This window comes from Cynocephalus volans, chromosome 7, assembly GCF_027409185.1.
Source record: "Cynocephalus volans isolate mCynVol1 chromosome 7, mCynVol1.pri, whole genome shotgun sequence".
In the NCBI taxonomy this organism is placed as follows: domain Eukaryota; kingdom Metazoa; phylum Chordata; class Mammalia; order Dermoptera; family Cynocephalidae; genus Cynocephalus; species Cynocephalus volans.
In genome coordinates, this window is record NC_084466.1 from 53,965,808 (window position 1) to 54,109,986 (window position 144,179).

Here is a 144,179-nt window from a genome sequence, read left to right on the forward strand (position 1 = left end):
ACTCTTATCACTCACATTTTACAGAAGAAGAAACTAAAGTACATAGAAGTTACATCATGCAGCGACCAGCAAATTTCCTCCGTAAAGAGCCAGATAGCATTTTCGGTTATGTGAGACATACAGTTTTGTCCTAACAACTCTTTGGCTGGAAAAGAGCCAAAGACAATATGTAAATAAATGGATGTTGCCAGCTTTCAATAAACTTTTATTTACAAAAATATGCTGGGCTGGATTTGACCCAAAGGCCATAATTGCCTACCTCTGATGTAAGATAACATAACTAGAGAGTGGTAGGTGAGAAGTATGATTCTAATTGAGGTAGTTCAGCCACAGAGCCCATTACATTAACTATCATCCTCTACATTCTCTGTAACTTGGTAACTGGACATATTTTCAATCTCATTCATTAAGGAACCTTCATTGTGCAATAACAGTTTTCATAGAGAAAAGTTATATTACTTAGTTATGTGCTTTAAATTTTTTTTCTGCTTAATTCTTTATATTTTCATGGTTGTGTGCCTAATGCTTTTTTTATGAAGCACCTCAGAACTGTTCCTAATAACATAAATATAAAATTTGTTTTTGAAAATTTAAAGAGTTTTTACCCACGGATTAAAAAATGAATTTTCAAATATGTATTGACTGACATTTTCTTTTTTTTAATGTGAAAATTTTATGAAATACATTTTTAAAATGTCCAGTATTTGTCACTCTCAGATTGCTTGTATTATTAACTTTACCAGATAGGGTAATTGACAGATGTGTATAAGTTTGTTGAAATGATTAAAAGCTGTCGAGAATTGTAACCTGTCAGTGTTTCCTGGGAAACAAAGTCCTATCCATCTGTTAGGGGACTCTCTAAATGACTGTAATGAGTCACCTTTAAAATGACAGCTGTCACCCTAGGATTTGAACCTTGAAGCACTGAAAAAATGCACATATATATGAAATGATGCAAGTGCTTCAACAAAAAGATCTTATATATCCAAATTTCCTGCTCTTGAAAACAGAAGGAGGTCAGAAAGCAATGCTTTGTTATATCAGGCTGCGACCTGAAGTTTGGACCCCTGTCTGTATGAGGCCAGTAAAAGTCAGGTAGGCAGGAGTGATGCAAAAGGTTGGTAAGTCATTCTATGTCTGCATGTAACTTTTCACTTGTCTTGAACATTTCTCAAAATGAATACACCCTCGCAATGAACTTAGTATGGCTTAGCATCACCTGTGGAATTTACCTTTATTGAACTGTAACAGTAGAGAGAAAGAGAGAGAGAGAGGATTGAAAAAGAAAGCTGATACTCTGGTACATGAGGGTAGAAAGCCAAATTCAGTGTTGCCAAGCGGCGATGAGTTGGTGAGATGTTTCTATTATTCATTCTCTTTTTCAGCTGTTTCTATTTTCTCCCTTTGTTTTGGTCTTTTATGTAAAATAGGGCAGGTAGAATCATAACATTTCTTGAGAATACAATGCAAATTTCACTATGCAAATAGACCATTAGGACATAAATTAGCTTGAACAGTGGTGGTATATCACAATTATATTTCTTTTTAATATAGGGAGATTTTATATAGAAAGATATACACAAGTTTGTGTTTGTGGTTGCAAGGTTACTGACTACATTGGAAGAATCACCTCGAAGGCTGAGGCTGCGGTTTTCTGTTCTGATGCTCTTTGTAAAAGCCTCTGCTTTTCAAAGTGCTCCTGGTCTGTTGGTAACACTGGTGTTCACTACAGTATATAATAACCTTATTTTTTTAACACACTTATTGCATATTTAGCCAAATAAAATCCAATCTTAAATGTGGATTGGCTACAGTAATTACTATTTATATTAATTGGCCTGTCAATGTGCAGACTTTGAACTTTGCCACTGGAGTTCTTGTCACCCTTTTAACACATTACCATTATTATTTTAAAACTAGAGTCATTTCAAGTTCAAATTCATAAAATGTGCATTGGAACCGCCTACCCTGCATTACAGATGGGTAAAACAGAATATGTGTCAAGAGAAATAAAACTTTTACAAAACCGTTTGCACTCACCTTCCCTTCACCTCATTTAGAAAGTCAATCTGACATTTTTTGGCATTCCATGTATTACTTTGGAAGAATTAAAATCAGTATTTATGGTTGGAAGACGTCTAAGAGATCAATAGAGACATTCATTCTACAGCATTCAGGCGTGTATATGGTCACCTGGCTTCTGCTTGACCATTGCCATCTCTTGATCTGCCACTTCCCTACTGTCATCACCATATAGTATTTGATCTCTAGAAACTTCTATGCATACAGGAGCACGGTATAGGCAGATTCTACAACTCACTAAGGAGAGGTGGCTCCAGGCTGGGAAATAAGGTGGCCATGCCAATTAGCTTATGTGGCAACAGAAAACTAGACCTTTGTGATAGTCTCTTTTCCATATTTTGAGGCAGTGTGGAAAAAAACAGTCATCTCAAGCAGCACTCTTCCTTTTCATTCCATGGAGATTCTTGCAATCTGTACGTTACCAGTACTGACTAGAACCTGAGACAATACTCTCAGGTGCAGGAAGACACTGGCCCCATCAATCTCCAGAGAAGAACATATCCACAAAATGTTGAAAAAAGGTGCTTCATGCTAAGGAATTTAGAAGAATTTCCAGGACTCCCCTCTAAACTCTGAAAGAAACCATGTTGATCCATTTAATATTCAATATCTAACATCCAAAGCTCAGTGTTGTTCACTCCTCTTTTCTTAACTGCATTATCTTTCTCTCTAAAGCAGGATTTCTCAACCTGGGCATTATTGGCATTTTTGACAGGATAAATCTTTGTTGTGGATGTCTGTCCTCTGCCGTTGTAGGATGTTTAGTAGCACCCCTAGGCTATACCCACTAGATGCCAGTAGCAACAATCTTTTTACCCCCATGTCTTCACAACCAAAATTGTTTCTAGACATTGCCAAATATCCCTGAAGAGCAAAATTGACCCCTAATTGGTAACTACCAATCTAAAGTCATTATACCTTTTTTCAGTGTCTAAATAATTAATAATTATATGCTCCTGTATGGGTAGAATATCGTGGAAGCGCTAAGATGGGACACTTCTATCAGCCTGGTGGGTCCCGGGACAGTAGACGCAGACAAACAATTCTCAGGAATAGAATTATTCTATCTAACATAGTTTAGACAACAGATTCCAGAAGATGCTTGAAGAATCTGAGAACATTTAAAAGCCACTTTTCCAGGGATGAAAATTATTCACGCCCTTGATGTTTACCTTTCTCTTCGGTCTTTCTGCCTCCCAGGGTTTCAAACATGATTACAGATTTCACAGGAAGAATTATTTCTGGGAAGTTGGAAACATATATATAAATACTCTGCTGATGGCTTGAAGAACTGCAAGATTCAGCAGCATTGGCATTGCTTCTAGATAGCTGGACCTGGCCCAAGAACAAGGTGCTATTAGGCAGCATCTTATAAAGAATGGATCACCAGGCAGTTGCAAGCTGTCCCAGTGTTATTTTCCTGAATTCACATTCAGCTTGGCAAGCCTTTTGCAGAGCTCTCCAAGCTACTGAGCTTAATTCAGGTGTCCTCAAATCTCTTCTTCCTTAGGATAGATATTCATGTGACATCTCCTAAGCTGCACATTCGGTACAATTCCCAACTTGATCTAACCCACATTTCCAACCTGTTCTAACTTTCTAATCAGCAAATATCCTGACTTTATTTAAATGCCTTTGTAGATGCTGCCTCTTTCTTCTACCAGAATGCATTTCCTGTATATCTCTGCTGCCAAAATCCTTTCCCACCTCAAATGCTCAATTCAAATGCTGTTGTCTCCAAGAAGCTGTTACTGATTCCCTCCCCCACCTCTCATTTCCTCAGCTGAAAGCCTTGCACTGTCTTTCTTTTTTTCTTTTTTTGCCCACTGCAACTCCCACTTCTCTCAAAATACTATCTACAATCTTTATTTTGTAAATATCTTCATTTTCCAGCATATTATAAATTTTCTAGACAGAGTTAGTTAATATCTGTATGCCCTATTGTGACAGAATATGCAATACACACTCCGTAAATTAGTTTTGAATTGAATTAATATGCCACAGTCTCAGGAAGGAGAGGCACCAGAGAAACCACATTTGACCTGTTCTTTTATTCCCTTTTCTCCTTTGAATTATAAACACAAAGTAAATTTTTCTAGTTGTGTAAAATGAAATAAATGATCAAGTACACATAATATTTGAATTTTAGAAATGTGTTGGGAAGAAAAGCAGGTTGAGAGATCATGATCACATAATCTCAGAGGGGTTTTATCTTCAATCAAAGTCAAACATTTCGTATGCTGAGACCTTAAAATAAGGATTTCTTAATACATAGGAATTGTTGGTAATATAGCAAGATGATATGATTCACTATCTATCACATTTTCAAACTTTCAGTGAAGTAGCTAAACACTCATGCATACAGATTTTATCTGATATCCCTTATCCTAACCTATTTATCACTTTGTATACCTCCTGTTATAATTCATTATGCATTTTGTCAATCTTAACACTCCACGTAGGTTACATTAAAAAACCATCATTAGCTTTTCTGTAGGTTTATAAAACTAGTTTGAACATTTTCTACCTAATGGAATTATTGTCACCACTTCCATAACCGATCTATAACCTGTGGACATATCAAGGTTATTTTAAGGCTGAAAAAAATAGATGAGAGTGACTGCATAATATTTAGTTGATATTGAGTAAAAGTTATGAAATGAAGATAAAAATAAGAATAATTTTATGGGAGATAGTAGATAAACATTATAGAGTGTTTAATTAATACCATAAACAAAAAGATATAAAAAGAAATCTGACTTTTAAAGGGAAAGGATAAAATAAAAGTTATAAAATCTTATCTCAGAGTAAGTTATTAGATCTAAGATATAGTCTTTAAACTGCAGTAGTAGGGGAGAATAATATCAAGATATGGTTTAATACTGTTAAAGTAGTACTGAGATATTTAGCAGATTGATAAAAAAAGAATGAAAAATCATATTCCATCTACTTTAATTTAGATTTCCAAAATATCAAGGAAACAACTAGTGTTAAAAAGGACATTAGTATTTAATACTTGATGTCTTGACAATAAGGTGGGTTTTCTGTAAGTTGTGGGAAGAAATATTAAACAATTTTTTATTAAATTAAATTCAATGAGTCAGACCAACTTTACTTTTGATTCACCACCCTGAAAATGACTTTGATATCAATTGCAATATTTCCTTTTCATCTGACCATTGGAGAAGCCAATAATATTTATCCAATGTGTATAAGGCAAGTCAGAAATTTAAAAATCCATTATTTATCCCTTGTTGTTGTTTAAATTCCCGCTTCACTTCATTTGTGATTCTGGCTTTCGAAATTTTTAAACTGTCATGCCTTTATATGTGTATAATAATCCATTTATGTTAATATTTAAATATCTTTTAAATATTACTACAATTTATGTAACAATTTCCAAGAAGTCAATTAGTAATCTTATTAGTGAAGCATATGCAAAACTTCATGATATTAAAACATACAATAAAGCCTACATGATTTCTTCCAAGTGAGAATATACCAAGTTCATTGAAAAAGTCTAAAGTTCCACAATATATTTTTAGAGACCGTGCCACAATGATGTAAAATATTTGTATAGATAGCAATGAGAAATTGAGAGCAATCTTAAGAAAGACACAATTCTTATTGTCTTTTCATTTTTTTTAGAGACTGCAAGCTCTCCTCTCTACTTTTCAAATTATTTAGTACTAACTTATAAATCATTTGCATAGAGATGATCTATATTATGTGACTGTTAGTTTAAAAAGAAAATCATATTAGTAGTATAATTTTAAAAATTATTTCCAGTGATGTCGAAGATATAGAGAGGTAACATATTAAATATGGCAAGATTGCAGAATTTTAAAAAATCTAGAACAAGCAGAGAAATTGGACTTTTAGTTCAAGTGTGGGTGTTAAACTTCCTAGCTAGTTGCCCTTGAATAAGTCTAATTACCTCTTTGAACTTCAGAATCCTTAATTTTGCAATGCCTTGTGTATTTGTGAAAGTGCTCTGTGAATTGGAAAGTTCTCCACAACTTGAATTTATCAGTTTTAATTTAGTTTGGTGAAATTATTTTGCTAGTTGGCCATAGTGATACTACCAACTCTTAGGAAAATAAGCACAATTTTCATATAAGCAGCCCTGAATGCCAACTTTTTAAACAAAATATATTGATAACTTATATAAGGTGAACAAAACAAGATCAAAATTTAGTTCTTTTTTTAACAACCTTTGAAACATGTTATAAAATAATTTGACTGAGTTATATGTCATAATCAATATTTAGTTTAGGAGAATGTTACAGATAATTTAATGAACATAGGAAAAGGAGAGTGGAACAAATAACAAATGTTTCCTCTCAAAATGAAATGTTTTCATTTGTAAGACAAAAAATACAGTATTCTGAGCAAACAGGCAATAAGTTAAGCAGCGTGACACTATTTGTAGAAGCTCACTCATATTTTCCCTCCCTTAATTAATCCTTGCATGTAAGACATTTATCGCTTTTTAAAGTAGTTTGACAAAAACTAAGCTATTTTTGATAACTCTCTCTGAAATGTTAAAATGGGGTGCATTAAAAGAAGCCGCTCCCCCCTCAGAAAAGAAGCTGCACCCTCTTTTAAGAATACTGAAAATTTAAATCCCCACTATGGTATAAATTGTCTGGTATTATTAGTATTTAAAATGAACAGAATGATATATTTCCTTGGTGAACAAGGTGCAATCATCTCCAAAAGCAAGTAATAAAGAGTTTGAAGATGGTCCATTAGCTGGTTGGTCTATTTTTGTGTGCCGTATTGATGGCATAGTGACCTCAAAGAATGAATTTTCATATTTTACGTAGTACTGTATTATTGTCAAATGATTGCATTGTGTCGACATACCTACTTTAAAAAAAAAATACAGGGACTGTAACATTTCTTGACATGGAGTAAACCTATGTTACTCGTATACTTTCCACTCACAATTTCCTCCTAATTGCAGCATGGCCAGAGAGATTTCTTCATTTGAATGACTCAGCGCTCCCTCGACCCTGGTCAGATGATTAGATTAACAGCTTGGTCTACCCTCACGCTTGAAAGCAGTGAATAGCATGGTAGGCATGTGGTTTTTGCTATTCTTTTCATTATGAAAAGGTAAAGGTGTCAATTCCTATGTTAGTATGTAACATCAAGGCACAAACTACAAGTATTCTGGGGGCAAAATGTAATTGGCTTAGTTCTCTGTACTTTAGGATCCTTGATAGTACCTGGCACCTAAGTATTGCTCAGTGAAAAAAAAAAAAAAAGACAGCAACCAAAAAATAGTAAGTTATTTAGTCTGTACCAATAAGCCTAATCCATGAGGATCTTCTTAAATATGGAAAACCAATACACTCTTCTTGATAATTTTATGCTGTTAAAAAAATTAAAATAAAAAATCTAAAACAGTCAGAATATTATGTTGGTTTGGAATTTAGAATATGTCACCCACTGTGAGTGAGATAGCAAAAATATGGTATGTGTGAAATAAATGAGAAAAAATGCAAACAACCAAATCCAATTTATAAAGAATAATGTGTATTAGAATTTACCTAATCATTTCTCCCACCAGACTGTAACACGGGCTCCATTCCTTGTTTAGTGTTTACTCCTGGGGCATAATAGTCCAAAGCCAATACCTAGTAGGAATTCAAATGATGCTTGTTGAATGAGTAGAGAAAGAGGCTTATTATTTTAAAATACCATAATAAACATATTTACTTTAAAATACCATTTATAAGTTCTGTATATATAAGGTTTGTTACTATTTGTGGTTTCAGGCATCCACTGGGGGTCTTGGAACATACTTCCTGCAGATAAGGGGAGATACTGCAGGTAGGCACATACTTTATGTGCTTTCATCAGTTATGTAAGATTATGAGAGGGCTTATAAACTGAATTTTCAGAAATCCTTTTGGATCTTGCAACAAATTATCTTTACACCCATTGTAAGTATTAAAAACGACAAGTATCGTTCGGCTATGACTCCATGATAATTATTTGACTAGCCAACTTATCTAAGCTATGTGAAAGATCATTAACTCACTCCTGTTGAGAAACTAGTGACATTACTGTCAACAAAATTGTTTTAAAAATCTTATTTTACTGGCAAACAGATAAATAGTAAAAAGAGTTGGGATGCCACAGTTGCTTTTCCAAAATAATTATGATCAGGGTCCCTGTGGTATATAGAGTGTAACACATCTCTTCTGTGTTAATAAATTCAAGGGAAGGCAACGCCACTATTAGTAATAGCTTTTTATTCAGAGTCCTCATTTTCCAGATAGGTCACATTAAACACAGCCATTAAACAATAGCGTTGAGATAAATCCATACAATGTATGCTGCTTTTGTTGTCGTTGTCCTTGCTCACCAATCACTTGGTGCAGCTAAGAACTTTGTGGAGTGATGGGGCTGACAAATGGGTATAGCCAACCTGCAAAACACTGGGGCCAGGAAAGTCAGACTTTAATCAGGTCTCATTCAATTATGATTCGAATCAACACATCTTGATAGCCAAAACTCTCATTTGAATTAATGCTGTGATAAATGTTGTCTGTTGTCAAAAGAATATAATTAGACAGTAATGAGTGGGCATATACTATGCCAGACCTCAGTCTGTTTGTTGACCTCAGCAACTTCTACTCCATCAGACAATAAACAGCTTTTAACCTGGTTCTAATAAAGCATACTGCTCTATTACTGCATGACTTTTTTTATGGTGCCAGTTTTTAAGTTGAGCAGTGTCTAGATCCTTTAAAGAGGAGTCATGTTTTCCATGACCTCAGCTAATCTTGGGAAAGAAAGCAAGTCTATTAAGTCTATTTCCCAACCAGTAATTCAATTAATTTATGGAGTAGTGAGTGAATCTTTGTGTATTGCCTGCAATAAGGTTCAGTATGTCAGGTGAAGAAATAACATGAAAGCATTCTTTGAAATTCCATGATATGTTTCTTTAATGTTTACTTTGGTATAAGTATAACTAACACTGATTCTCACTACTTCTAACTTTGATGAAAAGATGTTTCACCTTTAACATTTGATGCAAGGTTATTTGGTTACTGATTTTTAATTTTTAGTTCATCAATAAGCAGTTTTTAGAACTTTGGGTTTCTTACTAAAATTTCCATAAACTGATTCTTTTTCTGTGCTTGTTTTTAGTTATATAAGGACGTAAAAAGACAAAGTGGTATCAAATCACTCATTTTTAATGTGTGGGGTGTTTCTGAGGGGTGATTAATGGAAAAGAAGTAAATTAAGACATCTTTTTTCTCTAAATTACACTGAAACCCCTTCAAATCTCACTGTTTGATCATGCATCACCCATTAGAACAAGTTGCTCCCAAAAGGTGTGATTTTGGCATCTCATGGGCTTCCTTGGAAGCCAAGCACCAGAGGTCTGTGAGAAAGGCAGTTGCCAGCCAAGTGAATAAAAGCGAGATTCCCTTAACTAAACTATAAAAGATTAGAGTCCTGACTGCTGAATTACCACCAACTTGTAAATAAATAATCACTACTAAACACAGATAACATGTTAAACAGCAAACACTAGTAAATCACTGGTGACAGAGAGCCTAAAGGTAAATCTCTCACACACTGGCACAACCAATTCTCAAAATCTTACGGTGTTTTAATGTCTTCAGACACATATAATAAATTGAACAACTGGTTACGTGTTAAGAATGTTTTAAAAACAAACCCTACTCTCTTGTTGATTTCATTTACATACTGCTTTAGATTTTACTGAGTGGTTATCTGTCTAGTCAGAGAGAGGCAACACTTGGTAAGACTAAATGGAAGTCAGTTTTCCATCAAATTTCAGCTATCAAGTGAAATCAACCTGTAGTCTCCTGGCAAAAATAACATCATATAACAGAGACAACACATTTCAGATACATAAATTGTCCAAAATATAGAGAGTCATTTTGGTTTAACATGTACAAGATCCCTTCTTTTCTAATTTAAACATTGATGAATAATAATAACCAAGAGTAGAGCTTTGGAAAGGCTGTTACTAGGTACCAAATACAGTTCTTAAGAGAATAAGGCTGACGGGAGTTGTCCACTCTTCCCTCTCAAAGCAGTTTTGCAAATGAGGCACAGTCTAAAACCTTGACAGCATTTGACAGAAATACTTTCAGTAGAATTTTTTGAGGTTCAAAATTTAACTTAATTTGTTTAATGTTTGTTTTTGCTTTTGTTTTCATTTTTCATATAAGGATTTTATAACATTGATGCTGTTTCTACACTGGCTGGGTGGCCAGAAAAGAAGGCACAGAATACTCCACCAGTTTGCAAATAATGCATTTTTCTGCTCCAGTGCACAAACAGCATTTATTTAACTCAGCACCACATTTTCTAAGGTATGGGCTCGAAACTGTTTGTCATGAAGCTGTAAAATGCCAAAAAATTTTAAATGCTGAAGGAAAATGTCAATCAAGGCATTTTCCCATCTGCTGCTACTTCTGCAAGTGCTAATTTTATTTTTCCCAATTCCTGAAATTTGAGGTTTCTTAGCCTCATATGGAAGTAAGTTTGAAATTCGCTAAATGTCACAAGAAAAGGTGCAACCAAATGAAGGAATAGAAGGTGTATTGTTCTCAAAGGACGCCGATAAAAAGAGGCAGAGGAGCACTGAGATAAAAGAAAATATTTTGTTAAGACCCAGACCTCTTGAAAAACACTACACAATGCAAGTTACCAGTGCTGGTACCATACATGCGTTAAAGCATTTTTCTTGTTTTTGAAGTGGAATGGGAACACACATCTGAATCACTTAAGATACTTTTGAGAACCAACCAATGGTATGATATCTACATAGGCAGAAGCTGTATGTTTTTGAAAAAAAAACATAAAGAAGTTTCAGGTATTGGTACAAATGTAATTCTTGTGATTTAGCATGACTTTAATAAAAGCTTCTACAAGGACTTGCACATAACCATGACTGACGGATGTATTTTTTGACCTTTCAGTTAGCTCCATCAGCTCACTCAAACACATTTTGAACAGATTATGTACTGTAGTACTTGGTAGACTATACATTAAACAAGAGACTTTGCTCTGAGGCACTGCTTCCCACACTCCATGGGGAAAAGGAAGCAGGAAAAACAAAACTCATAGAGTTCGACAGCTACCGAGGCAACACTTGCCATTTACAATATAAGCCCAAATATTTTTGCAACACAACTATATATTAATTTAATAAAATACACAATATAGCTCTTATACACTCAACAATTTGGCTCATATGCACTGAATCTGCAATAAATCAATAAAAATATGTCATTTGATGTAAACACATTGAATCTTCTTACATTTGCACATTTAAATGGTCATGTGATTTGTGTATGTCTAAGACATCTTCACTTTCCTGAGCTATTTTAGTGTCCACAAACGAATAAAACATATTAATCATGTTAATTTTCTCTGAATATTACCACTCAATGGTAACTATTTTTCTAAACTTTTCTATGTCAAATTTAAAACATACTCATCATCATTTATATCTTTGTTGGACACTAAAATGCTTAAATAGGCATTTTAAATCTTCAAATTTTCTTCTCCTTTAATGAAGTGAATTAGGCTACGTGTGTGCAGGACAAAATGGACTATATCTTTTTACATTTAACTTTTATACGACATGAGGTGTCTTACAAATGACAAAGTTTTTTTGTTTGTTTTTTGTTTTTGTCTTTGACTAATGACATGGAATGTTCTTTGTGTTTGTATGTGTGGCAGGTAACTTTTTACAGAAATGTTTACCACAAAGATGTGTTAATGTTTGGTGTAGCTTGGACTACTGCAAGGTCTTTTCGGGACGTTCAGTAGAAGCGTGTGGTGACTGCTAGAAATCCACCACAGATCACAAATAATGACCCTGCTTTGTATGGGTTTTATAGGTAAACAGTGGAGTCAGCATAAATCACGGAGGACAGTCTTGGAGTGATCAGAAATACTTCAGTCCTCACGCTGCATACCTTCCTAACAGATTGTCAAAAGGTAACTTGCCTCATCCTCCTTTTTCTTCTCTCCTTTTTCTTCTCTTTTAAATTTTCTCTTTAAGCATCATTAATTCTGTCCTAATATAAGTTCAGTCAAAACAAAACCATTGTTATCTCTGAAAAAGAAACAGCAGTGAAAAGAACATACTTGTGGGCACTTCAGATGTTCACTAAAAGCCTTAAAGCAGCATTGGTCTTTCTTCATCCCTGTAAAACGGGTTGTCACCAGGAGGGATCATGTTTAAATCGACAGAGGAGACTTAAATGCCAATGCCTTTTTTTTTTTTTTTTACTTTCTCACAGCCACAGGGTCTTTTCCACGGCAGTCCTGCAAAAGCTTATCAATTTCTCTCACAACTTCCTCAGCATCCACGGACTCTCTGCCCAGCTCCCTGTTGGGGTGGTCAAGCTGCTCGAGAACTGCACCCATCTCACTGGAATCCCGGCTGGCTCTGGAATGCACATCCGCGAAGACCCTTGCCATCTGATCCGAAGCCATGAAGGGAGGGTCTCTCGGTTGCTTACTGGGCGACAGATACTGACTGTCGGTGGGCAAGTACTGCCCGCTTGCTTCGGCCAGGGCTCCTGGTTTTGCTTCACAACCATCCAGGGAGCCTTTTGTTGAGGTGCAAGGCTCAATGCATGCCTTAGTTGGGCTGCTTGATGCTGAGGGGACCTCTTGGAGGAGAGGGCTCAGGGCACGTTTGGCTTTTAAATAAGGTTTAACATTGGCAATGAGAATAGTGTGCTCTCGCTTGTCTTTTCCAAATGTACAAAAAGTCTTTTTCCCAGTGGGATTCACAGTTTCATAAGTCTCAGTCTCAACATTAGCTTCAACTGTGGGTACAAAGAGATTTGTGCGGTAATCTGCATTTTCAGCCTGATTGGCTGCAGGGAACTGTGGCATCCAACACCTGTCAGAATGACCAAGCACTCGGCATTCATCTGTGCAATTAATGCACTCTTCTGGTTCTGCAAAACAAAAGAGAAAACAGCAAATCTAATCATTAGGGCTTCCTTTAAATTTCTACAAAGCCTGTGATCAGCTCTCGGTGGGTTTGCTTGACCTCTGGTCTCTTAATTAAAAAGGAAAAGAAAACAATAATTAAAACATTTCGGGATGGTTGCATAAACCTGCTGGTTGAGACAATGCTTTTATTTAAGTGTATTCTCTAGATATTAACAATTCCCATAGCCTAGGAAGAAGTAAAAAGTGGCCTTTGGAGAATCATTCTCGGTAGAATAGAGCATCAATGTAAACTAATCTCCTGGGAATATCAGTTAGTCTTTGTTCTGTATAACATGTCCCAGAAACAGTAAACTTCAAAAAGGATTATCAGGATTAATTTTTCAAATCAAATAACAGGACAAACATGGATTGCAAACTTCTATAACAAGTTCTAAGCTGCTTTTAAAAAATGTTTTATCCCTCTTTTGCTTGTAATTGTTATTTTGGTGACAGTCATGAAATAAAAGGTTTTCTTTAAAAGCCTTCTTTTCCTACAGAGAGTGGCAAATGGAATTTTCTATCAGAATGTATTATAAATAAGCTTGTCAAAAAGTGCACATTCTTATTTCATTAGATATGTGTATGGATCATGTAATCAGTTTTCTTCACTTCAGCTTTTTGTTTTCGGTGTAAGTAGGTGAAAATGGATTTACTCAACAGAGATAGTTCAGAATGAATGACAAATCATGATTTCCTATGTTAAATAATAATGCTTTCTGTGAGGATTTCTACTTCTCTACTTTGCCAATAGACACATAGAGAATCTAACTAAGGCAGCTTTTATGATTCCTATTTCAAAGATGCTGAACAAAGAAATATGAAAGAAAATTCCTTCATTATCACAACAGCTGCCTACTCTCATTAACCCCAATATTTTAAACCATAACTTTGAACTACTTCTTCCAAATTGTTCCTTTCCTCTACAAATGGTTGTTCCTCCTATGTTTAAAGATTCTTTTTGAACTTTTACTTTCAGGAGAGGATATTTACAATTTTTACCTCTACGTGATGGGAATAGAATTCCCTACACATCTAGGAGCCCTTGAGATTACCTTTTAATTGATGCTAGATGATCTCTACAAATTTATAGTGTCATGTGCAAGGAAAAAAAGTCCTTGTGAAAGATATTTAAAACAGAAAATAGAAAATTTAATAGCATTGATAAATGTGTACATTTACTTTTCAGTCATATACAAAATCTGGCTTATATTTAAAACACATAAATAATTCCTCATCAAAAAACCTGTTTTATCTCAAAAGGCTTTAGGATAAAATAATTTTCAATAAGATTAAAAATTTTTTTTAAGTAATCAAAAATGGTGTCTTGACGGAACAAAAATTCTGTGGTGTTGCATATTATGTATCATTCATGCTTGTGAAATGTTAAGGAAAGTATTTAAGTAGCTTGCTTCTATTTTAATTTTGTTATTTTTTAAAGAAATATTTTCCTATGAGTGAATGAAATATTCAATGTTAAGTTTATTACATAGTGTAGACAAGAATACTGAAAAATAGTCTCAAACTGAAATACTGTCTGTTACTTGAAAGATTATTAGATGGGCATAAACAGCAGCAGCAGAAGCAAGGCATGTAACTAACATCTTCGAGAAATTTAAATTAGAAGTGAGATTTTTAAAAAAATGATGTCAGAAAAGTTCAATATCAGATATCTGTTTTCTTTACCTACTCAGAATGGGAATCACAAATATTATCACTATCTGTATCAATCTAAAGTAAGTGTTAGAAAAAATATCTTTCCATTCAGTAAATTTCATCTTTCAGAAAGACAGTAGAAAACTTTACAGTCTATTTCACTTCATAATACTTTTGTATTACTTTTTTTATAACACTTTTTTAGAGCCATGATTTTTAAAAAAAAAATTCATTTATAACTTATACACCCTCTATGAAATATGCTAACGATTTTATATTCCAGTATCGACTGTCCTTCCATTTCAGCTCTTTGGATAGCCAGCACTGAATGCATTCAATATAAATTTAAGAAGAGAGAGAAAGAGAATAATGCAGCTGTATGAAAGTGTGAATCGACCATGAATTTAAAACCACAAACATAAAATGATTGTTTGCACTTCACTGCTGAAAATCTGCAGCTTTTTACTTGACTCCTTTATGTCACATCCTGGGGAGCAAATTTTGAGAATTGATTATGATACATTATGAGCTGTTCACCTTGAGATCAGTGTGTAATTTTGACAGCAGCAGTTCACAGATAGTGAAGAAAGTTGAATGGACACTTTTGTACAAACAGCAGAAACTATGAGCACAAAGTGAACTATAACTGCCAAAGGTCAAGTTAGAATTTATGAGAGAGTAGAATCATTCCAGAAGAAATATAAATAAATAGGCAAATAAATAGGTACAAAAAAGAAAAATAGGTAACATACAATGAATGATTAGACACACAAAAAATACACAAAAAAGGAAGAAAGAAAAAAGGGAGGAAAGAAAACAAAGTAAAGAGAGGGAGAGAAGGAAAGAGGGAGAGAAGGAAGGGAAGGCAGAGGTGAAAGAGAAATAGTGAGGGAGTCAGGGGAGGGAAAGCTGCCACAAAAACAGGGGTTTATTGATTGAGAGGATTTCTGCCATGTGTACCTTCTACTACGAATCTAAAATTTTCCTCAATAAACTGTGTGTGTAATAAAAAATTAGTAGTGTGGAGTATTTTCCCAAGCCGTACAACTATAAAGGTAGATAATCAAACTGCTGTCTGTACTTTAAGGAGAATGCATCCAAGAATAGATATAGAATGAAAACAAGCACAGTATCTAGATTTCTACTATTTGTATAGATCTGATATTTGTATCAAAAAACAAGCTCAGAAAAAAAATCAAAACAAAAATAATTAACCCAGTATTTACCTTTTTTCTTTAGTTCCAATCTGGGATTACCAAGGGATGTTTTACTTTTATTTTCATCCTTTCCTCAATACAACATGATCACTCTTTCACAGAACTTACCCCTTGCCAAGAAAGATGGCCCAATCCAAATACCATGCAGATGAGAGAAAACAAGAGATAAGCATGTTTATATTACAAAGAGAAAACAATTCTGAAGTCAACAGATGGAACTCTGGGCAGTTCTGCCAATAGGGAAAGTTGACAGTGTCTGATCTTTTAAATGTATGATTCTCTGAAGTACCATGTCACAATCAAATGACACTAAATGCTTGTTTAGTATTAAGAATCATTTCCTACGCTGCTATAGCTGCATCTGGCTATTACTCAAGCTCCCAAAGGGGAGTATCTAAATGCAGTAATCTTAATTAGTTCAATTGCATCTTAATTTATGTGATATTTTTGCAAAATATATAAAGTAAGAAATAACCATAGTACACACAGTACAACTGCACCATATGCCACACACACACACACACACACACACACATACACACACGTGTGTAATAAAATTGAACTTTATTTGTTTGTGTGTAATAAAATTGAACTTTTTCCAGTACATAGCCCAAAAATTTAAAGTAAAAAAATCTTAAATTCATAATCAATACATTTCTAAGCATTGTTTATATGTATTGCCATAAGAGAAATACAGATGAATCATAAGAAAATTCTATATCATAATATAAAAGATAACATAAGACAATATTTCATTATTAATAAAATAATTTTTATAGACTTGTTTATTATTAAAAAATTAATATACATTAATGTACATATATATGTATAAATCTTTTGAATTAAAAGCACCAACAAATGACATTTTAATCTTATCCTTTGCCCTGCAGCCATGGGTATGAAATCTATGATTATATCAACAACTTAACTACCTCTGATTTTAGAATTTTATATAATTAAAATTAATTTAAACATAATGTTACCTTTTATATTTAAAAGTGTTCTCCGTCTTTTAACCTACAGTAAGCAGTTTAATTACTTAATCTTAGAGATATCAGGCAAGCAATTATTTTGTGCCAAAATATACCTTCATAGGTACTGCGTCATGGAATTATTATAAGTAATATCTACATGAAGAAAAATATACTTAAATAAAATACCAAATTGTCTGCCCTTAAATTATCAGATTTTAGCAATCTTCCACAAAGGTTAACATCGTTTAATTTTTACAATGTGATTTTAATTTTATAATGTCACTATATCATTAGGAGCATGTAGCCATTTCAATGATGGGTGAAAGGTGCCAACAATTACCATGTATAGAATTAAAATCTGAAGCCACAACACTATTTAAATCAACAAGGATTAGCAAAGATAAAGTGAACCTCTGTTGAACACAGTTATTTTGAAAAACTCAGAGGAAAACCCTTCTGTGTTATGATTCTGTGGTCCACTGCAAAGGAAATATGTTGAAGAGCCAGCCAAAAAACTTCTTACTTCAGAGCACATGTACCTCTTTATTCTGTTCTGTCTTGCTCTCCCGCAGGACAAATCAGAAGTTTAAACTTACTTTCCCTGTCTTCAAAGCATTAGAAAACAGCACCCAAAGAGAGATACTTGGCAACTAATTTGTTACCACTTATGGAAATTTTACAGAACATAAAAAGATTTCCTCCCCTTTCAAACTTACCTGCTGCTTCGGGAGTTCACATATTTGTCCATAAAAACACGGATATCGTTTCTAGCATAAGAATTTCATATATGCATCCGCTATCTGCCACTGATTTAATTATTTTATAATGAAGAAATAAATGTCTGTGTCACAGAAGTTTGAAAACAAAAATCTGCAACAAATCAGGGCATCAACAAGGAAGTTCTAAAGTGCTGTGGCTATGGGAGAAGGGTGTTCCAGAGAGAGTTTTCTGTGCTTTATGACTGTCAACAATATTTTATTTCTGTTTTGTAAACAGCTTTAAATAGGTACAGTGCTCTTCTATTACTGTGGTGGTTGGTACTGTTTCTAACAGCACCTTAAGATGAGCGTTGTTTCCAAGTAGACAACTCTATAAATGGAAATCTATTTTTTATTTGTTCTCATTTTTCTTTTTTATTTCTAATTTACCTTCTCTCCCAACGTTAAGCTTTCCTAACACCTAATTAGCTGTCTGGAAAAGTAGAGAGCAGACACCCATCTCTATTTATGGCCTAGACAAGTGTTCTGTAGGTTAATTCTACAGAATTTAAGCTAAGTGCCTATTTCAGATTCTGAATCTACCTGCAAACCATGACAAGCCAAGACCTCTGACTGGCAGCTCACGTGTAGTTGTTTTCCACTGAAAATTTTTAATGGGATAACAATGCCTTGCTTCTACTGTCTTTTTCTTTCTTCAGCATACACACAATTATACACACATATGTGCACACACTTCTCTATAAGCACAACAGGTTACAATCTATCCCACTATATAACATATCAGAGAAAAATATCCATGCTAAAGTAAAGATCTCCTCATAACACAGTCCAACAAACCTCTAATAAAATGGATTTTTCTTTCAGTGAATTGACATACTTTGCAACATCCTATGCACTGACACTTCTTTAACATAAACAGTTCTTTCTTTTTTTGGCTATGTTGATTATTATTCACTTACTTCCCTTGACCATCCTTTAAAACACTTACACTTGTTATGAGATAGGGTGAGTCACTCCACATAAATTATACCTTAACGATCTATATTCATACAAATTATTTCCACTTATTACATCTATGTCCCATTTACTACTGTACCAGTTAAAAAATAAACCTTCTAATTTCACTCTACCTGACTATAAAAGGAGTAAAAATTTCACTTTCAATATTGTTTCTAGAAATCGAGCTGGAGAGTTAAATTGTCTCAAAACTATTTTTTCCTGTGTCAGAATAAAAAAGAGGGGAAAAAAATAAACAAGAAAGGGGTACTCTAATATTACAATTTTATCACATGCAGGTTTTTTTTTTTTCCCTTCTAGTGTTCACATGACTGCCAGGCTTTATTTTAGCAGTACTTTTAATAAGTTTGTTCTATTTTTTACACAGGAGAGAACAGGGATATGTAAGAAAAAATGGGACAAAGGAGAATCAATTGCTTTATTTAGCTAAGTGATCTTTCTTCTATTGCATTGTATTCCTCATGTTTCTTACTTGGGCACAGTAATCTATTTTGTTTACTATTCAGATATACAGATACACAGGTGCCGATGTCTTTTTGTTTCTTTTATCTTTAATATAAATAAGCATTTTAAATATATGCTTATTTTGTAAGGATACCTGTTTATATATATGTTGGCAGTAATATAACGACGAAAGCCTAGATATAGGACTCCAGGAACTTAAATTATTTCCTAATAATAGGCCATAAAGAATCAGAATTTAGAAATATAGTTCACATAATAAAATACAATGAAGAAACATACCTTTTTAGTTAGTTGTACTGCCAATCTGGCTTCCAGATTTTACTTTTGTTGTGAAATGTCATTCTATCTGCTTTTGATAGGCGGAGAGCACATTGTAAAGAGGAAGTTATAATACCAGCAAATAGTCAAACTATGGCAGCTTTGAAGTACCAATCCTCTAGCATGCACCTGCATCCCACAATGCTTCTGAATGTATTGCCATGGCTGAATTCAGACACCAGAAACCACTGGCCTGTATCACATTCAAGTGAATCCAGTTGCAGCTGGGTATTTGGAACTGTTTGGAGCATTCATACTTACTAGTCAATGCACCTGCACACCTTCAGGGATGGTTTTAAGTGTTTTTGACCCTTTGGACATGGCAAAATGTCTGCCACAGGGGAATGTTGTGGCATATATATTGACAACACATAGACACTGCTCTGAGATGAAAAAGTCTTAAGATGAATTCAAATGAATTTATGTTTAAAAAAAATATGCAAAACAATATAAGGGAGTTTGATATGTGAGCACCGGGAATATAAAACAATGAGAATCTAAACCATACATTGGAAATTTATGGTGCAAATATAATTGTATCCTGTGGCACACTGCTCTGAGATTAACATTCAAAATTTAGCTATCCCTCCCCCAATCTCTTTCTATAGGCACAGCCATCACCTGCTGCAGCAGATGCTCAGAAGTAAAGGTACAGCTGAATGGGGCCATCTCTTTCCTAACAGGTACCCCGAGGAGAACTGGTTCTGAAGTTCAATACTATGCTAATAGAACAAGGTTTGTATTTTCTTTGAGAAAACAACTCTGAGAGAGTCTCTCAAAGAAAAATAGTACAACCCAAATGTCCCACCAGAGTAAAGACAGCTCAAATTCTGTGGGAGCATTAGATGTATATAGTCAAGAAGTTACTTTTAAACAGTTGTATTCAATCATTAATAAGATCAAAAAGCATTAAAGACCTACTTTGTACCTGGGCATTGGAAGTTTTCAAACTGAAACAACTTGTATAGAATGTGGTAGAAGAGGCGCTGCATCAGGTAGAGGTGAATGAATCTGGGTCTATCCACCTTCACCGAGTTTAAACTTCAAGTGGAAACTAGAAACTAGGTTTGAAACCAGCACAGTGGAAATAATTCATGATCCGTCCCATTTTGAACTATGTAATATGAATGTCAAACAACAGAAATACAGAGAAAAAGATGGTGTGTAACATTATGAAAAACTGTGCAGTATGCGGTGCTTGATCTGTGATTCAAAGGATGATCAGGGTTTCAACAGAAAGTTCAGAGCAGGGAGAGGGCGCTCCAGGTAAAGGGATTAGAAAGAGAATCAATCACCACATGTGAATGTGCATTTCACAGGGCAGTAACAGACCAGCTTTATGGGTCAAAGAACTTATGCTGCAATGCCAAAAAATGAAATAATAATGTGGGGAAAATTGGCTAGGACCTGAAAGAAGAATTAAAAACTTCTGAGTAAAACACCAAATTTAGTGCAACAGGCAGTGGAGCACAAATACAGGAATTTGAGCAATTTATTATATCTCAGAAGATGTTTGAATTATTGGGGTGCTTGATTGGAAGGGCATTGACAACATTTGTGAACATACAAAACGGGAATGAGCTATAGGGTAAACAGTATCCAAGCCAGCATCATTTATGGAAACAGATATCTAGAGATTTGGTTCCAACCAGAATATCTCCAACAGACACACCAGACCTGGCATGATAATGTTGCATATGAGCACATAGCTGAAAGATTAAGGGATTAGTTTAGAAGGTCAGAAGAGGGAGAGTCTGGAAGAGAGGAGATCCTTTAGATATTTAGAAAAGAGGTAGAAAATACTTCAATAAAGCAAAGATAATGACAAAAAATAAAGTAGATGTTAATTCTTAGAAACCTTTTAAATTTGATACTTCATATCAAGAAAAATAAATAATTAAATTCCTGAAATTTTTTTCAAAATCAGCATTTTGATTTTGGATGAAAATAATGCCATATTTTTTTTTTGAATTATTTATTCTAGCATTGCTCCCCATCCCTTACTATTTTTTAATCTGTTTGCCTCACTATGCCCTGTGAGGAAAATACGCTTCTAAAGTTGAACAAAATGCTGTATTTGATGAAAAAAGATTAAATTAAAATGTATTAATTCCTATTAGTAGTCTATCACAACAACAATTATTCCTCATGAATTACTATTGATTTGTGAGCCTGTATTCAGAATGATCCCAGGACCTAAATAAAGTGCCAACTAGCTCTCTATTGCTATGAAGTATACATCGTTTAAAGTAACATTAGATCTGTCCACTAAACACCACGCTTATATAAAAACCCAAACTTCTCGATTATTGAGGATACCATTTTAAACAATGAGACAAATAAATTCTGCCTGACATGCATTCCACTCAAACACGGACATCAAAATATTTCTGCCTTAGAGAATTTTTTAAACCAGTGACACTACTATTGCAATCAAAGCCTTATATCACCTCTTAACAATTTTAAATTATGGAAAACAGTGAGTATCCTGAAAACCTACACCTCAGCATATGTAGGTTTCTTTCCTCTCTTAGGTTTCTCCTTTTGTCCTTTTTTTCTTCTACTGCGCTGTTAACTCAAAAAAGCCAGTTTCTTCTCTCTTTTTCTTGAATTTAGCTGCCTCTGTATCTTTCTCTTTATCTGACAGCTATCATCAATATATGAACTCATTAAGAAGTCCTTGTAATTTTAGAGTTTTGAAAGGGTTAATGTGGCTTCTAGAAGAACCTGATTTATATGCAGTGAGAAACCTATGTTCTGGCATGCAATAGTTAGCAAAAGCTGTTTGGTTTACAAGGACAAATTTAAAATTCTAGCAACTTAAATAATACTGTGAATTTCAGACCCAAGACTATTTAAATAATGCTATTATTCTTCATCTTTAGAGAGGATGTTTTCCTTATGCTTTTATTGCCTCTGTAAGCCAACCCCATCTCTAATAATGACATCATTTTTGATGACAGGGATGAATACAGCTGAGATTCAAGACATCATCCTACAGAGTGGTAATCCTGCAAGGAAGGTCAATGAAAACATGCCTATTAAGCCAAATTCTTTGTAAGAAACAAGCAAGGTAGTCTTATTAGTGTTTTTTTTTTTATGTCTGCTATCTGATATCTATTGGGATTTATATCTGTTTACCAATTTAAATTCTGTTGTTTATCTTATTTCTAGCACTAGCACTTCTTATTTTCTATTGCTAGAAACAAGTAAACAGAATCAGGTGTCATTTTCAATATTCTCTGAAAACAGTTAATTCAGAGGTGGCTAATCCTCTTCTGCTATTACTAAGTAATCAATGCCTGCCAATAGGATATGTGAGTCTCAAAAGATGGAATTTTTAAGAAAAATTTTCATATTTTAATGACATTCTAGGCTCTAAAAGCTATTTATTAAACTCAGAAAAAAACCCCAAAACTTTACTACAGAGATAGATCTAACGTTTTGTTACATTAAATGAGACATGGTTCCAAACGAACAGATGGGTGTCTTGCTCATATCAGTATTTTCAAGAATATAATATTCTCAAAGAAGGAAGAAAGACAAAAGATTTTTTAAAGATTAAAAGGATTGGAAAATATATATGAATATATATTAAATTATTCCTGCAAACAACAATAATATTACAAAAAATTTAAAAATAAATTAAATCTACATGTCCTCAGTGTGCATATGCATATACACATGTATACACACACATACAAATGATAATACATGTGCATTTTAACCAAAAGTGCCTCCTGTGACATAAATCCTTTCTGAGAGAACTATTAAAATTGATAATATCCAAAGGTAATCTTAGAATAAAATACAGGCAGTTTGAACCTAAACAATTTGGTCTTGATCTTACTAAAACAAGAACTCCTACCACCAAGCTGTTGATTACACCACTATTATTGCTACTATTATTATACATAGTCAAAAAATATATACAAAAAGTAGAAAAGGAAAGATAATTGACATTTTAAATAAAAGCCATTCTTGGAATTACTTTCCTGAAACCATTTCATTCCTGTTACCTGTAAGTGTGCTGTAAGTTTATTGGAAGCTGTTTTTCGTCCTGTATGATTGGGTCATCCCAAGAATGAAAATTTAAGCAAAATCAATACATTCAATATCCATGAATCCATGAATACATTCAATATCAGTATCTAGAGTAAATACATAGAAATGTTTCTTGTAATGAGTTTTACTGGCAATGACAAGCCATTTTTCTAGTTACAGCTTTAATATTTTATAATCATTAAAACACACTGAAGCAATGAAGTAACTGAGGAAAGAAGTCAGGAAACTCACATACAGAAAGATAGGAGATTTGACCCTCTGGATTACCCAACTATCTAATCAAACTGAGGGCCAAAATAACCACCGGAGAAAGTGCTCTCTGAATCACAGCAAAGATAAAAATGTTTTTAAAGAATATGAAAACAGTTCTATACATAATGAAGGATATAGATCAAAAGGTTTCTACAGTGGTGTTTTAAATACTTTCCTATATTGGAGTTTGCTTTCTGTGATTTAACTGATAATCAACCATATCTGGAACAACAAACATGAAAAAAGTGAAGTGTATTCCCATGAGTAATAGTAACAGAGAAGTAAATACATGTATGTAAGCACTTATTTTATTTTCAGACTTGTAATCTAAATCTAATCAAAAAGAAAATCATATTGGCATCACAGGGAGAATTCATTAAGATAATCTTTCTTTTTTGGGGGGGGTGGGTAAGGGGATTGTAACCCTTGGCTTGGTGTCGTCCGCACCATCCTCAGCCAGTGAGTGCACCGGCCATTCCTACGTAGGATCCGAGTCCGTGGGCGGGAGCGCCAGTGCGCTCCCAACGCCGCACTCTCCTGAGTGAGCCACTGGGTCGGCCCTAAGATAATCTTTCTTAATTCAAGCATGCTATATTTGAGTTTTTCTCTTTAAAAATACGTATGCTCAATTTTAGAAAGAAGTGATCCTTTGTTGCTACTAGAGCTATTTTCGAGTAGCTGTTTAACAATTTCCATGATAATTACTGAAAAAGGATATAATATAAACTACACAGTTTGGTGTTCAAAGACCTCCATAATCTGACTCAAATAAATTATTTATGAAATTCTATCATTAATGATAAAATAAACATAAATTCTAACAAGTCAATATTTGTACATTTGGTTTCACAGCAATTTTCTTTATAATGTTTAGGAAAATGACAACAATCTTCTAACTCATCCCTAAAATTTATTTGGAAATACAATTACATAAGTCAATTGAAGTATGTGGAAACTTCTACTGGACACATAGTTGGGATCACAGTCTCTGCTCAAAGGACAGAACAATGTAAATTTAACTGTCACTTTAACCTTAAATCTGTATGTGACTTAATTTTTCTGTTCCAGATGAAGTTATTCCTTGAACTAAAATTACCCAGTATTAAAATCCAGGGTCCACCCAGAAGTAGAATAAAGTTTAACTATTTGATTTGGAAAAATTCTAGTAAAATATTTATTTTAATGTTCATTCATTGAATTGATAAAAATATTTGTAATCATAAAGGAAACTTATCTAGCTATTTCTGGTATTATAGCAAAATGAAAAAAAAATTACTAGGTTAGCAGTACATGACAAATAGAAACTTCCTATCTTGGCTTCTTTTCTTATTGAGTATGGTTGTTTTATTATTACAAACAAATATATCTGCATATAATTTGGCATAAAATTTGAAATATAAATGATGAATTTAGATTAAGCTTTTATAAAAAAAGTACACATTCTAACATATATGACTCGATGATCTGCTTATTATCCATAAAACACAAGGGTTGTATCTATATGAACCATCTATTTGAGAGATAATAAAGATTTAAACAAACATAATAAGATATAATTATTCTGATTATTTTATACTCTACACATAACAGCTTATGTAATAATTCTATTATAATGATAATCAAGGAAATATACATATGTAAAAAATAGAAAAATATAGTATTTAATATTACTTTTATTTTATAATATTATATTTAATAGTAAGACTTAATAATTGTATTCTGAATTGTAGAGTTTTCTTATAGCATATATGTTAATAAAAATATTTGCAAACTTCACTATCTTGATTATCTTGATACTTTAATGAAAAAAACATAAATTTTGAAATGACAAGGTAACTTCAAATATGTCACATAATTATCACCAAAGAAAGGCAACTAAAAAGCAAGCATGCATATACTTATGAATTCATCCTTTTTACCCACAGTGAAGAAAATGCTCCTATATCAGATGGAAATGAATGGAAGTGTCTTTGCCTAAAGGCAAAAAATCTCCTAGAACTATTTATTGAGTACAAAAATAAGGTTTAATCCTCTTAACAACAACTCTGCTTTTACTGGTGCTTGATCACAACTCCCAGCTAAGTCAGGATTTCAAGTTGGTAAATGGCCATGATTCAGCACAGGTGTATATGTTTACATGTGTACATGCACCAGTGAGCACTACACATACACTTAAGCAGAAAATGGATGTCAGATCAAGACAGAAATGTATTTAAGAACACATGGAATAATGTATAGAAATTACATTCTAAAATCTACAATTATTTATTGGTATAAGTGTAACACTTAAATTTAATTTTTAAAGAACTAAAAAAGAAAACTCTTCTTCCCAACTGATTAAAATTTAACCAATGTGAAATCATAGCTATTTAAGGATAACAAGGAAGATTTTATACAAATTGTGTGTGTGTGAGAGAGAGAGAGAGCACTTGTGTTTTCAGTCTTCTCATCTCACCACCTAAAAATCAGGGACAAGCATAACTTTCTTAACTACAATGTTACCTGTTTAAGGCCTTTGCTTATATTTTCTTTCCAATTTCCATTCATTTCCATACAGGAAATAAAGCAACCTGTTCTCTTTTTCTGGCATGAGTAAGGCAACACAAATAAATATAACAGCAATTGTTAGATTGCTATAATATATATGTATATTTATTAAGAACAGCAGGAACCTGATATAATCATTTTCTCCAATGGCTTATTTTTCCCTTATGTAGAGATTAAATTACTCAGACACCAGTCAAATCTCACAAAAGCATTCAAATGATTCAGAGACTTGGACTAAATACAATCCAGAAACAGAACATTATAACATGGTGAACTAAAATTTCACCTGAGATAGAGATACTTTTTACTGCTCTTCATCCAGTTATTTCAAATGTTAATGTGTACTCCCAGATTATCTGAGTCACATCCAGAGTAAACTTAGAGATTAGAATACATTCGCAAAAATTGAGTTCAAGAGATTTTAATATTCAGTTTCACCAGCTATTGTAATTTATATAAATTTGGTTCTATCCTACCTTCAGAAATCTATATTAAGGTGATGTATTAAAAATGTAAAGAGCAATGTGTAAAGAAGCCTTTAATATATTTCTATAATGTAATACTTGCTAATATGACATGTAATTTGGTGAAACACAGTTCATCTTCAGGCTAGAACAGTGAAGCAGTTTGCTCTACACGCACGACCTGCACCAAAGGAAAATAACCAGGTGCCTCTTTCCTGTAACAACCTACTTTCCATTCCATCAATTTCTTCCTTAGCATTGCCATATGCTCAAAGAATTTTACTAATTTTAAGTATAAGTGGTAGAGGTTTTTTTTTTCATATGAAATACTTAAGGTTTGACCCACTTAAACACACTTTAGAATAATACATACAAAAAAACCCCAATATGAATAAATATTTAGATTCTCATTTTAACTCAACGCTACACAGATTTTCCTGAAATACTAATAGCACCAATGCAGAAATAATGGAGTAAATTACTTACTTACTATGCTATTTTCCTTTAAAGAAATAAAGTCTACCAGTTCTGCATGGCAAATGTATAGTCTTATGAGTGCCATCATCTAACAAGTAAAATTCGGATCACAGAGAAGAAAGCTAGCAGACGAAGAAATTGCTCACCTGGAGGAAGCAGATCAACAGACTGAAGTCTACTTGTGATGGTGTGTAGGGTGAGGATAGCAAAGGAAAGCAAAGTCGGGAATGCTTGAAAAATAAAATATTTTTAGTTAACAAATAGAAAAACCAAGTGGGAAAAAGGGCCAATTGATTCATGAATCTTCTATTGATTTTAATTTTTATATTAAAATTATTCAGATTGATCAGTCCCTAAAAGATATAGTCATTGGTATTTCCCCAGATACATGACTTAGTCTTACTGGAAGAAAATTACTTTGGGGGCTATTTCAGTTTAGATGAGATGGAAACAGTACAAAGTAACTACATGAATGCCTAGGTCAATGGAAAAAAATACTCTTATAATCTTATTATGATGATGCATTCATTTACCTTAAATAAAATAAATAAGTTTCTGTAGTCATAGATAGAAGATGTAAACAACAGGACATCAAAATAAAAGTCACACACTGTCTATTTTATAATATCCCTAGATAGGTAATGGACCGAACAGAACTGACTCCATTTTGTGAAACCTCTGAATCTAAAAGCTTTTTTTCCTTTTTTCTGGAACCCAAACCATATAGATTGCAGCTGGTTATCAGAACACAGTGACTCTTGTTCACAAGATTGCCAGAAAACAATGGTTCCTGCTCACATTGTACACAAAATAATTATTGAAAAAATTTTAACCCAGATGGTTATTCTTTACTAGTTTACTATCTTGATCTCTTTTGAGAATAACAGAAACCAAAACCATAACTTGACCCCATGGAGAACGATGAAGGTCAGCTCCCATGCTGGAAGTTCCCTTGATGTTTATCTGCAGTTTTTTGGTGATTATTGAGCATGCCTGCACATCCCCACTTGGTTACCATGAATCAGCTTCCCACCACTCATCCCTGTAAAATCCATTGGCAAACCTGGGAAAAGTGGGAAATGGCCTTTGACACACAAGTCTGCCATTTCTTCAAGCTGCTGGCTTCCAGATTTAAGGCTACCTTTCCTTACACCAACTCTTGTCTCTTGATCATTGGCTATTGAGAGGAAGCAAATGGACTGTCGGGGTCTTGGTAACAGATACCAAGGCTTTAATAAAAATGATTACTGCATCTTAATGTAAATTACACAATGTATGTTCTTAGGAATTTGAAACAACAGATTTTGCAATTTAGCTCTTTACTCAGTCACCTAATTTTAAAGAGTGTACAGAATTTAGTAATGAATATAAATATATATATATGTGTGTGTGTATATTTTTTTAGCAACTTGTATTTTTTTTCTGACATGAAACATTTAAGTAATACAAAATTATGAAAATGCTACAGTATTTTTTGCTTGTGTTTTGCTTTTCACAAGCCTCTAACTTAGGTATATTATGAACATATATAATTGATTTACTTCTTAGACTTAAAAAAACATAAAAAGAAAAGAACATTTTGTTTTGTATTAATGTTATTGAAATGTGCAGTAAATATGAGAAATCAATTGCTGCCTAAAAGCCTGCCAAAAAAAATGCCTGTTGGTGGGCAAGAGTAACTTTATATTTAAAATAGTCTCATTTTCTTAGTTTCAGTCTTTATTCAACATCTGTTGTTTGCCCCTCCCCTGGAATGTAATTATGCAAAATTCCTATGTAAAACAGGTTGAGTAGTAAATAACAGTCAGCTCAAACATTTTTTCTCACTGTTGCCCTGTAGATGTTTCTTTTATTTATTTTTCTTTTTTCTTCTGGTTTCATGTTTAATTTGTGTATGTTTTCCTCCTATTCTTAAAGTATACTCCCATAACAGATGGAAACACCTGAAAATAAGTCTGCCTCATGCACATGTTTAGATTATGCCTATTGTGATATTTAACACAATAAAGAGAATACAAAATATACAGAATATTTGTTGAGGGGAAGGAAAAAATTATCTGTAAGTCACCTTGTTACTATGTTCAGATCGAAAATCTGAAAAGACATTAGTTCTTGCCAAAAACATATGAGGAAAAGTTTATAGTCTATGACTTTCATTTATCCTTATTTTGTTACCAGACTCATTTATATTTTCTGCATATGACATAATTCTCTCAGATTTTCAATTCTGCAAGTGGACTTTTTTCTATCCACTGACAATTTTACTATGTAAAAGGAACTTTACATTCACTTGATAATAATTCAAACTCAACAGTCAATATCTGATGCATTTTAGATATATTTAAAATATTTCATATATTTTTTTAAATAATATAACCAGAGTCACATAAAGTACAAAACACCTTTAATCAGAAAAATATGCCTCATCCAAGTTGGAGAAAAAACAGCTATAGGTTGTGCACTGGGTTGGAAACTATCACCCCAAAATTTATGTCCACCTGGAACATCAGAATATGACCTTATTTGGAAATAGGGTCTTTGCAAATGTAATTGCTTAAGATGAGGTCATACTGGATTAGAGTTGGCCCTAATTCAAAGACTGGTGTCCTTGTAAGAGAAAACAGATGACACAGAGACTGTCATGCAAGGAGAACACCAGGGGACGATGCAAGCCAAAACTGGAGTGTTCATCTAGGATTGATGGCAACCAGCAGAAGCTAGTAAGAGTCAAGGAACGATCCTCCCCTAGAGCCATCAGAGAGAGCATGGCCCTGCTGAAACTTTGATTTTGAACTTCTTTTAGAACTGTAACAGAATATTTCTGTTATTTTAAGCACTGTTTATTTTAAGTTTGTGGTACTTCATAGTTTTAGGAAACCAGTACTAATTTTGATACTGTGAAGTGAGGTGCTGCTGTAAAAATACCTAAAAATGTGGAAGTGGCTTTGGAATTGTGTAATGGTTAGAAACTGGAAGAGCTTTGAGGTGTACAACAGAAAAAAACCCTAGATTGCCTTTCAAGAGACTATTCGAAGAAACATAGACATTAGTGGTGATTCTGCTGAAAGGTCAGAAAGAAACGAAGAGAGCAATAGAGAAAGCTTTTATCATCTTAAAGGATGCATCTATGGTCACCTCATTACAGACAGAATGTAGGTAAACATATGAACATATTCTGGTGAGGTCTGAGATGGAAATTTTATTGGACACAGAAAGAAACTAGACTCTTGTTATAAAGTGGCAGAAAACTAAGCCAAATTGTGTTCTACTACTTGACAGAGGTAAAACTTGTAAGCAATGGACTTGGATATTTAGCTGAGGAGATTTTCAGGCAAAGTGTGATTATATGTGGTCTGGCTTCTCCTTGCTGCTTATAGTAAAGTGAAAAATAAAATTAATTAAGAAAATTAATTATTGGAAGATACATTAATTGAGGAATGAACTGTTAAGCAAAAAGGAGCCAGTACTTAATTTGGAAAATTCTCAGCAGCCTATCCAGATAGCATGCTCTGGAAACAGGGCCAAGGGTGTGGCTGAACAACAATTTGCTAAAGAGACTGGGCATGTTACTTATGGATGCACCAACCATCTCAACAGAAGTCAGGATTAGAGATGTGGTTATCCAGGAAGGATCTGTTGAGAAATAGCTTGTCTAATGATATGAATCCTCTTGACATCCACAGAAGATCAACAGGGCTTTTGAGAATTTTACACTAGCAGAAACACTACTAACTTGAACTGAAAGGAACAGAGATGAGAAGGAATAAAGAAAAAAAAAAAAAATCAGAGAGCATTGCCCTGCTGAAACCTTGATTTTGAACATATAGTCTCCAGAACTGTGAGAGTATAAAATTCTCTTATTTTAAGCCACCCAGTTAGCAGTGCTTTGTTACAGCAGCCCTAGGAAACTAATACAGGCTGTTGAAAAAGAAACTTCAAAATATATATTTAAAAAAAAGAAAAGAAAAAGAAAAAATGCTGTTAAGAATGACAATGGGGCAAATTTAAATTTAAAAGTTCTTTCTGGAAAGGTAAAACAAAATTGAAATGACAAAATTAAAATTCTTTCTTACATATTATGGTTTATAAATAACAATTTGGGAAAAGATAAGTACATATGCCAGCAAAATTGATGCTGCTGATTATAAGACTCAACTGAAATCACCCAGAAAACAGGCATTATACACAATTGTTGCAAACCACACCAAATACTTTGAAATACAACACTTTCTTAAATGGTCTGCAAATTAATAGCTCTTTTTGTTTACGTTCTAAGACTGGTCAGGCTTCTCTTTTCAGCTTGTATTCTGTTTTATTTTTATGTGCAGAATATCATATTTTTGGTACCATCCACAGGGGCAACATTGCTTAAAATTTCTATGCATACGAGTGGATTATTAAACAAAATATGTGACTGTAAGTATGTATACATATGTGCATGTAGGGTATTTAGATTAACAATCAAAAAAGATAGTGTCTTGTAAGAATAAAACATATCTCTATGTTTGTAATTATGGCTTCATACATATGCATGTTTGTAGTCTAGAAACTTAATATGGATAGTTTGATATGATATTCAGTATTATCTCAAAGCATATAGTAATAACTTTTTCAGATTTTTGGAAAATAAATACTTAAACATTAAAATATTTCATATTTACACACTTAATGGGAAGTATTTGACTACATCTTTTATTTAGATAAAAAAAATGCGGAAATATATTTCTCTTAAGAAATATAAGGTTAAATTTCACCAAAAAATACTATACATTAGCAATAGTTATATGTATTATTAGTAAAAGCATTTCTAAGCTAATTTAGTACACATATACATTGTGTTTCTTATGGGTTCTACATGTAAATATATTAATATTAAGTCATATTCTTCTCTAAGACTTGACTTCATGAAAGAAAATAAATGCTTTGGGAAGGGAGAAGACTAAATACCAAATAGCTTTACAAAGAAATTGAATCAAATCTCACAATTCTCTTGTTATGGGCTGAAAAAAAAAAACTACATTATAGTATATTTAAGTATATATATATATAAGGGTACTTCAAAAAGTTCATGGAAAATAAAATTAAAAGACAATATGAATCTTTCTATAAACTTTTTGAAGCACCCTTGTATATGTGTATGTAAATATATATTGTATATGCATATATATATATGCATTTGCACATATACATAAATGTATATACACACACATACTTACACATGGTATTCACATGTCCTTTGCAATTACAGAGCTTAAGAATTGACCCAGTCAAGTCATGTAATTATACCTCAGAGTAATTGAAACTAATGGTGTGTAAAAAACTGACAACAGTATGTTACACACAAATACAAGAAAATATCTCTTATTGCTTTGTGATATTGTTCACAGTAGAATGTTTAAACATGTTATTTCAGTTTCTTTAAATGAAAAATCAATGCATGTTTTATTGTAGCATAGCAAATTACTCCCTGTCATTTTGTTTCAAATAATGGCTTCCAATTTCTGTGCCCAAATCTTAGGTTTCAGTGGCTTTTTGGGTAGAGATTTGAGTCACCAAGCCAGGCTTTATAAGGAACAGCTATTAATTATTGAAATTATTCCTAATATTTATTTATCAATCGTTATGATGATTTAGAACTCTAATGCAAAACTAGATTAAAAATGGTTTATATTATCAGAAACATAATCAAAGGAAAAAATGCTCGATACATTTTTGGTTTTCTACAAAATTTCTACTACCTACTAGATTGCTGCTTCAAGCAAGCTGATTTTATCTGTAATGCCTACCAAAAAGTCATGAAGACATAATAAGCCATGTAATCATCATTATCCTTGACAATGGCTACAAAGAAGAGAAAAATCATTTAAACCATTTCACTTTGATGTCAAAACAAAATGGCACGCTGACAGGTACAGGCTGGGCTGTGATTAAATTTCAGAGACTACAAACCTATATAGCTGAATTCTCACTCATTTTAGACTTGAAAGCAGAGAACGGATACCTAAGAGTATAAAAATATCCAACCAAGTCAGAAATAAATCTTAACTGCAAATTTCTCTGTGACTTTCTCTAATGTTCTCTAATGCAGCAACAATTGCAATGACAGTGAAAAGGAAAAGAGATGTCAACTTTCTTATTATGACAGAAAGCAGACATTTCTGGTGGGCTCTGTGATAAAAAATACTGAGCTTATATGTGTTCTACAATTACAAATGAGTTATTCTCCGAAAGTTTATTTATTATTTCAACTTTTTGGAATTCAAAATGTATTTTACTACATAAAAAAGGTCATAGCTAAATAGATTCCTAGTTTAGTTTCCCAAAACATGCTAAACTGAGAGGGTGGTTGAACTACAGCATTAAGTCCAGCGCTAAGAATATGAGCTCAGATCATTAGAAATTAGTCATCTTAGCATTGTTGAAATATACAGTACTCAATTATTTGCCGTATTCAACATGTTGTGCAATTGGTCTCAAAAAAAGAAAGAAAAAGAAAAAGGGAATCTTTGTTCAGGCTAATTAATTTGAAGTCCTAGCAACAGACAACAATAAAATATAATAGGAAGTGTGGGAGAAAAAGAGCTAGTTCCCTCCTTCTGAGACATAGATGTGATTCTATGAAGACGTATGAAATAAGAGATTGTTTTATTTCAATCTCCTTTGCTTTTCCCTCTTTATCTTTCCTCCACTTGAAAATCTTTCACACATCCTTAAGTTTATTAGACTTTCTTTATTATCCCAATTGGGAAACATGACCTTGCCTTATTTATGATTCCAAGAAATTCTCTATGCCCCCCAAATTACATATTGGCTTTTCCTTCCTCAAGAAAACCTTCTTTAATGTCAAGCAGTTGATATCTGGTCTATGTTGGGCTTAAAAGCAAGCCGATTAAATTATATCTAAAATCACGTGACTTAAAAATTCTGTAACTCAAATTTTAGAGGAAAAAAAGGCATCTTCTATGAACTTTTTAATTCACTTCTTGGCCAAAGAGGACATATTTGAAAAGGGGGAACATTTACAAAAGTCAATTAACTCTCTCATTTGTGAATTTTTAATGATACGAATGAAAACAAGTTAGAACACACATGTGCGCATGTGCACATGAACACCCCACACCTGCACGCTTTTGTGGAAAGAGAGGCAGGAAAGGCCAGTGTCATATGGCAGTCAGTCTGCCAACGTCTCTAGCTGTATTTGCTTTGAATAGCTATTTTCTTCTTCCTACTTTTTGAACTCATCTTCTACTGCAGGGCTTTAGAATATGGCAAAGACAATAAGAGCAGAGAGTTCTCTTCTCCCGTGTGTTCATGGAGGGCATTTATGAGTCAGAGATTGCCTGTCTTGCCACCTGCAGCTAGGAATTACACTGCTGAGCTCTTTCAGAAGCTGCAGGGCACAACGGAGGCAATGAGAGTGTAGTCATCCCACCCCTTGACTCTAGCTATCTGCTCTGTTTGAGGAGTTGAAAATTTCAGCCTTGAGAGCTGGTTGCTTACAAATGTAAATAATGTTTGGCAGTTAGAATATTGAGAAAGGGCAGAAGTTGAATTTAGCAAATCCTCATTACTAGACCTAAAGTTCTACTACATGTGTTCTAGGTCAAATCTCTTGCCTTCTATATTCTTTCACTTTTTAATCTATAAAATGGGGAAACCCTCACAGGGTTGTTGTGGGGACTAAATGAATACATGCAAAGCCCTCAGAACAGTTCATGAAAAGCAACAAGTGAATGCTACTATTAGGTTGTAATGCTACGGCAGGATTGGCAAGTCAAGGAAGTACATCAGAATTCAGGCACAAACTCCATTTTAAAATGGAGTCTTTTGCAAGTGAAAGCCATTTATTTGGGGACGATATTTTAGCATCACAAAGTAAAACATACATTTATTGTTGTTGCCATTGTATTTAACATAATACTTCTCAATCAAAATGTAAGTATGTAATAAGCGATGCACATGATCTTTTGGGAGTGGTATTAATTGACAATTGAAGTGAAAAGGTCATAAAAATATTCTTTACCTGGAGGTCATTTTTGTAATGAATGGAATCAGAATTTCAGAGCCTTTGATAATCTATGTCTTTCCTTCTCTAACAGAGAACTGTGTTCAGGGTAGACAAAACCGAAAATAGACATGGCATATTTTCCTGAAGAATAAAATTATTAGATGGGAAATAATTTAAAACATTACTTGTCTATTAAAACAAATATTAAAATTATAAAACAGAGAGCAAAATCATGGATGTTTTAGATTTAAAACATGAGAATCAAATACCTCTTGCAGTTGTTGGAAACCTATAAGTATGTATTTACTGCTCTCCGCCTTTAGAAATCTTTCAAATGTCCATCATCGGATGAGTGGATACGGAAAATGCGGCATATCTACACAATGGAATACTACTCAGCTATAAAAAAGAATGAAATACTGCCATTTGCAACAACATGGATGGACCTTGAGAGAATTATATTATGGGAAACAAGTCAGGCACAGAAAGAGAAATACCACATGTTCTCACTTATTGGTGGGAGATCAAAATAAATAAATAAATTCACACACACACACACACACACACACACACACACACACAAGCTGGGGGGGAGAAGACACAACAATTACAATTCCTTGAAGTTGACATGACAAGCATACAGAATGGACATTTTTGGGTGGGGGGGGAGAGGGAGGAGGGAGGGAGGTTTCCGTAATGGGCCACAATAATCAACCACATTGTATATCGACAAAATAAAATTTTTTTTTAAAAAAAGAAATTTTTGGTAAAAAATTTTGAGAAATACCGAAAAGGTAAAGGGATTTGAGTGTAGCTACATGCACTTAGAAGCAGATTGGAGTTAGAACACATTTGATATCTATAAAATGGGTTCTATCTCTAGCACCCCTATTTTTACAACTTACATTACAAAAAGCAAGGAAATAACACTGTGACAAGGCAATAAAATATGCAAGGTGATACTAGCTTTTTTTTGTCTTTTTTTCTATTTTTTCAGGAAACTAAATTTATCTTTTAAAAAATATTTTCTACCAGATCTTAATACTGGAAGAGAATGAGTAGGGTTTATTTCAAAGTTGACATTCTCCTCATTGTTTACATACTGTTTATTGACACTCAAAGAAGTGGTGGCACAAAATAAGTATATCTTAATTATCTCTTAATTGAACATTGTGGAAGGAATTCTATTTTCAGAATTGCTCTCTCTGAACTTTTCTAGTCTAGTCTAGTTTAGGTTTTCATGTACATGACTGACTGCTCACATACAGAATGACAATTAGATTAATAGATTTATTTTATATTTTTCCAAAGGCATTTGAACAAATAAAAAATAGAAAACATTCACTTCCCACAATCCAGTTTCCTTAATCCTTTAAAACAAACATATCCATCTAAACTTCTTCCCTCGCAGCTATTGTTCATATTCATACACAACCATTGTGTAGTTTGAATCTCAAAGGAGATGTGATTATGCGTGATAGCTTATATTTTAGATATTATGCGGCATAATGTCTTTATTTTTCAGATAAGAACATTGAAATCTGGAACAGTTAGTGGTAAAATAAAAATTATTCTCCTGATGCCAACTCGTTTCTTTTCCCACACTATGTGTGTGTGTGTATATATTTATGTTGCTTTGCTGTAGTTACCCATAACAGGTTGACCATATATGAGTATACTTCAAAAAGTTTGTGGAAAATTGAATTAGAAGATAATATGAATCTTTTCATAAACTTTTTGAAGATCCTTAGTAATATATTGTCTAAACAAGTGAAATTTTGAAAGTAATAGGGAATGCTATTAATAATTATGCCTGTGAACAAGTATAAACAGATTTTTCTGAGTAAATCATAACCTTAGCTATAAGGCAAAGAAAGAACAAGGTTAGTCTCCTTTGTCTACTTCCAAAAGAGTGATATTAAAAATAAATAAAAATTTAATTTGGGTTTAATGATCTTAACATTTTTTTGTCTGGAAAATAAAATGAATTTTTAATCTTTTAAAATTGAAAAACAATAATATATTTATTAATGGACTGGAAAGAAGTTTCCATCTATGCACATAAAAAATGTGGTAGGAAACCATTGTTTTTTTGTGAGAAATGATAGGCACCACCAGGAACAAGATAGGAGAATGATAAGGAAATCAATATAAAATTTTAAGATAATCAAAAAATTTCAAAGCAAATTAAGATTTATAAAAGGCAGCAGTAAAAACATGTCTAATAGAAAGAAAAATCTAATAGAAAAAGCAGCTAGTCAAGAACAATGAATAACAATTTTAAAAGGATAAAAAGATATTAGATACAGAATGAAAATGCAAGTATGCAAAGAAACTATACAAATTAATCATACAAAACAGAAGGGAGAAATACAATGTGCAAATTTGATGAAGGGATTCTGGTGGCATTTACACAAGTAATCAAAGCATGAAAAATCAATAATTAAAATTATAATGATAGCTGAGAGAATAGCTTCTTAAGAATTCAGGAAACCAATATTAACTTTCACTTTTTTTAATTTGGGGAAGTGAAAAACAAAGATATGAATTATTTCACATGCACACAAACTTTAAAAACACAAATCAATGAAACAGAACTAAGTATAAACTTCCTAATATCTCGTTTGACACAACATCAGTGCCTACAAGGGAATGCATACACATTACGATAATACAAGCCGAAACCATTCAGATCTACCAAGGCTAGTAATTATCTAGGACACTAAAAGATCCTGGCAACAGTTAATCTAATAAATCTGCCATTATCTCTAATACTTCAAGTCTGTGCCTCGAGCTAAACAGTTGTCAAAATGGAGCTCTGTTTACATGTAACTGAATCAGAGTAGGGAAAAAAGATGTCAAGGCTGTTCTAATTATTCTTTTTTTCCTTTCAATTTGACATGAAATAGTTAGCTGGTATTTTACTCTAATTTTCTACAAGGTGCCAAAGATCACTTTCTTATTGTTTTTCTTATAAATATATGTTAAATAACATGACTGTAACTGCTCATTTGAGTTTTTTAGCTCTGAAAGCCAGGTTTGGCAGTGTCGACGGCCATTCCACAAGGCATCATCTCTGACTATTGCAACTCTGGGACCTGAATGAATCAGCTTCAGAGTGAGAGAAAATATGTTGGAATATTTTTTGAGTGTGTCATATTATTCAAGAATATCTGTGTAACAGCTAAATTCATTTCACTATATAGTGCTCAAAATTAGTAACTGACATTGTGAAAAATAAAATATGGTATTTGGTGTTTTTCAGTAACATGAGCAGAAATAATTGCTCAAGCTGTATAATCAACCCCTGTTTCCCAGGAAGATCAAGAAAAAGCAGCATGATTTTACTGAAAACCAATATATAGACCATGATTTTACTTCAAACTATGAATTTATGCATGATAGTCTCTAGCCTTAATTTTCCTATCAGGTCAACAAAGAAAGTTTGTTCCCATGAATACTTTCCAGAAATGGTACTTAAAATAAGCATATGAATAAAGAATCTTGAGTTACTAAACAAAATGAAATAAAACATAAACAAAAACTCTCTGTATATATCTCTCTATATATTTTCTCCATATTTGTATATAAAAATGCAATCAATTCTATCAATTCAGAACGTTTTGTAAGTCTATGACCACACAAAGTACATCAGGGCAAGGGAAAAATCTTACTTGATGAAATGTCTGTGTACAATGGTACACCAAACTGTACATTCCACTGCTTTACCAAAACTACGGATGTTCACTTTCATTGAAATCAGATGGTCCACTGCTGTGACATTGTTATCCATGAAAGCAACTGAAGAATATCTGGGATACTAAAATACATTTTAATATATTTTAAAGAATGATAGAAACCCAAAGTAGAATTATGATCTGTGTGATTTCATATAATAAAGCTAATTTAAATGTATTTAATGTAAAGTACCTCAAAGTAGGAGTTTTAGTTCCATTTTTTTTTCTGACCCCCTTTCCAATTTCTTTGTAGCCTTAAAAAAAAGTTTTATTGTCAGCTGTAGGATGAGGATGTTAAACATATAGACTCTGTGCTTTATTTCATTATTTGTATTCTATCATCTATTTATTAAAAAAATTGATCTAGAATATTTGACTTTTGACTCGATATACAGAATATATAAAAACAGCAATTCCTATCCAATTAGTATGATTTGGTAACAGGTGGTTCACAGTTAACTTTTGGAAGAAACATGTAATTACTAACCTAAAGAGCAGAAAACATGGTAACAAGCTAGTCATGCTGGATATAAGAAAAAGTTGGCTTCTTAACATCCTTTGGTCTATTTTGCTTTTGCATTTTTCTCTGTGTGAGTTGTAGAAAACATATTTACATATATCTAAAAGAGTAACTTTAAACAAACCTATTATCTCTTCAGGAAAAAAAAAGTAATCTCAGATTCCTAATATGGAACACTGACATAAACATTTGCTAAATCAGTACTCTGCAATATGTCTAATCCGCATAAAAATCATTTATTTTTTGAATAAATAAAAACTACTCTGTACAGCCATGAGAGACCAGAAAGAGTGGAAACCAGTCTGAATTCATGGGGTTTCACTAAATACAAACAAGCCCGTGCAGCTGAGAGAGGGGCATATAAAATCTTAAGCAGGTGCTTCAATGGGTAGAAGATTGCCTCCATAAAAGACAGTCTCCCTTCCTTAATAAAAGGGACTGATCCCACTTGATGCACATGTTTCCTAATGATTTCTTCAAGTCTACTTTAAAATCCTAAAAATTTAAGAATTATTTAAAACAAACCAAGTGGGCAATTATCAGTTTGTTGAGAATGTCAATCAACTGTGGATGTGGGAGGATTTTAAGTAGATGAAAGCACTGCCAACCTTCATATTTGACTCCTTCCCTCTAACATAGACAAAAAGTTTAGCAGTTTCACTTCCATTTAGAAGAAAAAAAAAAGGTTTTTCCTTTATTGTGAATTTCAATTTATAATTCCTTTTTAGTCTCTATTGTTAATACTCAAAATGTGTAAAATCTTGTATCTTCCTTGAAAAAGAATCACTTATCCAGTGTAAAGGATAAAAATAAATTTTAATCTCACTATGCATGCTTTGAAATATGTAATATATTTTACTTAATACTGTTTGATACAATGCAAAGAATTAATTCTAAGGTAATTAAAACAGTCCAGTTATTTTCCTCAATTTTTTATGCTTGCAAAAAAGTATGCATATGTATTTTCCTATGTTAAAATAGTCCATTTGAAGTGACATTGACATTTTCTGTCAATATTCTTTTTTTTTCAATATTCTATTTTGTTATGTTTCTTTACTCATTTAATGTGGTTTCTTTCTTAAAATATTAGGACTAAAATACAATTAATTTATATAAAATTATAAAACCAGGTATTGAACATTTATAAAATAAGAAGAATTTAGTTGTCTAAAAATAGCTATTTAAATAATTTTACACATTTTCAGTTTTTGCTCTGTGCTCTAGAATCAAGATAGGCAGTATTTTCACCAAATGTTGTCTGTTGAAAGTTAAAAGTAATTGGTTTGTAAAAACTAAGATAGTAGTTACAAATTAAATACAAAGATCAACTATTTATTCCCGTTTCTTGTAAAATCAACTTTTATCATAATATCATAAGTATAGAGCTATGTAGTTTAGGCATTGTATTCATGCATCAATACCCTTGAACTTCATCTGTAAAGAAGAGGGGGAAGTGCTATTAGTTGTGATTTCAAAGGAGGATCTGGAATCCAAAGAGTTAAAGAGACTTATCCTGCATCAGCAATGGACAAAACTAAACCAGAACCCAGGTTGTCTGCTTCATTGTCTACTATATAAAACAACAAGGTATCGTGCGTAGAGCAGAGACTTTAAGTTACAAGAATACTCGATGAGACACAACCTCATTTTTAGTAACTTGGGACCAACATCTAAATTACCTAGGTTTTTATCTTTGAGGACAGAAATAATACATATAAAGGGTTGGATACCAAATAGAAACCCGCTAAATGGCAAAGATGCATTCCATCATCACATTGGTCCATAACACTTACATTTCTCCCAGTTTTCTATTCCAAAATTAATATATCTTCAAAAAAAAGCCTAGTTTGGGGGGAAAAAATAATTGTCAGACTCTTAGTTAAAAATTGGTTGATTTCCATCGAAATAGTTGGAGTAAATACATTTATATCCCCTGAAGACATAATTTACCTTTAGAAACCATTTTTTCCCTTCCTTTCTCCCTCCCTTCCTTTCTTACTTTCATTTATTTTATCTGTAATCTGAATTTTATCTTGAATGTTTTTACATAAAAATCCTGACTTGGGCAACATCTCAAAACCCAGAATTCAAGTTATAATCACAAAATAAGAGGCAATAATTTACAAACAAACTAAACATGATTCTGTCCCTAGTTTTTGAGAATTAATGTTTTTAAATGTAAGTTATCAATATACTTGAAGCCATTGTTTTATACCAGATACACTACAATAAAGAGAAGGTAACTTAATCTTCCCTTCTTCTACATACACTTGATTTTAATGCTTTTAGAATGAAAAAACATAATTGATTTCATTTCTGTCAGGTAGTAGGAAACTTTTCTAAAAATTCTATTCAGTTGAATAATTGAGACTCACTAACTGGAAGAAAAGTATGTCCTTTTTAGCAGGCATGTTGAACATTTGTTAATCAAGTGGTTAATAAAATACAGAACACTAAAGTCTTTACAGCACAAAAGGCCAATATCTTTCTACTCCTCTTTAGGGAATTAAAGAAACATCCTGACCCAGCTCTTTGGACACACAGGAGTTGCAATCCCGATTCAGATCCTTGATTAATATACTCTAGAATGATACATCTAGCCATGGCCTACATAGGATTTCTCTGAGGATTGGGGGAAAAAATAGACTATTAAAATGGAACAATTACTCTACCATATACTGTAACTGCTTTTTTTTTTTTTTTTTTGGTTTTCAGCAAACTTAAAAAAAGGTTATTTAATTTTTAAAATAAACAAATATTGACCTCAAAAGAAGGGAGTTCACTTCAGAAGAATGTTAAAAAAAAAAAAAGATAGAAATTTTTAAAATTTACAAAATTTACTATTATATATTTTATTTTAGAGACTGAAATATTTTATTTTAGAGAAAGTTTAGTGTGTTTATTCAACAGTGAATGAATATGCACAGCCTACATTTTGGAGTTTAAAATTTCCTTTTAACTTCTGATTTAGCTAATGCTTCCTAACAGTTTCTGTCCATGCACTTTTCAAAGGAGAAAGCCCTGCATATCAGAATGCACAGGAATAGAAATGAAAGAAAAACAGTTTTGCATTCTCATCAAATCCTTTTCATATCCATTACTCATTGGATTCTAACAGTTGCTCTTTATGGTAAGTATGCAACATATTGCTGACATAATTTTACAAATAAAGAGGTAGCTGTTATAATGTATCAAGTATATTGTGCTACAAAAACTACTGCAGAGATAACTTTTATCCATTGGGCATTTTTAACAACAAACACCTTTGGCTGAGAAAATGTAGCATGAGACTCAGACACTTGGACTAATTTACCTACATTTAGCTTTCACATCTTGACAGCTGAGTCAATGCTCAACTTTTGCTACATCAAGGTAGAATTAATTTCATTTTGCATCTGACTTGATCTCGATAGAAATATAAAACTTGGCTATCAAATACCAAGAAGTGCTGCCTAGATTTCTCATATGCCATTCTTTATATAGTTGCCTAAAAAAAAAAAAAAAGAAAAAGTGCTTCACTGAATACTATAAAATGGTCTCCAAGATTTATGTGTCTACAATTTACAAGTTGGAAGTATTCTTACAAACTACTTTGACTTTAATTGGTCTCTGAAGACATAATTTGAATTACATAGAAAGAATGAAACTCTAAAAACTTAATAGTTTGGAAAATTGAAGGGGAGAATCAGAGATTTATAAAATTGTGTTTTTTTTCTAACAATATATACACTTCAGAATGACACAAAGAGATTATAAAATGTAAGAAAAAGAACATAAAAAGCTCCATATAATTAAGAAAATGATTATTTGCCTAGAGAAAAATACTATGTAATAATTTAATCTCCCATTAAAAAACACATTTCTGCATAACTGAAAATGTAAAAAATAAAGCAATTTTCATTGTTGAATTATTGTATATTTGAAATAATAAGATCTAAACAATTTTAAGCAATTTGAATTCATTTACCATTGCCAAATAAAATATATAAGATCCAAACCACTCTGACCTATCCGCAATTCCCCAAATAATATGCTGAAACCTTAAAAAATAAAATATGAAAGAACAATATAAAATTTTTAATAGGGCCGAGCCCGCGGCGCACTCGGGAGAGTGCGGCGCTGGGAGCGTGGCGACACTCCTGCCGCGGGTTCGGATCCTATATAGGAATGGCCGGTGCACTCACTGGCTGAGTGCCGGTCACGAAAAAGACAAAAAAAAAAAAAATTTTAATAGATCAAAATGTTGATTTGCATTCAAGTGTTTACCTTTAATTCTTCAATGAGCACTAGCTTTCTTGGTATTTGAAAACCTGGACATATATGAAAGTGGAAGTACTGACAAGAGGCACATCACTTGATATAAGCAGTAGGGAACTGTAACCTCCATTTCAGGCATTGTTATGGATTTCTTTCTTGGCTATAGGAAAGCTGAGAAATTCCATTGTCTCTTATTTCTTCAACTGAAGAAATCCTTAAACTTCTTACTAGTATACCTGTGTACTTATGAAAGAAGTGAATATAGCATAATTTTGTTACAAAACAAGCTCAAATAAATATAAATTTAAATATTTTACCATATAAATCACATTACTGCTAAATATATACTTGTATATACACATATTATATATGTATAATTTGTTTCTTAATTGAAATGGTAATACTGAAAATGAGATTTACTTTTATAAGCTGAACTGGAGAAATTAAGTAAGCAGTTTTTTCCTGTTCTTTGAAAGGAAAGGCTTGAATAGAACTAAAAAAGAAAAGAGTAAAAAAGAAAGAAAAGTAATACTTATTATAAAATAAGTGAACATTAAAATACAAGTTATTTGGGGTTCTTTCCTTTCATCCTAGATTCTAACAATTCGCCTGCTATTGCCACTTTTCATAATGCCACTTTTAGAGATATTTTCCCATAAAAGGCTATGAAATGCATATAGCACTTTAAAATTCCCAGATGTAGCTCTTATATATTAAATAAAATATTAAAATTGCTATAGAAGTAGGTGATCTAGTTTGTGGTGCATTTTAACTCATTTTAATACAAATGCCCTTAAAAATCTTGTTTCAATGTGAATAAGATTGCCAAAAGTCACTGCAGTAAACCTCAGAACATACTATAACATTAAAATACAGAAAATTAATACATGTATAACTAATCAATGATAAACCAAGAAAGCAACTACCTAAAGTAACATTCAATTGATGTATAGAGATGAAAACTGCCAGTATACTTCCTGGGCATGGCTGAGAAGTTGAGAATCTTCCGTTTATTTCTCCATAAAATTGCAGACAATTTAGTAATAAGCATAGAACTGTTATTCAAAGCATGAAGATGCTAAATATCAATGTCTGGATACCAGAAAATAGAGGATGAAAAGAAATAGCAAGAGAAAATGTTATCAGCTTGCACCATGAAGCTTTATCAAGTTGAAATTATCTTCCTGAATTTTATAAGCCTTTTTAACTTCCTGTTCTCACTGGCATTTTTTAAACCATAAGTCACCTTAAATTGGTTTACTTGTATTAAAATTTAATAAGCTCTAGTATACTTTCAAAATAGACCCAGTCTGATATGTATTCAAATATGTTTGCCTTTAAGTCAAAAACAAAGTACATTTATCAGTTGGCATAATATTAATATGTTTATTAATTAGGGAAAGGCAAAATACGTAAGGGCGATATACTTTCACATGTAGCAACTAAAATGATTCTAGATAGGCTGTTTTATCTATGAATTAAAATTTAAATAATTTTATTTCTCATGGATTTCCTTCTACCCATTTCCACTTCTCAATACACAAGGGAGATGTATAAAGCTATTTGTAAAGCTATAAAACTTTTAATTGATGTGTGCACATACTACATCTATGAGTAACCAAAATAACTTGCATTCTTTTTAAAAATTAAAATGTGAGTGTTAAAAGCTTTAACATTAAAAAATAATCACAAGAAAGCCAAATACAAGAACAGTTAGTTTTATTTCTAACTTTTTAATTCTCCATTGTACTTATATTTTGGTTTTCTTGCACAATCACTGTTTATTCCATTACCTAAAAAAAAAAAAAAAAAAAAAAATCTCTTTATATTTGGCTGACCATAAGTTCAGATTTGCCCTGAAAAATTTATTCCAATGAAAGTGTTAAAAGTATTCTTTTCATCATCAAAATTAGCCATTTTGGATAATGACTTAAATGATCATTCTACTAAAACCTCTCATGAACTGCTGTAAAAATGGTTATAAACTGAGTGAATGAAGATCATTTCAAATGAACAGAAAGTTCGCTTCATTTACTCTTTTTTTTTTTTCACTCAATAATAGAATTTTGGCTGAAATAATTAAATATTTGTCTATAATTACTTCATATTTGATTTTGGGAAACTCTTTTGACTAATGAATTGGTTAAGTAGTCACCATGACTAATGAATTGGTAAGTAGTCACCAAAGAATTATTATTATAGTTCCAATGAACGACAGTAGATGGAAAAAAAACTGCATTGCAGACATTTTTCTGAGGATGTAATTTTTAACTCAAATATACGTAACTTAAATGTCTACAAAATGATTCTGCCAAAATGTTGATATTGCATTTAAAAGCCACAAGGGATACCTTTTTCAAAGTTTATATAGTTATACTGTCAAATGAAGAGCATATAACATAGATAGAGTAATGCAATTAGTGAACATGCTGTGGTTAGATTATTATGAAAATTATACCCAGCACAAGGTAAAGACTATGTGATTTACATCACACATAAATTATACTATAAAGAAATTGTATTTATGAATCATGTATTGTACCATTTTTTCTACCCAAGAGAACTTTTAGTTTTCCTCAGAAGTCATATTTTCTGATTTTAGCTACACACTAAATATATTAATTCACCTACTAAAAATTCATGATTTTGCTCATTTTCACCTTTCCCATTTAGTTTTAGTTCCATAATTTAATAAAACAATGTATATATATTTGTGAATATTATGGTAATAATTTTAGGTTTTTTAAACTGCTGTATCTAAAAACTGAATATGCTTACAAATCATTAAATGATCTCTTTACAGTCTAATGGATAAAGAACCTTTGAATACAGTCCCTTAAACTCTTTTTTACATTAAAATGACATTATAGTAATTCTTAAAAGTAACTTGTGAAAACACTTTTGCCCAAATAATGCCAATGATAATATAAAAACCAAGCATGAATATGGTTATAATGTTGGTCTAAAAATTAAAATAGTTATTTTTTCATACATGAGTTGTGAAATCTAATTAAACCTGAAATATGAAAATCTAAATATATTTCCTTCTTAAAAATATTTCCTATTTGGACACTCAGCTAGTCTTGCACATGAATATATTGAGGAATCTATAGCCTGATAATTTTATTTTAATTTCCTATGGAGTTTCAGTTTTTATCAAGAAACTTTAAAAATATTCATATTCTTTGAAATAATAATTTTGCTTCTAGTATCACTTTTTAAGGAAATAATTAGAAATATTATTATAAGAGATATCTTTAACAGTATATTATCTGTAAGTCTAATTAGAATAGCCCATTATTTATAAAAGTAATTACAAAATGTGTCTGTATATACATATATATGTATATATATTTTTCCTAAAATAGACGCATGCTTTAATAAAGAATTGTGCAACTACAGTTTTGAATACTGAGTTGAATAAAACTAATGATTTTAAATAAATTCAGGGATCAGGGATTTGCTCAACATATAATGCTAAGTTTTAGAAGAAAGGCATAAATTATATATTTGGAATGAATCCAGTTGTGTTATGCATAATATATAAATACATTCAAAGACACCTATTGGGGATATATGCAAATGTATTTATGAAGGTCTAGGTAAGTTCGATTAAAATCTATAATTCTCATGAAAGTTTAGTATTTTGCTATAAGAGAACCTCATCAAGAAAATACTTTTAAAAAAACGATTATAACCATCATCAGTAAAATAATTAACCAAGAATTGTGTCCTTCCCATTTTTTTATAAGGAAAAATGTCCTTCCCATTTTCTATCCATTGTCTGTCTTCTCCCTTTCTTATCTGATACTTCCTCCTACTTCAAAGTCAGCCCCAACCATGCTGGACTTTGTGCTTTTTATTCAACATGCTCAGCAAGTGGGAACTGCACTGGTCATTCTCTGTGCTTGGAACTCTCTTCCCTAGAGAGCCACTGGCTGTATTTCCTCATTACCTTCATGGCTGTCCTCCCTCACTATCTTCATGTGTTGACTACAATGACATTTCCTCCATGAGGAAGCCTGGCAACTCTTTCTCCAATGGATCTGGCTTACTATTTTATCAGTAAAAACTTGCTAAATGAATAAACCTTATTGTTCAGAAATATTTTTAATTACTAACATATCATCATCTTTATCACCAGCAAAAGCAGGATTGCTAAAAATTTGGGAAAACACAAATTAATTCTTCTCCAATGAATTCTTAGTTATTAATGCTATCCACACAGAATTAATCATGGCCTTTTCTATACTGAGAAAATAACTGGTGGAATTTGAGTAAAAACTGTCAAATCAGTCTTACAATGGAAAAATGTTTCAGTTTTCATGTATCTGTATATATGCAGCATTATGAGGTTGCAAAATAAATTAGAGATAATCTAGATTGTTCCTCTCATTTATGAATAAGGTATTTGGACATAGCTAAGTAAAGGAAGATCTTAGACAAAGACATAGATACACAACTGGTATTACTACTCAGCCAATACCAGAACTGAGTCTTCAAATTCCTGATCTAGCATTCATTACAATGATGTGGAAAGTTTCAAGTCTTCTGTTGAGCATTTTATAATATATCAAAGTACCTTAATGTAATATCTAGCATTTCTGCAATGCCCATGCAACCTTGACACATTAATTTCAGAAGGTATTTGAAAAAAGCAAACAAGACACAAAACACAAAACAAAACTTGAATTAAGAAGAAAGATCAGACTTAATGAAAACAGTTACTAATGTTGGTTTTCTTCTGACAAAAAAATAAAACCATAATAATTGCATTGGAATGTGTTGATTAGTACCAAAAGGAAAACATGATTGTATTTAATATATACAAACAGTATTTCACTAAGAATTTTTAACTACCATAACTATCTATCTAAATAGAGAAGCTTATAACCTCTAAATTTTAGGGAAAATAGGGTGGGAGTGGAGGAATGATTGTATTATGCTTTTTCACTGAAGGAAAAACTTCCAAAGATGTTGTACCTCATTGCACTATGAGTGATCTAAATTAACAATCTCTCTGTACACAGTTAATCTTGACTAAATACTCTCATAGGATTCTAACCATCCTGAAAATGTATGCACCTGATGGGGGGATGAGTTGGGGGTAATCTGTCAAGACTGAAGGATTTACGTCCACGGAAGGCACTCCTTTCACAGCTTCAGTCTTGGACAATAGTGACAGCAGGGAAGAAGTGTTGATGATGTTCAACTCTATGATGAAGTAAGGAACATCATCACAGGAGAGTCTGTAGTATTCATTCTCTTGTGTGGGCAAAAAATTCATTATTCTTTTCAGATATTCATGGTCAAATTGGTGGTGCAATAATGAACCTTTTTATCCATTTTAATCACAATATAAGTTATATTTTATTGAACCCAAATAAAAGTCATTATACAGGTCAGTGATGAGTGTAAGTCCTTCTTATTTTTATTTTTTTCCAGAAAACTATGTTATAGCTACTCTTTTGATATGCAAATTAAGAATTTTAAAAAAGAATTTGGCTTCTTTAGTGAGAATGATCCTAAAAAGTTAGTCATCTATAAAATGAAAGTTCAAGTCTAATTGAGATTATGTTTAATCTAATAGTTACTTCTAATTAGAACACAGCAAGTCACCTACAAAATCATTCTAGGATCCTCCCAGACATCAAGGGGATTGTTTGACACACCTGGGAATGAGTTTAAGCTGTCTCTCAAGGCATTATTGATGGTTGTGGGTCACTTTCAAATTCAATAATTCCAACCATTTGCCTTTCTTTTAAAGTTTCAGAAGTTGTTTTCCACTTGTGAAATACAAAATGTAAAGCTGTTTTTAATAATGAAAGTAGAAATATAAATAAGAATAAAGTAAAAATTAACTACTTAAAATTTCATTTTATCAAGTGAATTTAGAATTGCAAAAATGTGCCATTTTTAGACTTCTTTTATAATCATTAATTAATTTTCTGAATACATATTAGAGATTACTGATTTAGTGACAGTCTGGCAGATAGAAATTTTCCTATTTTTTCCTACCCCTTTATTTATGCATTAAGAGAATGTGTCCCCTATGTGCTCATGAGAAAATCCTAATATTTCAAAGAAGAACACTATCATCATAATAGAAAGATTTGTGAAACAGACCATGGTGACATTCTAGACTCAAAACTTCCCAGAATTCATTGCTCACTGATCAAGAAATTTCAAATCATTTAATCATAGAACATTTCTGCAGGAAATGATTAAACTTCGATTTAGCCTTGGGAACTCAAATATATCTTCTTTTACCCTATCTCATTTAACACCATCAGCAACTGTAGTTTCCAAGCTTAAAACTGTATATTATTTTCCTATCCCCAATACAGCTTATTATGCTATAAATCTGTAAATCACTCATACTTTGTTTCTGCTACAGAATTCATATCGAACTAATTGCCAAGTACTGTTAATTATTTATTTGCAAACTATCTCATATCTTTATCTTTCCATTCACATGGATCATCACACGAATTCTGGTCTTTAATCATTTTCTGAGGGGATTGTCGACTCAAATTGGCCTCCCTGATGTCATCTGTTCCCTCCTAACAATTTGCGAGTCACAAAAAAATGTTTTCCTAAATGGATGCATTAATTATGTAATGCTTCTCCCTGAACATTTTCAATGGTTTCCTACTAATTAATAAAAATGTTCAAATTCTTAGGTTAATATCCAAGGTTACGCGCAATTTGGTCTCAATGTTTTTTTCTGCTAAAGTTGGTAATTTTTAAGATCAACTTTTAATTAAAGAATTTTTAATTTTAATTTTAATTTTAGGTTTACAGAAAAATTGAGAAGAGACTACAGAAAGTTCCAAGTACCTCAAACCTAGTTGGCCCTCTTATTGACCTCTTATATTTGTATGGTGCATTTATCACAATTAATGAACCAATGTTGATTTATTATAATTAACTAAGGTCCAAACTTTATTCAGATTTCCTTAGTTATTACTGTATGTACTTTTTCTGCTCAACAGTCCCATCCAGGATCTCATGACTCAATTTTTTAATCTATATGAAAGAGATAAAAAAAACTCCATCCTATAACCTCCCACTGCAGGTACGATAAATTTTCACTCCACCTAATTTTTATGGTAAACTCTCATGTATTCACTGATGTTCACATGGTGGATCTAATGTGTTTTTCAGACTGCTATGCATTGCTAGCACACCATCAAACAAGATATTGTATCAAGAGCTTAGAATAACACAAACATCTACTGGGGTCAAGTAAGCTACAAGAGATCAGGAATTACATTTGTTTTGTGCATAATTTTATCCCTTAGTGCCTCATACAGTGTCTGGCACAAATAACTGTTAAATTCCTTAATGCAAACTATATTAGAAGAGATAGAAAATAAAGTAGAATCAGCATTGCTTTATATATCAGCATAATTAATACTAGAGAGATTTTTAGTATGTGCAATATTTTTCATAGATATTGCATATTAAAGGCATAAACATAATTGTAAGGGGATACTTATAGTTCTAAAAAAACAAACAATTTTCAGTCTCTCCCAAATAAATTAGAAGCAAAATATAGATAACATACTAATTAGCATCTATGGTATTTATTCATCTTTGAAGATTTTAGGAAGGATTTATATGGTGACACACTATTGACTCAATTTGAATTTCAATATGATGTTGAATCAAAGCAAATAAAAATCTGACCTCCTTTTGAAGTAATTCATAATACATATAGATTCCCCCCAAGTAGAATTAATGACTTTGCGCTTTATTAAAGTGAATTTGAGTAGTTTGACATAACTGAACTAATACCAGAGAATAATCGGTTACATCTGAAGAAAATGATAGCGTATCACTCAAACATCAACGATACTAACAATTGTATCAAGTGTTCAAATGAACCGGTGATATGCAAGTTAACAAATATACTAAAATGAATGTACACGTTTATATTTATGATACCATAGTTCTAATACTAATTAAGCAAAATGCTTATCTTCTATTCATAAAAGCATAATACTCATAATGTAAAACAAATAACTTGCCCTATGGCTTTTAAAAAGCTGTTTCTTTCACTCTTTTCAAAATTTCAAATTTTTAAATGATTGTTAAGAAAACTTTATTATGTACAAACTGAAATAGTAAGGTTGAAAATAACGGGTTTGGAATGTTCTTTTGCTAATAAATTTACGTGAAAAATGTGTTATTATATACTGTATATACATTTTGTAATTTGTAGCAAGTCCTAGTAACCTGGTATGATTTCCAGTCAAAATTACAATATATTTGAGAAGTAAATGATATGCTGGTGGATGTAGCCTAAGTGTTCTTAAAACATTTTTTAAAAGGTTTGCCATTCAAACGCTGAATAAAACCATACGTGTATACATAAAATCATGTATATTTTCATATATATGTATGTGGCTATAACAGGGAAAATATGTTTAGCAATCAAGCATATAGGAAGTTAAAGTTACGACTAAAAAAAAAAAATCTGGGAGAAAATTTATTTCCTAACCCCCGGGGTTTTAAGGAGCCTAGTTTTCAAAAATCTCAATGTATTACAGAAGGAAAGAGTGAGTAGAAATACAGGGCTGGTGTCCTCAGTAAAATGCAAGGAAAAAACTTGGAAAACTCTGGCCTCTGGAGAGCTGTTCGTTTAACCTTTATTATTTTAAATACCTGTTCTCCTTAAAGTTTAAATTCAAGGGGATCTTACATCATGCCCTGAAGAGGTACCCTAACTCCTCTCTTTAGAAACTACTGAATAAGTGAGTACTTTCTTGCTATTCCTTTTCTTAGGGATGTCTTATTACCCCTTTTAGCAAATCTTTCATTTCTACCATTATTTTCACCACATCTCTGTTGCTGTAGATGACATTATCTAAATTGATGGGTTTTAAAATCAGTAGTCATATATGACTAACTGTATTAGTATTTCATAAATAAATGAACACTACTATACGGGTGTGCAAATCTAATTACTTCTTTGCCAATGTGTCTTTTGAGTCTGGTAATCTAAAATGCCATTTCTGAGTTCTGTGGAATCTTTACCAGCTTCATTTGATTCTATATTGTACTCAGTCACAGGATAAGCTTTCATTTTGCTGATTTGTCTCCCATGTTTCATAGTGTTAATCTGATTCACTGTTTTTCTCAGTGTGTCAGTTTACCACTCGCTCTATGTTTTCTATTTACTTTACAGTCCAGTATTAGTTACAGATGCTCCAAAGCTAACCCAAGTTTATTCATCTTTCCCTGGGTATTACATTGCATTCTGAGCATCTCGAGTCACATACTTCATGTAGAGCAGTCACATGTTTCAAACCAGATCATGCTCACTTTTTGCATTGTCCCATTTCTCTTTGCACTCATTCCTATTGCATATTGAGTAATAATTCAATAGCCGTACAATATTATTAGAATCTGATGGAAGTTTTTAATACTGTAAAATAGGACAACCTTTTCTTACTAGTATCAAGGTGGTAAGGTCTTTACTCTCCAAATATGTTCATCTTCCTGACTCCCTTTTATCTTAACTGTCACCAGCCTGGTTAGAACTTCACTATTGATACTGCCACTGTGAAATAGTGAAAAGATCTACAAAGTTAGAATTAGAAACCCTAAGTAAAAAATTTTGCTGAGCTACATAAAAGCTTGGAGACATTAGACTAGTTATTTCCTCTATTCAAAATGGAAATGGTAATGTCCATTTTATAAAATGGTTGAAAATTAGGTATATTAAGTGAGATAATTTAGGTCAATGCGCATAATTCAATTCTTTGAAAAGTCAATACATGTTAGATCTGCTTCTGACTGCAACATTACTGGTTTCCCTAAACTTACAGATCCGATATCATGTCATTTACCTAATTAAGATTCTTTGACATTTACTCAATAACTTAAAATTCTCTAAAATCCTCTCCTTAACCTGTGGTTTTAATCCTTGATAAATCTTTTCTTTTCTTTTCTTTTTTTAACCTAAAAATTGGGAGTATACTGGAGAATAAGGAAAGTATTTCCTTTTTACATGGATCGTGCAGACTACTGGGGGGGACAAGTTAGTGTAAAAAAAGGTCTCAGCACTAGAAACCTCTTCCTCAAGAAAGAAAAGAAGAAACTGAAAAAAGGTCTCCATGGCTTGAGTAGAGTGAGCTAACAGGAGTGACACAGAGTGTTTGTAGGCCAAGGTTAAAAAGTTCAGGGCGTTTTTTCTAAAAAATTTTTCCCAAGTACTCTGTGGAAGCCACTAAAGAGTTCTTGCTCTTTGTTTCTTCTTTGATGACCGGCCCTTGTTGTTATCAAGAACACACTCTACCGACCTGAGAACCAGCCAGCACCCACCAAGGGGTTTTAATTAGGGGAGTGAAATGATCTAATATACATCTCAAAAAAATCACTTTCTGGCTAATGGTTGGTGATTAAATAACAAAACAACTAGGGAAGGAGGTGACCACCTGAGAGGGAGGGGAGATACACTTGAGGTAGGTGAACAGAAGACATTTCAAGTAGAATCAGGTAGTGGTAAGAACAGAAATTAATGACATGTTGGGAGGAAGAGAAAGGACAAAAGAGAAGTTTCTTAGTTTCTGTCTTAAGTGACCAGGTAGATGGTAGGATTATGAGAAGAAAACTGGCTGGGGAGGGCTGGGGATAGATGTGGAGAAAAAGTCCTGGCAGGGTTGGGATGGAGGAAAAATTGAGTTAAAATTTAATCAAGTGTTTTTTTTTTTTTGCCCCATTTTAATTGTACAAAACTTTTATCAAGTACCTACAGAACTGTTTTTTTAATCTATTAAAGGTGATAATAGCCAAACTTTCATCTTGAGGACAAATTTGTTTAAAAGTACTTTGTTTAAAAGTACACATAATAGATGCTCAATAAATGTTTTTTTCTTTCAAGACCCTATTACTAACAGCTGATCTTTTGTTATCTGATTGAATAAGTTCACACATTTAGTCATTTATTTATAATCTTCTAAGGGTTTCATTAGGCATTATATTTAAGGTAGGGGTGTCAGTTCTGATGTAAAAGAAAAATGAAAGGGAAAAATCCACTTTGATCATTATCAACAAACAAAAATAGATGGTATTTTGAATTGTGCTATCTTTGTTCTGAGTTATGTTTATTACTCAGAATAGTTTCAGTAAAAAACTCTTGGGCACAGCAATTAAATTACATGGCATGATATACAAATATTGAAAGTATTAAACAAGCCACTGCCCTTCTGAAAATTCATGAATGTTCAATTTGGCCATTGGGCTCTTTTAATTTCCTACCCTCTTCTGGCCTATCATTAACTGATCATTCTAAAACAAAAATCTGATCAGGTAACCCCACTCAAAATACAGTTTTTAACTACTTATAGAATCATACTTAAACTCCTTGTTCTGGCATTCAGGTCCTTCTGAATGACCCTAACCAATTCCTTTGGTTCAATTTATCTCCATTATAACTCCATATCCCATATTCCAATAAAAAATATTTCTACTTATTTGCCATTCCTGAATTATATTATGACTTGCATCTACAATTCTTTGATGATTTTGTTTCAAAAACAAACCTGGTATGAGAGGTGGAGATACACTTGTTATTAGTCTGCAAATCCTAAAAGTGCTATTCAAAATGATCTTATGCAGTGATTATTCATGTAAATGCTCCAGGATTACATTTAAGCTTCCTGAAGTAAATATTTATCATATTAAAACTATTACAGAGGTGATAGACTATTTTTTCTGTATTCAATATGAAACAGGACCCCAACTACACAATTATATTATTACGTTATAGGACACTGGATTAAGTAATTTCTGTTGGTGGTAGATAATATTTTTAAAATTATACTACTCCTTGAATCATCATTAGCATAACTTGTTGTCAAGATTATAAGAAAGGAAGGGCCCTAACATGCAAATTCAGTACAAGTTTACATATTCTTCACCCTAAAAAAATTCAGAACTGGAAGTGTTGTTACTCACTTGGTGGTAAAAACTGACTTGAACTGATATGTGCTACTTATATTATTCATTTATCCCATTTAGTGTGAATATTTACATTTTTTTGTAAAAAGTTGTGTGTTTGATTATGGGCACAGACACAGACTCTGGTGGGGATGCATGTATGTGCACCAAATCATCTTTCTAAGACCTGAAAAATTCTTAATTCTGGAAAACATCCAGTTCAAAGAATTGTAGACCTACATATCATAACATCAGCTTTCAAAAATTCAAGTAAAGGAGTAATCAATTTTAATATGTCAATACATTTGGTTTGATATATTACAGTTTCCTATTTCTTTTACCAACTATAAATACAAAATAACGGGGACATCTGCTTTTGACAGATGTATACCTCGTGGTAAATATCTTGGTAATTTCATGAACTCGTCTGGCTTTTCACATATCTGAGCATCATTGGTATAATATAGGTGTTTATGTGAAATAAGAGATTGATGAACCTTGCCTTGCACTTTATAGACAAGATTGGAGCCACTTATTATGAGCTCCCAATAATTATTTTCCGTCTACCTCCACGTTGCTGTTTATCTCTTCAAATTTACTTCTTTTTTTATTTTCTTCACAGAGAGTTTATCTTTATTTTAGAACTAGCATTCCCATTATGCTTCAGTAAGTATCCTCTCTCTAGCCCAATCCTTCAACTTTTCCTCCTAATTGTATCATTTGCCTCAGTATGTTGATACTCGTTATCTTGAAAAATCAAGATATTTCCCATCCATAATCCTATCTCCCTTAGCTACTCATCCCCTATCCCCCTTTATCTTCTTTCTCTTCTCTAGTACTTGCCAGCCTTCTTGAAAAAGCAGAAACTTTCTGTCTCCAATTCCTTACCATACTCATGCTTCCATGGCATATCCTTTTTTTTAAAAAAAAAAAATGTATTTGTCACTGTAACATAACGTTTTGAATTATACACACATTGTGAAATAGTTAAATCTAGCTAATTAACAAATGCATTAAATTACATAATTATTATTTTTGTGGTGAGAACACAACATCCACTATCTATGCATTTTTCAAGAATACAAGATATCATCATCAACTATAGCCAGCATGCTATACAAGAGATCTCGAGCTTATTTCTTCCACCAAACTGTAATTATGTATCCTTTAACCAACATCTCCTCAACTCTCCTTCTCCCCTAACCACTCTCTGATAACTACGCTTCTACTCTCTACTTCTCTGAAATCAATGATTTTAGATGCCATGTACACGTGAGATCATGTGGTATTTGTCTTTCTGTGCCATGTTGCAACCTTTAGAAATCTTTTTTCTTTTCTTTTTTTATTACACCATCATAACACCTCTCATGGAAATCAATAGTGACCTGTCAGTTATCAAACTGTATAGTTGTTCCTCGAGCCTCATTTTATTAGATTTCTCTAAGGAAGCATCATTGCCTTTCTTTGAGTACCGTGACAACATAGCTTCCTACCTCCTCCCCTTCCTTATTGTCCACCCCTTTCCTGTTTTTATTGATAACTCTTCTTCCTTCCGTACAGTCTCTGGACATATCAAACTATTCATTGTCTCTCAAACATTATATGTACTTTTCATACCCCATGATGTTTATGTTGTTTGTTAATTTTCTTCTATCTCTCAAGGTAAAAGCCCCATTCATTCCTTAAGTCCTAGCTCAAATTTTATCTCTTGTATGAAATCTACATTGCACAATTTTCAATGTTCCATCCATTCTCCTTAAAAGTCTCAGTTCCCTCTATTTATACCTAAATAAGAGCATGTTATTTTCTACATTTTATTATCTTTTTAATATAAATTTATTTCCATTACTAGACTATAAGTTCCTTGAAAACAGGTTTCATGAGTCCGAAGAGGGTTCACTAGGTACTGTAAGCTCCATGTGAGCAGAAATATTTGTTTCACTCACTACTAAATCCTCAACACTTGGAACACTGCCTGGCACATACCAGAAACCTAGTAAATATTTGTTGAATGAACACTGAACATAGTAACCAACATAGTTCCATAAGCATAATAGACGCTATACAAAAAGTTGGTTAAAATTTTAAATTTAAATTTTAAAAAATTTAAAATTTATTTCTAAGTGAATGTTTCTTCCTTCAAAATAGTGAGTTTGAGAACTTATATATTTATACCAGAAATGATAGATCACATATTTGAGACTGTCCTCAGAACTAGTTTGTGAATCAAAAAAATAAAACCAGCTCAGTATCTTTTTGTTTTAAACAAAACAATGTTATCCAGCTAATATATTGATTTAATTTGGCTGTCAATTACATTTGCCCCAAAATGAAATTGAAAAACTCTAGGCCTCAATGAAATAACTCATCTACAGATCTCTAAATTTTGCATTTCCACAGAACATACTGAATTTTTTTTTTTTTTTTTTTTTTTGCAGGTTGAACTATTATTGAATTCTTCCTCTTCCCAACTTCTAAATGTTGTGCTCTATAAGATTCTGTTCTGGGCAGTACTATCTTTTTCCACAATATTTTTTCTCATTAATTTACTTGGATTTAAATGAGATTCTATGCCAATGACTTCTAATTTATACCTCCTCACCTCTCTGATTGCCAAACTGTAATTGCCAGCTGCCTCTTCTGATACTACCATATGGGTGCCTCAGACATTTCTAATTAGCATATCTAAATCTAAATCCCTTTTACTGCCCAAATCTTTTCCTTACAGTGACCTCACCGTGTCTTTCCCACTGAAGTAAATTGAACCATTGTCTACTCAGTTACGTGAGTCACAATGCTAAGATTCAATAACATACCAAGTTTTATACTACCTCACTGTTGTCTGGTGGTTCTCTGAAAGATCTGGTTAACTAAAGTTGTTTTTTGTTTTTTGTTTTTTTCCTAACATCTCTGAATGGCAAAGTTTCAAATGTTCCATGTTATTGAGTCAATTCCAGTATACAAATAAAAATTAATTATTTAGAGGAAATCAACACATAAAAACATTTAAAACTTAATTAAGGCATTAGATAATTCAACGGATATTGCAATTATTTGGGTATCAAATCATTTTTTTCCTTTAGAACTCCTTATGTCAAAATTAATTTCAAATAAGGCAGTAAGTGTTCCACTATAATTATAAAAAGTACTGTCATATATCAAAACACATTTTTAGTCTTTCACTTTGTTTATTCCTTCACTACCTGGGCCTCGATTTCCCTTGCTTTGGAATATTTCTGAAGCTTGCTAATTGTATTTGTTTCCCTAGGTATTGCCAGAAAAATCCTCTCTTTAAAATGAAAATTTGAACTGTTACCTCTTGAACACCTCCAGTGGCTCCCTATCAGACTTTACATTGCTGGGCTTCTAGCCACTTTCCCCCTCTCATATCTGCTGTTCTTAATCTCACACATCACTACTCACCTGCACCTAATAGGAATTTGCCACACATTTCTTCATTTTATTTGTGCTTCTAAGTGTGTTCTGTCGTCCTCTCTTTAACTTTGCTCTGCCAAGTGAGCAGAAGGAGCCCAGATGCCTCCTACTGCAGGAATTGTCTTTGATCCCTTAAATCTGGGTTGGGTTTACATTCTCATGACTCCATTAATCTTGCAGACAGATGTCTCACTGCAATGTCCTTATAGTTTATATGTGAAATTCGCTTACTACCGTGTGAGTTCCTTGGGGACCCAGTCTATGCCTTAGCCCATCTTTGTATCCCTTAGCACAGTAGTTTATTAAAAGAATGAGTGAGTGAATGAATGAATGAATGAATGAATGAAAAGATCTCCTGCAACCCCTATTCCTTAGTACACTAAAAAAATATCAAAAACCCACATTTAGGAAAAGTGTAGATATCATGCTCAGATTGAAGAAATATGTGTATACATCCTAGTGCTTGGTGATAATACAGTAGTGTCAATGACTGTATCTGGAATGACACATTTTATTGACCTTTTGGAGCTTTCATTCAACATATGTTAAAGAATCAAGAATCAAGCTCTCAATCATGAGTGCTTACATCTTCAGATTCATAAGGAAATAAATGTTGCTGCCACAGATTTGACGTGTCTGTCTGGAGACTTTGAGGACTCTATTCTGTGCTACAGGAATGGCATAACAAAATGGAAAGTGCTCTAGACTAGAAAATTATAAATCTCAAACTAGTATTGCCTCTGTCACTAACTTGAAGACTTTATAGAATTTGTCTGTTTTCTTACTTATAAAATGGGGGAGTTATACTTCAAAGTTCTTCTTACCCTAAAGTTTTGCAATTTGGATTTCAAAAGAACAGAGAAATTCCATTATCAAAACATGTTCTCAAAGTGAAGTAATAGAAAATTTCTAAAGAAAGTTTTAGATCTATTAAATCAACTATATTATTTTCTTACAGTTCTTTCTTTTACTGAAACATAATTGGTTATACATATTTGTAGGGAACAGAGTTGAATATCAATACCTGTGTGCAGTGTGTGATGATCAAATCAAGATAATTAGCATACTCATCATTGCAAAACATAATCATTTCTTTGTGTTGAGGACATTTGGTCTTCTCTCTTCTAGTGATTTGATAATATGCAGTAAATTAATGTTAATTATAGATGCCTAGCTCAACTATACATCAATAGAACTTATTTTTCTTAACTATTTTATTTCCGTTAACCAGTTTCTCACTATCCCCTCCACCCCATCCCCTTGTTAACAGATAAGTTGATAACTATTTTGAATTTTCATAGTTTATGGGCGCATTCCTAGTTTCATAAAAGTGCACTTAGTATAGAATTTCATTCATTAAAATAAACAAAATTATTATAAAACTACAAAAAGTAAAAGCCTTAGGATATGTTGGGATTTGGGAGACATAATAATTCTAAGGTAAGGAAGGGTGCCCTTTTGGGACTTTGAGAAACAGCTAATTGGAATGTTTTAGCAAAAATCATTGCTGTAGTTTGTAAAGCAAGAGCTTCTCAAAATCACCTTGAGTCTATAGTAAATCATGCAACACTTGTTAGGAGGCTTTACAATGAGCAACAAATGTGAGGGTGATAAAAATCTCTATTTTCATGATACCAGCTGCTGGATTCTAAAAGCAGATGTTTGCACATGAGAAAAAGAGATGTCACTGAAACTTTTAAAGTTAGATGAACTATCAGATAGTTGCAAAGTTTGGTGAGTAAAAATAGAATGAAGGTGCTTACAGTTTGGGGAATACTTTATCCAGTAAAATGTAAAGACAGATGAATTCTGAAAATCCTAAACGACAGTACAGGAGAGTGGAAATATTAACACTGAGGTGCTATTAGGTAAGTGTATGTTAGTAAAAACTTACAAGGCTTAAAACATAATAGAAAGTCTTGGCAAGCACATTTTCTTAAATGGCACCTATGTAAATTATAAAGCCACAGTGCCTTTAAAAATTGGTCAATAATTTTTTCCAGTATTAAATATTCATTCACTATATATAACGGTATTTTTTTCACTTACTTAGACAAATTTACTACTAATATGTTTATTGCAGCATTTCTTTTAAAAATTATTTTCGAGATTGGCAGATGGTTGTTAAGAGGAGAGACATAGTTATCACCTCTGTGTTCTTGCTTATGTGTATGTGGTGTTGCTGCTGCCTGTTAGAGAAAGGTCTTGGGAAAAAAACTGCTTGATTGGAAAAGTCACAACTGCAGTAACGTAATGCAGAACAGAACACAGAACAGAACCTTGAGAGAATAAAAGTACTATCCTACTTTCCTATTCAGGGTCAGTTTTAGGGAAAATTGCAGAGTAGGTCAAGTTTGTGTTCAGCACCTTAATCTTCTGGCTCAGTAACCTCCTCCCAAATCTGAATGTGTGGTTCTACACTTATCCAGTGGGGCAAGAGCCTCAACTTCTATTCTCCCATTTCCCTACTATAGTTTTCCTAAATAGTTCCTTGACGGTAAAGTATAGGTTGTGGACAGCATCTTAAACTGTTTCCTTTTAAAACATAATTAGAAATTCGTGAAATTACGGTCATTACACAGTGAATTAGGGAGAAAGATTTGAAGCTGGGAAGCTCAGAGCCTCTATCAAACTCTGAAATCAGATAACAAATACTGCACTCATTTACACTAGTCTAAGCCTAATTTGATTATGGGGCCCACAAGTAAAATTCAAATACTGACTTAGAGAAAACAAACAAACAAACAAACAAAAACCCCATTGTCTTTAGTTACTGTAGTTTTCTAGAATGTCCTCTAGGAAGAGGGAAGTTGTAGTTTTAAAACTGAAATTCACTAAAGCAAACCAGGGTTATTTGGTATTTCTATTATTCTCATTTTTCCCTGGATTTTTAAATTTAGATTTTAATCAGGGATTTTATTCTGAAATGTTTTTAACCCAGAATGTAATTTAAGAAGTCCGATTTTCCAACAGAAGAGAAAAGAAAGAGGGACCACAAAATGAATAGAAAAATAAAAATTACAAAGCAACTAAATAATATAAGTAATGAGAATGAATTTGAACAAAGCAACTCCTGAGAAGCAGAAAGTCCTGGAATCCAGTCACAAGGGAAGGGACTGACAGCCACCCAACAGGGGCACTAGATTTGGTGACGTTCCCACTGCCACCCCAACACAGGTTGTCAACAGAATTACAATGTACAATTCTATTCCACTAGCTTCGAGCTTCAAGGACTTGGTTTCAGTCAATTATAAAGACATCAGAGACTGATTATAGTTGGAAAATTGAGAGCTATCATTTGGTCATCAGTAAGGAGCTCAAAGAAATTGCTGGTGAGTATTTATGAAGACTACACATTTATTATTTAAGAATCCATGGAGACTACTGAATTTTAGGGAATGTTTGTTAAATCCTGTTATAAAGAAAAAGTTATTGCTAACAATCAAAATAATTTGCAGGGCTTCTAATGGATAGAAATCCAAAGGTACAGTACTTTCTTAAAGAAGGCAAAGTTTGAAAGTATTCTGAAGCATAAGAATTAAGTTAGTTTCAAAAACTCGTAGAAAAGTTTTATTCTTTAAAAAACTATATGTGACTCTTTTTTACATAAATAAGATTATATGCACTTTTATTTGTTCTTTATATAAATTTTTTTTTTTTCATTCCAAAACATAAAATCAGTAAAATATAATAAAGTATATTTTGGTTGGTTTTTTGTATCATTTTTTAATAAACAGTGACTTATTAGGTAGAAATATATATTAAGTGAAACAAGTCAGGCACAGAAACAGAAATGTCACATGCTCTCACTTATTTGTGGGAGCTAAAAATAAATAAATAAACACACAAACAAATAAGGGGGGAGAAAGACAAACAACACAATTCTTTGAACTTGTTAAGTGAACATATATGATGTGGGGGGGGAGGGAGAGAAGGAGTGGGGAAAGAGGAACTAGTAAAGGGTCACGAAAATCAAATACAATTGAGAAGCTAAAAAATAAACAAACAAATAAACAAACAAATAAATAAATATTAACCATTCTTATTAAGTGATGTACTATTATGGTATCATGCAGCTTTCAAAATGTTTGGATTGTTTATCTATCTGTCTGTCTACCCACCTATCTATCATCTATCTCTCTGTCTACATACCTACCTATAATATTTAATAAAGGATGAAGAAAGTATGATGATAATCTAATTAACAGAGAAGCAGGGTAAAAAAAAAAAATGCCATCAAATAGAAAGAAGTTAAACACATTCTTTGGGATTTTTTTTTTTTAATCCACTAAAAGGAACTAAAATAGCCCCTTTCTACTAGAGGGTTCCTTGACATAAAATCCTTAAAGCTGTCCTCAACTATAGTATAGTACATCACACCTTCAATTAGCTACTGAATCCTTTCAAATATTTTTGCTAAAATAATGGGTCATACATACCAGTGCTATGTATTTGGGATGATTAAACTGATAGTAGTGAAAATACATCAATATCAGGAACAGAACACTGGGAAAAATTTAACTGCACAAAAAAGGAGAAACAAAGTAAATTTGATCTAATAAAATAAAGTAAAATTGCAACAATCCTAAGTCATTTCCAAAGGAAAACCATTATAGCAAAGAAAGTACCATTGAAAATGTGAAGATTATTTTTGGAATTGATTTTCATTTCTAAATTGAAGAAATACTTCAGTTTAAAAATAAAACATTTTTCTAAAATGAGAAAAAAAGTAGGAAAAGAATCCAACTAAACTAATACAAAACTATAAAATGCAACATGCTACTGATTTTTAAATAAACACTGTGTAAGGCACTGCTGCTACACATTTTTAGTAAAAGAAAAAGATTAATAAACAGGTTGCTTTTTATTTGGCTCTTCGCTTCTTTCTTCTAAAAGGAAATTTTGTTTTTTAGGATGTTCTTGAAGGTATTAAAATTAGGGTTTAATATTTGAAATCTACATGAGATAATTATTAGGATACGGTTGTCATCATGTGTCATCTGTAAAAAAAATTTGTTCTTTATATTCCTGCATTGATTTAATTGTGGCATAGCCTCTCATGATGCTTTTCAAATAAGTTAACTGGATATATTGACCAAGACAACAGCTGATTGCTTGTTCAACATTTATAATTTTTTCTCAGTAAAACGCTCATTATGTGAGTATCATAAAGCATTGGTTAAGAGAACAGGCTCTAAAGCCTTTTTATTTAATTATTTTGTATTTCTAATGGTCCTTTCAATTTTTATAACTGCAGAACATTAAAAAAAAGTTACTTTTATCTATTAAATGTGAGAGTAACAATACTTACATATTTATAAATGCTATGAAAATTGAATAGGATAATAGGTTTTAAGTACTGAGCGAAAGTACAAGTAGTTGTTCAATCAACACATATGAGCTATTTTCCACTTCTCCCTCTTGCTTTGCACACTTTAACTCAGGTTTTAACTCATTCTTCCATGTTTATTTGATGTGTCATAGCAAAAAGTCAAAATGATTATTTAAGCAAATTCTTCCATTTGGAGACAAAGTTGTGTAAAAAGACACACATTTTGACTGTAACAAGATCTAGAATTAAACTCCAACCTTCAGTGCAGGTTAATAAATTTCTAATAAGCTCAGTTTTTTAATATGTAAGATAAAACCAAACACTTCAGAGTTTTCAGGTTAAATAAGATAATGTTGAAATGAAGTCTTCACTGTTTATGGTAAGTGGTAAAAACTCAAATTTTAGTCCCTTCCTCTAAATCTAGATATGTATATAGAGAGATAGAAACATAGATACATAGATGAAAGACAGACATATAGGACAGATGATACAGAAACAGAGAGAGAGAGAGAGAGAGAATATCTGAAAGGGACAGAAACAGACACAGAGATCTCCCATCTCTACTAGTTGCATATGGTTGGTTATATGGTTATTTGAAAGCAGGCACCAAGTCAAATTTAGTTTTGACATTCTTGAAGAATTTAATTTTTCCTTACATATTCAAAGAACTTCACAGATGCTTATTGAATAAATAAATAAATGAAATCAATGAATCAATCAATCATATCATTTAAGTCAAATTTAAAAATCATGTTTTAAAGTGAAAGTCTCTGTGTTCCACAACGTTCATAGACTATATGAGTGTACCTTCTAGATTCACAATGATTTTCCCATTTTAATTAATAAGGATGTGTGAAACCACTTGCTTTACCGGAAACATTTCTATTGGCATTCTCATTCTTAGACTAGCAATTATTTCATGTGCAATATTAATTAAAATACAGTATATATCAGCATTGGCTTTCTCTTAAGAACAATAGCCACCTTCCTAAGACATTACTTTTTGATATCAAAATTTTAAAAATAGCTTGTCCATATAAATTGCATTATCAGACAATAAATGAGACCATTTCCTTTTTCTATAGGGGAAAATACATCAAATACACTTCTATCAAATACGTTGTTTAGTTAGTGTGTGCAAAGGAATTAAAGATTTTATGTGAACAGTAGGTTTTTATTGTTTTTTTTCTTTTCCTTTTTTTTTTAAATAAAGAAAGTTCCTCCTAAAGATATAACAAACTCTCTTTACTCTATGCAGCATTACATATAGTAACCAATAAATTATCTATCAATCACGTTATGTATCATATATACAGACAGGTCTACCTTATGTTGTGCATTCATATAACAAGATCCAACAACACATTATCTAAAGTGTGTATAAAATATTAACATATAATAATATCACAGAGTCACAACCCATCATGACCATTTGAGTTATTTCAAGTAAACATCCAAATTTGAAGGAAATGCGAATATTGAATAAGTATTCAGATTGCTTCTTTTAAAAATAATTTTAAAAACAGTATTGCATTGTTACATAGGAAGTTGCTATGTTAAAAGATCAAAACAAGTCATTGGTCTAGCATTGATTACTTAGAAAAGAAGGCTTTTTGTGAGATCGACTTTAAAAAAAAATCCAGCATAATTATATTTGGCACAGGAATATTAATATATGTATTTTATGCTGAATATATATTTATTTTTGTTTTGAATGTGTAAAAAATAAATGTACATAAATAAATTTTTATATATGGGTGTATGTATGTTTGTATTGAAATTTTAGCATGACTAGAAAAATTAATAACACTATACCTGCTGATGTATGTATGATAGATAGGACAGAATGCACTATAGGCAAAAATTTGCTTTCTATGAAACATCAATCAATAAATGACTTAGAAGCTACGTTCACATAATTTAAGTGTTGTTTTTTATTCAAAAAATCAAATAATAAATCTAAAATATATTTAAATACTATTAATATTTGGAAAACTAATATAATATTGATTAATCTAATTCACTTGTAATTCTAAAATCTGATTTTTACAACAGTTCATTTTTTACAATAGAATATAAAAAACCTATTCACAGCTCCAAGTCTTACACATAAGAGGAGCTTATTTCTCTTTGAATGAATCATTAACAAACATTTCATTGTGTTTGAAACAATAAAAACATCAGAATTAATAAAAAAATCCATATCGAATGAATAAACTGGAAATAGAACTTTTTAAAAAAAAATTTGTTTATTAAGACATATTTCTTTATTATTTCTATCACAATGAACAAATTTATGTTTCTTTGATATCCATGAAGACTTAGATATAAATCAAAAGAAGGAGTCAAAACCCTTGCTTAGCTATTATTTGACTCTTGAAAAACTATTTTGAATCTAAACTCCAAACTAAAAATAAACCAATACTGCTAAGAGCTATAAAATTCCAACGAAGTTTTCATTTCACTAAAAATATTAAATTTACTAATTGTAATACTGTAAATTAGTACATCATAATGTACATTTCTAATGCGTGCCATATTTTTCTTGTTAGTAAAACCCCAAATAGGAAAAGTTAAAATGTCCATGAAATAAGAACAGACTAGAGTCTTTGGTTCAAGTTCTCATTTTAGGAAGATTAAAAACTGATATTCAGGGCCTGCCTTTTTCGGTTGTGACTGTGATATTGGATAGTTGCTTTTTGTCTGGGGCAATCTCTAGATATTGCTGTTTCTTTGATATATTATCAATGGTCCATTCCACCGTGATAAAACTGCAACTCTAGTACTAATAGGTTTGTAATGATTGCTTAAGCTTTACACTTGGTAAGCATTGGAAGACTTCACTCACCTTGTTCAAGTGGTTGGCTTTTAGTTGAAGTAGTTTTCATCTTGAGTGCCTCCCTAACAGACATGTCACAGCAGGAGCCTTTGTTAGTGTCTTGGTCACTGTCAGCCTGATCACTGTCCCCGTGCCCACTGTCTCTCAGGCTGGCTCTTTCTGGGTCCTTAAACGTGGAGCTACTGAAATACATATAAAGAAAAAGAAGAGAAAGTGTTGTCTCTACCAGATTGAATCTGAAGGGTAGTCTCTTGCAAAGCAATTTTGACACAAATGTAAATGGGGAAGCTGAGAAAGTTATTTAATAGGCCTTACCTTTGAACAAACTGCTGCCTGCTGCCCATGTAATTGGGCTCTGCGGGAAAATTGTCTGTCTGTGAAAAAGAAGGAAAAAAATACGTATAGTTGTACACTGGACAAATCTCCTGCAGAGCAACAAGATTTCCTAGTGGAAAAATGATTAATAATTCAAAAATTCCCTTAATCTTCAGATTTGTACATTTTAATTAAATTGGAAATTGCTGACATGTAATTATGTACTCAGACAATTAAATGATTCCGGTCCACAAATTACCTGTTAAAGTAAACAATGAGCCTGTCATAACTGGCATTCTCTGTTAGTTCCAGGATGGATAACACTGTCTATGTTGTTTCATTAGTTAGATATTAAGATTGAATATTTGTGGGAGGAGTGGGAAAATGACCTAATTTCTCCATATTAAAAGTGTGAATTATTTAATAATACTCATTTTTAAACATAATTATATCATCTGCTGGGATTCTATGCCCTTCTTGATGTATTATCATCTAAAGTCATCCACTCCTCAATTAAGAGATTCAGGGCCTTTTCTTAAATTTTGCCAGTAACAGATATAAGCATGTCACATATAGTTGAACTCATCTCTATAATTCATTCTCAGCTACATCTCAGTTACTGAAATTATATTCCAGCAACCCCATGGAAATGGTTGTCACTTTCAGCTTATTTAAAACAAAGTAAAATAAAAATAACAAAAAAAATGTAACTTAAAACACTGAGAGGAAGGACACTGAGAAACCAGGCTTGTTTTGTGGTTGTTTTTACTGCTTCCAAACTGATGGGGAGGTCTGCCAAAAAGAACTGAATTCTCTTTCTGTCATGGAACAGAGTCTTTTGGGAGAAAGAGACTGCATCTTTCATAGATCTCCCTATACTGTACATTCATACACGTTACTTCTTCTTGCAGCTGACTCAGTGACAAAGCTTCTCCTGTTTTCTGCATCACTTCATATCATGCCATTATGCTCTGGAGCAGCTATGGGTTCATACAGGATCATCCAGCATACAAGTATCAGTGACAATGAGAGCATGCAATTCATGAAGCAGAGGCCCCAAGGTAAGGCTTAATATAGTGCAATATCTGCTTTCTTTATAAATAAGGCTAATTTTAAAAAGAGTCCTTTTTTTTTCCTTTCCATCAATTTAAAGTATTTGGCTTTGTGAACTATTACTGGGAAAAAAAAAAAAAGGACACGTTAAGAATAACAGCTTAAAGCACTTAACGTAAGTTTCACTGGCAAGTTTGGGGGCAGCAAAAACCCTCAGAAATTTCTTAACATGTAATTTTTTTTAATTTTTCTTTTTTTCTTTTTTCTTTGTCCAAATGACCTTTATCAAACTACATGAAAAGATGCAGATAAACCAGGTGGATTAATTTCTCACTCCTAACCATTTAAACTATAACAGTTGGTGGCAAAAGTTTTCCGTTAACAAGTACTAGTTTTCTAGATTCAGTGAAGCATCTTAATTTTTGTTTCCATAATGACAAATTATCAATTTTTAAGTATAACTTGATCTTCTAGTAAAATCATAGTGGTAACCTACAACAGTGGCAAAAAATGTTTGCAAAAAATGTTTGCAAATTTTTGTAACTATAATTACTTAGAAACTTCATATTTCTCAAAATTCTTTTTATTATTGAAACATAATTGATTATGCATATTTGTGGGGTATAGAGTTGACTATCAATACCTGTGTACAATATGTGATGATCAATACAGGATAGTGAGCCTATTCACCATTATTTAACATACTCATTCTTTGTGTCCATTAACCAGTTTCTGGCTAACTTCCCTCCCCTCCCCCTTTCTCATCTATCTAGTAACCACAGTTCTGGAACTTCACATTTTAACTTAATAAAATCGTTCGTCCTTTGAATTGGTCAAAAACATGTATCCAACCCACTATTACTTTCATTTAAAAGCTAAATATGAGTGCCTTAGAATACATCAAAAAAACCCAGAACTTCAGGAATTAAGGACAGAGTAAAGCATAAAGTGAAATTGAAAACTCTGGTTAGAAAATACAAGCACAATTATAAATAGTGTTATGATTTTGATGGTTTTAATTAAGTGGGAGCTCATCAGATGTGGATCTCTATTCAGCTAGACACAGGGAAATATACTGGGGAAACTTTTCTTCTTGTCCTAATAGGAACAGTATCTAAAAATGTTTGCATATTATTGAAGTTCGAATCAGTGCTAATAAAAGACTTAAATAAAAATAAAATACATTGAAAAACTATTAAAGATTTATATATAAATAAAAATGTGTGTAAATGTGTAAGTGTGTGTGTGTATATATATGTACACACACACACATACATACAATGTATGTATGTGTGTATGTGTATAGCTATGAATCAGAGTGTTTGATAAACTATGGTAGCAATGGAATTGCTACCAAATATTGTTTTGGTGAACATAGAAAAACAAGAGGAACAGAAAAGAAGGGAGTTTGGGAAGGAAAGAAAGAGAAGAAGAATTAAAGCAGAGAGAAAGTAAGAGAAAAATACAGAGAAAGAAAGATCAGAGAGAAAATCAAAAAGATATATAAAGCAGGAGGAAGCAAGGTAGGGAGGTTAAAAAGAAATGCAGAAAAAAGAAATTGGTTCATATTCACAGAATTTCACAAAATACAATTTTTTTTTTTTTTTTTGGTCTTTTTGTGACCGGCCGCACGGCGCTCAGCCAGTGAGCGCACCGGCCATCCTTACATAGGATCCGAACCCGCGGCGTGAGCACTGCTGCGCTCCCAGGGCTGCACTCTCCCGAGTGCGCCACGGGGTCGACCCCACAAAATACAATTTTAAAAGTTTGCAACTTAATCAGTAACAGTGTCAGAAGTTGGCTAATAATGTCTGCGCTCACCCATAAAGTAGATAGGAATGTGACAGATTGTGTGTGTGTGTGTTTAATTACCATAATGAAATAGCCATTTGGCCTTTAACAAACACATAACTAAATCACTATAAAAACCACACTGGTTTAATACAGAAAGTAACATTTTCATTATCTAGGCTCCAAGGGTGTCTGAAAACTTATTTAAAATAATCTGAGTATGAAATAAGAGTATTTGCATAGAAAAATGAAAAGCAGAGAAAAATGCCCTATGTATCACAGCATCATTTAATTTAAAAGTTGAAGGACTTTCAGATATTTTCCAACATTGCACTCTAAAAATCTAGTTGTACCTTGTACATTTATAATTCTTAAATTTTCAGTCTTAGAAGAAAGTAAAATTTGAGGTCAGACATTTATAACTTTTTAGGTCTCAGCAGAGTAATTAAATATGAATACAGTCATGTGCTGCATAATGACCTTTTCATACAACAATGTACCACATATACGAAAGGGGTCATAAGATTATAATGGAGTTGAAAAAATTCCTATCACACCCAGAGCAACTTCAGGTCCTGCAAGCCCCATTCATGGAGCTCTGTACAGGTGGTATAACATTTTTTAAAAAAACTTTTATACTATATTTTTACTTTATCTTTTCTATGTTTAGATGTTCTTAGATACACAAATACTTACCACTGTGTTTCAGTTGCTTACAATATTCAGTCAGTAACATGCCGTACAGGTTTGTAGCCTAGAAGCAATAGGCTACCGTTTAGCCTAGATGTGTAGTAGGCTATATCATCTAAATTTGTGTAAGTACACTCAGTGATCCACAAAGGTGAAGTTACCTAACGTATCCTTGTTAAGTGATGCATGACTGTATTTACAACTCTTGAAAACCTTATCCTTTTTCATAAAAAACTAATCACTACAATGTTTTCTCCTCAAACTCAACTTAAATACAGTGACTTTTAACTATTATTTCAAAAACATATAATTTGTTCATCATAAAAAAATGTGTACCTTGAATAAAAAAAATGTGTACTTAAGTAGTTGCATATACATTTTCAAATAGACATTTAAAAACCTTAGGGTATGATGATCTATTTAATCTGTTCAAAAGTTTGAAATAAATGAGACAAAATTTGTCTTTTTTAAAAATAGACTATTTGTTCATAACAAAACGTTTCTTATCTAAAATAAAATTGAATGTACCCTCCTATTTTTTTAAATGTTGTTTGTGAAAGAAAATAAAAATTTAGATAGTCTTTCCTTTCTTTTGTGCAAAAAACAAACAAACAAAAAAAACAACTAAGCAAGCAAAACTTAAAGTGAATAAAGACTGCAGGATATAAAGGGTATCTTTGATTATTTGTCTACTTATTTCTCTACTAGTATTCAGCAAGTCGATGTACACTGATAAATGATATTCAAAATCAGCATTTTTATCAACGGTATTAAATAATAAACAATTCCTAAGACATGCCATATCCTACAACTTGCTAATCCTACTAGAACTCTGAAACACAAATCACAATTTAAAAAATAAGTATCTCTAAGAAAGATTGAAAGAAACTACTTAGTAAAACTGAACCATGTTGGCTGAAATTGGGAAAGTTCTTTATTGGTCAAAGTAGATTATTTTGGTATAGCCACTTATTGTGCCTTAATAAGTTGATCTGAAAGTGGACAGTAAAAGAAATAAAAATAGATTTTTTTTTACTGTTAAAACATTAAAAATAAAACAGTTAAAAAATATATAAAACATTTGACAAATTCAACATCTCTTAATGATAACAATTCTCAGCAAACTAGAAACAAAAGGAAACCTCCTCAACTGTATAGAGTGCATCTACAAAAAATTGTATTGATAGCACCATACTTAATGGTGAAAGCTTTTCCCCAGGCAAGGAGGTCCACTTTCACCACTTCTATTCCTCACTGTACTGAAAGTCCTAACAAATTCAGTGAGGCAAGAAAAATAAATAAAGGACAAACATATTGGAAAGGAAGAAAAAAAATTCACAGATAATGAATTCACAGATAATATCATTGTATTCACAGGTAATATTATTGTTTAGACCAAAAACAGTAAGCAGTCAAAACAATCAAAAACTTCTTAAAATTAATAAATGAATTAAGCAAGGATGCTACATTCCAGGTCATCACACAAAAATAAATCATAGTTTTATATTCTTAAACTATCGGAAACCCAAATTTCAAAAGCAATCCACTTACAACAGCTCCCTCAAATCAAATACTTAGCGAAAAAGGATTTGAAAAATGTACAGGAGCTATATGCTGAACATTATAAAAATGACAAAACAAATCAAAAAGACCTGAATAAATGGAGAGATATATTATGTTTACGGTTTGGAAGATTCAACATAGTAAAGATGTCAATTCTCTCCAAATAGTCTGTACATGTAGCATTCCACACAAATGCCCAGGAGGATTTTCTGTATATATAAATGAACAAGATGATTCTTAAATTTATATAGAAAAGGAAATGAATCATATAAACCAAAGCAATTTTGAAAAAGAGGAATCAAATTGAAAGAATCATACTACTATATTTTAAGACTTACTGTTGAAGCTACAGTAATCAAGACAGTGTAGTATTGCCAAATGAATGGACACATAGATCAATAGAACAGAAAAGATTGTCCAGAAGTAGACCCACATAAATGTAGCTAATTTACTTTTAACAAAGTAACAAAGGCAACCCAATAGATAATTCAGCAGAAACGGATCTCAACCTACCCTCCACACTTCCACACAAAAAACTCAAATATGGATCACAGAACCAAATGTAAAGCATAAAACTATAAAACTTTAGAAGAAAACCTAGCAGAAATCTTTGTGATCTGGAACTAGGCAGAGTTCTCAGACATGGAAACAAAACATGATTTATAGAAAAAAAAAAAAAACAATTGGACTTTATTAAATTATAAATGTTGGTTTTGCAAAAGACACTGTTAAGAGAATTTAAAGCCAAGCTACAGCTTTTGAGAAAATATCTGTAATATTGTATGCAGAATATATAAAAAACTCTAAAATCTAAATAGGAATAAAAGAAAGACTTGAACAGACACGTCACCATATAGAATATATTGATGGCACATATACACATGAAGAGAGGTTCACTGGAATTAGCAATTAGGAAAATGCAAATTATAATTACAATGAACTGTCATATATGCATATTATATTAGATAAAATATAAAAAATAAATAATACTAAGTGCTGAGTGGGATGTAGAACAACTCGAATTCTCATACATTTCAGTGAGAATACAAAATAGTACAGCTACTCCAGAAAATAATTTGGCAGTTTCTTATAAAGTCAAACATAATTCTATCACATGACCCATCAATCCTACTTCTAGGGATTTACCCTAAAAAAATGAAAATTATGCTCACACAAAAAGTTGTATGTGAATACTAACATTATAGGTGTTGTCTTTGCTGAAAACTGGGGTCAATCAGATATCTTTCAACACGTGGGCACAAAAACACACCGTCATACACACATACAGCAAAATACTATTTGGCAATGCAAAAATGAATTATTGATGCAACAACCTGGATGAATCTCAAAAGCATTATGTTGAGTGAACAAAGCCAGTCTCAAAAAATTGCATACTATATGATTTCATTTATAAGACTTCTCAAAAAAGCAAAACTGTAATGACAAAGAACATATCAGTGGTTACCACAGGTTAAAGGTGATGGAAAATATGACTAGAGAGATGGCACAAGGAAACATTTTAGGGTTCTTGTTTCATGAAACTACACATGTATAAAAACTTATAGTGCCATATACCTCCCAAAATTTCATCTTACTGTAATGTTCATTATAAAAAAAAAAAAATGGTCAAACCAAGTAGATCTAACATGACCATCTGCATTTCATGCTGAGGATTCTTGTCTCATAAAAAATAACTATAAAACGACAAGTTCTTGTATTAAATATTTTCAATAAAAATTGCTTCTGAACTTGTCTTTTAAAATGATACTGAGCCAAATTCTAAAGCGTATGTAAAAAGCCCATATTCATTTGGACAGAATACAAATGGATTTTGGATGTAAAGATTTATTTAACCACACCAGCAAACCCAAACAACAGCTCTGTAAGACAGTCATTTTAAATATGAATTATTTAGCTCAACTTTCATTTCTTTCAAAGAACTTTTTTTTCTTGTGTGCAGCTCCCACTTACTCAGCCATAAAATAAATACTTAAAATAAAGATTTCAGACTGCATTTATAAGAAAGGAGTAGCTTCTCTTTTTAATGCAGGAATCAAACTTGGCTAGATCATGGAGAACTGGTGGGATCCATCTTCAGAAATGGTGAGTTTTTTAATTTAGAAAATATCTCCTAAAATGGATTCTATGTTTGGAAGTAAATAAATAGCATAACCTTGTAAAGACTCAGAAGACATAAACATAAAATGATCAGCACCTGGGATGTACCAAAGTTTATAAAAAATATTGTCAAAATAATTTTATAACTTTGGTAGTAAAATCTAATAAGTGTGGTTGTATGTTTTATATGAGATAAAATACAAAAATTTCTTGGTTAAATAATACAAATCCCATTATAACTTTAAATTTTTGGAATCCTATTTGTAGTACTGTAATGATCATGAAATAATGATTACTGGATGAAAGTATGATAAGTTTTAAAATAGTACTTGGATTTCTATAAAACGAGACACCTGTGGGAGGAGAAAAATAAAGACCTCCTCATTTTGAGTCTTATTTGTAATGAATTTCTAAGAAAAAACATCAGAATACTAGTCTTCAAAAGTATCCCAGCAAAAGGAAGAGAAAAGAATAATGTGAACATTAAGAACTAGATTCTATGGTCATTGTTTTACCATAATAATACTATTTAAGTAAATGTTGCTAGAATTCAGTCTGCGATTAGTGTGATCACACTCTGATGATTAGATATATAAACAATAACCTTGCTGGTAATTAGCTAGTATTATCACATACTATATATAATAGAGTCATATGACAGTCAGTGAATTTCCTATGGAGGTAACAATTTTGACACAACAAACAGCTCTGGCATTTGTAGAACTACTGCTGTGGAACAGGGAGGCAGTGGGTTATAAATTGCTAGCATTCTTGATGTCCCCTTGCTTTTCTCTTTTTCTTTGCCAAAGAGGAGAACTCTGTGACAGTGTCCACTTCTCAATCCAGTGGGCAAATTCATTTCATAGCCCAGAACATAGGCAGTACAAAAAAAATCTAGCACTCAACAATTTAAAATTCACAGTATCTGAGATTCAATCAGGAATTACAAGGTATGCAATAAACCAGGAAAATGTAACCATACCTGGAAGAATAATCTATCAATAAAAACAGACCCAGGAAGAGAGAGATGATGGAATTAACTAATAAGGACCTTAAAAATTGATTAGAAATATTTAAAATATGCTCAGGAATGTAAAAGCAGGATACTGAGAATAAAAGCCTCCTTAAATTTTGATCTCTAACTACCTTCCTTCCCTCACTTTAATCTTGGCCCTGAAGGAGAGAAATAGTAGATATTAAAAAAGACCCAAATGGAACTTCTAAAAATGAAAACTGCAGTATTTTAAATTAAAAGTACACTGGATGGGACTGGCAACAGATTACACACTGAGGAGGAAAACATGTAGCATTTTGCACCAGGTTTTAGAAGCAGTTGCCTCCATAATTGCATGTAGCATTAAATTTATTTTTTGTGTTTATTGGCATAACCTTTATATGCTTGTGTCAAAAAAATAAATTCTCTTTATAAATTTGTAATTTACTAGAAAGTAAAAACAGGTATGTCAAATGAAAAAAAAAGATCTCTCATTGGTTGTAGTATAAAGATAAAGAAGGTTTTAATTCTAGGTGTATTAATCTAGAAGAGGAATTTTTAAGGGAAAATGAAAGTATGTTTTTAACTCTTTGAAGTCATCATTAAAAGAGCAACTTAACTCTCACGAACTAAATTGGGGTTGGATGGGTAGTGATCAAGTGTTTTGTCTAAAAGTAAATGGTTCCGGATATGGCGTTAAATCATATCATTATGAATTCAGTTAAACATAGATATTAAGTGTTTTTTCTTAATCCAGGTGTACAGGGGAGTGGAATTTTGAAAAATCCCTTTGAATTAGGGACAGATTGCATATATTCCTGCCACTGGGTTTAAAATGAAACAAAATAAGTGGAACTTTTCCCTTAATTCAATGGCAATGCTTTTCACATTGATAATAAGCATTCTTTTTGCAGCAGACTGTAAACACAAGCGAGTGTTAACAGGTGAATAATTCACTTTAAGACTTTTCATACCAACGTTGCTTCTGATAGCTTTGCCTTCAACAGAATATATGGTGTGGTTCTTTCTACATTGCTGAAGAAGGCAAAAACATTTTAAGCCACCACTTATAAAGTTATCTGACAGCATCTATGGCTTTGGAATTTTTAAAGTGCATGAAGTATGGCAATAACAGTATTTATCAGTGGTTTTCAAAATAATACATTTCATACAATATAGTGTGGTCAACATTTGTGTTTTGTTACTAAAGGCATAGCAATAAAAACATGGGATATGTTTATCACGTTGAGCAAAACCCAGCATACCTTTAAATTAAAATGGGAGGACAGAAACAGACACATCTGTAAGAATTTTAAGTCTACCACTCAATGAGGATGACTTTGTTTTTTAAAGCAATCTGGCTAGTAATTAAAATCTCTTACAAACGTTATCTCTTTTAAATGACATTGATAACTTTAATAATAATTTATGTGCCAGAGTTTAATTATGTAATTTATGAATCTTGAAGAAAATCTTCCCTGACAAGAATAAAGAAAATTGAGATAAACAAAAGGTAAGATGAGTGCTATTTGATATCTGTAAACACACACAAAATAGAGAATGCTACACATTCTCTTTATATATTTGCTGAATCTTGAATCCTATGGCCCACCAAGGTGCCACTGAAATGCTAGATGTGCTTTTTCCTTGGCAATGGTATAGTGTTGTGCCATGAGTTGATGTCTTAGGGAAGAAATCAAAACATTTTTAAGGATTGCTAACTCCAATATCCCCAAATTCACCCAGACTCTTCAGTGCAGTAAGCCTCTCCGTTTCAGCCCTACCCAAGACCCAGTCTTCTCTTTTTATTCTAGCAGTGATGGTGGAGAAAATTTGGAGTTCTTTTCTTTTCTAATTTGCTAACTCTAATTTTAGCTAACTCTCCGCCAGACTTTTCATCTCTGGAGACTCTCCTCTGCTTTCTTCTTCCCGTGCTCTTTTTCCATCTCTATTAAGAATACTGAAGGATTTTCCCACTGGAAGGAATACCTAAAACTGTGTTCTCTGCAAGTGAGCCTCCAGGACTAAAAACATAAGGCTTGTACTCTAAGCTCATATATAGTCAATTAACATGTATTACGATTCTGAAAAAGCTTCTTCTGGTATTCTTGGAATATGAAAAGAAAGAGAGAGAGAAAAGGAAGGAGGATAAATCACTAATATTATTTTATTTATAACTATGAATGTTGAATCTTCTGATAGATATATTTCCATAGAATTATATTTTATTAATTTGAAGAAACTTGCTTAGAAAGAAAATGATTTTTTTTTTTTACAGATTGCATTATTTTGATTTAAACCAGTTTTTAGTCTAATTCTTTTAGCTATTATGGACATGCCTTGAAGTTATACAGCACTGAATCTAAATGTATGTTTATAAAGTCTTTGTCTAAATTCTGCACTGGGGGATTTAGAGTATGATGCTTTATATTAGGATCTACAAAACAGTATTTTTGATGTTTATTATTCATTCTTCTCAGTTGCCCTAGTAGACACAGTGGAGTTATTGTTGACATTGTTTTTTGTTTTTTTTTTTTTAAAGAGGGAAACTGTAGCTAAGTGACTTTCATAGTTTGCCCAACATACATCCAATTCATTATGGAACAACAACACTTGCCAGAAACTGCCAGCACTAGTTGAGGTAATGAAGAAAAATAATGAACCATTCCAATAGTTTTGCAAATAAGTTGATAAGCAACTAATGTAACTTGCCTTGAAAATACTTTTTAAAATTGTTGTTACATACCAAGCAAAAACAGACCTATCACCCCTAATAACAAGATGACTCTTTGAGAGAGTCTGCACTTTCAGCTTTCTATATTTTCATGTCAAATTATTTCAACATTATTTATAACGCTAGTGATTATATTTTTCCTTTGACCAATAACATAAAAGGGTAATAATGACCATTTACTGTCAAACATTCTAATGCATTCACTAGGCTTAGTCTTACCATCTATACTATTAGAAATTGTCAAAATAGGCACTTCTGAACACTTACCTTTTAATGTTCAAAAGAAATGTAAGATATTACATTTAGCCAATTATTATGTAAAATTCCCAAGCAAAACAAATAATTAATTTGAGACATGATCCAAATATATAATGGACTATATGCTTGTTATGTATTTTACCAGTTTATTTTTTCACAATACATTGAAATAATAAATTTAAAAATGTAATGATTTTAGTATACACAATTCACCAGTCTTCTTGTACTTCAAAATATTAGATCGTCAGTCAGTAGATAATTATAGTCGATTATTATTTAGATAATGGGTTATGTTCAGTAAATGAAATTTAAAAATAATCAAGTTCAATTTCCTGTCTGGTTTTGCATCAGTCTTTCAATTAATTACTTTTATTGGTGCATTCTAATTTCTAATAGAGAAAAAAAAATACAGAAAGAATTCAAGGTGAAATGGATCTATACAACACATTTCTAATTTTTGCCTTCTTCTTACTCTTGATAGGCATAGAAAACTTTTAATTTTTTATAATTATAAACAAGAAATCAGTCAACCAGGTAATCAACCAATACATTTTATAATAATTAGTAAATACTTTGGGGAAATTTTGAAGTCCCCAACTTTCTGCATGGGCTTCAAAGATAATTTACTAGCTACTTCCAAAAAAAGAAAAATGATAAAAAGTTTTAGATTTCCAAAAAATTGACCCATTGGATTTGAATTTCTGGTTTCAAAACAAAATAGTAATTTAGAAAACAATTGTGGAAATTTAGGAGATAATGAATAAGTAAGGGAAGACATCCTTAGAAATGACTATTAAAAAGGAAAAGGTATTCCCAAATTTGAGGAAAAAGTTAATCAAATTTATGAGTATTAGAGTACTAGAATATTTATTATTTCTCCCTAAAATACAAGAATAAGTATCACATTGAAAATGTATGATTCAATGGAAATTGTCTATTTTAAGTAGGCATTTATACCTGAAATTAAAATAAAGTGTCTTTACTAGTGTTAACATATTTTTAATTAAACATTAGCACAAAATGAAATGAAAAACCTGTACTCTTTATCAGATTGTCACTTAATACCTAACACAAGCATCTCCAGTTCTTTCTTTGCTTGAAGATTTTAATTCCAAGAATTTTTCTACTCTAGTAAAAAAGCAGTCTTACTTAATGACAATCACTTCATGAGACAATAGGCCTCATTCCTCCATATCTTGTTTTGAAGTAACAATCATTATGATTTTGTTAGAAACTGTTTATAATCTTCATGATGCAATTTTTTACACACATGTAGATGGGAAAAAACAATCAATAAATATTGTTAACAGTTAGTAATGCCATACATCAGTGGTTGGCTCATGGCCCATTTTTTGTTTTGAAAATAAAGTTTTATGGGAACTTAGCCATGACCATTCATTTACATGTTGTCTATGGCTGCCTTCCTACATTAATGGCTGAATGCAGTACTTGTGACAGAAACTTTATATCCCACAAAACTTAAAATATTTGGTATTGGGCTCTGAGAAAAAGTTACTAGCTCCTGGCTTAGAAAGACTAAGACTCAGTTCTTAGCCATACAATTAAAATATTTACTCTACTCACTATAGATAAAATATTAATGAGGAATTTACATATGCACTCTGCTTAGTTAGGTCATACTTTAAGAAAAAACACAAGTCATTTTCTTCCTCTGTAGGACACAGATTTTCCTTACAGGATGTACATTTGGAAAGCACCTGATTGAAAGAGTTTTCGTATATTTTTAAGTGGATCTCAGTGTTAGGTGATTTGTAGCATGTTTATATTCAATTCTAAATTACTTAAGACTTTGGAAACTGTACCACAATGGGAATACCTGAAAACGAAATGCACTTAGATAGATGAAGTTTCCTGAAGTGTATTACAAATTTCTCTAGTGTGAACTTAGGATAAGAGTAAATACCAGTTCTTTCCCAGTGAAATTGCTCTTCAACTCTTGGTTACTTCAAAAACTTATTTTCACAACTAGAAAATGCTCCTTTGTATGTCAAGCTCCTTACCTGTTTTACAGGGTGATCTCGCCACAGTATTGCAGCACCTCCAAATCTATTATTTCCATTCAGTCTCACCTGTGGGGCCATTATAATTATTCTCTTTTGTGGATGGGGAAACCAAGGCCTATGGAACTCATTAAAGGCTAACTGGAGGTTCCAATGTAAGTAAGTAATATAACAGATTTCTTTTGACTGAAATTTTGCACTCTTTCAAATACTGTAAGATTCATCAAGCCTTTGTTTTTTGTGTTTTCTATTATATTCTATTTATTGTCACATGTACAAGGGAACTTCAAAAAGTTCATGGAAAAATGAAATTAAAAGATAATAGAAATCTTTCCATGAACTTTTTGAAGACACCTCATATTTTACAGATCTATTATTCTCATTCTAACAATGCTTGTTAATCAGTGTTACAGTTTCCAATAACAGGCCACATGCCCCAGAATGGCTTTGTCCTCTAACTGTTCAGCTATGAATTGAATTTAACATGAAAGCAATGTGGTCTATTGGACAATTTGATTAGAATAAGAACAGTCAAAGCTAGTTCCATTATTAAATATGAGAATCTATTTAATTAGATACATTTAATAAAATTAAATAAACAATATAAATAAATTATGTCTGAGATTCAATCTATAGGAATTTTGAACTGCTTCTGGAGTTTCCAAAATTCGGAAATATTTTTACTATACAGGCCTAAAATAACAGAACCTCTTGAAACCACTGGTAGTCTCCCATTTAAGTCTCTCTGGCAATGTGTTCTACATAGGTCCCAGAAAAGTTTTTGATGTTACTATGTAGAAGCCTCAAAGAATTCTCCACTAAAGTGACCTGCAGTCCAGGAATTAACTTGCAGTACTGCATAGCAGCAATTATCAGTGCTATATAGTGCTCTCTCACTGCATAGATACATCAATATGATAAACGCACATCAATCATGAGATCCAAAGTGGTATAGGAGCACGAATCCTAAACTCTGAGTCAGATGACATTAGTTCTCTTTTCCTAGCTGGCTGTAAATACTTAAATAAAATTTCTGTATTTCAATTCCCTTATATGAAAGAACCACTGTATAAATAAAATCAAGTGTAATCATATGTGTCTAAGTTTCTAATAGTCATTGTTTTACAACAGTTCTCTTTATATTCTATCTGGTCTGGGCTTTTTTTATTCCTGCAAGGCCTCCCTGCATAAAAAGCACAGTTTTCAAGGAAGACTTAATAACATCTTTCTGCTTTAGAGTTTAGTTTGTTAGTTTAAGAAGTTTAAGATATCTGGAAACCATTATTTGCAAAATACTCTACCAAAAATTTGTCACTTTTTAAAATTGCCTATTTAAAATTAAAACGAAAGTGACAAGCCTGTTTTAGAGATTGCAAAATGGCAATTTGCAGTAAAATTAGTTAACATTCTAGTAAAATTACTTTTATTATAATTACAAGTGTTCTGAAATAAAATTCTATTTTTATTCAATTAACATTTAGGCCAACTGAAATATTGTTTTTTATAGACAATGTGTTTGCATATCAGTATCCTAAATTTTAACTGTTCTGGAACATTTTATGTCATTTTCTCTTAACAACAGTAATAACGATATTTAGTATTTATTCAAGACTTAGTATAGATCATAGTCTTTTTATGAGTAATCACATTTCATCTTTATTCTTATCAGCCCTATGATAGCAAATATTATTACATCTTATAAGAAAACAGAAATATATCAAAAAAGATTAAGCAGCTTACTCTGGACTGAATAGCTGATTTTTTTTTTTAAACCAGGAATCTTGAGAATAGAATCTCAGGGTAAACAATCTTTCTCTCAAGAAGTAGATGATTACATGAATTATAATATATACATTGATAAAGAATTGCACCATTTAAGATAATATGAAACTACATTATTGACATAGAAAAATGTCCATGACGTAATTATATAATTTTAAGTAAAATGCAGTTTAAAATATTGTGTTTAGTATACATAACTTTTTGTAAAAATCCTAGGGCTGTGTGTGTGTGTGTGTGTGTGTGTGCATGCACACCCATGAAGTAGAAAGATAAACAGGTTCACAGTCCATTATTTTTCAAAACTTTCGCACCCAGACATGTTTTGTAAATCCTAACTCTCATACTTTAGAATATTTGGATGTATTATCCATCCCAGCTGAGACTACTGCAACACCTTCGTATTAAATAAATTAATATCTTTGCAGTAAAAAAATGTTAATATTCACACTAAGTAGAATAAATAAAGATTATAGTCGTAAATCGGTTCAGGACTTAGTCCTTTGACTTTTGTAACTGGAGAGAAGGAATTGTGGATTTATACCAAAAAAAAAAAAAAAAAAAAAAAAAAGGCAGCAATAGCTATCTCTAAGTGGTATATTATAGGCAATTAAACTTTATAAATGGAACTTTCTCTATATTTTGGTCCATAATTATGTAATGAATTCTTACTACACAAACAGACACTGTTTTAGGTATGGCTTTTTAGTAGAATTTTTGCCGTAAGAATTCCCTTTAAAACTAAGGGAAAAAATATACCCACAATTTTGGGGGAAAAAATGGAAAATAAACTCAGACACATAACATACAGAAAAACGACCTGAAATTATCTAATCCAAAAACATCGATATTTGCATGTCAGGGCTTTGTAATTGTTGTCATCATTTTTCCCAAGAGCAAAGTCTCTTATTGTAGGGAAACTATTGACTTGCTAAAAATCACACAGGAGAGGAGTAACTGGCCCTGTGGTCAAATGTAGGCTATTCCTCCCTGAAGGCTGATTACAAATTCCCAGTTCAATGAAAGTATAGTCAAAATCCAAAACGCACTTGACTAGCAGTGTCTGAATCTCAGCTACACAGGTCTAGAGGCAGAAAGTCTCAATGGAGTAGCTTCGTGTCTGGAATATCTGTCATTGTACAAAATATCAAGGGTCCAAAAAGCTCAAATATTTACATTTCAACTGTTCTTGAAGAACTCTCCTTTACAGGTTACTGAATTCTATGTTTTGTTTTCTTTTACAGTTATGTCACCTTCTTATTGGTGAGGTAGACACATTTTTGTATAAACACAAAACACAAAGTACATCATTTTCCCCAAAAGATATGAAAAAGCAAAAGAGTTGTTCTCTTCTCTGATAGCCTGCTTTCTCCTTTCTTTTCAAAGCAGGGAAATTGGGTTGTCACATAGGCTTGAAAAATAGGTTTTCCCCTCTCTGAAAGTGCATGAGTTTATTCAAGTAGAGTCAGGTAGTTTATAAATGCTATTCTCTTAATATGAAAAAGACAAAGTATAAGCCTCTTCGCCTAGTCTATTATGATTTAAGGATCCTGATATCCTTTTTCTTGAGAGAACAGAATATCACAAATATAAAATGGTGCACCAGTGGCATAGTGCATAAATAGCTCAAGCTGAAAGCATAACAATAAGCTCTCCTTTTATTATTACAGAACCAATAAATAAGCATAATGAAAATCATGACACATTATTACATTACTCTGTGTTGCCTCTATTCATTAAAAAAAAAACAAACAGATGAGTGCATTTAAAATAATTTCACGTTGAATGACAGGAAGCTTTGCAACTGAGACGATGTTGAAAGGAATATTTGTAAAAAGCAGATGTATGGTCTTATGTGGCTTATATCAAGATTATGATAGAAGTACAAGGGATCTGAGCAATAAGGGCTTCACAACAAAATGGTAGTGGTGTTGTATCCAAAATGTTTACATCCTTCACTCGTGCTATGTGTTTTCTGATATTATGGAGTCAATAAAAAACAAATTAAAAAGCTTTAGAATAAGCTTCCCTGTCAATTTGCCCTTGAATAGATTTTCCTCTTTCAGTTTCCCTGTTGATTTAATATAGTAGATTATATTAACAGCACTGGCTTGTAAATAAGGAATATCTGAATCCTATTAATGTAGATATGCTGCCAAAATAATCAGCTTCATACCGAACAAGTTTCCAATTATTTGGAAAAGCTGTGAAATGGGATTATAAGGTTAAGCTGTGTATATCTGGCTTGTTACTATATAAATATTTTAGAAATTTGATCTCATAGGCTGAAGAAACACCTGTGTAATCATGACTCTTTTTTAACTTACATGAATGTCAGTGAGCAGAGCAGTACTCAAATGCTGACAAGAAATCTTGATCAATTTACATAATGAACTTCTTAGTTAGGCATATAATTTTATCATACATAACCCTTCTAAGTGAAAACATAAGAAATATTCTAGAAAGGTTCTGTGGTATCATACTCATGTTGAAAAAGGGTAGGGGTGCCCAAAATTTTTAAATTCAGGATAGTCATCTGAAATAATAAATAATTACATTGATTTTTTTTCTCATGTCATGGTGTGTAATTTTAGTGTAAGTGGATATTGTAAGCATAATTTTAGTGCAATAAGGACCCAGAGAATAATTAATGAGAGGTAGGAATTCATGCAGAAAATAACAGAAAAAACTTGAGCAGTCCTTCTAGTTAATAGAACCTTAATGAAGTTGAACACTAGTTGCTTTTAACCAGAACCAGGATTAAATAACTATTCTGATTCTTTGTCACATATACACCAGCTCATTAAACCCGATTTTATTTTTTTCAAGTTATGTTCCAAAAAGTAATTAGGTTAAAAAATGCACTGAGTATGGCTCTTATCAAATTAACTTCACGTGTCCAACTTGAAAACATAAATTTCGAAACCATGGTTCAAAATGGCAACTAAAGGTCAATGGATCAAATTTCCAATTATATTTCTTGGGAGCAGATGGGTGCAATGAAACCTAATGATTGAATTTTAAATGCTTTCATGCACCTTTTATCTACTTTCCAACATGTTGATTCTACCTTAATGCTCCAACAAGATAATAGGTTTATTACAATTAACCAACTGAAATGATATCTCCACTTTCCCATTATTTATATCATATTACCTGGGGATATTGAACCAGAGATCCTTTCCTTCTTTCACCCCTAGAGCCTTTCCATCACCATTTCACACTTGCAACCAACAAAAACCAAACTATAATATCATTAAATAACAGATGTTTCCTTGGAGGTTTGATTTCCCTAGTTAAATAATGAGCATTTAGCACAAATATCAAGTTAAAGTTCACTGAGACTCAACGGGAAATTTCGAATAAAAATAATGTAAAAAAATTTGTTGACTAAGTTTAACTATAAATTTCCTTTCCTTAAATGATGAACTGACACATTAGCCCACTCTGACCTGCATAGTCATGAACATAAAAAGAAGGTTTAGCAAGAGGTAAAAAAAAATTAACATTCTATTTTTCAGGAGTGGCAGATGGTGGATTTTATCTCCACTATATCTTATTCGAGCACAGTCTTGCCTGATGAACAAAAAGAGGAAATCATGTGGAGAGGTTTATTTTATTGCTTTTATAGAAAAGAAAATAAACATTTTACCTCTTAAAATATATACTCAATCCTAGATTAAAGGAAATTGAAAAAGTTTTTTTATTTTAAATAATAAACAAAATTTCTTGTCTATAAATGCATTTTTAAGATGCCAAACATAATACTATTCAATCAAACCCATCCCTATGTATCCACTATGTAAAATCAACTATAAGGTCCAAATGTACATATAGTTAAACATTAATCTAGTGATAAACAGCACCATGACTCATCAACATATTTATCTGAATTTATAAAAATATATATTTACAGCAGGTATAAATATACAAGGTACTTAACTATCCAGAAAATAAAAAAGCATATTTTGCTGGGATATCACAGAAAACAGATGAGATGTCAAAGGTAAGAACAGAGCTAGAAAATGTCAGTATAAGACATAAATAATATTTCATTTTCTTTTGCTTCACTTATCATTACGAACTTTGGATGATACTTTTCAAATGTTTAAACAACTCTTCAAAGTTTTTAAACAAACGATATATGTTTTTAGATGATATGGCTTGATGTAAAGACTAGCAAATGCTTGAAAACTAGTGTATTTGCAAAACATTCAGATTTCTAGCAACATTCTTTGGAAGTCACATTCCCAGCAGATGTCTAAACTTTGTTCTTTAAAAGTTAGTATGTATGATAGTTTAAGAAAACATCACACATTCAGAGAAACTAGTAAAACGTGGACAGATTATGGGATATTACAGGCCCAGCTTCTGGTTAATGGCATCTGAGAGAATATCTGCTTCTGGCATAGAGACATCTTATATTAACATGAAACCAAGACCTGTCCTGGAATCTCCTCCATCTGGTTTGAGTAGTACTGATTGTTGATGTGCCTTTTTTCTAAAAATGTCAAATATTTCAGGGTAAATTCACTGATGGACTTAAATTATAATGTTTAGACAAATGTGGATATAAATTTCTACATTGAGAACTTATTTGTAGGCTAATCTTATATAGTATTTAAAACTATTTGTTTAATCTTTCAGAAAGTCTTTTTTGTCTATGAATGTAGACAATGAATTCAAAACATTTTAAAATTACATTTCTAGGCTTCTTTCTATTTTTCTTTCCTTCACTTGGTATCTCAGCTACTCTGGCAAATGGGGATAATTGGATTTTTAATATGGTTTGAAAACTCATTCTACTTGAAGCCTTTATTCCCTCTTTATTGTTTGAAATAGATTTTGAAATTAAAATTTAAAATTCAGATAAATAGTAATTGAGTTCCAGAATAGCTGAAAAGTAGTAAACAATTTCCATTAATAGCTTTTAAAATTATTTCATTATTGATTCACTGAATTAGTGATTATAGATTAAACAACTCTGCAGATTGTGGACATATTTTAAACAGTTCTGAAATGGGCAACCTTCTTTTTATATTAATGCTTAGCTTATGTTTCCTCAATATGTGCATGAAAATTTTATTACCACCTACACAGATAGATTCTGAAATTTTGAGAAAATTTTTTTAGGTTGGCTTATTGTTATTACATGCATTTGACAATAGCCAGTGGTGTTTTGTTTTGTTTTGTTTTTTTCCCCCAGTTATCACATGGCAGGTGGCAGGTGCCAAAGTGATTAAATCATAAAATTATGTATTAACAAATGAAAATAGATGTAATCCCTAAATGACTTTATGGTTTGGCTATAAATTTTATTTCATATAAAATAACAATATAGAAAGAAAGGATGTACACTATGGAGCATTTCCACAATTGTAAGTATCTTAATTTATTATAATGAGACAAAATGGTCATATTAGTTTCTTAACAGTTTACTAGAGCTGTTTGATCCTTAAAGCCTTAACAAATAGAAACAACATCTGAATTGCATTGTTTCAATATTGTATGAATCATACGAAGGAAAGGGACAAAAGATAAAATGATATGCTACAATTGACAGTTTTCTCTTAATATACTATATTTATATATATGTATGTATGTGTATATTTCTTACATACACAATGTATATTTGTATATATATTATATAAAAAGATACTGTGAACACTCGATGCTTGTAATTGTGAACCTTGAACACTTGTCTTTCTCTATTAATTTGTAATATTATCAGTAGTGTTATATAGGAATTTCCATTGCACTTATTAAAAAGGTTGCAATTATAAATGAAAAAAATTAAAATATGCCAAATTTAAATAAAATATTTACCAGCAGACTATTATTTTAACATGGTTATGTAAAATGTCTTAGACTTTGGCCACAGTCATATCCAGTTTTGAATCCAAGCTCCAGCATATATCTGATTCATCATCACTGGAAATTACTTAACTATAGAAGTTTCAATTTCTTCACAAAAAACTCACATTTTTGAGTCTACTATGGATCAGAAACTGTGCTAGTTTCTCTCAATGACAGTGGCAAAAAAGATGGATGTGGTCCCTCGTATTCTATCTGGCCAGCTTTGAGATCAAATAACTTAATCTTACTAATAAAGAGTTAAAACGTTGATCCAGAAGTTGAAAATATTCAGACTCAATATCATTCATTATTTTGTATGTAGATCAATTAGATCTTTATTGAAAACAGAGTTTAGATGCCACAACAACAAAAAAGGAATAAATGGAAATTAGTAGGATGTTAAATCACCTGTTAGCCATCAGTCTTATTATCTTTATTATTGATCTTCAGAATCCTTGGGCATCAAGTAGCTTTGCAATCAAGCACAGTATTAAAATACTTCCATAATTTCTACTGGATTAGATATTATTTTACTACATTTTTCCTTTTACCTTCCAGTTGATGACCTGTTTTCTCTACATTGCCATGTGGTTTTACTACCTTTTACTTCAAACTTAACTAAGCAACAGAGCAAAGTGATGGAAAATATTATCTACTCCTTTGCTGAAACATTGCATGTCAACTTTTTGCCTAGGGCAGAATTTAATGGCTGATTTGTGGACATTTATTTCTGGAGATTTACTGTGGAAACACTGATATAACCTTTAACCAGAGCAAACAGAGCCATTCTAATAAGCAGGAGACACCAAACCCCAAAATTCAAGAGGAACAGAAAGATCCAGGCAGGAATTAATCTCCCATTTTCACACATCTGCCCAAGGGAGGTATTGTAATTGCAAAAATTTACTCTAAGACTGCTGAGACTCATAGTAATTATGTTTCTTTTCTTTTCTTTCTTCTTTTTTTTAATAGAAATAGCCACAGGTGGTAACAAATCGAGTGTTTAGAGGGGGAACTGGGCATGTAGTCTAACCCAAATTACTATGTAATTGTCTTGATTATAAAAAATTGTGGAAAGTCTCTTGCTCAAAATCATAAGTAAAAAAAGTCCCCTTAAATGTATTACTCATCATTTTTAGTTTCGCTCCACTTAGGTATTTTGCTTCATTTGCTGTTACTGGCACATCTGATATTGGGGCCCCAGTGTAGAACAGAATTTTGCCAATAACATTTAAAAATTTCTGTGAATAGGATTTGTTTAATAAGATAGTCCTACTATTTCCACCCTTATTATCATCTAGGGATAAACAGTAGCTTTCCTAAGGTCAGGACCTGGACTCTTAGATAATAATTACTACCAATACACCTGCCAACATTAAAAGAGCAAGGTTAGAGACATTTTTTTCAATCTATGCATTGATATTAAAATGTTTGCTGTTTCATATATATATATATATATATATGTCTGCTGTCAATAATTTTGTGTCTTACTCTACACTTAGGTTCATTCAGCAGCACCAAAATACTTTTATTGTTTCCTAAAATTGTAAGCACATTCCATGCACATCATGCCAAGTAAGAGTCAATGCATATCTCAAGCTTTCTTTTTCAATCAGAAATTTCTGATATAATAAACCAAGATTACAATACAAGATAAAAAATTTGCTTAAAACTATATGCATATATGCATATATATATATATTTTTTTAATTAATGCATGGTCATGCAAAGCTTCAAATTATTAAAAAAATAAAATAAAGAAAATAATCAAGTGTCTTGCCTTGAAACTATGTGAAGTTAAGTTTCTATGTAATCCTCAATTCTACCATAATAAAAATGATAGTAAAGATGGATTCTTGATTTAACTTGTTTTTGTATGACTCACTACTCCTCTTATTTGCAGTAAGTTGATTTTGATTTTCTATTTTTAAAAAAATGCAAAACTTCAAAAGCAAAATAGAAAGCAAAATTTTTGTGTCCCAAGAAGACACTGTAATAGAATTCACCAATATTCAGAGAATATCTTAGTATTTTTTGTTTTTGTTTTGTTTTTTTGCTGACAGAACTATGGAAATCAAAGTAAATTTTGTATGACTAATATTTATATAAAGATATATCATTATGCAATTATCAGGTTTGAGGTGGAAAGTATCTCCTTTTGAAACTAATTCCCTTCATTTCCCAAATACTTAAATTATAACATTTTTTCTTAATAAATTTTGCTAAGATTTTAAGCATATTACTTCTCAGACATTCTAATTTCTTGTTTTCATTTCATCTGTTGTAATTAGGACATCAGTAAAAAGCACATACTGCCAATTTACACATGTGGTTAGGTAATTCTTCTCATGATAATCAAAGGTGAATTCCTTTTATAAATTCAGTTCTGCATATGCAATTGTTTGCTGTTACAGAAGAAAAATAAAAATATATCAATTATTCTGTCATAAAATAAACTCAGTATATTCTGATAAAATATGCTGTGTTAAAATATATTTAGATTACAAATATATTTATAATTATAAATATATTTAGCAAAGACATTTGTATTCCAGCTGTGATTAGAAAAGAATGTTGTATCTTAAGAGTGAAAACTATATACTTTGAGGTTTTCAAAATGATGCAAATATTTGTACTGCAAATACAAATTCAATAATTTATCTAAGACATTGATAGTCTAAAATTGAACCATAACAAGAAGAAAGATATTTTTACCCAAATAAGAATTTCTGCCTACAGTAAAATGCCTGTTGCATTTTCATTTAATGAAGAAAAAAAAAAAAAGTACTGGAATTTAGAATATTACCTAATTCTTATATGTATATATTTCAATTTGAGTTTTATTAAATTGGAGGACATGAAAATTCTATGTACATGTATAATCAAATCATTGCCTAGCAGTAATTATTCAGGATTCACATAGAAATATTATGAAAAAGTATATTGATTCATGAGTTATGCCTAAATTACATTTTTAAAAATGTTATCAGCAAAAAAAGTTGAAGAAACATTTATAAAGCAACATAGTCATTGGGAATAAATGAATTGTTTGGTCACATTCTAACTTAGATCTGTTATCTTAGAGCATACATGTTATCAAAATAGCATTAGAACTTTTCAAAATGCAGTCACTATCTACATGAGTATTAATATAATTTATGAACAGGTAATCAGTGTCTCTTAAAAACAGCATATATCTACAAAACAATTACAAATATATAGCTTTGAAACTTGAAATTGATTTTTAATGCTGTAGCTTTCAAATTCTACAAAGTCTGTTTTAAGTTGATAAAGAGTAAATTAGAAATTGTTCTGTAAATGGTTGCTTTAATGTTTTGTACTAATTAAAAATCGATCAAAAACTTATCAGTTAAAAATATTAAATATTAAATATTGCTCAGGGTGTATTTCAGAACTAAACAGAAGCTTACAAGATTATATTTATCTTTACCTTGACCATTTTTCATACAATATAAATATGGTTAATGACTATTTTATTGAATAGAAACATAAAGAAAATACAATAATATAAATCTTTAAATATTTCAAAATGACTGAAATAAAATGCACTTTAATACAATAAATTATTTTAATATATTCCATTCCTCTAATCAGACCAAAGTCTATTTATGTTGATTAGTTACATCTAAAATCTCCTTTATTCAACCTGTATTTATCCTTTGATCACAAAGCTTTTAACTTAAATGGTCTTTTATTGTTATGACTCGTTTTCCCATAATCATGCTGTTTAACTGCCTTATTTTTTGAATGAGCATATGCAAACACGCCAATCATATTCGGTATAGTTATGCTAGATGCTCAATTAACTATAAGAACCATTTCACTGCAATAAACTGCCTGGAATAGGTCCTGGGCAAGGCCTAAAAATACCAGTAATCAGAATATCACTAGGACCAGAACAGACAAATAGAAATGTGTCACATGTATATCAATAGATTGTCTCAAACACTGTCTGAAATCAATTTTATGATCTATCACTGGAGGAACTTGGTGCATACAAGTGAAAGATCCACCCACCCACACAGCCACAATTTTGCTTCTTTATTTTGTTACAGGTCTTCTTTTGCTTTACCTTAAAAATACTGGACTTGTAATTCTGCAGTAGCAAGGAAGCAGGAGCATGCCTCTGCTTAGACACACCAGGAATGTTGATGTCATTAAGAACTTCTTTATTATAGATAATTTATTTCAGGACACCAAAGGATAGCAATATATCACTGTCAAAGCTAGTGGTGAAGGCTTATGACTAACAGGAAAATACTGTATGCCATTGAAGGAAATTCTTGTCAAAGTCTCCTTTACTAAAATAGGTTGACAATAGATTAGTGTAGGTCTGATGAACTTTAAATGTATTTTGTAGGTGGGTGGCAGAAGTCACACTATCTTCAAAATGATAGGCAAAATGAACTAATGTTATTATCTAACAAATATAAAGTCATTGGTTGAAGGAATTTAATACCCAAAAAAAAAAAAAAAAAAAAAAAACCCTTCCCTAATGGCTTTACTAAAATATGACTTTAAGATAATGCCCTATGGGATTTATTAAACAGAAGTATCACTGAGGGGAATACATTCTAGAGCAATGACTAATATCGCAATTAGTGGGTGCATTTGTAAGAATTTACCCACTATTGAGTGTACTGCAAGACTTCTCAGCGTTAGGGAGTTAAGCTTTACTTCCTAACTGACATGAGCTCAGTTACAGTTGCTTCTTCTTTCTCCTGTTGTTATTTCATCATCATGCTTACAGCACATATTCTCACAGAGCTTCCAGCCATTTTGCATCCTCCTCAAAGAATCAGAAACTTGCATAAAGATTCTTTTTCTCTTAATCTACATAAGCTCTAACCTATTGCTCACTGAACTCCAGTTGTTCCTTAACACCTTTTCTTTAGGATGTCTAGCTGTATTTTAAAGAACATTAAATTGCTTGAAACTTTAAAACAGTGAAATAATCAAGTTTTAACGTATTTCCAAAAAACAAAAATAAATAAAGTTTTAAGTTGCTCCTTAAAAAAGAGGAGAATTGCTTTTGAACTAAAAAGTATAAAAATAGGCTGCTATTTGTGCTTGAGCAAGAACTTACATACATCATGGAAACATAAAGACATATATACATGTTTACACATGATTTTGCCAGAAGGTTTTTACTTTTTGTATTTATTTAAATATAGGCAGAGCCAATCTTCACTGCAATAAATGCATGTAAGTCTTTATTAATGTTAGAATAAGCAAATTTTTAAAAATTACACCTTTTTATGTGTGTAAACATATTTCTATTGCATTATATCACATCAGCTGCACTAACAGTGAAAAATTTGAAACCTGACAATAGTACTGAAGCATGATAAAGTATAAATATTATATTTTTAAACAGCATTAAATATTTATCTGAAGATTTTGAAGGTTTTTCCTCCTAAAATGTGTATATTTCTTATTTCTTTAATAGGGATATATTTGGAATTATTTTAAGAATAATTAATTTACTTTAAACCGATATATAAAAGCTGCTTCTATGCACTGTAAAAATAGTGTATAATATGTACAAGGGTACTTCAAAAAGTTCATGGAAAAATAGAAGATAATATGAATCTTTCGATGAACTTTGTGAAGTACCCACATATTATAGCATTAACTTTATGGAGAAAACTTTCTGGAAGATATATTTTTTGGCGTTTTTATTTTTTTTTGTGTGTGTGGCTTGAACCATATAGTAAAAGGTTGTAATATTTCAAAAAATGTAAATTTTTTCTTGACTAAACAATAAGTTCAGGTAGTTGAGATAAGAATTTTAGGGCATATTTTTCTATAATCTGTTATCTTTTCATGATTACACACAGCCTTAAATTACAGGAAGATGCCAACAATTAAATTCCAAAATCCTTGGTGGAGCCTTATACATGATATTTATTGAAAGTATAGAACTTACTCGCATAACTCATGTAAAATTAAAAATTATCTTGCACCTACATTTTTAAAAAGACTGATGAATTATCCTCTCAGTGTAAGGATAATAAAGTATCACCTAACTGGCATTTTGGAAATTTTATTGAAAACTAAAAGCTAATGGCTAAAAAAGTCATTACTTTATGAAATATTATATCAACTAATATTAAAAATAAGATTCTCTGTTTTCTAGTTCATATAGTTAAAAAATATTTTTTTATGTTTTTATTTATCATGAAATAGAGAAATGCACACAGATTTACATTGGAGCTTAAATTTTCATAGATGCATATAAAACGAAGAATAAAAGTAACAGTATAATGAGAATAATTATTTTTGGATTTTTTGCATTTTAAATCCTTCTCCAAAGAAACCCCAAACAACGAATGGCTGATTATATTTTAAATTAAGTTTATTTACTTTATTTGCACTAGTTTTAATGCATGATAAAAGAAAAAAATACTTACTGACTGTATGTATACTCTTGTTAATCTAAAATAGGAATTACTCCTACTATCTTTTCCAAATCTTTAAGAAAAGGAAAGACTGGATAAAACACCCCTGGAATCATGCAGTAAAAAGGGGATATTTCTTTCTTACTGTGCCCACTACAACCTCAATAAATAGAGATGTATATATAGTTTATGGAAACTGATGCATATAACTAATCAAATGGTGCCATCTTAGAATAAAAATCCCAGCTAAGTATTTCCTAAATTAAAAATGATGAAAGAAATTGTTTACACACTTTGTGTTTGTTACTGAAATCATTTAACTACTAGAGTATGAACTTTTAAAGATCATGATCTTGGGAACTCATCTGAATGAGTCCCTGTAGTCAACAACTTCTTGTATTAGAGAAATAACTAAAGGCAGACTGTGGATAACGCTGCTATTAAAGATAGGTTTTTCTCTCATCTTTTTATTCTGAAATATTGCGTTTATTATTTACACTATGATATTTTAGCCCTCTACACCTCAATCTCATTTTTATATATTTGAATTGGCTCTAAGGATTTACCATGTGCTTAATTCCCTTTTATTGAAAAGGCCATGCACATATATCAAAAGGATTTTATCTTCATGGCATGAAGGCTCTAAAGTCAACCCTAATGTGAACCTTTGGAAATTGATCTGTAAAACCGGGAGTAAGAATGTGTTCCTTTAAAAAATTTATTTCAGTAGATCTTATTCTGCTGGCCCAGTGTATCTTCTACTGTGAGAGCATATTAAAATGTCTTGTAGTGCTATAAAAAATGTGAAACACAGATGTTCAAACAAAACTGGAAATTCTCCAATCAGTGAGATGTCCCCAGCCTCCTCCCCTCTTCTCAAGGAGGCCTTCATTGAAAACACCTGTGGAGAAGTCAGTCACCCTGAGACTTAACAACTAATTCTTGATAAGCCACAATTAGCAGTTATTCTTGAGAATTAGTAATGATCTCTCCTTGACTTTAAATTTCATATTAACACAGGAAATAATTCACACCGAAATTGCTCCTATGAAAGGTGCTCTTACAAATTTGTGTAACAATCGATTTGCCTCACCTACCACAAAATCTATGCTTCTATTCTTCAATATCAGTTTTATAGCTTTAAAATGAACAAAATATTTCATTATAAGTATGTTGAATTTTGAGCATACTATTGTGGATAGTTCAGTCACTAATCTATTGTTTAAATACTTTATCGACTGACTTTAATTTGTCTGAGAAACTTGAAGAAAACCTGAAATAAAATTTCTTCTCACAAACCACTGTTTCTACACTAGTTTACATGATTGTTCTGTATTCATGTTCAGTAAAAATACTTTTATGCTCAAGAAGAACCTACAGATGTTAACTTTAATATGTTAGACCCAGTGAAGTACACAAAATGCTTCGATACTTAAATTAATCTTAACTTTAGCTGTAATGTGAGCCTTATAAATCATGATGCTTCTAAATTTCATATCAACACACTGTACCAGTGTATCTCAACACAATTATGAAATTATTTTCATTCCATCAATAGAAATACAAGGTGCATCTTCCACATAGCACAGAAAATTCTGGAAAATAAAGATGAACCAGACTTAGCAGCTGTTAGTCCAAGCAAACTCTACAGATTAAAATTCTACCTTCAAAAATACACATGAGATTAATAGTGTGTTTCCATAGCAGGCTGTGCTACATGCATACACTAATAAATGCAACTAAAACAAGGTTATGGGATACCTGAATGCTTTAATTTAAGCATGTCACCTTATCACAATGTGTTTGTAGCACACTAGTGTAAAAAAAATAAAAAAGAGAAAGTCACTATAGTTAATTTACTCTGTTCTCCATAATAAGCATTGAGATAAACCTAATATATTTAAGTAAATTAACATATTAGGAATTTACAAAGCATTCCTTAGAGGATTGCAAAAACTCAACAGAAAAAAAAAAAGCCTATTTTAATAGTTTATGCTGAGGATATTTCCAGGGCAGAAGCAATATGGGAAATTGAGCCACTCTGAAAAAAAATTTCAAGGACTTAAAACTAAAATTAATTTTGTGTGTTTATGGCATGGATTAAGATTCTAGAAGAAACGGAATGGCAATGTCCTTTGCTTTCTGCTAAAATTGGCCATGTGTGAGAGAAAGAAAGATTTGCTTTGGCTTAAGTTTTCCTGCTAATGAGAGGAATCATTATTGTTCTCTTTAAGTAATGACCAGCTTCAATGATAGCATTGTGTAAATATAGTGCAGCCATGACTGTTCCTCAAAACCATCTAGATATTTCAGTTCAAGATTTTTCCTCACTAGCCTGACCAAGAAATCAGACTTGCTGAGAATTCTACTGCACCAACTTAATTTTCACTGAAAACTAAATGAGAATTCAACTCACAGAACTTGAAGTGGAAGATTAAGCATTAACTCTCTGTGACACCTATGTAATTGTCAATGGTACAAATATAAGAAAGGTATATAAATATGTGTATATATAGAATAACTGCGGTAGATCTACAAATATGTATTTTAACATATCTTTCCCAAAAGATGTATTGATTACCATAAATAGCAGTTTTACATAGTCACAGAAAGACTTTCATAGAAACCACATATTTTTTAAGTGGTGCTTTTTTTCCTCAGTTTTATATAGACCTAGGGGAAAAAAATCGTGATTGCTAATATACAGTAAACACTATACAAAGTGGGATTTCACACTACAATCGATAGTTACATATTCAGTAGCATTAAGTATGAATCTGCTTTATAAGGACATTATACTTTTACAGGAAAATGTTTTACTAAGTATTAGTATCTGGTGCATATGTTAGAAAGGATAAGATTATGAAAGTTTACTACTGTATTCTAACAATAAAGACATTACTGAGTCAAATGTCATTAAAAGTTATTTGCTATTCAAAGCATAAAATGATGAACAAAGTATTTTCATTTGACCCAAACTAATCCTCCTGAAGTGTCACTTTTAGTTAAACTCAATTTTAAATTTCAAGTATGGCTCATATAGAGTAATTTGTAGCTACACACATTCATAGTAAGCAAGAATTAAGTTTTTCTGTGACACAACTCTATAGTGGATAAAAAGAACCTACACAGTGATTAGACACAGAACAGTCACCTGTTGTTAAAATCTATGTCCATGCTGGGTCAATCATTTATTTTTTATCATATATCAATAACTTTGAATCCCACTATCTAATATATATTAAGTATCACTTAAATCTACTGAAAGCACACAGCATACAAACTAAATGCATCCTCGAATTCTCTTTGACACATCAAGAGCCTTCAGTGCAACTTTTCTTCCTGTTATAAACAGCACGAAATGAGCCTGTGACCCTCTGGTATACTCTGTTCATTCCTCCGTGACTCCAAGAAACAGATCAGGAAAACCACAGAACAAGACAAATATAAACTTTTCATAGACAGTTACTGGTCATCATCCAGAGCCTGCATTCATTCATTCAAAAGTTTGAAAGTGCTTCAGAATATAATTCACAGTTTAAGCTACACTAATGCATTATGCTGCAGTTTCAACTGATGAATAAATGAGACTCCTTTAAAAGTCCTTTAAAACACTTTTCAAATATACAACTGACTTTTGGGGTGTGTGTGAAAACTTAGCTGAAATTGACTCAAGCTCTAGAATTCTGAGGACTGGTGCTATTCTGTACTTCCAGAAGTTATCTTCTTAATAACTTAGTATAAATTTCTTTCATTTTTGCCATCAAATTTCTAAAAATTAAATTAAAATATTTTTAAGAGAGTTAACTAAAACATTTTTTTCTACTCTGGGAATCCTTTGTTATGAAAATAAAGGCCTTTACTTGTAGACCAACAAATAAAAATAAAGCAAAATAAATTACGAATACTGAACACTGTTAACCTTTTTAAACCTATAAAAATAAACTTTAAAACTGCAACAGAAGTAAGACGTTTACATCTTGTAGATTTTAGACTATTTACATGGGAGGGGTTATGTGTAGAATTTGCTGTGCACACAATGTCAAAAGTGTAAACCATCTTCATTTAAAAATTTTCCCCTTTCACTGCTGCTGGCAGTGTGGCTTGTCCTGTTCCAAAGGTTTCAGGACAGCTCAAAACCAGCAATATAGTGAAGTCCAGTTATGCTAAAAGTCTCCTACCTGAATTATGGACATCCGGGTGGCGGGAGTCTCGCTTGCATTAGTCCCTTGTCCGGTGAAGCTGGTGTGGCAGCCCGCGTGCCCCTGGGGGACAGTCAAGTTGTTGGAAGCTGGTTTGAGGTACATCACCTCCGACCGGGGCGAGCTGAGGGGGAGGCGGGTCTGGTAGTCGAAATACATGGGGGAGGTGGCTAGGGAGGGGCTGCTCACCACGTTCATGACGTTCATGGCGTTCCTCTCCTCCACTTCGCTCTGCACCAGCATGATATCATTTTTGTTGATCTTCTTCTTCTTGCCCTTGCCCCCGCCCAGCTGCGGGTGGCTGTACTCTGCGATGCGGCAGTTGTAAGTGCGGATCTCCTTGTTCTCGCGCTTGCACTTGACGGCGATAGTGATCATGGCCGCTAGGAGGATGATAGAGACAGTGCTCAGAGTCACGATGAGCGGCAGCGACATGTCCCAGTGGTGCTGCTCGCCGTTCACCCGGGGTACCCCCTCAGGCAGGGAGCCGCTCACCGAGCGGATGATGAGCTTGGCCACCGCGGACAGGGTGGGCTTGCCGTGGTCGGTCACCTTCACCACCAGCTCCACCACGGGCGTCACGTCCTCCCAGAAGGGGTGCAGCGTGCGGATCTCGCCGCTGGACGGATCGATCTCAAACAGGTGTTCGTCGTTGCCGTCCACAATCTCGTAGGTGAGACGCCCGCTCTCGCCGAAGTCGCTGTCGAGGGCGCGCACGGTGCTTACCAGGTACCCTAGGCCAGCGTTGCGCGGCACCTGCAGCTCAGCGGTGTCGTTTTGTAGTGTAGGCAGGACGATCACCGGCGCGTTGTCATTCACGTCTAGCACTGTCACCCTCACAGTGGCGTTGCTCTCCAGGTGCGCGGGCGCCCCCGAGTCCTTAGCAAGCACTTTGAACTCAAAGGCCTTGGTCTGCTCGTAGTTAAAGGAGCGCAGGGCATATATGGCTCCGTTGGTGGGGTTCACAGACACATAGGTATAGATGGACACGTCGCCGATGTGCGAAGGCAGAATGGAATAGGATACTGTGCCGTTTTGACCCAGGTCGGGATCCTGGGCGAGCACGGAGCCCAGGTACTCTCCTGGGATGTTGTTCTCATGCACCTGCAGCACGTAGAGTCCCTTGGTGAAACGAGGTGGGTTGTCATTCTCGTCCAGAATCTTGACCGCGAACGACTTGGTGGAGTTGAGTGGAGGCGAGCCCCCATCCCGCGCCACGATTGTCACATTGTACTCGTCCTGTGTCTCGCGGTCCAGCGGGCGGTCAGTCACCACAGTGTAGAAGTTGTCGTAGTTCTCCTCAAGCTTGAAGGGGACGGAACCCCCGGGCCCGCCCAGGCCGCCGCCGCCGCCAGTCCCTCCTCCGCCCAGGACCCGACATTGCAGCTGCCCGTTCTTGCCCGAGTCTCGGTCAGTGACCCGAACCAGGGCTATGACGGTGCCGGGAGGGGCGGCCTCGCTCAGCGCCCCCTGGCGCACGGAGACGAAACCGATAGACGGCGCGTTGTCGTTGCGGTCAATAAGCTTGACTGTGACCTTGCAGTGGGCCGGGATAGGGTTAGGCCCGAGGTCTCGGGCCTGCACGTCGATCTCCAGCATCCCATTCTCCTCATAGTCCAGGTTGCCCTTAACACGGATCAGGCCGGTCTTGGGGTCGATGGAGAAGAGCTCCCGCACGCGGTCAGGCACGTAGCTACTGAAGGAGTAGAGCACTTCGCCGTTGGGCCCCTCATCAGCATCGGTGGCGTTGAGATCGATGACTACGGTGCCCAGCGGGGCGTTCTCGGGCAGTTCCACCAGGTAGGAGGGCGCCTCGAAGACCGGGCTGTTGTCGTTGGAGTCGATCACCTTCACGTTGATCTGCACTGTGGCGGAGCGCGGCGGCTCGCCGCCATCCAGGGCAGTCAGCACGAGCGTGTGGTGGTTCTGCTGCTCACGGTCCAGCGCCTTCTGGATGACCAGCTCTGGGAACTTGGTGCCGTCGCCGCGGGACTTGACGTCCAGTGCAAAGAGGCCATGGTCGTCGCGCGTGAGCAGATAGGTGCGGAGCCCGTTCTCGCCGGCGTCGGGGTCATGTGCGCTGGTGAGGGGGAAGCGGGTGCCGGGGGCCGCGTTTTCCGAGATGTCCATTTCGATCTGGTCGGAGGGGAAGGAAGGCGCATTATCGTTGATGTCCTGGATCTCTACCTTGATCATGCAGATCTCCTTGTCGTTGGCGAATACCTCGAGGGACAGCTGGCACTTGGCGTTGTGGCGGCACAAGGACTCGCGGTCGATGCGCTGCTTGGTGTAGAGGATCCCGCTGTCGGTGTCCACGTCCAGCAGGTTCGGCGCCGAGTTCTCCAGCACCTGGTAGCTACCCGACTTGCTGCGTCCGCCGCCGCCGCCGCCGCCGCCGCGTTCAGCCGGCGGAAGCCCGGGCTGCAGTCGGACATCCTTGCAGATGTTGCCGATCACCGTGCCGGTCCCCTGCTCCTCCGGCACCGAGTAGTTGAGGTTTTTGAGCGTCAGGGCAGGGGCCCATAGAAGGAAGCAGCAACAGATGGAAAGGTACATCCCAGACCGGTGGGGTGGGGGCAGGAGCATCCGGACTGGAGGGATGAGCGGGTGGGTGCGCGCCAGCCTGGGGCCCGGGCGCAGCGTGTGAGCGCAGCGAGAGCCACAAGTCTGTGAGTCCCTTCTTCCCCCGCACCGGGGCTGCGGCACCGGGCGGTCTCTCCTTATTCTGCTCAAGTTCCCCGAACCTGTTGATCTACAGCATCCGCACTAGGCGAGAAGCAGCGGCGCAACGGAGCTGCAGGGGATCAGAGCAAGGCGGCGGCTCCTTGGCGGCTGCGGGCGAGCCCGGGGTTCTGTCTCTCCCGCCCGGACTACGGGATGCTCAAACTTGAGCGATGAGGACGGCGATAAGAAGGAAATCAAGTCTGGGAGGGATGATAATGAGCTAGAGAATCGGTAGGTTTTCCTCGCTCCCACTAGGGCTCTGCAAATCTACTCCCGCCCGTAGCCTCCGGAATACTCTTCACATCGGGTGGAGGAGGGTGCGGGGAGGTGTGTCTCCAGGCAGATCGGAAAGTGAAATCCTTACTTGTTACTCGTCTCCCGTGATGAAATTGATGGGGTTGAGGAGCAACGAAGAGAGAGTCACAGATATATTTTGAAGCTCCCCCGGCGCACCGTGAAATGTCTGCTTGCTGCGCGGGCTGGTCGGTTTTCAGGCAGTGTTTTGCTGCATTTAGAGATCCAATCTTGCATTGCTGGCTGAGGCAGCGGCGGTGGCGGACTGCATCTCCCAGCCAAGCGTATTTTCTCTCTCTCCTTTCCGAGCAGCCAAAGGGAGGGGAGGAAATGCAGCGTAAAGAACTAGTGTCCCGATTTGTAGTTTCCTCTCCCCACCAGGCTCCTCCCTCTCTTCCTCGGAAAAGGCTCTCCCCTGAAATCAAGAAAGCCACAGCCTGATCAGCATTTGCGGTGTGATTCTATTGGGAGGGGGAAATATATAGATATATCTCCGCCTCTGTTCGCAGAACACACTGTGATTTCTTTACGCCAAGCCAGTAGCCGCCGCTACCATCCCATCCTCTCCCCGCGAGCAAGGACTTCTCTTCATGCAGTTTAATTCCAGTTTGCTTTTCTTCCCAGGCGAAAGGAAATCAACAGGCAACTCATGGTTGGACGTGCAGATTTGAAGGGGGAGGGGAGGCGGAATAAAAAGGAAGGGGGAGCCACCCTCCCAGTCCTCGCACACACACACTCTCCCTGTCTCTCGCTAGAAGGGAAACAGTCTCTGCATTCACAGGGCTGGGCTGTCAAGTGCCTCTCTTTTCTTTCTATTCAGCATCTCCTTCCAATGGCCCTGCCTCTCAGTCCTCTTCATTTAGAAAAGAAAACCTTGGCGAGGAATAAAAGTGGTGAATATTTGAAGGAAATAAAGTCAGTTTTTTCTTCCAAAAAAAAAAAAATGTTTTTTGATAGTAGGAGGAGTGGGCTGGATGAAAGGAACACATCAAGGTTTGGCGTGATGCATTCTGCAGTCTCTCTCAGTCTCTCTCAGTCTCTCTGGGCGACTCAGGGAGGACAGGGGTGAGGAGCTGTGGCCCGGCGATCCAGGCAGGGGCACCCACGCTGGGGAGCTTCCTCCGAGGGGATGTTAGGCACAGGAGTGTCTACACATTATTTCGGGTTCTCGAGGAGCCTCGACATACGGGAATGACACATCCAGAAATGCAGGTGTCCCAGTCTGCCGGATGACTCAGAAGCAGCGGAACGAATCGTATTCACTCTCGCCTCATGGTCCTCCCTTCACAGACGTTAGTTGCGGCTTCTTCCTAACGCTCTCTGACTCACTCTACAGAAAGAAGAGCCAGATTCACGTTTGGGGGAAAAAAGAAAAAGCGAGAGAAAGGGAGGAAGGGAGAAAGGTGAAGCTGAATCCAGCAGCACTTTTACTCTACCTCTTTCTGCCGGAGTCCGAGGTTCTGGAAAACAAGGCGTCTGCTTTGCTAGGTGTATTTGTTTATTTATTTATTTATTATTATTTTATATTTTTAAAAAAACCTTTCCTCTTGATTAGGCTTGAGGCACCCCCCAAATTTGTCAGAGTCTTGGAAAACAATGTTCAGGTTTCCAGTAATTGTTCACAGCTTAGCCCCGCATCATAGTTCGAGATTTTCCTCAGTGTTCTCTACTCACAAAGTCCAGCGTCGCTGTGCGTGGTTAATTGTGCAGTCTGTTGTGGACGGTTTTTTTTTGGGGGGGGAGGGGGGTGTTTGTTTTGTTTTAATCCCTCCTTTTCTGTCACGGGTGGTCTCTTTCAATCTGGTGTCTGTCAGGATCACCCCACAGTGTGAGAAAGACGTGCTGATTTCAAAGCAAATAAATCCATCTCCGCAAGCAAAGCAGAGGAGGAAATGAAAGATGAAAATTCAATTCAACAGTTGGAGTAGCGTCTCTGCAGCCTCCCTCCGCCGCTGCCGCATCCGCCGGGCTCGCAGACCCTGCTCTCTCCCCAGCGTCTCTGCTGACTGACTCTATTCACCTCACGCCGCCGCTTAAACATTGATACTGATTTCCTGCCAGCCAATCCGCGTGAGGAGCAAGGCCCTGCCTCCTCGGACCGCGCCCAATAGGAGGCAGAGAAAAGGCTGGCGGGGGCGGAGCCAGGAACTCCAGGGCTTCGGAGTCATTGATTAGATCAGTTCGGTGGGAGACCAGGCCGGCGAGCCAGGCCCCGCGCTCCGCCTTCGCCGCAGCGCCTAGGGCCTTGACGCGGGGTCTCCCCGGTCTACAACCACCGAGACAAGATTCCTCACCGTTTTCTTCAAGAAAAGAGAATTAAAAAAAAAAAAAAAAAGTTTAACAGCGATTTATTTATTTATTTTGTCCGACATATTCAGTAACGGGAATAACATCGTGCTTGCAGATTCAGGTAGCTGCGGTCTTCCTAACAGGTTTCTCTGTACACACACGCGCGCGCGCACACACACAAACAAACACACACACACACACACACACACACGCCGCCACAGTCCACACACCCATGCCAAGTGAGGGCAGATCTCCTAGCTCCACGCGGACTCGTCTTAATGAAGTGCGGAGGGGTGTGTGCGAGTGTGAGTGTGTGTGAGTGTGAGTGTGTGTGAGTGTGTGTGTGTGTGTGTGTGCGTGCGTGCGTGTGTGTGTTTCTACCAGGTGAGATATGTATTTCGGTAAATGTGTGTGAATCCGAGGGCGCTCGTGAGCCCGCTCCTGCCCGCGCTGGTACAGACACGCATATATAACTTTCTTCATCCCTGGAGAAAAATCAGCTGTCCCCAGGCACCTATGCAAGGAAAGTCACTTGATTATGAAAGTGTTTCAGAAGAAAAGCAGACGCCCGTTGAAAGAGAGACCGTATCTTCTCAGAGGAAGAGTCTTTCCTCTGAGGAGAAAGGCTGGCTGTCGATACAAGCTTTGTAGCTTGTCAAAACTCAAATCTGGCTAAATAATACTCTTCAGTTACACACACCTCATCTCAGCCCAGGTTCAAGGTAAAGCGACCACACATACTACCTCCCTTCCATTCCTCGCACAATAGTTTTGGTGTTTGCTTGCCTTCATCATTGTTACTAAAGTTTCACATGGCAATTTGAATTTATCTCCTTAAGAACAAACAGCTATTGATAACCACGAATGCCAAAGCTCCTAGGCACAAAAGCTGAACTGTAAAACACGAAGGCAGATCAGTAGGAGATCTGTTAAGATTCATGTTTTGTAGGTAATACCACAAACACACACACTCACTGGCTATCAGATTCGTCTACTGCTTCTCCTACTTCAGTTCCTAATCTCAGAGTTTTTTTCTTCCCAAAAGAGCATGAACATCTGCAAGTGAACACTGGTTTGCTCATGATCCAGCCGTTCTGGGAAAGAGTTAAGAACAAAAAAGAAAATTGAAGTATTGAAATAGAAAAGGTGAGTGTTTTGATTGCTAGAGTATTGATCGCAATTCATAAATAGTGAAGTTAAGTTGCCATTTATAAATTGTAAATGACTAACGTACAAGTCTGTTACATGAATCATTCAGGATTCAAAGAAAATCAAATCGAGACCAATTACAAGAGAGTTCTGAAAATTGTTGCAGGGATAATTGCTTAAAGATTCAGGTAAAGCAGCTATTTATTTCCCCAAGGATTCAATGAGATAACCTATAGTCTGAATTTGCAGTCTGATCTGTATCCAAATTTCACCCCTCTCTTAAGAGATTCTAACAGTTTAAAAATTCAAAGAGAAGCTCTTTACAACTAGACCTTCAAATCCTAACATGTCTTTGTATTTTCTAAACAGGTAGTTCATCATGATTATACTGTTGCTAAACTGGGGAGCTAGAGCTTTGTAGAAATCTGGGTTGTTTTTCTGAGTGGGCTCTTAACCACACTGGCATGGAAAACCCCTGGTTTATATCTCATTGGGATTAGTATCTCTGTCCCAACACATGTACTTTGGAAGCTGAGGCTTTGAGCCTTTAAAGCAGATGCGAATTTAAATAAAGAGTAGTAATTACACACTCAGTTATTAATCATTAGTTTTTTTAATACACCAAATCTATGGCTTTTTTGCATTATGTACTAATTCAAGGAAGGTCATAAAATATTCTTACTTGAGGTTTGCCATAGGCAAAATCAAGAGAAAAAAAATTTGAAGGAAATGGTATTATGGTTTATGGTTTAGCCTTAATTAGATGTGCATTGCTTTATTATAATTAATATATATCATTAAGAAGGAAGATACATTTTAGCAATTGTCCTGTTAGTGTGGATTTCTCATTTGTTAAAAAGTAAAGTTTTCATTAAAAGTCTGTAATGGTCAATGGTTTTGTATTAGAGGTAAGCCACAAATATCTCTAAAAGCCAGTGGCATCTAGGGGAACAAGTCATGAGTGAAATGTCATCATTCATTTGAGAATTTCAACGTGATATGGAAACTTTTGCTACTTATTATATCTAAAAACAGTTTAGCCATTAAATTTATTTTTGAAAGTTCTCTGTTTATAAATAAAAATATAGGATAAAAATGATAGAGAAGAAAATACTGCAGAGCATTTTTCATTCTTATAAACGATGGCTGTGTTGAAAACATCAGCATCATAAATGTCTCTTAAGAACTGTATTTTATTGAACTCAAAAATACAGCTAGTAGTTGAGGAATATTATAACTGCTGCCATTATGATAGCATGCATAAACTTTCAACTACAACTAAAACTAGTTAATATATTTTTTAAAAATTCTCTCTGGGAAAACATGAAATAACTGGAATTATATAAAATTCTATGAAATAGCATTTTCAAGATTATTCTTCAATAATAATGCTATTAATTCCATTATTGGAGTAATGTTTCAGTATTTATCATTCTTTATCAGTCTATAAAAAATAGACTTTAATACTTCTCTGTTTGAAGCCATTACAACATAACAAGCAATTTACCTTTACAACTCACCTAGACTAGCATAATATTTTATTAATTAAACAGATGTTATATTTATATAAATCTTTCTAAATAATTTTCCTCAATGAGTATGCATACATATATTTTGAATAATCATACAAGATCTTTGGATGTTCAATATATGTGTATCATAAAGGAATAATATGATGTTGGCTTAAGGTCGAGACTATCATTTGTAATTATAAATAATAATTATCAATCAGCCTCTTCTTGAGAAATGTGAGCTTGCAGATATCCTTAGTTATGCACAACAGTATGTTCTTCTAGATTCTTCAACTTGATGGCATACGTCCATAGCTTTCTACATATACATGTGCACTTTTCTCAAGTTTAGGAAGTGTGTTACAAATGAACACTCAAAATAACATTACAGGATTAAGCCTACAAAGACATGCAATTATTTCTGCAAGGAATTAATTTGTAATTCATACAATAAATGAACTAACTTTACAACTAGTGTGTATGTATTTTACATACATTTCTAAGTCTTTAAGTCAAAAGGAAATATCCATATATTAGTAATCAATAATCAACTCAAACAGTGACACATATTTCAGGACATATTCTGATTTATTGGACAAATTTAAAATCGAATTGAAGATTTTTATATCTAAATTTTACAACTGAAGGCTATGTAGTATGGTTAAAACAAATTGTGTGTGTGTGTCTATATATAGACTGGACCATAGAGAAAAAGGAATTATATTCCTTTTAACATTATAAAATATATCTTTTTAAGGTTATAAAATACATCTGTTACACTATATCTGATGTATTAGTGTATATTAAAAAGAGGAGTTAGATTACATTGTGCAAAATCTAACTCATAAATTTCAAATTGCATGTTTATGTCCTCTCCTGTCAGCCAGAAATAAAGGGGTTCAATTAATTATACAACATCTACTCTCCTGCCCTATAAGAAGTTACATTCTAGCTCCCCCGTGTGGTCACTTTGACAATAAAGTGAGACATTCAGACATTTGGGAAATTCTTAGAAAAATTAAGTTTGTTTAATCATTATTACTTTTTAAAACAAGTGACAAGCTAATGAATGAAATAGTTAATTTGTAGATGTGACTTCCAGGTCATTAAAATAAAGTGGCTGAAGCTGGAAACAAAGATAATATAATTATTTCATGCATGGTGCAGCAATCCCATTATTTCTTACAGTTAAGCATGTTAGGACAACTCTAAAGGTGGGAGACCAGCCCTTAGATGGAACCCGGGAAATCTGATTCAGTAGGTGGCACTCTTTCCTCAGAGTCAGTTTTGCAGTGATGACCTGAAATAATGTTTCAAAAAACTGTGTCACAGGAGGTCCTGCCTTCTAGGTGAGGAAAAAAACGAAAGCTTATAATCACTTGTGCTTATAACAGGTCACACATTTCTTTCCATTATTTTGAGGTATTTAAACAGCCTGTTATATAGCTATTGCACAGAGATCAATGAGAAGAATATACAGGAAGTATGCTGAGCTCTTCAGAAAGCAAATAAGTGCTCTACAAATCCTCTGCATTTTAATTATCATCATAATCATTAACCCTCCCAAGTTTCAGAGACAAGGTCTTACTTGGGTAATTATGTTCTGCTTATGTAAATTCCTCTTTTCAGTGAGCTAGGCATATTATTTCCTCTTATCTTTTAAAAATTCAGAGCAGCTCAGTTGAAAACCAAGGGCTGTTAAACAGCTATTGTTTGTCACCATCAAAATATCACACTTTTGTTTTAGGTAAAACACCTTTGTTTAGTTTGTTTAACCTTCCACATACACAAACAAGTATGCATTCAACCAAATAATTTCTGCTCTTACTTGAGTGATGTTTTTGAAATCACGTTAAACGTTAATTAAAAGGAATCACTGGAATGAAACATCTTTAAAATTATCATGGCTGGATTGATATTTGGAACTTCTAAACCTAATTTCTAAACTCAGGTTCTTTAAGAGTGTCCAGAGCTTTCTGAATCAGTATCTCCTGTTTCTAGGAAGATTAGAGAAGAATACACAGAAAAAAAGTCCATGGTCATTTGCAAATTGCCAGTACTAAATAGTAATAGAAATAGAATGACTTATAATATTTTAAGTAAACATTGAGAGACTTAAGTCCAACTTTGGTAGTAAATGAGTGAGATAGTTTTATTTCTCACCAAAAGTGGCTATTGTAGTATAAGTTTGATGTGTGACAACCATAAATGCAGTATTAAACAAAAAATGATTTAGATACTTGAGTATTTATTTAAATATTGGCCAAATCTTCTCTGGAAAAAATACAGACTAAATTTAGAACCATATTGGCTGTAATCATTTGATGAGTTGAGGGGGTCTAATTTTCCCTTTCTAAATGATGTGATTAGGGTATGGGAATCAGAGAAAGACATAAATAAGGAAAGTTTTAAAATTTATTTCATTGATCAGTTATTTAGACAAATATATATTAACAATATTTTGAAAGTATATCAATAAGGGACAGTGGTAATTAAACTCTTGTGACAAAGACCCATTCAAGAATCCACTGAATGTTACAGAGCCCTTTTCTAATAAATTTGGTTGTAAACTCAGTTTATACAAATATTTTCATGAATACTTGTAGAAATTGTATGTACTTGACTAGCATACTCCTTGTATGAATACAAACATTAAAGTGATTCTGTTTTGGACGGTTATCAAAAAACAGCTTTACTCTGGTAACATTAAAAATTTAAGAGAGGTGAGATAAATTTGTATGATGCACTGCACTATATGACTATATTTTAATACTGGAAAAATACATGTCTTAAAGGAAAAAAGGATTTTGTACTATAATCAGAAATTTTACTTGCAGTGGGAAACTTAATATTATAAATGTGATACCAATGAATCTCACAACCAGCAGAGAAGTAAAAGATTGTCCAGGATGCAGTCTTTTTACTTTACTATTTAGGTTTAGCAGTAAGTCCACTGAGATATAAAGAACTTTCTCACTTTGACTGGTGAAAGATGGACAGTATAATTCTGTCTAGTTAGAAGAGGTAAAGGGCATTGCTGATGTGAACAGTCAAGAGCTGTCAGAGAAGGGCATAAAAAATGGTGAGCATTTAAAAGCTAAGTTTATTTTATGGCTCAGCCATTTTAACAAATAGAAATTAACAATATTCTAGAAATGGTAACAACATTCTTGAGTCATGTACCCTTCCAAGAATCTGCTGAATGCATTTGAATTCCAAATATACTTCCAGTATATTTATATATGAAAATATACATTTAAAATATTACATATGTTTAAGAGGCTATTCATGAAGAAGCAACCCATGGAATTCCTTGTGATTCATGGACTCCAGATTAGAAAAATTTTAAGCACTTTTGATAGCACAGTGTATCACCTCAAGGGAGTTAAGGTTAGGAATGAAATCATTCAGTAAAGTAAACCTAAACATCTGGTTTTAAATGGATGCAGACATGAAAAGAAAAAAAAAATATTTAGAATTAAGAAAAGCCTAAAACCTTGACCTAGTTTCAAAGTGAATTGGCGACATGTGTAGCAGTCACTTATTTCTCTTTTGCCTCTAATCTTGCTAAACTATTATTGAAAAGATCATCCAAAAAAGTTGTGCATCATTGTGAAAAGAGCAACAGTGACATATTTGAATAACCAAGAGTGATTTATAGATATAGGTGATATAGGACTAGATTGAAGGAAACTTCTTAAGTCTTAACTCCCCAGAGTACTTCTCTATTAATAAAAGGAAGAGATACTGAAAACATGTCAACATTATATACATAGAGAGAAAAAGCAAAAAGAGTAGGTGGTGGGGAGAGATGTTTGCATATATTGTTTTTTTATCAATAGTTCTGGAAAGTGTACCAGGTGTCTAAGCCCTCACATTTGGCTGGATTTGATCAAAATCTGCAGTCTCTCAGGGAACCTGTGTTAACCCTGAATGTTCTCTCTCTGTGAAGATAAACAAGGTAAGTGTGTCATTCTAAAATATAAGCACTGCAGGTTAGACTTTCAGGACCACATTGAGGAATAAAAGCCTATATACTCTCTTATGAAGTGGAATTAATGCAGAAACAGAAGAAAATATTTACAAAAAATTGTAGTTCAGGTTCTCCAAAAGATTTCTTGGAGATGGTGAACCCATGAAACTTGAATAGGTGACCATGAGAAAAAAATGATATAAATGTAAAATATAATGACTGAGAAATGCAAATCTACAGTAGTACAGTCAATAGCAGAAAGAATATTGGAGAAAACTTAAATAAATACATTTAAAAAGTTCAGATATTTTCCTAATACAAAGCAAAGGGGTATGTGAAGAGATAAATAAAATCAGAGAAAAATAAACACAATGACAGGTGTAGGATATCCATTACCAGATTATAATGGTAAATGACAGAAATTCTAATAACAGAAAAATAATGCAAAAAGTGAAGAAAATCTATAACTATAAAAATTTAAAAGAAAAATAGAAGTGTTTTTAGGGGGTGAAAAAGGCCCACATTTGTAAATTTGACCAGCTCACTGACTACCAGGCAAAATATAAAAACCAACAGAGACATATTCCATTGATTTTTGAATTTCAGGGATGCGGAAAGAAATGCTGTTAAGTGTTACCTCCAAGTTATGCTTACCCTGGCACTGCTTTGGGTAGTGTCCACCTTGTGGGCAGAGAGGGCAAGACGAGCAGGAATCTGCTAATTTCTTCAAGTTCCAAACTTACTGATCAGCAAAAGAGTGGGTTTCTACCATTTCCAGGACAAGTGACATTTTCAGGGAGCAATACCAATGGGAAGAAGATCAAGACAGCATGGAAACGTGATTGCTTGATTTGCAGGCAAACCATTGGGGCCAAACTATGGAAGAAACCAAAGGTCTACGCTACCCCCAGAAACTGTCTAGCACTTGGAATCAATTTGAATTTTTTTTATAGGTAATACACATCTCTTCTCTCATGACTCTATTAACTGTGCAAAACCCATTTTATACCCCCTCCCCCTGGAACCGGGGATGGCACTTTGACCTTTAATAAGATCTTGACTCCGCACACTGGAGTCCTGCATTCATGGTTCTTTCCACTCATGCACCAGAGTAATGGGCAATTTGAACAGTTTTTGCATGTTTCTTCTTCCTATTTTGTATCTCTTTCTATATGATTTTTTGAACAATGCACTATTTTCTTGATTTTAATGAATTAATTATTTTTTATTTTTATTAACTCAATTTAGCATCTTTCTCATCTCCTATAAATTAGATTCCTCTTCTAAATTTCTCATCATAATAAAAGCATATATTTAATATAAAACTTTTAGCTCCTACAAACAAGAAAAGTTGAATTATCTCTCAAGGAAAAGAAAAAAGACCTAAACAAGTGGTATTAAAGAATAATCTACAAAAACAGAACTAGAACCCATTAATTCACTGACTTAGCAAATAAAGTATAAAGTTTAGGTCCTCAGATTATGATAGTGAACAAGGCAGACAAGAAACGCTCTTCGTCCAAGACCTAAGGTCATTGTCTAAATTCACTTCTGTGTGACCGTAAGACTGAAGTCCACATTTCTTGCCAGCTCTCAGTCAGAAAACTGTCATGCTGTCCGTCCGTCTTCAAACTGGAAAAGTCTGTTCCTTCTCAAGCTTCATATCTGCTTGACTTTAACTTCTGCTGCATCTCTTTGGTCTCCAGAAAGAAAAAAAATTCTTTGCTTTTAATGGTTTATGTTATTAGATTGGATTTGTCAGACAATTTAGGACGATCTCCCTAAATTAAAGTCTGTATCCTTAATTAAATCTGCCAAGTCCCTTTTTCCATATAATAAAACATATAAGCAGATTCCAGTGATTGGGATGTGGACGTCTTTGGGGGAAGCATTCTGCCTAACCACAAAAGAATTAAATAAATGAATTATAAAAACAGCTGTGTGATAACATTCAACTGAAATGTTAATATAAAAATTAATAAAATGAAAATACTTAGGATTTACATTAAAAACAAAATAAAAGTAGAGTATATGATTTTAAAACTTGCTTAAAAGTTGTATCTGCACATTTGTACATAGTAAAATAAGTGGGGAGATAAACACAAAGCATTTTATAAGGATATATTATAAGCATTCATGTCTGGGTGGTAGGGTGGAGGGTGCTTTCTTAATATCTTCTATATATAAATTTTGCATTATGAATACATATTAATTTATGTTAAAAAATATACAAATAACCTAACAGTAAAATATCCCCTCAACAAAACCTTTCATTCCTATCACTTTTGTTCCCTCTCATACAAGCAATATTAATTTCCATGTTTGCTTTTGTTCTTCCCACCAGGCAGGTTTTCTTTTACACAGAAATCTCTCATTTTCCAAAACCCTAGAGTTCCACAGCAATTGATTTCTTATACTACTTTCTCTTGTTTTCCATTGTTACATTCATTGTAAATAATTTATCCCCCAAGTAGAATAACAGCATCCTTGGTGTAGATGCATGACTAAGATACTTTTTATTTCAGTGCATTGTTGGGAAACTAGTTAGTGGGAAAAACAGAAAGTAACATATAAGTAAATGAAATAAGAACCCACTGATTTGGTATGCTGTAACTGAACATTTCAAAAGAAAAATATTTATTAGCACTTCCTGCTTTTATTTCTGTAGCTTAACTCTTTCAATTAGGCATATTAAATTGTTTCAATACTACTGTATTTTTAAATTCTAATATCTGATGGTTTCTTTAGTGAATCAATTAGATTAGCACCACGTTAGTAAAATACTACTTTTCTTATAAAAGTGTGGATTAATTCAGTGAAACTGACAGTTGTCTTCATATCAGTCTAATAGAATATATTTATCATTCGTCTTGATGGGTTTAACATATCCATGACAAAAACTAAACAAAGCTTATTGATTTATATAGACTTAGTAAGCATTTTCAATAGAAATATTAATAAATAAATTCATTCAACAGCACATTCATAAATGAAATCGTAGTATATAATAAAGTACATGGGATCATTGTCAATCTTAAATGTGACTGAATTTTTCTAACAGTCTTGGGGTGAAGTAGAGGTGGGCTGTTGAAGATAGTACGAGTCATTAATGATGTTACGAAATGTTACTTTGAAAATGCTATCGGAATAATTTAGTTTTCATCTGCTCCAGTAGGCAAGTCAGTCAACCCTACAGAGACTAAATTCTCTCAGCTCAAAAATACTAAGAAATCTGATGTTCCTCCCTCCCATATTTGTGAGGACCAGATGATATTTGGGAAAAATTTTGCTAACCCTCAAAAATGGTTGTCGCTATTATTATAGTATTAGTCACTTGTAGCTAAATTATGACAAAAATGCATAGTAAGCATTTGAGAAATATAAAGTTGTTTTCATAAAAGATACAGTTATTGTATTTATTTATAATTACTAGTCTCTTAACCTACATGCCATTTGTTCTCAAATGTTCCAAATGTTTAAAACGTTTTTTATTTGATTATCTATCAATTATTTTATATATTTGAAGTTAATTTGCTTTTGATTTATATGTTTATCTGTAAATAGCTACTTGGGTCATATTTTCACTTTTCTTTACTTATCCACTTGTTTGCTCCTGAATGTGTGGCAGTATAAACACAACAGTAAAGAGCAGAGATAAGCTCTCAAAATATTACATGGCATTTTACCCAAACATCTGTCAAGTAAAAGGTTAGAATTTTCATTTCTAAAAGAAAAACATATACCAATTAGCAGCAATATTCTGCTGCCTATTGCATGATTTTGGAGTCAGGAAATTGACATGCTTGTTCATTATATACAGGACATTTCTACATGTGACATTCTCTGCTGATATCTAAAAGTTTACTTAAGAAGTATTTTCTACATATTATTTTGTTAAGTATACAGTTAGCTTCAGCATGCAATTTTTTGAGTACATACTAGACATATTACTAAAAATTATTAGTTAAATTAATTAATAATAGTTTTGCATATTCTAAAACAGTAGTGGATGCTGCTTTCCTGAATTTGTAAGGACAATTTGCTATTAGAAGTCCCATATTGAATAAAATACTTGAGGTTATAATATTTTTAGATGTCACTAAAATTCTTATAAATATCAAATATCAGAAAACAGCTAAATAGTAAAATTTCTAAATGCTTTAGAATTTAGAAGAGATTTTAATTATTTAGATTAGTCTTAAATATAATTTGAATAATAATTTAAATGTATGTCTTTGATACAAAACAATGTTAATATAAAATTTTCAAAATGTGGTTTGGTCATATGAGGGTACTTCGAAAAGTTCATAGAAAAGTTCATATTATCTTCTAATTCTCTTGTTCCATGAACTTTTTGAAGTACCCTTTTAGTTTTTATAAAAGCAGCAATACCCCACAAAATACATACTGAGATTATACTAACATTTTTACATAATTTATTTTTTTCTCAGTAATAATATATCAAGCACAATTTCTATACCAAGACATTATCCTTTTGAATAGACATGTAGGATTTCATTATGTACATACATTATCATTTGTAGAACTAATTTCCTCCTAATAGGTATATACAGTGATTCTGATGTTTTATTTCTGAAGTGTTGAAACCGATATAATTATCAGCATATTTTTATATATCTGTGAAAGTATTTTTGACATGAAATCAATTTGCAAGAAATTAATTAGTTATGTCAAAAGAAATGCAAATTTAATGACAAATAGATATATTGTACCAAAATGTTGGGAGGATTATATTATTCAAAAGTGTCAATGTCATAAAAGATAAAGAAAGGCTGTGGAAATATTACAAATTAGAGGAGACTAAAGACACATGACAATTAATTGTAATACCTGGTCCTAAAATTTCCAGTATTTCATTTTTGATACCAGTAACTATTTTGTGGGTATTTAAGGCATTTTATTTTGAGGAAGTATACCTTAAAATATTTAAAAGTAAATGGCCATGATATATGAAACTTACTTTCAAATGATTGAGAAAAAAACATGCATGTGTGTATACAAAGACACATACGTATATGTATATATGCTTATAATAGATACATATGTTTATACATACATGCCACATAGAGAAGAGAGAATGAGAAAGCAAGTGTGACATGTTTACAAAAACTAAATGTAGCAAAGCATTTATAGGTGTTCTTTGTATTACTCTTATTGTTGCAACTATTCTGTAAGTTCGAAATTATTTCTAAGTAAAAAGTTATGAAAATCAACAGACATTTACAAAGTGCTCTCAAAAAATGTAGGGCTAATTCCTTCTATCACTCTTTTACTTTTTCCTCTTTCTTTAAAAGTATGTATTGTTTTTCATCCTCTCTTTTCTGTTCTCCTTTCTTTCCTTTTACTGTCAGCAATCCACCAGGCCAACTCAAATGAGGTAAGCAGCCCTGGAGTAGACAAGCTCAAGTCACTATAGACGCCTGTGTGAAGTCGTAGCATCCAGGCATTGTCGGGAGATGGGATACACACAAGAAGATTGAGATGTTGGGAGCCATATTTTTCACTCCGCAAAGATAAATATAAATGTGAAAGTGTTTGGAGGCAGTGTGAACTTTACAGTTTTGCAGTAAAATTGGTAGTACTCGTATGTATTCATGGATATCAACAAGTGGGTAAAAAAAAAAAAAAAAAAGTAGCATATACTTTTGCATTAGCTCACCCCAGCATTTAAACATTTCTTGCCTTTTGTTTCAGTGGGAGTTGATTTCAATCTCTCTTCCTTGTTTACAATAGTCTTGAAAAAAGTCTTCATTGCCTGTTTAACTGGTCTGGCAGAATTTTTATTTTACATGTCTTGTCATAGTAATTGTCTTCAGAATCAGAGAATTTATTACATTATTGTACATAAAAAAATTACACTAGTCTGTTAAGTTTTCATAAGAATTTATATTTGTATTTTTATTTTAGGTAGGTGGTTATCAATTTTGAAACCCTATGTTAAATACTTGACAGGATTAATTTTTGAATCATTTTATGATGTCTTTTAACTTGCTTTATTGTTTCAATTATCCTCATGAAGTTAATTTCATTTTTTACTGCAATGTCAGTTCCACAAATTTTAGAAAACTGCTCTCTTTACACATGTCATACATATAAATGACTTGATGTTGCAGTTTAAGATGTTATGTTAATTAATCAAGTATTTAATTCTATGTTAAAAGGAAGACTCAAGAAAGCATTTTTATTTCTTTAGTCATTAGTTTGATCTTACAATGAAAAACAGTTTGTGAGATACCAAGTGTAATAAGCAAAAGTGCTTGTTGTTAAAAAATTATAGTGCACTTCATATGGTTTTAATTGACGTAATGAAAATAGTATTTACATATTCTTCTACTGTTACAGAGATGCCACATGATAAATATACCAAATAAGTTTTTTCTATTTAAAGCCTAGATGATGAATGATTTGTTTGGTAGGTTAAATAAAATGATAGGATATATACGACAGTAGTAGGCACTGAATGAATGATTTTGATCTTCCTCTCTCTCTAGCTTTTTAAAAAATTCTCTTTTATTCTTTCCTTTGGATGCAATATAAACAGTGACACAGGTTAGGTAAGAATGGTACATAAGATTGGCATAAGTTGGTTGAATATGAATAAAAATAATGCCAGTGCGAGGTGAACTATAACAATAAGGCAGTCACTGTATAAAAGATCGATTTGTCACCCAATAAGTATTGTATTGAATGAGCATTATGTTATTGAACTGCATATGATTTAGATCCTTGCCATTAAAATGGCTAACTAGCTTCTGTTTTTATGTCCATTTGGAATTATACCTAATTTTTTAATAATCTAAATAAAATAAAACATTAATTATATCTAAACTTGAAAGTCCTATAATTAAATCTAATACTATGATCACAAAAGAAAGTTAGTGCAGTGGAAGGCAATATATAGAACAATATTGAGTTATCAAACAGTGATTTTAAAACAGTATGCATCAATACATGAGATTCAAAAAAATAACATGTAAATTTAAAAAATCTCTTAGATTTTGAAATATTCCTAATTATTAGCACAAAATATGCAATCCTGAGTTGATCCACTATTGCATTTTACCTTACAGCTCTTCTATTGAATTTACAAGGATAAGTTTACTTTCTAACTTGAACCTTAAGAATTAGAGTTGGCCCAAAATATCCTTACTAACAGATTTTGAATTCATAAGATAATATTTTTGTGTGTCTTTCTATTTTTTAGTTGTATTCTATTTAATGAAAAATGAGGGTCCAATTATAGTGGAAAAAACCAAAAACAACTAATACAAAAATAGGACTTACAAATAATTTTCAACTTTTAAGTAGACCATAGTCATTTTATATAATTTGCAGGTGTCATTTTAGAGAGACTATACCAATTGTATTGTATTATAGAGAGCCTATGTACCCAATTACATTTCTTTTTCAGACAACAGTTTGCAATCAGGAGAATGTGTGATGAGGTTTAATCAAAGATTAGAACTTTTTAATTAAATAGGGCCTTTTGTGACTAGTCATTTGACATTAATTACTGTTTTAGCTGGATTCCTTTTGATTTGTAAAGAGCCCTGAGCACTGCAAAAATTATATTGCATCACAGAAATTGTTGATAATTAAAACAAAAGCTTGTCTTTGTCAGCCCATCACACACCATAGAAAGGAACATCATTTAAAATGTTAAATGGCTGCTTTAGACAAACAGACTAAAGGGTTTTTAAGGAAAAATAACAGATGGTATGTCAAGCCAGTTGCTTTGGATGGACAATTTGAAAAGTTGTTAATTGTAATGATTTATAAGCTGTTCAAAGTGTTCAGTCACACTATTAGGGACTAACTAATGTTAAAAGGTATATATGCAGTTTTGAAGGTTTGACACCCCGTGGGAGTCATAAACCTAACTTTCACCACTGCTATGAGTAGAGGTCATCAACCAAAGTTAACACTAAAACAGAAACTGACCTAAACGTTCAAATAATATTTTTATTTGTGGACTCATGGAAAATGAAATGAAAGTTGAAACTCTTTGTAAGAGTCCTAAGTCTAGATAGAATACTCACAGTAAGAACTGCTCTTTATCTCTCTGTGATTTGGAGTATATATATGCAATGGTTATTCAAATGCAAAGGATTGAAAAAATTAAAAGTGTTCAAATTTAAAGGATTTGAATATAAATAAACTCAAATATAAATTATCTCAAAATCTAGGAAAAAAAGTAAGAACTTCTACAGGTAAAGGTAACTAATACAATCATAATAATAACATGCTGTTTTTATGCAAGTCTACAGTGATTTGACCTATACTGTCGTGAATACTCAGTTGCTTTTCTGATTGGGACAAATAATTAAATATTTTCCAGTCCTGGCAGCCTAGTTATAGAAGCCATTGAATTTTAGTACAATTTGAGCTAGGTTAGGGTTATGATCTGTGGACAGAGTAAAACAATTTGGCCTGAAGACAGATGTCTCCCATGCCTTTGGCCAACTGAGTAAAATAGACATGGTCATAATAAAACAGAACTTTAAAAATACATGGTTGTTATGAACAAAAGATATGCAGTACTGAGAATGGAACACATTGTGATTAATTTTGCCTTTATTACACTATGTGTAAAAGCTAGCTAGGTAAAATATGTTTGATATAGATACAATTTAACTGAACTATCTTAAAGAAAATAATCTCACAGCAATTAAAACTACTTAAATTATATCAATAACTGAGTCCACTTTAATTTTCATTGAAATAAAAATTTTAAGTACAAATTTATAACAGATAACCAAGTTGCCTCTATATGTATGCATTTAGATTTTTATTAGCAAATAGTTCATTTATATTTTATGCTATTTTCTTGTCCAATGGAGAAGTTATATAAAAACATCCAAGGGAGGAAATTAATTGCTCACTATGGTGGATAGCTTGAGGGTGCTGAGGAAGTTTTATTGACCTCCCTCCTTTCTTCTCCAGTCCTGGGATTAAACATGCTGAAACCACAACAAAGGACAGCTATATGCCAAATTTTCCAAGGTAATAATTAGGGAAATGGGCTGTGCCATGGTAATATGCACCAAATATCACTAAGACAGAACATATATCTAGCAAGCGGCAGAAATAAAAGAGCATAACATTAAGAGATAAACAGAACTTTACAATTAATGATAGTAATTGTCATTTTCTTGTGACTGACTATTTTCCAGACAATTTACACATATCATGTCATTAATTCACCCAACAACACTTTGAAGTATGATTATTCATATTTTACAGATGAGAAAATTCAAAGAGGTTAAAAGACTTTCCAATATGACACAATTAGCAATGGTTTAGTTAATATTTAAATCAAGGTCACATTTGAAAAGCAATTTTAAGATTAAAACATAGGATTAAAAAAGATTAGCATAAAATACTTTATTTGGCATTTTAACAAGTAGATTTCATTTCTCTTAAATGTTGAGTATCACATAAGATGTAGAAAACAGGGTAGAAAAATATTAGGTAAGAAGAAACATGGGGTTAAAATAGATATTGATACTGGAAATGTGTCTGTACATTGAAGTCTCATAAATACAGACCAGGGATACTTTTTGAGTATTTATCTGTGTATTTAATCACAGTCTGGTCCAGCTCAAACTTCACATCAGTACTTCCTGGCCAGCCCCAACTCTTGAGCTCCACTCTTGCTTTTAGTCTGCTGTCAGAATCGAGAATGTACTCTCTCTTTCTCCCTCTCACTCATATAAACATAACTTCATCTATCACCCTTCTTTCACCCTTGACAAAAAAGTTCAGAACTCCACATGGTTAAATACAGACCCCAATATGGAAGGAGTTCTATGTCTTCGGGTTCTCACGTCTATCCTACTGTCTAGCCTCCTCCTCCAGATCTCACAAACTCCCTTTATAACAACTTATGAAGTTGCCCTTTGTTTAAACAAAACCAAACTTTTCATTAATATCCCTTGAGATAACCTCCTTTATTCTCTTTAATACCTATTTTTGGGAATTTTATATCTTTCCTCTGTGCGAGGAACACAGTTTGTGACCCTCCTCGAGGGCTTCTCAACCTCTAGGTTAAGAAACCAGAAGCCAAAAGGGGCAAAAACTGAAGAAAAATGTATATGAAATACACTAATTCTCTGACTCCTGTTGTCTGTAAATAACAGACGTGTTATTTGGCATGGGATTAATCAGACCAAGGTTGGATGGAACCTAAGAAAAAATCCTCATATTGGTGTCACACTTTACTATTACTATTTTTCTCCCTTTTTACTAATTAAACCGGGAGAATGCTGATGACCTTGAACTTCCTTCTTTGTTTTTTAGAAAATGAAGAAAAGCTGAAAAATAGAAATTATAGAATCTTTTTTTAAAATCTGATTTCGTACTCTTGAGAAAACACTGATGTTTTATGTTTATTATTTCTGTGCACCCATGAAAGACAAGCTCAGGCCCAATCCAAGCATGTGATTTAGCACATCAAACATGAAGGAGTTAAAATGACAATTCACGATGGCACTGTATTTTTAAAAAGATGCTAATTTTTTTATCCAATGTTTTTAAGCTAAGAAATATATCTCATTAAAGATAATTAAACATAAAATCAATAATTATCATAAGAAAACTGTTTGCAATAGGAATAATTAAACTATTTTTTCCTTAGAAAATGTATTTGAGAAAGCTGTAAAATTAAAACTGTATTTAGTATTCTTTGCATTGCTTATTTTCCTGTAGAAAGCCTATCAGTTAAAATGATGAATTTTAACCTTTTCCATTTCTCCCAGAGAACATTTAATTCATATTCTTCAAGCTTTTTGAAACTGGTTCTCCATACTGATGAAGAAATTATTGTTTTTGTAATATTTACTAAGGCCTGGTTACTGAACCTTCCTCAAGGACATTTCATTTGCTTTTAATGTGTAAATGTCTGAGAATCATTTTGGAAAAAAAGTATTAAAATATGCAGCTAATTGTGTAGTATAATGAATTTGAATTTTCATAATATATTGTATTAAATACAATGCATGTGTTGAATAGGAAATAAAAAGGTCATAATATCTAAGAATAGTAAGATCAAGAACTAGAATACTAATGGATCAAAAATAACCTGCAGAAAATATTCTTTTGCTCTGAGACCCAATTTTGTTCTTTTCAAACTGACTGTTCTCTAAATTGTTCAAACAAGTCAACTTTAGTGTTCTGTGACTCCAAGAAAGTACAGGATTATGTTATACATTAAAGTGGGCTATTTTCAGAAATAATTAGTTAAGTCATAATGTTCTGAACATTAATTATCTGAAAATGTGCACAATAAGCTATAATTTAAGAACAACTTCTTGACTCTCTTTAAAATGACAGACGTTAAAACATATTGCTCAGAAGACGTTGACTCATCTAATACAAAGTACTACTGCCTAGAAGGTTGTCCAAGAATAGTTACCTAAAAAGATATTTGTAGAATCATGGTAGCTGGCATTGGTTCACATGATTTCTTCCAGTCCCAACCTAAGGAGGTTTTCACTCAGCAATAAGAAGAGAAACATTACCTCCAAAATTTTTTCCCCATGATTCTTCTGTTGTATGATTTGATAATTTCTAGTGTGTATTTTATGAGACAAAACCAAGCTACATATTGTTAAATTAAATCAAATTTGTCCTAAAGATGCCTCTGTACTTTGAATTCCTACATAGTAAACTGCTGTCTAATGTGGTATGTAAACAAACTGCAGTCAAACTTAAGGGTAGATTTTTGTAACAAATTGCTTAGTCTAAGCCAACCACAGTAGCTGAGCTTCAACCAGTCACAGGCTGCCAACAGATCAGACAATGTCCGCATAAGGCAAATGCTGAGCTGTGACCAATCAAACTGTTTCTGTACTTCACTTCCTTTTTCTGTTTATAAATACCACCTAACCATTAATTTTCCAAAAAAGCTTAAATTCTTCAATGAAATTCTTTCCCTAATGTAATGTAAATGTTAACTTAGCAAGACAGGTTTTTATTTGTTTATATTCAAATGGCATGTAATTTTGATTCCAACGTATTTGTGTCAGATGTTTCAGAGCAAGCCACTTAAGTCAAAGCCAATTTGAAAATCCAGTCGTCTTCAGAAAGTGGGTAGTGGGTAAAGGTAATGGTTAGCTATAGTAGATACAGCTTTTTCCCTTCACCCATTATGATTTCCCAAAGTCCTTCCTGGATATGATTGCAGATATGGGACAAGTTCAGGATCCCATTGAAACTTCTTTGGTGTGGCCAAGTTTTTTGATCCTGCACAAGTAATAGAGCCTCAGGATTTGAACACCTGGATGAGCCCTAAAGAATTCAACTTCACCTTTGCCACTACTCCAAGGATAGGAGTAATGGTAGGGTTCTAAGTCTTCTGTCTTAATTACCAGACAAGGAACTCACCCAGGTAATAGTGGTAGACTGGTGAAGTCAAACATGCTGCCAGTCAATCATGTTCCTCATTCACTCTATCCAGCAGATACTCCTGGAAGTTTCTGGAAAGCAGTTGGCAATTAGTTGGTACTCTTCCATTTATATATTTTATATTTTATTTTTTAAAGAATTTGTGGGTAGAGAAGATAAATAGCTGTATCACATTACTACCAAGCATAAAGCCTTCCCAGAATGTTGCATATTAAATTACTTTAGGGATGTGGATCTTGTATTTAGTATTGGCATAATAAAAGAGGATTTCCTTTACAAAAAGGAAACCTGGGGGACTGTTGTAGTATTGAGGGAGAATTACATACATTTACAAAAAACTATATATAGTTTTCACCATCTTCCCCAGCTTTTGCTTCTTTAGAGGTAACAGTGATAAAGAATCAGATGGCGAAGTAACGCAGTGATCAGATAATACATACTGCACTTTCAGGCATTTTTGACTCTAAACTAATTGGCATTCCTTAAACGTTCCTTATATTTTCAAATATTTTTAAAATTTTAATTAGCACCTCATCTCTACCTGTTGAAATCACAGTAATCCTTTTCTGGTAATAGCCCTTAAAGTCATTCTTTAACATCCCTTTAAGGCCCACTTTAAAAAGTCTACATCTCTGTAAATCCTATCCTGATTCCTTACAATTGAATGCGATTTACCCTTTCTTAGACTGCCATCACAATTTATTTATAATTTCTTATGACACACATTTTATTTTGGTCTGCATTATCATTTTTGTTTAATTTTTGTTTCACCTTTCTCTTTCCCCAGATTATAAAGACTTAGAGAACAAAGGCAGTTTCCTACTTCTGTGTACCCCATAGAACCTAACACAATGTTTTGCAAATAGCATCCTCTCAATAAGCACTGAATTAAATTGTTCTGCCTTTTTTCTTGTGTGAGGGTCTTCAACAGTATTATGTTCCTTCTGTCAAAATACTTAGCTGAACATATGAGAATTTAGGAATATGGCTCTTCAATTATCTTAGCATACAATAAGGACAAGAAGTGCAATTATGGCCTCTCAACGGGCTTCAGCTAGTCCAGATAGTAGCTATGAGCATCATTTATTACAGCTGGCTCAACAATGGACTGATGAAGAAATGTTTAATAGTTGCACATAACATTTAAGCCTATAAATTAAGAATGATAAGATTATGTCAGTCTTATTTATAAATTATCATAAACAAGTGGCATCGGATAAATATAAATATATCCAGGAAAAATAAAAATAAATGGTGAGGTCATAAATTTCAGTCATCTTTTGAAATTATGGCTTATATAACCCCTATTTTGCAACAGCGATGTACTAGTATATTGCTTCGTTGTTCTAAAACTATCGCTTAGTTGTAAGGAACATTATTTAAGCTTCTTAAAATATGACATGGCAATAATTAGCATAATTTGTATGAATAACAAATAGGAATGATGGTACTGCAGGTTTTTTAACGAAATAATTTGTTATTTAAACTGTCTAAGCTTTATGTATGACAGCTACCCTATCAACAGAGGAGCTAATTCAATGCACATGGAAGAACAGTTTAAATATTAAGCAATCAATCAATCATCCTCTCATCCTAGTTAATGAATAAGACTATTACTTCAGTTTTTTCTACTGAAAGGATGAACATAATCAAATTGGAATTTTCTAGAAAATGAAGTAAATTAATAGTTAATACTCCATATTCATACGTTTACATAGATTAGAATTACTTAATAATATTAAATATATTAATGGAAATTCAAACTTATAAAAATTATTTTAGCTTTTAGTCAGTCTTTAGTAACTAATAATCATTCAAATTGTTAACATGAACAACATATTTAATTTAAATTATTTGCATATATCTTATAAATGTAGCAGGTTTTTATCAGGACTAACAGACATGAGTTACTGATTTTTACAAATATTTTGAATATCAGACAAATTTTACTATGTTTGACAACATGCAAGAACAATTTTTATTGCCATATGGCTATGGGACTATACTATGGAAAATGCCTGAAATATTTATATATATAGGACAATTTCATCTACGTAAAAGTAGCTTATAAAAGTAGAGTAACGTAACCAAGATCCTTACTGAACTCTTGCAAATATATAAGAAGAAAATAACTGTAGATAGAGACAATAAAAGGGTGAAGAGCTGAAAAGATTTTGACATAAAGAGGTAGTGTGCAGTTGTGTCTCAGGCTTCCTGAAAATGTCTAAGTAAACAGCATATAAAAAGGAATAGACTGGTAAAGTATTAGACCATTTGTTAATTGTTAGTGGGCTGGAACTGGAAATTCTTATCATGGATATGAGTCTTTTGCAAAGAAAGCAACAATCATTCATGTCTTCTATTAAAAACAGGTTATGGTGAGGAAATATTGAAGATTCTTTCTAATTAAACTGTATCTTAAGTTGACTCTTCCTGCCAGTGGTGGTGGTACAAATTAAATGTTCAATAAAGAATATGTGTGTATATAAGTAATATATAGAAGCTTTATAGAGTAAACTTTCACGATAAAATAATCTGTTAAAATTAGGAACCATTGTCTTAGGAGTTCACATCCAAATTCTCGTACTGAAAAGTTATCATTTGTCTAATTTGAAATGGTTTTATAAAAAGGACTGTAAGAAAAATATTGAAAAAGATCCAATAATTTAATTAGTCATTAAGTAGTCAATATTTGAAATTATTTATTTTCATGGGATCTAGAAAATAGTTTATTGTATAGAAAAGAGAAAAGGTATAAAAATGCTTCTGATTTTTGCATATTGATTTTGTATCCTGCAAATTTACTGAATTCATTTGTCAGCTCTAGGAGTTTTTTGGTAGAGTTTTTAGGTGTTTTTATATATATGGTCATGTTATTTGTAAACGGGAACAATTAAATTCATCTTTACAATTTGAATGCCTTTTATTTCTTCCTCTTGCCTGATTTTTCTGGCTCATAGTTCTAATACTATATTGAGTAGAAGTGGTGAGAGTGGGCATCCTTGTCTTTTTTCCTTCTCAAAGGAAAAGTTTACATCTTTTTCCCATTCAGGATGATGTTATCTGTGGGTTTGTCATGTATGGCTTTTATTGTGTTGAGATATTTTCCTTCCATACCTAATTTGTTGAGCATATCATGAAGGAATGTTAAGTTTTGTCATGTGCTTTTTCTGCATCCTTTGAGATAATCATATGGTTTTTGTACTTGCTTTTGTTGATGTGGTGTACTACATTTATTTGATTTGCATATGTTGGACCACCCTTGCATCCCTGGGATGTATTCCATTTGATCATGGTTTACAAACTTTTTGATGTGCTGTTGTATTCTGTTTGCTTATATGTTGTTGAGAATTTTTGTGTTTATGCTCATCAAAGATATCAGCCTTTAGTTTTCTCCTTTTGTTGTATCTTTGTCTGATTTTGGTGTGAGGGTCATGCTGGTGTCATAGAATGAGTTTGGGAGAATGGCCTCTGTTTCAATTCTTTGGAGTAGTTTGAAAAGAATTGGGATTACTTCTTTAAAAGTTTAGTAGAATTCAGCAGTGAAGCCATCTGGTCTGAGCTTTTCTTTGTTGGGAGACTGCTGATTACTGCTTCAATCTCATTGTTTGTTATTGGTCTGTTCAGGTTTTCTGTTTCTTTTTGCTTCAATCTTGATAGTCTGTATGTGTCCAGAAATTTATCTGTTTCCTTCAGATTTTCAAATTTGTTGGCATATAGTTGTTCATAATAGTCTCTAGTACTTCTTTGTATTTCTATGGAATCGTTTACAATGTCTCCTTTTTCATTTCTGATTTTTGTTATTTGTGCCTTTTCTTTTTTTCATCAGTCAAGCTAAAAATTTGCTTATCTGTTTATCTTCTCCAAGAACCAACCTTTTGGTTTGCTGATCTTTTGTGTCTTTTATTGGTTTCTATTTCATTTAGTTCTTCTCTGATCTTAATTATTTCTTTCTGTCTACTAATTTTGGGATTGGATTGTTCTTGGTTTTCTAGTTCTTTGAGGTATAACATTAGGTTGTTTATTTGAAGTCTTTCTATTCTTTTGATGTAAGCATTTATTGCAATAAATTTCCCTCTTAGTTCTGCTTTTCAGTATCCTATAGGGGAAACACTTCAGGACGTAGGACTGGGCAAAGACTTTATGAATGAGAACTCAAAAGCACAGACAACAAAAGAAAAAATAAACAGCATTGTATCAAACTAAAAATCTTCTGCACAGCAAAGGAAATAATCAATGGAGTGAAAATACTACCTGCAGAATGGGAGAAAATATTTGCAAACTATACATCTGACAAGGGATTAATATCCAGAATATAAAAGGAATTCAAGCAATTTCACAGTAAAAACAAAACAAACAAACAAACAAAAAACCCAACCAAACAAAAAACCCCACACAAATAACCTGATTAAAAAATGGGCAAAGGAATTGAATAGACATTTCTTAAAAGAAGACATACAAATGGCCAGCAATTATATATAAAAATGCTCAACTGCTCAACATCAGCAATGAACAGGGAAGTGCAAATCAAAACCACTTTGATATATCATCTTTCCTCTGTTAGACTGGCTATTATAAAAGAGACATAGAATAACAAATCTAACAAGGATTCAGAGAAAGGGGAATGCTTTTGTGCCATTGGTTGGATTGTAAATTAGTACAGCCATTGTATAAAACAGAATAGAGGTTTCTCAAACAACGTCAGGTAGAACTACCATGCAATCCAGCAATCCCATTACTAGGAATATGCACAAAGAAATGGAAATCATTATGTTGAAGGGATACCTGCAAGTCCATTTTTATGTCAGCTCTGTTCACAGTAGCCAAAATATGGAATCAACCTAAATGTCCATGAATGGATGACTGGATAAGGAAAATGTGGTATATATACACCATGGAATACTACTTGGTCTTAGAAAATAATAATTCTGCCATTCACAGCAACATGGATGAACTTGGAGAGAATTACTTTAAGTGAAATAAGCAAGGCACAGAAAGAGATACCACATGTTCTTACACATAAGTGGTAGCTAAGAAAAGGGAGGGAGGGAGGGAGGGAAGGTGGGGAGAGGGAGAGAGAGAGAGAGAGAGAGAGAGAGAGAGAAAGAAAATCACAATAATATGTTGAACTTTCAAAAGAAGAGAACAGAGCAATGGTTATTAGAGTGGGGAAAGGGGGAGGGGGAGGGGTTAGAGAGGAACTGGTTAATCAGCACGAGGAATGATTATGTTTTGTAATGATGAACATGCTAATTATCCTGATTTATCACACATTGTGTACAAGTATTGATATTCAACTGTGAACCCCACAAATATATATAATCAATTATGTTTCAATAAAAAAAGAGAAAAAAGTTCACAAAATAATTCAAAAGTATAAAATAAAAATTTGTAGCAATTTTTTAGCAGAACTTTTATCCTACTGAATTGATAGACTGTACACACAGCAGTTTTTGTTCTTAGAGTCTTCATCAGTGGAGCACCTATGAAGCTGCACATAGAAACCGAGATTGTTATAACAAAAGGACCAGTTATATTATGACCACAAATATTTCCTCCCATTTAATACTACCTGCTTTCTAGTCTATCACATCCAATTTTGTCAGCTATTTTTTCCTTCACAATCCTATACTTCAATCATCCCACAAGACAATGCAAACATAATGCAATTTACAACAATCAAAATTGAAATTCTGAAGAAATATGCAGATTTCATGAAAGCAATGGAAGTGATATAAAAGAAGTGCAGCTACTTGACTCAATTGCAAAGCTAATATAAAACATGTCAGTATTAAAAATTAAAAATTAATCACTGATGAAGAAAAAATTCATCAAGAATATTTACAAGATTCAGTTTTTATTTTTAAGCTAATCTCCTCACCAAACCATATCATGTCCTCTCTTTATATAAAATTTTGGTTATTGCTTCAAGTCAATTTACTTTGAGCGACTTATTTTTCTGGAACTGGTTACTCTTAGCTAATGAATATCTCCTTATATTAAAAGAAAATGAAAAGGTACAACCACAACATGCTAAAAAATAAATAAACAAGCAAAGGAAAGTTTACAGAAATTGATCAGAAAGTTCTTTGAATATGCAAAAATTAACCGGGTTGGACTTAGGAAGATAAAACAGGAAAGCAAGCAGCACCTGCGAACACCAGAGATAAAGTTTCCATCCCGAGTGACCACAGACAAGCTCTAAGCTCAGCGTCAATAAATCTGAAGAGCAGAAGATGAGAAGAAGAAATTGTTTAGGTAATTTATTACAGGACTTTAATTAAAACATCTGAGCCAGGCTGAGCTTCTCTCCTCCAATTCCTTTGCCATACATACAAAGCACAGGCAGCAAGTGTTGCAGCCAGATTTAAAACTAAGACCCGCTCTTTAAATTAATAACAGATATGACAAGGAAGCTGCAAATGTGGATATTAGGGCCCCCCCCCAAAGAAATCATAGCTTCTGAGGGGAAGATTAAAAAAAAATTTAATACCACTTTTGCCTAGTAATGGAATTTTCTGAAGTACTGTAGTCAGAGTCAAGCCCTCTTTACTCTGGTGACTGACTGTGCTATGTTCAGGTATTTTGCAGGGAAGCGTCGCTCTTACATGTCCATCCTCTTACTCATGGTGCCCATCATCAGCCTTCTTTACAGGGAAGAGACCTCTCATGAAAACAGACCTGCAGAATTAAAAAGGAAACTTACACCAATTCTTTACATTAGGGAACATGGTCTTTTTTTTTTTTTTTTTTTTTTTTTTTGTAAAAATGAACCAAAAAAACAATGGTTACTAGACATATATGGACTAACAAAGCCGTTGAATAAAAAAGACCATGTTGGTATCAAACTATTCTGGAAGAGAACATTAAAAATAACAATAATAATAATGGCATATTCTAATGAATTTCTGTGGAGAGGTTAGGTAGGTAAAAATATACATTGAAAAACAGACTTAGCTATAACAAAGTAAACGGCAAAGATAGCAAGTAAAATTACCTGATTTCTGAAATAGAAAAATCAATCAATAAACAAAAATATATCAGCAGGGCTAAAAAAACAGCTCCTAGATAAAATAAGTAGATAATGTTTCCTTATTGTTTATAATAGGCTAGGTACCATTCTACAAGCTTAGTATCTTCTTAACTAATCCAATTCTCACAACAAATCCATGAATTTGATTTTCATGTCATCTCCAGTTCACAAATAAGGAAACTGAGACAGAGTGAGTTTGAATAATTTGCCTAAGATTGTACAGCTTGTAATAAGTACACACATTTTGAATCCTGGTGTTCCTGCAACTAAAACATAAACCTAACAATTGGGCTTCCAAGGTTTTAAAGACAAAGTTAAAGGAATATCCAAATGTTTAGAGTAAAAATTATGAAGTTTAAAAATACAAAAAATAAAGGAAAGAAAATATGGGGGACAAATGATGAGTTCCAACATTAATTAAACTATAACAACAATACAAGAAGTTTCCTGAGTGAAAAAAACAATGTGGTTTTTACACTGAAATGTTCCACTGAATGAAAGCAACAGAAGATCCATGCTTGAATATAATCAGGTCACATCTAGGGACACTAAATAAGTTGAAAAATTCTGAAAGTATCCAGAAGCAAAGCCAGGTTACTTACAATGCAACACAAATAAGAATTACTGATCAGATTTTGCAGCAGCAGCAGTTGCTCTGAGGGCGAAGTAAAAAGTTTCCAGACATGTGAAAACTTATAAATGTACTGATATGTTTAGCAACAAACAGTACAGTGTTTTATGTTTGTGTTTTTCAAGGATCTATAAGAAAGTTCAACGAGTTATTAAGGTGTGGCATTTCTCAGTAAAACCAGTGTAAAAGAAACTGTTTTCAAACTTTTCCTGACAAAAGGGGAGGAATGTATGTACCACCTGCAGAGACAAGGCTCTTAAAATAACCCACCAGTAAGAAGATGTCTTTAATTTTAATATATCTCTTTAAAAAATTGAATTACATTTAACACTAATTGCAATATTAAGATTTTTATTAAGGGATACATATGCCAACATTTATGGATCAACATTTATGGAAATAACAAGCACTAGATTTAGAATGAAAAGGGGGCAGACAATTCAATAAACAGTCTAAATTCTGTGTTGTGTAGAAGAGGTAAAATAAATTACATACAAATTAAAAGATTAATTTGAAACATTCTCTGTAGTATAAACACAGTTTAATGACTTGAGTCTACCCATTTCATTTTTTTTTTTTGAGAACAATCACACCACTTGGATCTGCAATAACTTATATAAACATAATGATGCAAGTTCTATTTATGTGTTTTATAATTTGAGAATTGACCTGGAAAACATTAATAATTTACCTATAGCTATAGAGGTGAATGCTGTATTTACAGACAATATTAACCTAACAGAATCACTTCATATCCTTTTGTATGAACACAATTTTTTTTATCACTAGTTCAATTAAAGCAGGAGTTACTTTAATTAAAATATTTACGTCTTCTAAATGTTCTTATTAGACTTCATGAGTTTTACTTTTTTTATATATTCAGATGCAATATCATGTAATAAATACCTATCATGTCTATCCTCTTTGTAACATATTCTGTGTGTGACTATAACATTCCTTTATTTTCAACATCTTGATATTGGTACATTTTGAATAGCAGGGACTGGAGAGAACTAAGCTGGTAGGCAATTTAGCTCTGCTGCATTTTCATTTGATTGTAATAAATCAAATGAGAAACATGTTCTCTTTCTGCTTTTCCTTTTACTCTTATTCCTTCTCTTCACCCCATCTCCATATCCTAAATTAGGCTAAAATGAAGAAATACAATTCAAGCATAAGAAATAGTTGGTAGAGAATACTATTGGTTCCTTTATTTGCTTGTTTATTATATTCCCAATTTCTCCTTAACTGATTTATCCTAATTACCTTTAACTCCAAATTCAGTGCAGATATTCAAGTTCAGGCAGTTCACCTTCTATTTCAGTTTTCATCTGATAATCAGTGAGTTTTGAAAAAGATGTATCTCTAGTTGAAGGATTTTATTTAAAAGTGGAAATAGCTAATGTGATTAAAATGGCATACATTGTTTCTAGAATTCCTAAAAGGAGTAAGTGATAGAAGAAAAAAAATCTAATCTTTGTTATGCTGATTTAACATTACATCAATTTTAAGGCCACTTTACCACAAAATAATCATAATATTAAGACATCTTTTGTTTGCTTTTTATTTTCAGTTCTATTTGTAAATATGCAGTCTGTCTAACTGCCAAATAACAGACACTGTTCGGGTTTCATGACTTTAAAACCCTTGGACATAAGTAGGACTGTGTCAAATAAAATAAATGTAGGAACTAACAACAGAATCCACACCTTTTTAGCAGCTACATATTGCCACATTAAGAATTCTAAAGCATTGCTTCCCCCACTCAGTGAAAATTGCAGTTGAGTTTAACATACCAAAACCCTTTCACTGCCAGAGGCTTTAGACTTGCTCTACTGAAAATACATTCAGAATCCTCAGGGGGTCTAATATAGGGTGAGTGCCCTGGTGGTTGATTAATATGTTGTCTCCTAAAATACTGCTGGGTGTTAACACTAGCCATTCCGCAAAGAACAACACAGAATCAGTGGAGAAGTTTTGCTTTGAATTGGCACATCCACGTTACAGTAGTGGTGGTAACAGAGCTTCTTAAAATTTTAGCCACAAACAATCTACCATGGGGAACTATTTCATTTTTGTGAAAATGAAATTGATTTGGTTTTCCAGTACATAGCCTGTTTTTGTTGCTATTTTTGCTTTTTTTTTTTTTTAGAGAAAGGTAGGATATCCTCTGATTTTAGTGAGAACCACTAACTGGAGGATAAAATCTGCATTACTAGCCATAATAACCATTTATACTGAAAATTAAAATTCCCATGTTGTGATCTGAACACAAATTGTAATTACAACATTATTTTAACAGAGCTTTCAACTAAAATCATGATCCAGAAATGGAATTTAGTAAATGTGACTCTAAAGTGGTGTGCATGTGTCTCTGTGTGTGTTATTTTATGCTTCAATATAATGTAGGAGAATATTTTGTAGGCATCTTATTGTTCTTGCATCTGAGAAAATCAAGTTAAAAATCATGAATATACTATCCCCTTAAGAGGAAAAAAATATTTTAGGCAAAGAGCTTATACTGTAATAAGTTCCTTATTAGGTATACCAACTCTATATGATAAGTACAAGTTTGGGTTTAATTTTTCACTTCATTTTATTTCATTCTTTTCTGAGAAAAGAAAACCTTGTGCATAGTTTGGAAAGGCTTTGAATCATCTCTGTAATGTTATTATTTTTTGCTGTAATACCACCACTCTTCTCTTTTTAACACTTAATTCTCTTGGAACTTCTTGGCTGCTAAAAGAAAAATCATGGTTTTCACATAAGTAAATTCGTGCATTTTCATATTAGTTGATTAGTTGAATAGATCTTAACAATATTATATGTGAACTATTTCATAAATCAATTTAGATTACCAAAAGGGATGAAGGTTATTATTATTATTATTATTTTTATAGGAACAAAACTCTGCCTAAATTTACAGCATGAGCAATACAGACTCTAGGGTATAAAGATGCCTTAGAAGTTGATGGAGAAATGAGTGCAAAAACAGTAACAATTGTAACTGTCATTAATTTAGCATAAGCTATGTTTCAGACACTTTGCTGACCTATTTATTCATACCGTGACTCATTCAAATACAGAAAAAATCAAAAGTAAAACGTAACAAAAACCCACTGTCCCAGTTACGGGAGGACATAGCCATGCAAACAATTCATTGTGACTGTTGAAGTGGCCTCAGATAAAAAATACAGTTGTTGCTGAGCCAGAATTTGAACCCAAATCTTCTCATACTACATCCAACTTTAAAATTATATCATACTTATATTCCATAATTCAAATAAAAATTTTTTTAAAAAGCTTTGTAACTATTTTATAACATTAAATTTCGGTTTCCTTTTAAGGATTCCTAATTTAAAGCCTTTCTATTCTTTACCATTAGTGCTATTTTAAGAGATCTGCCTCTGTTGGTGGTGAATACACCCCTTTCAGTTTTGTAAAACACACAGTTAAAACTGGTTTTTGATTCTAATTTGAACTTTGCTAAATAGTAAAACTGATTTTGCCCTACTTTTACTGAAGCTTGGTAGATCCTTTATACAAGGCTTGCTCTTTCTAATACAGTAGGTCCCTGACTTAAGATGGTTCTACTTAACGATTTTTTGACTTTATGACGGTGTGAAAGTGATACACATTCAGTACAAAGCCATACTTCAAATTTTGAATTTTGATCTTTTCCCAGACTAGCACTATGAGGTGTAATACTGTCATGATGCTGGGTTGTGGCAGTTAGCCATTTCTTTTTCACTTTCAGTACAATATTCAATAAATTACATGAGATATTCAACACTTCATTATAAAGCAGCCTTTGTATTAGATGATTTTTCCCAAATGTAGGATAAGTGTTCTGAGCACATTTAATGTAGGCTAGGCTAAATAAGTTATGATGTTCAGTAGGTTAGATGTATTAAATGCATTTTCAACTTACGATATTTTCTATTTATGATAGGTTTATCAGAATGTAACCTCATTGTAAGGAGCATTTGTATCTCCTTTAAAACAATGGACTCAATTTCTTTTCTAAGTGTTTGCTGATAAACATTTTGATGAACTACTCCTTTCACAAGCAAATAAGATTAATTCAAGATAAAGGTTTTAGAATCTTTATCTCATACCTGGTATACTAAACTGGACTTTCTCTTATGCCTGCTGAAGGTACTGAATGACACAATTATAATTCGATGGTTTCCAAATATCATTTACAATACCAGGGCCACTCTGTCACATATTTACTTGTCCAAAGTCAGGTTTTCTCATATTTCCTGTAGCAACTATTCCAAATTTTTACTCTGCAAGTATTCTTACTGCATGATCCAGAGCAAATTAACAGAACAAATATAGTGCTCAACCCTTAAACTTCCATTAGTGCTCTGACATCAAACTTACCTACATCTAAATCCTTCTTTACATTCCTCTTGCCTTGACCTCTCTCCTGTTCTATTATTATTATTTTATTTCTCTCCACTTCTAGACTCTCTGAAAATAACAAAAAACAAAAATATCTTAATTTTCTCAAATAAATTCACAACTGACCCACTGCCTTTGACTTCAACTCCAAAATTCTATTGCTGCTGAAGTAATCTATGCAAAGGCCTAATGTAAGTTTTTATTTAACCTGACATATTCTTGACATTTGACATTGCTACTCACCCACCATATTTGTGAAATTGTCCTGTCTTGTATCTCATGGGTCTACTCTTTCACATTCTTCTGTCATTAATAAAACTACCTCTTAGGATTATTGACTGATTTCTCTCATTCTGCACACTGAATAAATTTTAGTGTTCTATGTTTATTCATTGGTCAACCTCTTGCTCCAGATGTTGTTCCTGAGTCATTCATTCTTATAATTTCTAGTCTATGGATGATTGCCATATCTATATGTTTCCTCTGTTTGAGATTCATTACTTTCTGTGTTTCTCATAGACAACTTAAAATTGACATGACTCCATCTAACTTCATTAGTTCTTAGTCCACTTTTAAATCTTGCTTCTCCTGTACTTTCTGTCTTGTTTAATAATATCATCATTTAAAAAATTTTACAAATAATAAATGTTAGAGTCAATCTCAGCTGCTCTCTCTCTCTCTCTCTACTACCTGTTTGACAGTCAAATCTATCAATATGTTCTACTATTTTATCAATTAAATAGGTTTTGAAATATAGCTTAAATTTGTCATTGACTTCAATTCAGATTTTAGGACACATAATAAAAAAAAAAAAAAAAGAAATATAGAGTCTAGCCAAGTGCATGCCAACCAGGGAGTTGCCCCATGGAGAGACCACATGCCCCACTGAGCAGGTAGGTCTCACTGCTGCCGGACCCCATCCCCAGCCCGGCTGAGTACACACCGACCAGACAGGTGCCTTCCCGGAGAGGCCCACGACCCAAGGCAAGCATGCCCCTGAAGTGCCAGTGGGCAACCAAGCAGACACTGAGGCAGCAGTGCCAAATTGGCAGCCCCAGCAGGATCCTACCCAGAAAAGAGTGTCAAACCAGTGGAACATGAAATCCCTTGCCACAATGACTAAACATCAAAGGAAAGATACCAGAAATATGAAAAATCAAGAAAGTACACCACCAAAGGGTAATAACTCTCAAGCTCTAGATCCTGTAGAACAAGAAGCCCTTGAAATGTCTGACGAGATATTTCGAGTCATAATTCTAAGGAAACTAAATGAAATACAAGAAAACTCATCTAGACAACACCATGAAATGAGGAAAAGTATATGGGACCTGAAAGAAGAAATGTACAAGGAAATCAATGCCCTGAAAAAAAAAGAGCCTGCCGAGCTGAAGAATTCATTCAATGAAATAAAAAACACAACAGACAGTATAACCAGCAGGCTTGCAGAAGCAGAAGAGAGAATTTCTGACCTTAACGATGGGCTGTTTGAAATAACACAGGCAGACAAAGAAAAAGAGAAAAGAATTAACAACTTTGAAGAAAATCTAAGAGAGATATCAGACAACCTTAAGCACTCAATTATCCAAGTCATGGGTATTCCAGAAGGGGAGGAAAAAGGAGATTGAATTGAAAACATATTCAACAAAACAGTGGCAGAAAACTGCCCAGGTATAGGAAAAGACACAGATCTTCAGATTCAGGAAGCTCAAAGATCCCCAAAAGTATTCAACCCAAAAAGGTCTTCTCCAAGACATGTCATACTCAAATTGTCAAAACTCAAAGACAAAGAAAGAATCTTAAAAGCTGCAAGAGAGAAGCGTCCAATCACCTATAAGGGAGCCCCAATCAGACTAATGTCAGACTTTTCATCACAAACCCTAAAAGCCAGAAAGAATGGGATGATGTATTCAAAATACTAAAGACAGAGATTGTCAGCCAAGAACACTCTACCCCACAAGGCTATCCTTCCAAGATTAAGGGCAAATAGTATATTTCTCAGACAAACAAAAACTGTAGGAGTTCACTACCACACAATCACCCTTACAAGAAATTATCAATGGAATACTGGGTTTAGTACCTGAAAAATAACTACCACTGCCATAAAAACTGAAGAAAAATCAAAACCCACTAGTAAAATAAAAATGCCAACAATGAAGAGAGAGAAAAAAAGTTTATCTACAACCCAAGAAACCAACAAATACAGAAGACAAATAGTAAATCAGAAAGAAAGGAGCAAAAGACACTTAAGACATCCAAACAAAAATCAATAAAATGCTAGGAGTAAATTAACACTTTTCAGTAACAACTCAATGTAAAAGGATTAAATTATCCAATCAAAAGACACAGACTGGCTGACTGGATTAAAAAGGAGGACCCAACTATATGCTGCCTTCAAGAGACACACTTCAGAATAGAAACTCACATAGACTAAGAGTGAAAGGATGGAAAAAGATTTACCATAAAAACAGAAATGAAAAATGAGCTGGAGTAGCTATTCTTATATCTGATAAAATAGACTTTAAACTAAAAACCATAAGAAGAGATAATGAGGGCTACTACATAATGATAAAAGGATTCATCCATCAAGAAGACATAAATAACAATCATAAATATATATGTACCCAATGTTGGAGCAGCCAGATATATAAAGCAAACTCTTTTAGAAGTAAAGAAGGAAATAGTTACTAATACCATAATGGCAGGGGAGCTGAACAACAAATTATCAATATTGGACAGATCATCTAGGCAAAGAATCAGCAGAGAAACACAAGATCTAAACAACACTCTAGACCAATTGGACTTGGCATTAATCTACAGAACATTCCATCAAAACACCTCAGAATATTCATTCTCCTCATCAGCACATGGATCATTCTCCAGGAAAAATCAAATGTTAGGTCACAAATCAAGTCTCAACAAAATCAAAAAAATTGGAATTATCCCATGTATTTTTTCAGACCACAATGGATTAAAATTGGAAATCAATAACAAATGAAATTCTGGAAACTATATAAACACATGGAAATTAAACAGCATTCTACTTAATGACATATGGGTCCGAGAAGAAATCAAGCAGGAAATCACAAAATTTCTTGAAACTAATGAAAACAATGGTACATCATACCAAAACCTGTTGGATACTGCAAAAGCAGTATGAAGGGGAAAATTTGTCACATTAAATGCTTACTTTAGAAGCATGGCAAGATGTCAAGTGAACAAACTAATGCTTCACCTTAAAGAACTAGAAAAACAAGAACAATCCAAACAAACCCAAAGTTAGTAGATGGAAAGAAATCATTAAGATCAGAGCAGAACTTAATGAAATTGAAATCCAAAAAATGATTCAAAAGATCAATGAATCAAAAAGTTGGTTTTTTTAAAAGATAAATAAAATTGACAAACCATTATCATGGCTAACTAAAAAAAGAAGAGAGAAGACCAAAATAACAGAAGTGAAAAAGGTGGTGTTATAATGAATACCTCTGAAATACAAGGAATCGTTAGAGACTACTATAAACAACTATATGCCAACAAATTTGAAAATCTGGAGGAAATGGATAAATTTCTGGACACACACAAACTACCAAAACTGAGCCAAGACAATGTAGAAAATCTGAACAGACCAATAACAATAAAAGAGATTGAAGCTATTATCAGAAAGCTCCCAACAAAGAAAAGCCCAGGACCAGATGGATTCACAGCAGAATTCTACCAAACATGCAAAGAGGAATTGACATCAATTCTCTACAAACTATTCCAAAAGATTGAAACAGAGGCAATTCTCCCAAGCTCATTTTATGAAGCCAACATCACCCTGATACCAAAACCAGGTAATGATACAACAAGAAAAGAAAACTACAGGCCAATATCATTGATGGATATAGATGCAAAAATCCTCAATAAAATACTAGCTAACAGAATACAGCAACACATATGCAAAATTATACACCATGATCAAGTGGGATTCTTCCCAGGGATGCAAGATTGCTTCTGCACACACAAATCAGTAAATGTAATACACCATGTCAATAAAATCAACACAAGGACTATATGATCATCTCTATAGATGCTGAAAAAGCATTAGATAAAATTCAGCACTCGTACATGATAAAGACTCTCTACAAGTTAGGTATAGATGGAAAGTACCGCAACATAATTAAAGCCATATATGATAAACCCAATGCCAATATCATCCTGAATGGGGAAAAGCTGAAAGCTTTTCCTTTAAGAACAGGAACTAGACAAAAATGCCCACTCTCACCGCTCCTATTCAACATAGTGTTGGAAGTACTAGCCAGAACAATTAGAGAAGAAAAGCAAATAAAGGGCATCCAGATTGGAAAAGATGAAGTCAAACTGTCCCTGTTTGCAAATGACATGATCCCATGTATCGAACAGCATAAAGCCTCTACAAGAAAACCTCTCAAAGTCAATAAATGATTTCAGCAAAGTTGCAAGATACAAAATCAACACACAAAAGTCAGTAGCATTTCTATTCTCCAATAGTGAACATGCAGAAAGAGAAATCAAGAAAGCTTTCCCATTTATAATAGCCACCAAAAAAATAAAATACTTAGGAATAGAGTTAACCAAGGATGTGAAAAATCTCTATAATGAGAATTACAAACCACTGCTGAGAGTAATTAAAGAGGACACAAGAAGATGGAATAATATCCCATGCTCTTGGATTGGAAGAATCAACATTGTGAAAATGTCCATACTACCCAAAGTGATATACAAATTAAATGAAATCCCCATCAAAATTCCAATGACATTTTTCTCAGAAATGGGAAAACTATCTAGACATCTATATGGAATAACAAAAGACCACACATAGCCAAAGCAATGCTGAGCAAAATAAATAAATAAATAAATAAATAAATAAATAAATAAATAAATAAATAAATAAATAAAATAAAGCTGGAGGCATAACACTACCTGACTTTAAACTATACTACAAAGGTATAATATCAAAAACAGCATGGTACTGGCATAAAAACAGACACACTGATCAATTGAATAGAATAGAAAATCCAGAAATCAACCCACACACCTACAGTCATCTGATCTTTGACAAAGTCACCAAGCCTATACACTGTGGAAGAGACTGCCTCTTCAGCAAATGGTGCTGGGATAACTGGATATCCATATCAGGAGAATGAAACTAGACCCATACCTCTCACCATATACTAAAATCAACTCAAAATGGATTAAAGAATTAAATATACACCCTGAAGCAATAAAACTTCTTAAAGGAAACATATGAGAAGCACTTCAGGAAGTAGGACTGGGAACAGACTTCATGAATACAACCCCAAAGCACAGGCAACCAAAGGAAAAGTAAACAAATGGGATTATATCAAACTAAAAAGTTTCTGCACAGCAAAAGAAAGTATTAACAGAGTTTAAAGACAACCAACAGAGTGAGAGAAAATATTTGTAAAATATAAAAGGATTAATATCCAGAACATACAAGGAACTGAAACAACTTCACAACAAAAAACCAAGTAACCCAATTAAAAAATGGGCAAAAGAGCTAAATAGGCATTTCTCAAAGGAAGATATATGAATGGCCAACAGACACTTGAAAACATTTTCAACATCCCTCAGCATTTGGGAAATGCAAATCAAAACAACTCTGAGATACCATCTCACCCTAGTTAGGATGGCTAATATCCAAAAGACTGTGAATGATAAATGCTGGTGAGGTTGTGGAGAAAAAGGAACTCTTACACACTGTTGGTGGGACTGCAAAATGGTGCAGCCTCTATGGAAAATGGTATGGAGGTTCCTCAAACAATTGCAGATAGATCTACCATATGACCCAGCTATCCCACTGCTGGGAATATACCCAGAGGAACGAAAATCATCAAGTTGACGGTAGACCTGCTCTCCAGTGTTCATTGCAGCACTCTTTACAATAGCTAAGAGCTGGAACCAGCCCAAATGTCCATCATCAGATGAGTGGATATGGAAAATGTGGTATATCTACACAATGGAATACGACTCTGCTATAAAAAAGAATGAAATACTGCCATTTGCAACAACATGGTTGGACCTAGAGAGAATTATATTAAGTGAAACAAGTCAGGCACAGAAAGAGAAATATCACATGTTCTCACTTATTTGTGGGAGCTAAAAGTAAATAAATAAATACAAAAATAAACTGGGATGGGGAGGGAAGAAGACACAACAATTACAATTCCTTGAAGTTGATATGACAAGCGAACAGATATGAGGTTGTTGAAAGGGAGGGGGGAGAGGGAGGAGGGAGGGAGGTTTCTGTAATGGGCCACAATAATCAACCACATTGCATATTGACAAAATAAAATAAAATTTTTAAAAATAAGAAATATTAACATTGAAGAAAACAGCATGGTGTATTTTTATTTGCCTTTTAAAAACTAAAAGTTAAAGTAAAATAAAAATATTTAATTAATTTTGCAGTCACGTATTTCTATGATTCTATATTAAATCATAATTTTAAAAAATGCTAGATAGAAACAATTTTTAATCCATGTACTTATTATTTTTACTAGGTTTTTTTTGTTGTTGTTTATTTGTTCTTTTTTTTTAGTTCAGACTGTCAGCATAATGCACCAAATCTCTTAACAATTCTTTTTGCCTTAGGTAGGAATTTTCCCTCTCTGCTTTTTCCCCTCTTTTTTCTTTTTGCTTCATTTAGGTTTCGCTTTCTAAAAACCAATTTTTAGATATATCCTGTATTGAAGAATTGCATACAACTACACTATACTGAAACTACTCAGATGTGCAAGGAAGCTGAGTTTTTGTACTTGATGTATAACTGATTCAATCTTATAAGCCCATCTACCTAATGAGCAATAAGGAGAAAAGCCTAGCTCTTAAATCAGTTTTGAAAATTTAGTTGTGCAATAATTTAAATAGTCTATTTTACATGTTCATTAAATACATTTATTTATTTAGATATTTATTCATTTATTTACTTTCAGAGAAAAATGCTTAGTCTCCTATGTTTTAGTTATTCATACTCTCCCTTCTTCTTTAGACTCTACCCCCAAATAGGTGTTTCAGAACATGGAGGTGGTATGGCTTATCTGACTCAGTGACCTCTGTTGTGGTGGCTCTAGTAATTTGTATGGTACCTCATAGCTTATCCAGGTACGGGTGGTGCTTACTAAGGGACTCAGCTCTACCTTAGCTGATACATGTAGTTTTTCAGAGTTTGTAGCTGTGTCCTACATATGAATCCTGGACTCATCTGCTTGGTGTGCAGCTTTGACCTGCCTTTCTTTCTTTCTTGTTAACAAATAAAATTGTATATATTTATGGCGTACAACATAATGAAATATGTATACATTGTGGAATGACTAAATCAAGCTTTTTCATAAGCATTACTTTGCATATCTTTTTCTGGTAGAAATACTTAAAATCTACTCTCAGCAGTTTTTGACTACAAAATATATTATTATTAACTATAGTAACCATGAGGAACTGCAGCCTTGATTTTTGGGTAAATTTTCCTTTGAAACAGCAGGCATAATACAGGCTACTATCTGCATGTCAACTACCTTTTCAGTCTCCTCTGTAGAGGACCAGGAGGTTTTGTAGACTCTTCACTGCACATGGGATCAAAATCAATCAACAAAGGGGAAACAGAACTCTGACTAACCATGGTGTGTGTATAGTTTATTCTGATGGGGCCTTCCTCTGGGTTGGTGTAGGGGGATAGCCTAGAAAGTGATTTCCATCTTAAGTCCCAATATGAGTGGTACCCAGTAACCCCTGTCATTAGCACACCCCTTCCGTATGTAATACTGAAGCCTAAAGAGGTGAGATCAATATGAGAACTAGTTTTTCCTTTTTCTACATTCTGTCTAATCAGGTCTTCCCATATCCAAACATTGTTATCAAGTTTTCCTTATGTACTGCAAAACTAAGGAATTTACTGTCTTTCCCTTTACAAAAAATGTTTGTTGATCCCATGCTAGAGGCTGAAAATAAATTCTTTTGTAGCCTAACTTTGGACTATCAATTCAGAACCAACTTTTGCCCCTAAAACTAGTAATCCCTTTTATTTAAAAGGAAGATAAAAAAGGGCTTTTCTTTTTTAATACACTAAGCTTCATATACCACCTTAATAGTTATTATTCTTTTTGCCCAAAATATCTTTAACCCTCTTCCCTGCTTATACTTTGAAGTCTTCTTTCTCATTGGTCTCTGTGAAGTTTTCGCAAAGATCTCCAGGTCTAGTTAGTTGTTCATTCTTCTATGCATTTTTTTAACCTCAAGGACATCATTGAAGACTTATCACAATATTTCATCATTCCATAATAATGTGTCTTCCTCTGCATTATACATACTGAAAAATAGAGACCAGGTCTCTCACTACACTATCTTCCATGAAATAAATAGGAACATTTAAGAAAAGCCAAGTTAAGGAAACAACAATAAAGGCAACTTGAGAAATTTATCTTAATTGAAATAATGTAAACTAAATAATATTAGAAGTACAAATTTTACCAGTTCAAGTATAGTTTTGCTGTTAATAAATTGAGTTTTTGATAAGCAGACCATTGTTTAAAAAAAGTGGGTTTTTTGTTTTGTTCTGTTTTGCTTTT

The 144,179-nt window shown here is 33.1% G+C and overlaps 1 protein-coding gene across 1 annotated transcript; it reads right to left on the minus strand.

Moving 5' to 3' along the window:
• Positions 1 to 12,378: 12,378 nt before the first annotated feature.
• Positions 12,379 to 101,695, minus strand: PCDH17 (protocadherin 17). Its single transcript, XM_063103449.1, has 4 exons — positions 99,119 to 101,695; positions 67,659 to 67,717; positions 67,353 to 67,525; positions 12,379 to 13,061 (listed from the first exon to the last, which is right to left on the minus strand). The coding sequence occupies exons 1-4, from the start codon at positions 101,693 to 101,695 to the stop codon at positions 12,379 to 12,381; spliced, it is 3,492 nt and encodes a 1,163-aa protein (XP_062959519.1).
• Positions 101,696 to 144,179: the final 42,484 nt, after the last annotated feature.

What these genes read in the sequence shown, in the direction of transcription:
- PCDH17 (XM_063103449.1), bottom strand. Translation starts at nt 101,695, where the DNA reads ATGTACCTTTCCATCTGTTGCTGCTTCCTTCTATGGGCCCCTGCCCTG. An exon ending in AGGCAGCAGTTTGTTCAAAG is followed by an intron (nt 67,526 to 67,658) that starts GTAAGGCCTATT and finishes TATGTATTTCAG; the next exon opens with TAGCTCCACGTTTAAGGACC. An exon ending in AAGCCAACCACTTGAACAAG is followed by an intron (nt 13,062 to 67,352) that starts GTGAGTGAAGTC and finishes TTTGTTTTGCAG; the next exon opens with AACCAGAAGAGTGCATTAAT.